At 38.1% G+C, this 144,179-nt stretch overlaps 2 pseudogenes across 1 annotated transcript; both read left to right on the forward strand.

Moving 5' to 3' along the window:
* Positions 1-15,165: 15,165 nt before the first annotated feature.
* LOC101288984 (probable global transcription activator SNF2L2) lies at positions 15,166-83,559 on the forward strand (annotated as a pseudogene). Its single transcript, XR_004483419.2, has 3 exons — positions 15,166-16,691; positions 79,742-79,795; positions 83,404-83,559. The product of XR_004483419.2 is annotated as a probable global transcription activator SNF2L2 (transcript).
* An 801-nt stretch (positions 83,560-84,360) lies between these two features.
* On the forward strand, positions 84,361-91,412 carry LOC117201400 (general transcription factor IIH subunit 3-like; annotated as a pseudogene).
* The last annotated feature ends 52,767 nt before the right edge of the window (positions 91,413-144,179 follow it).

Consider the following 144,179-nt stretch of genomic DNA (forward strand, 5'->3'; position numbering starts at 1 on the left):
CAATTATACCCATATAATGCAGTTTCACAAAGTGATTTGATTTTTATTTATTACTTCACAGCCTTGATTTTACTGGATTTGATGGAGTTTGGCATATTCACAAAGTGAATTATAAGTTATAAAAACACTTAAATAAACATCCAGAGTCCTTAAAATTAGGAGTCTGATTTTATTGGTATTGTGTATATGTGTGCAACACAACCCTCTTTAAGATTATATAGAGAAGTATCACTGAATTTTTAAGGTTGTGGGTGTGCATACCATATTTGTTCATTTATTAAATACTTTTGTAAATTTAAACTCTAAATTTTAATCATTTAGAGTTTTGATCTTAATATTAGAAGTTTTGTTTTATAAATTAGTTATGCCAGATTCCTTTTTCAACTTCATTATAACAATTCCATAAAATAAAGTATGTACTAAAAGGAAAAATTGTGGTATCAAGATGGATCTTCAAATACGTGGGATTTCCCCTATAATACAATAATGATATTGCTTATAGGAATTTGTAACTTGATGTGCTAGTCAACCACATTCATAGTCATAGTTGTCAGACACCAGCCAATTATTCAAGGAGATGCTTTGGGGAATATCCTGGGATTGCATCTTATTCTTTAACAACCATACCTAACCAGTTTTTACTAACTTGCTCCTAAAGTTACAGAGATTTTCCTCTTTCCTTCAACCCCCAAATCAACTCTCCTACATACACGCAAACAAAACTGGGCAGATGGCTTCACCACCATGGATAGATCTGCCCTTCTTCAGAGTAACTTCTTATCTGAATTTATCTTGCTTTTCTTTCTGATTTTTACCCTTTTGTTTTTTAGAGGTATACATCCTTCTGATCTAGCTTATTTAGTCCCATATATTCTCCATCTTTTATTCACATCTTCAGTCTTTTACACTCGTTTAATTGCCCTTTTTCTCAAACATACATAACACTTCCCATTAAAAAAATCAGAAATAAAACCCTCACTTTATTCTACTATTCCCTTCACTACATGTTACTTTTGTGTTTTCCTTTACAACCACTGTCCTTGAGTTTTTAAATAAACTGCTCCATTTCCTTACCTCCTCTTTTCTGCTTAAAAACCTGAAATTTAATTTTCAATCTAATGCTCCACTGAAGCTACCATTTGGAGGTCATCTCTTACCTCCCAGGTAAATTTAAACCCATTTCTCCGTCCTCATCTTAACCTTGCTTCTTTCTCTGATCCGACCAATCGGTCCCTTCTCTTCTACCCTCTCTTGGTTTCCATGATATTTTATTCTTCTGGTTCTTCTCCTACTTCTCTGATCATGATTTCTTTGTCTTCTCACTGGTTTTACTTCCTCTTTCAATCCCCTTTAAACAGTTATTAAAGTATAACAAAAATAAACAAAAGACAAAAAGCATAATTGTGCAGCTTCATATATTTTCACAAATTATACACTCCAGTGAAACTAGCATCTAGATCAAGAAACAAGGTATTGACACCATCTCAGAGGCCAGTCACTACCCCATCCCCAGCTATCCTAACAGTCAGTCCTTAACTTCCATTCTTCTCCTTCAACAAGTAACTTTTGCAAATTCATTCACCATGACCATACTGATAAATCCCACATTGCTATTTCAAGGACTGATGCATTGTTTGAAATATTTTGCTCCTTCCTCTCCTAACCCCTCTTATTCAAGCAGATATGAAAATGTGATAGTATTTTTTCAACATCTCAAATTGTTTCTTTCTTTTCATTTCCATGTCACCACTGTGGTTTAGACCAAAAGTCAGTAAACTACAGCCTGCAGGCCAAATACAGCCCTTTGCCGTTTGGTTTTTTTCTAAATAAAGTTTTGTTGGAATGCAGCCATGCTCATTCATTTACATATTGTGGCGAAGAGCTGCTACAGAGACCATATGGTCTAAAAAGTCTCAAATGTTTACTATTTTATCCTTTACAGAAAAAAATGGCCAATCCCTGGTTTAGGTCTTCACTATTTTACACTAAATTGCTGCAGTAACTTCCTACTTGGTCACAGTAATTCTAGTTCCTCTCTCCTGCACCTTTGGGTAATGGCCTTGCTATGCCTCCTCAAACACATTTCATTTTCCTCATGAATTCCTTTGCTCAGTATAAAATCAAACTCCTTTCCCTGGAAGTCAAAGTCTCTGTTACAATAAAAAGTAAGAAGTACAGACGTTAAGGAAGGGAGCAGTGGTGTACAACCTTTAAGCCACACACCACAACTTCCTTCCTCAATGCCTATACTTCGAATCCCCTATACTTTAATCCCCTTCACACATGCCTCACTCGTAGCTATAGTTTGCTGTAACTTAGATGCTCCCCTCCTCATTCCCTACAAGCATTTCCCTCTTCCATCTCATAAATGCCTTCATGGATTATACACCTTTCACAGCTGCCTCAAGTTCTACCTCCACCTCCTCCAACTCCAAAGCTGTAATCTTCCCCTTTTCTGTATCCCATTACCCTTGTAGGTTTTAACACAGAAGCTGCCTCTTGATTCTCTATTATTAAACTATTTAATCATTGACTTGAAGCTCCCCCATAGCAGAGCACATTACTTCTGCTTTCTAGAACACACTGGGCACACAGCAAAAACTTAACAAATACAGGTAGCTTTGATTTCTAGGCTTCATAAGTAAATTACTATCAGCAACCAGAATCCTTGTTCATAAAACAATGATAGAGTTTCTGTTACCATGGCAGACTCACGAAACTACATTTTTGATTATGCCCCCAAAGCCTTAGCATGGACTAGAATCTAGAAATTCAGGGGACTGAGCACAACTGATGAAGAAGAATATTCTACAGAAGTTTGTAGCTCAAAAAGCCTTCACTTTCATACCTTAAATCACCTCCACTTTGTCATTCTAGGTACAGTAACTTCGAAATGGCATATTTCACATTCAGTAAGTTTTCATCTTTGCCAGAATGTTCATTTTCTTAATACTTATTCAATGTCTCAAAAATCATATTGAGTTTTTTTAATCATTTTTTTTTTCTGGTCTCCAAATCTAAAAACAAAGACTTTATTGCAAACAACCACAAAAGTAATTTAGAACTTGAATTCAAATGAAATACAAAACCTTAAGGCAATACATATACACACACTTGGAAATATTCATCAAAAAAAAGAAAAAAGAACAGGTAAGAGTTAAGAGTCTGGAAACTTAAAAATATCCAAGGATGAAAACTGCCATAAGCATTGTCTTGTTTGAAAAGGCCACTGTGAATAACTTTACAAGTTTCTCCACCTCAATTGCAAGAAAAGATCTTACTTGCAATGAGTCTAAATGCTTAGTTTGAAGTTCTCAGGACTCCAAATTGCATGGTTACCCTTCAGAGAGAAAGCAAACTCCCCATGCCAGTCTAAGAATAATGTAGTCAAGGCAGAAGGAATAGCAGACCGCAAGGATGCATCAGTCTAGGCTATTTGCCTACAATTGTGCTATCCAAGAAAATATTCTGAAAGATTCATTGTGACCTAAAGATATTGGCTGCAGTCCAGTAACAGTACCAACTATAAGTCCAAATAATAGTAATAATCATAATAATAGCAATAATACTAGTAGCAGTAACTGGTGATCCAAGAGAGTGGGCACAGAGCATTCAGCATCTATATGAGAGATCTTTCTACTCTTTGCTTCTCGCAGCAAAATTAACACATATAAACAAAAAAAGTCATTAAAAAATCCTAAATTACAAATAACAAATACCATATATTAACGCATATATGTGGAATCTGAACCAGTTTTCAAGGTAGAAATAGAGACACAGATGTAGAGAACAAATGTATGGACACCAAGGGGGGAAAGCGGGGGGTGGGGGAGGGGTGGAAAAACAAAAAAAACAAGTAACATTTACTTTCTAAGCCTGTTTCTTCTTTCCTGCCATTTCATGTTTTCTTTTGGAGTTTTATGGAATAGGAAACTATAAACCATAAAGAAAAACTCACAAGTGTTTAGGGTATAGTGATTAGGATGAAGCAAAAGTTTATGGCAATTTAAATGGCCTCTGGGACAGACTAGTTTACTGTGATTTCTTTTTGTTGATGGCAAAGTATTGCAATTTGTTTTCTGCTCCATGATTACTTCAGAGCCTAATCTCTCTCTTGCACTCTCAAGGCTCAGGAGTGACCCGTTTTCAAGGGCTTTGGGGCCTCTGTTCACTGACTGTGTAGAGGAAACATGACACCAAGATGATGCCCCAGAGCAAATGTAAATTTTACCTGGGTTCTGCTCTAAAAGACTTCTTGTCACTTAGCAGCACTATGAATTTTAATATGATTCTCATTGAAACTCAGTGGCTTACTTTTAATCTTCAATCTTTGGAGGGTATTGATCATATTCATCAGGTCACAGAGGTGCCCTTGCTGCAGGCATCAAGGCTTTTATAGAGTAGCATATTCAGTTTCTGCTTAAATTCGTTATTTTATTCTTCTCTCTCTGAAAATTACTTCCTGATTTCAATTTTCAGCTTTTTTTGGTTTCATCTTGATTGTTACTAGCCTGAAATTAACTTCAAAAATATTGTCACCTATAATAACTGATCAACGTAAACATTTATATAACCAGTATGTGACCAAATATTCCATTCAGAAGCATTCATTCAAATCACATATATTAAGTAGTTACTGCATACACAGACAATGAGCTCAGAATTGGGAACATCATGATAAATAAAACCAAATAAAACATTTTTCTTTATGTAGTTCAAGGCTTAGTGGAGAGATATAAACCCTAATCAAATAATCATAAAACAAATGTGAAATTTCTACTACATCAAGTATTATGTAAAAGAGCCATATCATTCTGTGAGAATCCATCATAATATTTTTTGAAAGATTAGCTCATTCTTCCCTGAGGAATTGATGTTGGAACTTAAATCTGAAGGATGATTAAGAGTTAAACTAGGCAGAGTGGAGAAATGAGCATACTAGGTATAACAAATGGTATAACAAAGACCCTGTGGTAGACGGGTGCCTGGTGAGTACAGGGATTGAAAGAAAGTAAGTGAAGCTGAAGCAGAGCAAGAGGGATGTTAGTATAAGAAGCTAAGTCCTGTTGATTCTACCCTCAAACTATTGTGTTCATCTCCCTCTGTCCTCACTCCTACCACCCTACTTGAAAGTAGAATCAAATACAGGTCTCTCCTACAATAATGGATCTGTCTACTATCTGCTCTTAATTCCCTTTTGCTCCCTACAATTGATTCTCTGCGCTGTAGTCAGTGATCTTTTCCAAATGCAAATTACATATGTCACTTCTCTACTTAATACCAATCAATGACATTCCACTTTTCATAGGATGATAGAACTACCAGGACTATTCAAATGGTCTGTCCCTATCCACTTCTCCAATCTCATCTCTCGCTATTTTACCCTATGCCTTCAATGCTTCTGACACTCTGACCTTCTCTCTGTTCCAACAGAGAATATTTATGCAAGCTGTTACCTCTGCAGGGAAGCTTCTTTACCTCTTTACCTGGTAACCAAATATGGCTTCCCTAAAGAAAGCCTTGGTAATGAAAACCCTACCCCCAACTTGATTAAACCATTTATATATTTTTATGGTATCCTATAAATCTCCTTCCTGATTTATATGATACATTGCATTTTGGACTCCAATTTTTCACTCTTCCCTATGTCCAAACACTTTGCCATGTAATTTTATAGCTCCTGCTACAGAAGAATGTGTACATCTCTACTTCCTTTGGGCTTAACCATGTAATTTGCTTTAGCCATTGAGATATTAACAGCCAGCCAGTAAGCTAGGACATGAAAACGTCGTTTGTGGTTAGATTGCCCCCACTGTTAAAAGAACATATCATGGTTAGCCCACTGGTCCAAGAAGGATGAGACATGTGGAGCAAACACAACCTGCAGCTTAATCCTCTTCAACTGAGCCCAGCAGAGATCAGCAGAGCCACCAACCCATGCCAAAGCCATGTGAAAATTAATGGTTTTTGCTGTATATGTGTCAGAGATTTTTGTAATTATCTGTTAGCAATAACTGACTGATACAACTTATAACAGGTGTGAACTGTTTTAAAATGGGAAATATAAGGCATGTCACATTATTTGTCTAAATCAATAAAGTGCAATCAATACTATAGGTAACCACTGAGTAATTTTTACAGATGATGATTTTAGCTACCTGGAAGATGTTAGTGATAACCAGAAAAACAGCTTACTGTCACTACCTGGATGATCATGAACTAGTCACTTAACCCCCCAGGTACTCTGTTTTCCCATCTTTAAAATGAGGGGAATGGACTCAGCAGTGGTAGTAAATAGGTCTGTCTTGAGAACTGACTTCAGTTAATTGTTGTGACTTTCTGTAATGCTATGCTGACAATAGCCCTAAGGCCAAATCTAAGTTCAGTCGACTGAGTGCCATGAGCAATTAGCAATGTCTTCCCTGGACAAGAGAGGGGGGTGCTGCAGCACTAGAGCCACCTATATGACACCCTTGGATGAGAGAATCTCTAACCTTCATTCCATATTTGACACCCCATCACTCAAGGAGTCAATAAATTGATAGAGACAATAGAAGTGAGATCTAACTATAGTTTTGGACAGGTAAGAATTACCTCTTTTCTTTCTTTTTTTTTTTTATGTTTCTCAGCAAAGTGCTAATTACACAGAATTGTTTAATAAAGAATTGTGATTGTTTTATTATTTGTGGTAGCTCCGTAGCTTGGGAGTTTACTCAATGGGCTTATAAACCAGAAGCCTCTTAGATGCAAGTGACAAACACTCACCTTTAACTTATAGAGGGAAAAAAAAGGTGAAACTTACTGACTTACATGATTGAGAAGTCCAGGAGTTGTTGGCTTCTTGTATGGCTAGATTTGGGGCTTAAAATCATGTCACAGGACTTAGGCCTTTTCTATCCATCACTCAGTTCAGCTCCCCTTAGTGACCCTACATGGTAATCCTGGCAGTTCTAAACTCCCTTAATAGTTTCAGGGATAAAAATGAAGACTGAGTCTTATTGGACCTAATTTACTGATCTTAAGTCATATACTTACTCCTAAACTAACCAGTTTTTCCAGGGGGAGTGTGGTATTGCATTGACCATGCCAAGGACCCAGCTGTGCCTTTTTGGAGGCATTGTAGTTGATTTTGATTTTCTTCTCCATATTTTTCCTATATATTCTGAATTTTCTACAATGACTATGTGATATCTTTATAATCAGAAAAATTATTCATAAAAAGAGAACAAATAAGGAGGAGCAAAAGTTCTGATTGGTTCTTCTTTTGGACAATATATGACATTACCACCTTTGAACCTGTCTGTTACACTCAGTTCTGGTGAAATGAGATCTTAGATCTACCTCAGTTTTCCAAGCATTATACTACAAATTAAGACTTCATTTGATACAGGCTGTTCTTCATTCTGCTAAAAATAATTTTTGCATGAAAGCTACTAGACAGCCTGACATGAGAAAACTTGATTTAAAATGTTCTTGATGTGCTAACAAAAGATCCTGGACACAGTGGTATATATCTTTGTTCTACAGAGATGACTTGGTTATTTCTTGTGTTTTACATGCCACACTTATTTGCAGGGTTATATGATGCTTCTAAGTATAGACCTTCCACATAAACTTTGAGACAAACAAAAGGATAAAGTTAATTATAAATTTGGGAAAATCTGGTGTACCAAAATCAAATCTATGATGTAATGAATCCACCATAACGATACTAACTTTGAATATGTATTTTTGATCCAAAGCCACATACTGTATGAGATTTCCCCCAAGACCAAAGTGCACTGTTCAGCTCTCAAAAGGAATGCTTAAGAAGATTTCTCACTATACAAGAACCATGAAATAAGACTCCTGGCAATGTGCAATAAATTTGCAACTAATAGTATAATTAACAACGTTAACTATTTTTATTTTTAGGCCACAATGAACTAAACAAGCAGATCTACATCTCACTTATCCTGAATACTAGAATACCTCTTCCTTGACTACTTTCCTTCAGTCAAATTCTAATGTTGAACCCGTGACCCCCACCCCACCCTGCCTTCAGCCAGTTCGATTTCTTCAGGTCCTGCTTCTGGAAGGGATCAGAATAAATCAACGATGCTAAGGTTAAAATAAATAATTCAAAAATGTGGTGCATTTTGCCTCTTAATATATTTTTTATGTTTTGTAACAGTTTTTTCTTTTCTTTTGGGGAAGAAGTGCTTTTATTTGTCTAAGTCAATATCTTAACCAAAATAAATGGATGAAAATTTCATCACCTTAGCACATTAGTATGCAAAATCATATATATATATATAATGTGGATTTCAGGTTACTCAAATCACATGTAAAGCCAACACCTTAAGACATACACATATTATTAAAAACTGCTTCCTCTGTGCATATTTGACTCAAACATCTACACAGATATATATATCTAGATTTTATTCTAGAGAGACACAATGAAAATAGAATCAAAGAAATTATTTTGTGTTTCAGGAATAGCAAAAAGTCAAACTTGAACATTAAAACTCACCTCCAGTAACATTTCTCTTTTTAACAACAGAAAAATTTTCCATGGAACACAGAAGTGGACATAAATCGGAATCTTTTTTTTTTTTTTTTTTCGGTACGCGGGCCTCTCACTGTTGTGGCCTCTCCCGTTGCGGAGCACAGGCTCTGGACGCGCAGGCTCAGCGGCCATGGCTCACGGGTCCAGCCGCTCCGCGGCATGTGGGATCTTCCCGGACCGGGGCACGAACCCACGTCCCTTGCATCAGCAGGCGGACTCTCAACCACTGAGCCACCAGGGAAACCCATAAATCGGAATCTATAAAGGAGAAGTTAATTTGTCTAATCATTTGTCCAATGTTCTCTTTTCTCTGTTATCTGCAACCGAAAAGTGTTAACTTTTTAGTTACACTTTGGAGTCACTGTAGTCTGTCACACCAAAATAATGATACTGTGGATTTTGCATTATTGTGCAAAACCTAGGACTGCTACATTTCTGTAGCTTAGGTACTCAGTTAAAATACTTAATTTAAAATGACATAATTTAGAAATAACAAGCTTCTTATAAAGCAAGATTGCTTTAGTAAATTATAGCAAGCACCTAACAGTACAGTGTGCAACCATTAAAAACGGCATTTAAAATGGTATGTAGAAATAATAAAAATGTTTATGATATGATTTTATGTATAAAAAAGCTGAATTAGTGGGTATATTTAAATCTGGAAGGTTGCTTTAAGGAAGAGGGGCTGGAAGAAGTTACTGCTGCAGGTGGCCCGGCTTAGGAAGACCAGTTCTGGAGGATGGGAACTCTAAGATGAAAAGTGCTGGCCAATTCAGTTCCTGATGTCATCTTGTGCTACTGACCATGGATATGTTCAGGAGACCCTGAGGTCCAGCAGAGTTAGCCATGGGGCCGACAGGGTCTTGGTGCTCCAGCCAGGTGTCAGGCATGAGCCTCTGAGGTGGGAGAGCCACGTTCAGGACACTGGACCATCAGAGACCAGCCAGCCCAATGAAATATCAATAGGCGAGAGCTCTCCCAGAGATCTCTGTCTCAACGTTAAGACCCAGCTCCACTCAATGACCAGCAAACTCCAGTGCTGGACACCCCATACCAAACAACTAGCAAGACAGGAACACAACCCCACCCATTAGCAGAGAGGCTGCCTAAAATCATAGTAAGTTCACAGACACCCCAAAACATACCACCAGATGCAGTTCTGCACACCAGAAAGACAAGATCCCGCCTCATCCACCAGAACACAGGCACCAGTCCCCTCCATCAGGAAGCCTACACAACACAATGAACCAACATTACACACTGAGGGCAGACACCAAAAGCAACGGGAACTACAAACCTGCAGCCTGTGAAAAGGAGACCCAAAACACAATAAGTTAAGCAAAATGAGAAGACAGAGAAATTAACAGCAGATGAAGGAGCAAGGTAAAAACCCACCAGACCAAACAAATGAAGAGGAAATAGGCAGTCTACCTGAAAAAGAATTCAGAGTAATGATAGTAAAGATGATCCAAAATCTTGGAAATAGAATGGAGAAAATAAAAGAAACGTTTAACAAGGACCTAGAAGAACTAAATAGAAAACAATGATGAACACAAAAAGTAAAATTAAAAATTCTCTAGAAGGAATCAGTAGCAGAATGACTGAGGGAGAAGAATGGATAATGACCTGGAAGATAAAATAGTGGAAATAACTACCACATTTCCACTAGTTGAAAATTCCCTAATATGGAAAAGGAAATAGTCAATCAAGTCCAGGAAGCGCAGAGAGTCCCATACAGGATAAATCCAAGGAGAAACATGCCAAGACACAAGGATCTCATTCAGATTCGACAGAAAAATTAAAACCTTTACGGACAAGCAAAAGCTAAGAGAATTCAGCACCACCAAACCAGCTTTACAACAAATGCTAAAAGAACTTCTCTAGGCAGGAAACACAAGAGAAAAAAAGACCTACAAAAACAGGGGCTTCCCTGGTGGCACAGTGGTTGACAATCTGCCTGCCAATGCAGGGGACACGGGTTCAGGCCCTGGTGTGGGAAGATCCCACATGCTGTGGAGCAACTAGGCCCATGAGACACAATTACTGAGCCTGCGTGTCTGGAACCTGTGCTCTGCAATAAGAGAGGCTGCAATATTGAGAGGCCCACGCACAGCGATGAAGAGTGGCCCCCACTTGCTGCAACTAGAGAAAGCCCTCGCAAAGAAACGAAGACCCAACACAGCCAAAAATAAATAAATAAATAAATAAATAAAATTAAGACCTACAAAAACAAACCCCAAACAATTAAGAAAGTGGTAATAGGAAGATACATACAGATAATTACCTTAAATGTAAATGGATTAAATGCTCCAACCAAAAGACACAGACAGGTAGACTGAATACAAAAACCAGGACCCATAAATATGTTGTCTACAAGAGACCCACTTCAGACCTAGGGACACATACAGACTGAAAGTGAGGGGATGGAAAAACATATTCCACACAAATGGAAAACAAAAGAAAGCTGGAGTAGCAATTCTCATATCAGACAAAATAGATTTTAAAATAAAGACTATTACAAGAGACAAAGAAGGACACTACATAATGATCAAGGGATCAATCCAAGAAGAAGATATAACAATTGTAAATATTTATGCACCCAACATAGGAGCACCTCCATACATAAGGCAAATGCTAACAGCCATGAAACGGGAAATCGAAAGTAACACAATAATAGTAGGGGACATTAACACCCCACTTTTACCAATGGACAGATCAACCAGAATGAAAATAAATAAGGAAACACAAGCTTTAAATGATAAACATTTAAACATCTTAAACAAGATGGACTTAATTGATATTTATAGGACATTCCATCCCAAAACAACAGAATACACTTTTTTCTCAAGTGCTCATGGAACATTCTCCAGGATAGATCATATCTTGAGTCACAAATCACCTTGAGTCACCTTGGTAAATTTAAGAAAATTGAACTTGTATCATGTACCTTTCCCGACCACAACGCTATGAGACTAGATATCAATTACAGGAAAAAAACTGTAAAAAATGCAAACATATGGAGGCTAAACAATACACTACTAAATAACCAAAACAGCACTGAAGAAATCAAAGAGGAAATCAAAAAATACCTAGAAACACATGACAATGAAAACACCATGACCCAACACCTATGGGATTCAGCAAAAGCAGTTCTAAGAGGGGAATTTATAGCAATACAATCCTACCTCAAGAAACACCTCAAAGAAACAACCTAACCTTACAACTAAAGCAATTAAAGAAGGAAGAGCAAAAAACCCTGAAGTTTGCAGAAGGAAAGAAATCAGAAAGATCAGATAAGAAATGAATGAAACAGAAATGAAGGAAATGATAGCAAAGATCAATAAAACTAAAAGCTGGTTCTTTGATAAGGTAAACAAAATTGATAAACCATTAGCCTGACTCATCACGAAAAAAAGGGAGAAGACTCAAATCAGTAGAAATAGAAAAGAAAAAGAAGTAACAATTGACACTGCAGAAATACAAAGGATCATGAGAGATTACTACAAGCAACTATATGTCAATAAAATGGACAATCTGGAAGAAATGGACACATTCTTAGAAAAACACAACCTTCTGAGCCTGAACCAGCAAGAAATAGAAAATACAAACAAACCAATCACAAGCACTGAAATTAAAACTGTGATTAAAAATCTTCCAACAAACAAAAGCCCAGGACCAGATGGCTTCACAGGCGAAGTCTATCAAACATTTAGAGAAGAGCTAACACCTGTCCTTCTCAAACTCTTCAAAAATATAGCAGAGGGAGGAACACTCCCAAAACTCATTCTATGAGGCCACCATCACCCTGATACCAAAACCAGACAAAGATGTCACAAAGAAAGAAAACTACAGGCCAATATCACTGATGAACATAGATGCAAAAATCCTCAACAAAATACTAGCAAACAGAATCCAACAGCACATTCACCAGATCATATACCATGATCCAGTGGGGTTTCTCCCAGGGATGCAAGGATTCTTCAATATAAGCAAATCAATCAATGTGATACACCATATTAACAAACTGAAGGAGAAAAACCATATGATCATCTCAATAGATGCAGGAAAAGCTTTTGACAAAATTCAACCCCCATTTATGATAAAAACTCTCCAGAAAGTAGCCATAGAGGGAACTTAACTCAACAAAATAAAGGCCATATATGACAAACTCACAGCCAACATCATTCTCAATGGTGAAAAACTGAAACCATTTCCTCTAAAATAAGGAACAAACCAAGGTGGCCCACTCTCACCACTAATACTCAACATAGTTTTGGACGTTTTAGCCACAGCAATCAGAGAAGAAGAGTCATGATTTCTTGAGAACTTGGAGGCCAGGCATTATGCAAAACACTTTTAATCTCATTTGATCCACACAAAAGCCCAGTCGACAGACAAAAACATTGAGGAATATTCAAATTCAAGTCTGACCAACTCCAATGCTCTAGCACTGTACTCCACTACCATCTAATACCTATACTGAATAGGTCTATACCTAAATCCAGCCCCCATGCCTAAACTGCCCTGTTCATCATCTCTATGCTCAGGCCATAGGTCCTGCACTCATATTTATTAAAGACCTTTAAACAAACACAATGTTGGCTATAAAATGAGACCATTTTCAGAAGGGAGTCAGGAACTTGAGCCCAGGAACAATGACTAAGAGAACAACAAACATGTCTTCATAGCCCTGTGATAGAAAGGCACAGTTGTGACTTGAGACACAGGGATATCAAGCAGCTGTCTTTGAGTGGATATATATTTTCATTTCTCTTTGATATAAATACCTAAGATCTGAATGGCTGGGTTAAACACTATATGCACATTTAACTTGTGGAGAGACCTACAGTTTCTCCAAAGTGATTTGCAATTTTACGTTTCCATCACCAGGATATGAGAGATATACAAACTGGCAATTTGTATATCTTATTTTGTGAAGTCAATATTCAAGTAGTTTGTCAAATTTTCTATTGGGTTGCTTATCTTCTTGTAACTGAGTTGTAATTGTTCTTCTTCGGGATACAAGTCTTGTCAAATATACATATTGGAATGTTTTCCCCCATTCTATGTCTTGTCTTCTCATTTTCTTAATGGATATCTTTTGAAGAGTAAAAGTTCTGAATTTTTATAAGGTCCAATTTACCATTTTTTTCATTTTTCATGAATATTTTCTACTTTTTAAATAGTTTTACAGCACTAGATTTATATTTAGATTTATTATGCCTTTAAAGTTAATTACTGTGTATGACATGAAGTAATGGCTAATAATGTTCCTATTTAAAAATATATCTTTCTAATTGATTCAGCATCATTTGTTTGAAAAGACTTTTCCCCCATTGAATTGTCTTGACATTTTTGTTGAAAATCAATTGACCATGTATTTGTGGACTATTCCTGTGCTTTCTACTGTTTCATTGATCTATGTGCCTATCCTCTTGACAATACTCCAATGTCTTAATTGCTGTAGTTTACAGCATATCTTTAAATCAGAAAATATAAGATCTCCAAATTCGCCCTTAAAAAATTATTTTGACTATTCTAGGTCATTTAAATTTTCATATAAATTTTAGAATTAGCTTATCAATTTCCAAAAACTCTTGCTATATTTTGTTGGAATTGCATAGAATTTAAAGATCAATGTTGGAAGAATTGATATTTTAACAATATGAAGTTTTCCAGTCCATGAGCATGGTACATTGTTCCATTTAGTTAGAGTATCTATAATTTCTCTAAGCAATATTTTGTGAGTTTTAGTGTAAGGTCATAAATGAATGTTATTACATTTCTTTAATAATGAATAATTAATTCAACTTCAATAATCTCATTTTCTAATTGTTTCCAATTGTTTGATGTCAGTATATAAAAATGCAGTTAACTTTTATCCTACAAACTTGATAACTTCATTTATTACTTTTAATAACTGTTTTATCGATTTCTAAGAATTTTCTACATAAACAGTCATGTTGTCCAAAAAAAACACAACAGTTTTACTTCTTCCATTCCTAAGTTTATGCCTTTTTTGAAATTGCCTTGTATGGGAATAGAATCTAAAAAAGAGTGGACATATGTATATGTATAACTGACTCACTGCTATGCAACAGAAACTAACATAACATTATCAGCTATACTCCAATTTAAAAAAAAATCTTGCCTTATTGTAACAGCTAAAACCTCCAATACAATGTTGAAACAAGTAGTAAGAGTAGACATATTCATATTGTTCCTGATTTTAAGGGAAAAGCATTTAATATTTAATGATTAAATATAATATTAGCCACAAGTTTTTCCATAGATGCCTTTTTTTAAGACTGAAGTAGTTCCCTACTGTTCCAGTTTTAAAGTTATTTTAAAATCATGAGTAAGGGTTAAATTTTGTATAGTGTTCACTCTTCATTTATTGAAGTAGCATACGAATTTCCCCCTTTTTATATTAACATTTATTTTTGAATGTTAAATCAACCTTGCATTCCTTGAATAAACCTCACTTGATCATGTTGTATTACCCTTTTAATATATAACTGGATTCAATTTTTAGGAACTCATCTGTGTATATGTTCATGAGGGCTACCTGTCTAGTTCTTTTTTTCTTTAATACTAATGTCTGCTACGTGGACGATGAGCACAGCATGCAATACAGTGCCAGGGGCTCCCAGTCCTACTTCACCGTGGCCCATGCCATCTCTGAAAGGGTGGAGAAACAGTCGGCCCTCCTCTTCAATGGGACCCTGAAGCATTATCAGCTCCAGGGCCTGGAATGGATGGTTTCTCTGTATGATAACAATTTGAACAGAATCTTTGCCGATGAAATGGGGCTGGGAAAGACAATACAGACCATTGCACTCATCACTTATCTGATGGATCACAAAAGACTCAATGGCCCCTATCTCATCATTGTCCCCCTTTCGACTCTAACTGGACGTATGAATTTGACAAAGGCTCCTTCTGTGGTGAAAATTCCTTACAAGGGCACCCCGCCATGCGTCGCTCCCTTGTCCCCAGTTACGGAGTGGCAAATTCAATGCCCTCCTGACTACTTATGAGTACATTTTAAAGACAAGCACATTCTTGCAAAGACTCGGTGGAAATACATGATAGTGGACGAAGGCCACCAAATGAAGAATCACCACTGCAAGCTGACTCAGGTCCTGAACACTCACTATGTGGCCCCCAGAAGGATCCTCTTGACTGGGATCCCCCTGCAGAATAAGTTCCCGGAACTCTGGGCCCTCCTCAACTTCCTCCTTCCTACAATTTTTAAGAGCTGCAGCGTGTTTGAGCAGTGGTTTAATGCTCCATTTGCCATGACTGGAGAGAGAGTGGACTTAAATGAAGAAGAAACTATATTGATCATCAGGCATCTGCATAAGGTGTTGAGACCATTTTTACTGAGGAGACTGAAGAAAGAAGTTGAATCCCAGCTTCCAGAAAAAGTTGAATATGTGATCAAGTGTGACATGTCAGCTCTGCAGAAGATTCTGTATCGCCATATGCAAGTCAAAGGGATCCTTCTCACAGATAGTTCGGAGAAAGATAAGAAGGGGAAAGGAGGTGCTAAGACATTTATGAACGCTATCATGCAGTTGAGAAAAGTCTGCAATCATGCATATATGTTTCAGCACATTGAGGAATCCTTTGCTGAACACCTGGGCTTTTCAAATGGGGTCATCAATGGGTCTGAGCTGCATCGGGCCTCAGGAAGTTTGACCTACTTGATCGTATCCTACCAACATTGAGAACGACTGATCACCGCGTCCTGCTTTTCTGCCAGATGACGTCTCTCATGACCATCATGGAGGATTATTTTGCTTTTCGGAACTTCCTTTACCTGCGCCTTGATGGCACCACCAATTCTGAAGATCATGCTGCTTTGCTGAAGAAATTCAATCAACCTCTGTCCCGGTATTTCATTTTCTTGCTGAGCACAAGAGCTGGAGGCCTGGGCTTAAATCTCCCGGCAGCTGATACCATGGTCATTTTTGACAGCGACTGGAATCCTCCTTAGGACCTGCTAGCACAAGACCACATCCACCGCATCGGCCAGCAGAACAACGTCCGCGTGCTGAGACTCTTCACCGTGAATAGTGTGGAGGAAAAGATCCTCACAGCCGCAAAGTACAAGCTTATTCTTTTTGTTGCAGTGGTAAATGGGAGTGTTTCCTTAATTTCTCTTTCAGATTTTTCATCATTAGTGTATAGGAATGCAAGAGACTTCTGTGCATTGATTCTGTATCTTGCTACTTTATCAAATCATTGATTAGCTTTTGTAGTTTCCTGGTAGCATCCTTAGGATTCTCTAGGTATAGTATCATGTCATCTGCAAACAGTGACAGCTTTACTTCTTTTCTGATTTGAATTCCTTTTATTTCTTTTTCTTCTCTGATTCCTGTGGCCAGAATGTCCAAAACTACGTTGAATAATAATGGTGAGTGGGGCAACCTTGTCTTGTTCCTGATTTTAGAGGAAATGGTTTCAGTTTTTCACCACTGAGAACAATGTTGGCTGTGGGGTTGTCATATATGACCTTTATTATGTGGAGGTAATTTCCCTTTATGTCTACTTTCTGGAGAGTTTTTAATAAATGGGTGTTGAATTTTGCTGAAAGCTTTTTCTGCATCTATTGAGATGATCATATGGTTTTTATCTTTCAGTTTGTTAATATGGTGTATCACACACTGATTGATTTGCATATTTTGAAGAGCCCTTGCATTCCTGGGATAAACCTCACTTGATCATGGTGTATGATCCTTTTAATGTGCTGTTGGATTCTCTTTGCTAGTACTGTGTTGAGGATTTTTGCATCCATTTCATCAGTGATATTGGTCTTTAGTTTTCTTTTCTTGTCACAGCTTTGTCTGGTTTTGGTATCAAGGTGATGGTAGCCTTGTAGAATGAGTTTTGGGAGTGTTCCTCCCTCTGCTATATTTTCGAAGAGTGTGAGAAGGATAGGTGTTAGCTCTTCTCTAAATATTTGATAGACTTTGCCTGTGAAGCCATCAGGTCCTGGGCTTTTGTTTGTTGGAAGATTTTTAATCACAGTCACAATTTCAGTGCTTGTGATTGGTCTGCTTATATTTTCTATTTCTTGCCGGTTCAGTCTCAGAACGTTGTGCTTTTCTAAGAATGTGTCCATTTCTTCCAGGTTGTCCATTTTATTGGCACAGAGTTGCTTGTAGTAATCTCTCATGATCCTTTGTATTTCTGCAGTCAGTTGTTATTTCTCCTTTTTCATTTCTAATTCTATTGATTTGAGTCTTCTCCCTTTTTTTCTTGATGAGTCTGGCTAATGGTTTATCAGTTTTGTTTATCTTCTCAAAGAATCAGCTTTTAGTTTTATTGATCTTTGCTACTATTTCCTTCATTTCTGTTTCATTTATTTCTGATCTGATCTTTCTGATTTCTTTCCTTCTGCGACCTTGGGAGTTTTTCTTCTTCTTTCTTTAATTGCTTTAGGTGTAAGGTTAGGTTGTTTCTTTGAGATTTTTCTTGTTTCTTGAGGTAGGATTGTACTGCTATAAATTTCCTGCTTAGAACTGCTTTTGCTGCACCCCATAGGTTTTGGGTCATCATGTTTTCACTGTCATGTTTTATAGGTATTTTCTGATTTCCTGTGTGATCTCTTGGTTATTTACTAGCATATTGTTTAGCCTCCAATTGTTTGTATTTTTTACAGTTTTTTTCCTGTAATTGATGTCTAGTCTCATAGCGTTGTGGTCGGAAAAGATATTTGATACAATTTCAATTTTCTTAAATTTACCAGGCTTGATTTGTGACCCAAGATTTGATCTATCCACGAGAATGTTTCATGAGCACTTGAGAAGAAAGTGTATTCTGTTGTTTTTGGATGGAATGTCCTATATATATCAATTAAGTCCATCTTGTTTAATGTGTCATTTAAAGCTTTTGTATCATTATTTATTTTCATTTTGGATGCTCTATCCATTGGTAAAAGTAGGGTGTTAGAGTCCCCTAGTATGATTGTATTACTGTTGATTTCCCCTTTTATTGCTGTTATCATTTGACTTATGTATTGAGGTGCTTCTACGTTGGGTTCATAAATATTTACAATTGTTATATCTTTTTGTTGGATTGATCCCTTGATCATTATGTAGTGTCCTTCTTTGTCCCTTGTAATAGTCTTCATTTAAAGTCTATTTTGTCTGATATGAGAATTGCTACTCCAGCTTTCTCTTGATTCCCATTTGCATGGAATATCTTTTTCCATCCCCTCACTTTCAGTCTGTATGTGTCCATACGTCTGAAGTGGGTCTCCTGTACACAGCATGTATATGAGTCTTGTTTTTTTGTCCATTCAGCCAGTGTATGTCTTTTGGTTGGAGCATTTAATCCACTTTCATTTAAGGTAATTATCGACATGTATGTTCCTTTTACCATTTTCTTGTTTTGTTTTTGTTTTTGTAGGTCTTCTCCTTCTTTTGTGTTTCCTGCCTAGAGAGGTCCTTTAGCGTTTGTTGTAGAGCTGGTTTGGTAGTGTTGAATTCTCTTAGCTTTTGCTTATCTGTAAAAGTTTTAATTTCTCCATCAAATCTGAATGAGATCCTTGCTGGTAGAGTAATCTTGGTTGTAGGTTTTTCCCTTTCATCACTTTAAATATGTCCCGCCACTCCCTTCTGGCTTGCAGAGTTTCTGCTGAAAGGTCAGCTGTTATTCTTATGGGGATTCCCTTGTATGTTATTTTTTGCTTTTCCCTTGCTGCATTTAATATTTTTTCTTTGTATTTAATTTTTGATAGCTTGATTAATATGAGTCTTGACGTGTTTCTCCTTGGATTTATCCTTTATGGGACTCTCTGCACATCCTGGACTTGATTCTTTCCTTTCCCATGTTAGGGAAGATTTCAACTATAATCTCTTCAAATTTCTCAGACCCTTTCTTTTTCTCTTCTACTGGGACCCCTATAATTCAAATGTTGGTGCATCTAATATTGTCCCAGACGTCTCTGAGACTGTCCTCAATTCTTTTCATTCTTTTATCTTTATTCTCCTCTGTGGTAGTTATTTCCACTATCTTATCTTCCAGGTCACATATCCGTTCTTCTTCAGTTATTCTGCTATTGATTCCTTCTAGAGAATTTTTAATTTCACTTATTGTGTTGTTCATGATTGTTTGTTTGCTCTTTAGTTCTTCTAGGTCCTTTTTATTTCTTGTATTTTCCCCATTCTTTTCCCAAGATTTTGGATCATCTTTACTATCATTACTCTGAATTCTTTTTTAGGTAGACTGCCTATTTCCTCTTCATTTGTTTGGTCTGGTGGGTTTTTACCTTTTTCCTTCATCTGCTGCGTATTTCTCCATCTTCTCATTTTGCTTAACTTACTGTATTTGGGGTCTCCTTTTCGCAGGCTGCAGGTTCGTAGTTTCCATTGCTTTTGGTGTCTGCCCTCAGTGGGTAAGGTTGGTTTAGTGGGTTTTTAGGCTTCTTGGTGGAGGGCACTGGGGCTTGTGTTTTTGTGGATGGAGCTGGATCATGTCTTTCTGGTGTGCAGGATCTCATCCTGTGGTGTTTTTGGGGTGTCTGTGAACTTATTATGATTTTAGACAGCCTCTCTGCTAATGGGTGGTGTTGTGTTCCTGTCTTGCTAGTTGTTTGGCATGGGGCGTCCAGCACTGGAGCTTGCTGGCTTTGGGTGGAGCTGGGTCTTAGCATTGAGACGGAGATATCTAGGGGAAGTCTCGCCAATTGATACTACATGGGGCTGAGAGGTCTCTGGTGGTCCAATATCCTGAACTCGGCTCTCCCACCTCAGAGGCTCATGCCTGACACAAGGCTGGAGCAGCAAGAACGTGTCAGCCACATGGCTCAGAAGAAAAGAGAGATAAGGAGAAAGAAAATAATAATAACAACAAAAAAAAATAATTAAAATAAAAAAGTAATAATAAAAAAGGGAGAGATCAACCAAACCAATAAACAAATCCACCAGTGATAACAAGCACTAAAAACTATACTAAGATAAATATAAAAATCAGAAACCAGTCAGTCGCAGACCAGTCAGTCCCAAGTCTACAGTTGCTCCCAAAGTCCACCTCCTCAATTTTGGGTTGACTTGTTGTTTAATCAGGTATTTCACAGATGCGTGGTACCTCAAGTTGACTGTTGGGATTCAATCCACTGCTCCTGAGGCTGCACAGGGAAAATTCCCTTTCTCTTCCTTGTTCACACAGCTCTTGGGGTTCAGCTTTGCCTTTGGCCCCACCTCTGCATGTAGGTTGCCCTCAGGCATCTGTTCCTGCTCAGACAGGATGAGGTTAAAGCAGCGGCTGTTTAGGGGGCTCTGGCTCACTCATGCCGGGGGGGAGGGAGGGGTATGGTAGTTATAATTGGAATGCGGGGCAAGCCTGCAACAGCAGTGACCAACATGACTTTGCAACAGCCTGAGGCATGCTGTGTGTTCTCCCAGGGAAGTTGTCCCCAGATCACAGGACCCTGGCAGTGGCGGGCTGCACAGGCTTGTGGGGGGTGGGGGCACATGTGGATAGTGACCTCTGCTTGCGCACAGGATTCTTGGTGGCTGCAGCAGTGGTGGTAGGGTGTCATGCCTGTCTCTGGTGTCCAAGCTGATAGCTGCAGCTCGTGCCCATCTCTGGAGTTCGTTTGGGTGGTGCTCTGCCTTCTGTGGGCAGTCAGGGAAGGAATCCCCTCTCCTCACGCACCCCAAAACAATGGTCTCTTGCCTGTTAGGCAGGTCCAGACTTTTTCCCAGACTCCCTCCCAGCTAGCTGTGGTGCACTAGCCTCCTTCAGGCTGTGTTCACGCAGCCAACCCCAGTCCTCTCCCTGGGTTCTGACCTCTGAAGGCTGAGCCTCAGCTCCCAGCCCCCACCCACCCTGGTGGGTGAGCAGACAAGCCTCTCAGGCTGGTGAGTGCCGGTCAGCACTGATACTCTGTGTGGGAATCTCTCCACTTTGCCCTCTGCACCCCTGTTGCTGCGCTCTCCTCTGTGTCTCTGAAGTTTCCCCCACCCCCCAACCCCCATCTCTGCCAGTGAAGGGCCTTCCTAGTATGTGGAAACTTTTCCTCCTTCACAGCTCCCTCCCAGAGGTGCAAGTCCCATCCCTATTCTTTTGTCTCTGTTTTTCCTTTTTTCTTTTGCCCTACCCAGGTACGTGAGGATTTTCTTGCCTTTTGGGAAGTCTGAGTTCTTCTGCCAGTGTGCAGTAGGTGTTCTGTAGGATTTGTTCCACGTGTAGATGTATTTTTGATGTATTTTTGGTGAGGAAGTGGACCTCCACGTCTTACTCCTCCACCATCTTGAAGGTCCCCTCATATTGTGATTTATATTCTTTCTCTTTTTGTCTTGGTAATTCCTATTAGGTATATTTCAATTTCTTTTTTTATTATTATTATCATTAGACTTTATTTTTCAGAGCAGTATTAGGTTTTTTTTTTTTAGAGCAGTTTTAGGATTAGAGAAAGCTGAGTGGAAAGTACAGAGTTTCTATAAACCCCCCACCTCCAGTTTTCCCTATTATTAACATCTTGCATTGATGTAGCATTTTTGTTGCAATTGATGAGCTAATATAGAGACATCATTATTAACTTAAGTCCATAGCTTACATCATGGTTCATTCTTTGTGTTTTATAGTCTATGGGTTTTGATAAATGTATAGTGACATGTATCTACCATTACTGTATCATACACAATAGTTTTAATACCCTAAAATTCTCCTGTACTCTACCTATTCATCCCTCCCTCTCTCATTCTAAACTGTTTGCAACCACTGATCTTTTTTACTGTCTCTATAGTTTTTGCCTTTTCCAGAACATCATACAGTATGTAACCTTTTCAGACTGGCTTCTTTTACTTAGCAATATGCATTTAAGTTTCTTCCATGTGTTTCATGGCTTAATAGCTCACTTTTTATTGCTTACTAATATTCCATTTGATTGATGTACCAGTTTACCTATTCACCTATTGAAGGACATCTTGGTTGCTTCCAAGTTTTGATAATTATGAGTAAAGTTGCTATAAACATCCAGGTTTTTGTGTGAAAGTAAGTTTTCAACTCATTTGGGTAAATGCTAAGGAGCACAACTGCTGGATCATCTTATGAGTATGTTTAGTATTACAAGAATCTACCAAACTGTCTTCCAAAGTGGCTGTACCATTTGCATTCCCACCAGAAACGAATAACAATGATGTTGAGCATTTCTTCATATGCATATCTGTCAAATGTATATCTTCTTTGTAAGATGTCTGCTCAGATCTTTTGCCCATTTTAAAGTGGGTTGTTTGTGTTCTCCTTGTTGAGTTTTAAGAGCTCTTTGGGTATTCTGGATACCAGTCCTTTATCAGATATATGTTTTGCAAAGATGCAAAGATTTTCTTCCAGTCTCTGGTTTGTCTTTTCATTCTCTTAACAGTGTCTTTGCAGACAAAACATTTTCCTATTTTAATGATGTCCAGCTTATCAACTCTTTCTTTCAGGGATCATGCTTTTGCTATTATCAGATAGGTCACTGCCAGACCTAAGGACACCTAGAGTTTCTCCTATGTTATCTTCTAGGAGTTTTATAATCTTGCATTTTGCATTTAAGTCTACTATCCATTTTGAGTTAATTCCTGTGGAAAAGGTAAGTTCTGTGTCTAGATTCATTTTTTTGCATGTGTACGTCCAGTTGTTCTAGCACCATTTGTTGAGACGACTACCCTTTCTCCATTGAACTGTCTTTGCCTCTTTGCCAGAGATCAGTTGATTCTATATGTCAGGGTCTATTTCTGTGTCTTCTGTTCTGTTCCATTGATATACTTGTCTATTCTTTCACAGTACCACCCTATCTTGATTACTGTAGCTTTACAGTATGTCGTGAAGACAGGCATGGTCAGTTCTGACTTTGCTCTTCCCCTTCAATATGTGCTGGGTATTCTGGTTCTTTTGCCTTTCCATATAAACTTTAGTATCAGGTTGTTGATATCCACAAAATGACTTGCTGGGATTTTGATTGGGATTAGAGTCCTATAGATATCAAATATTCAAGATGACTGATAGAAGAAAGAGAACTGTCAACCTGAAATTCTATATCTAAAAGAATTATCAAGTGAAAATGAAGATGAAATAACCTTTTAGGTGAATGAAAAACAGCAATTCATTGCCACCAGAACTACACTAAAGAAAATGCTAATGGAAATTCATCAAGCTGAAGGGAAATGATACCAAAAGGAAGACTGGGTCTTTAGGAATGAATGAAGAACACTGTAAATTATAAATACGTGGGTAAATATAATAGAGTATTTTTTTACCTTATTTAAAATATACAGGACTATTTAAAACAAAGTTATAATACTGTCCTGTGGGGTTTATAGCATATATAGATAATATATATAACAATATCATTCATTTACTGAACTTCAGTTGCAATAGGAAAAAAAAATAACTAAACTTGGTTGTTTAGATGAACAGTATAAAATCTTCAAAGTTTCTCTAAATAATACTAACTCATGAATTTTCACCGACTTCAGAAAAAAAAATTTGTTAAAACAATTTCTACACTGACCATTAACCCAAATTGCAAATTTTACATAACCATGGGAGTTTTAAGATTCTCTAGTGTTTAGATGATAATTTTAAGGCCCAGCTAGTATAGGCAGCTGATCCCAGTTCACAGCTTTGGTTTCTTTTATCCTTATTTGCCTTCATGTCATGGTCCATGTTATTTTTGATTCTCTCTTTTAAAGTTTTTTTTGGAAACCTGCTTTCTTAGAGTTTTCCATACACAGGAACTGTTTCTTCTACTCCTCACATAACCCTTCCAATGCCTACACCTAAGAGGGTTCTACAAACAGTGGCCTCAAAAATTCTTGTTGAGTAAATGAACCCTTGTAAGTGAATATAAGCCATGTGAAAGTTCAAAGGGACTTCAAGGAAGTGTACGAAACAGGAAGCGGCACTTGCACTGCTTAAAAAATAAACAGAAAAAGCGAACTCTGAAGTGACCCAGACACTGTCCCTTCCCAAGCCATCCCTGACCAGATTTGCTGAAACATAGGCAGCCTTTCATCCTTCCTGGAGTCAGCATGTGTTCCAGTTGAGCTTATTGTTTTCCTTTCAGCTTCCCTATAACTTGGCCTCTGTTTACATTTAATAAACTAAACGTGTTTCTCTAGGCTGAGCTTTAAACCAGAATTTGATCCCTAGCGTTTTGCACAAGAAACGATGCAAATGGTGATACAGCTGCTTGTGCCAGCTTCAAGTAACAGCAGCATAATTCTCAACAAATCATCATTTAAGCAGAAAATGAAATTGTTTTATTTTTAGATGATCACTTAGACCTTGATTCTTTTTAACATCATAATAAGCCTCTATATTGTGGAAGACATGAGTCCTCCAGATAAATTTCCCTCTCTCAAAGGTTTCTTGATTGAGAGTAGAGAACCCAAAACGCAGAACAAAAAGCTCGGCCAATTTGCAATCCATCCAAGTAGCAATCATGTGGAATTGTATGATTTGTAGAGTACCTAGAAACTTTTTAGTACACTGTAGCTATAAAAGTTAAATAATGATTTATGTTAAAGAAAGTAACAAGTTGAAAAGTTTACTAGTAATTCAAAGGTGCTATTTGTGCCATAAATTACTTAGTTCCCTAGTATTCTTAATTTAAGGTAGTAATTATATAGTACTGGTAGAATTCTCAAGCTAAATAAAGATTCATAACATCTCTCTACCTATCCCTTCCTTTCCATTTCCTCTGTGTGCATCTTTTTCCAATCTTCTCCCTTTTGTTCATGGTTGGTTGTAGCAGCTACCTCACTTGTTTCCTAAAGTCCCTCTGCCCACTTTAACCTGTGCTGCCAATTATTTTTCCAAACACATTTTTTTCACCAGTTACTTCCTTGCTTAAATTATCTTAGTAACTCTGGTTAACTACTTTATATATCCCAAATTCCTTAGCTTCACATTCCAAGTCCCATGACCTAACACCCAATTCCCCTATTTAGCAACTGCAGCCCCCCGCCCCCAACGCCTGTCCCTTCCATCTCAGCTGGACACATTTATTCTCTCATGTATTCCTCCTCTTCTCTCTGATCCCAACTCACCCCCATGGGAAGCAGACACCTTGTTCCCTCTTGTCAACCCATCCAAATACTACAGCCCACAGCATATCTCATACTCAGTATCACTTGATAATAGATTCGTAACTCTTGCTGAGTTTTCCTTTTCAGTGTTTAATTTATATTTGGTGACCTCAAAAGAAAGTTATTCTCTTAATCATATCCTCAATCTTCCCTAAAGATGATTGAGGATCAAGGGCCACACACTCCACCCTTTCTTCTTCCTGCCCATCCACAGAGTTATGAACTAAAGAGGCCTAGGTCTGGCTCCAAGCAAGGCCTAATCATTTCTCTGAGCTGTAGTTTCCTCATGTATGACATGGAGACAGCACCCACCTCAAAGGATTATTGTAAGTATCAAATAAGAAATCTACAAAAGGTATTTAAAGCATCTGCTGCAGCATAAGCACTTAGTAATAGCTATTATTATTTTTCATATTTAAATTATTACCACTCCTTCTTGTTTTTGTTTTTTATTCTATGCAACTTTTAAAGGCCTGGAGACAGTTTCCAAGAAGACGTGAGGGTGGCTGAGGCATGTGTAGCTCTGGACAAATGGGCCTAACTCACCTTCCTTTGCTCTCCACATTTCTCTGTCAATTTCTTTGAACCCTAAGAAGTGAGGTCATTTACACCATGAGAGTAAAAGGATATGACACTCAGAGTTGGACTTTTATTGGAACTAGAAAAATCAGGCCCTTATCCTGCTTTAATCTGGGTCTACGGAACCAACTAAGTACTGTCAAAAAAGTCACTGGATGGGATACTTGCAATAATTAGATCCTAGTAGTTCATGCGTGGTGAGTACTGTTAGGACCTCATTAACAAAGATATTAAGCATGCTGACGGCCACCAGCAGATAAGGTCAAAAGAACTGAGACTAGGCTGTGTAGCACTGAGGATGCAGCACTGCTACCTGCTTGGAAAGATCAGAGTCACCTTCTACTCCATACACTCTACTAAAAGCCGAACCACTACTATAGGAAATCAACTGCTAAGTCACTTCTATTTTGCCAAAATTTGTCAGTTTTAGACAGAGCTAACTTCAGAGAAAATAGTTCTTTCACAGAGACTCTCTAGGGACATTTTTTTCCTTTTACTTTGCTGGTGGTCTGGACCTGTTGCTTGAGGTAAAGAAACATGATTCCATAAAAGTCAATACCTTCCTTTCTCCCTCCACTCCGTTTTCCTGCCTTATCAACATATGACTATCAACAGCTCATGGGTATTCTGTGCACAATTCGAAACTGTTTACCAAGAGCAACTTTCCGACCAACTGTTTGAATGTGGGTAGGACACTCTGTACTCTGAAAACTTTCAAAGGTTCTTCAGGGCCTAGAAAAAGGCCAAACTCCACTGGCTTGTATTCAGAACACTCCAAAATTTTATTCCAGCCTATCTCTCGAGTCTAATCTCCCAGAACCTCCTATAGCATACCTCATGTTTCAGCCTAATTAATTCATTCATCCAAGACATAGTTATTGAACACGTACTTTGAGCCAGACCCTGTACTAGGTACTGAGGATTCATTGATGACACAGTTTCTGAGCCAGTGGAAATTAGAATCTAGCAAGAGACAGATATTAAGAAAATTAATTACTCAAAAATTTAAATACAATTGTGGTAAGCACAACACAAATATATTGCGCAAGTGTGCAATGACAGTGTATAACAACAGAGTGCTTTACCAAGCCACTGGACGTTAAACTTTGTGAAAATTATGTATAATCTGGACTGTAAGATTCAATAGATGTTAGTCAGGTGAAATGAGAACGGACAAAAGGAATATTCCAAGCTGAGGGATGGGTGTGGTTGAGCAGAGTATCAGCAGTTAAGTCTGAAGAATAAGTCAATCATGAGGGACTTGTGAAACAATTTAAATATTTGACCATTTTTCTTTCACATCATGAGATTTCCTGCTTTGGGTTTTTGTGCCCTGCGTTCCCTCCTCCCTGTGTATCTAAATATGATTGATCCTAAAAAGCCAACTTCACGTGCTGTGCCCTCCATCCAGGGATCCCTGTTCATTGAAACTGGGCACACCAAGGTAGAAAGGGGCTCCTGTGGTCCTCAGTCCTCAGTGGCTTCTGTTTAAATGCCTTGACTACATCGTTCCTACACAGCTCAACTTCTGTGCCTCAGAAATCCAGAAATTCATAGAAACCCAGCCTCCCTATGCACACAATGCAGGAGTTTTCTATAATGTTTATCAGATAAATATCCTTAGGGTGCTTCCACCAAACAGTTTGGGAGTCCACTTTTCTCTGAACCCTCTTTACTCCCACAGATTTTTTATTAGTGTCAGCTAACTTGCTCCCCTCTGTTTTCACGATCCTCAAACATCCTTGGCATGATCTCAGTAAATCCAGGCTTTGAGAAAGCAAAGCTGGGAAGACACAATGTTTTACAATCACCTTTTGCTTTTGGCCCCCTAATTTAGGCACTGGAAGGTCTGAGGAATAAGTAAAAGGAAAACATAAATATCCCGCTGTATTTTCACTTATTAATTAGATGGGAACCCTATCTATGGTGTGAGTAGGATTTTCACAGCAGTAGTTCCAACACACAGAAAAATGCTGATATCTTCCCCAGGTTTTCCAGGGGACCAGTTGATGAGTCTGTGAAATGGACAATTTTCTTGCCTCTCCTTGGGTATCTCTTGCTTTCCCAACACTGACCACAGAATATCCCCCAGTCCGGATAAGGCTTAATGGTCTTACTTTACCATGGGATTAGACAAAAGCAACACTATGAAGATTCAGTTCTGGCAAATCATGAGGGCTGCCCTTCTACCCAGACTCTAGCCACATCTTTAACTTTCTCTGTGGTATCACTTGGAAGGATGCCCATATTATCATTCAAACTCACTTTGGACAGTGAAAGGGCTATATATAATTATGCTGGGCAACAGGCATAAACAGACTGTTCTAAGTAAACTACGACTTAGGTCATCATATCAGTCATTCCCCAGGCTCTAGGCCCCAGATTTCAGGCACCTACATTACAGGACAGAGCAGGAGGGTATCTGCTATGTAAACACTCAGGCCTTCCCCTACCCAGGGATCCATGGGCAGCCTGATAAGTGTTCCATCCTCTTTCTTCCCCTCTCTTCTCTTCTAGTTTGTGATGTTTGATTATAGTCATGGTCCTTCTCTGGTCTCTCAAACCCAAAACATGCCTTAACTCCCATGTTACTAGCAATAGATTCTCAGAAGGCTATCTTAGAAACATTCACCCTTCAAGACTACATAGCCATCTTCTAAGTTTCTTTTTGAAGTATTATCTCCAATTTTAAGACCCATACTCTCTGTCTTAAGGCACCATATTAGTAGCTGATATAAAGGCAAATAACTTTGATGATGTTCCCTGCTCCTTTCTCCTGGCCGTCTGGCTCTCTGAAGACTATGACTAGGATTCTGACCTGATATCCCAAAAATACACTATAAAGTGGCTGTTAAAACATTTAATATTTCAGTAACTTTTTTCTCTGGGGGGTGGGGTACATGGGCCTCTCACTGTTGTGGCCTCTCCCGTTGCAGAGCACAGGCTCCAGATGCCCGGCCCAGCAGCCATGGCTCACGGGCCCAGCCGCTCCGCAGCATGTGGGATCTTCCCGGCCCAGGGCACGAACCCGTGTCCCCTGCATCGGCAGGCGGACTCTCAACCACTGCGCCACCAGGGAAGTCCCACATGGTAACGTTTTAATAAATAATCTGTCACAGCTATAAATAATCAATTCTTCCTTTTCATAACCATAGCACACTGTACCTTATTACTTTTGGCTTTCTGCGTATGAATATGTTTGTATATATATACATGTGTATCTTTATTTGTCAGGTAATAAGATTTGTAAAGGTAGTAATACAACTTATTCTTCTTTCTTTAATGCCTCATAATAACCAGCATGAAGTAGGCTCTGAATAACCATTTGAAAAATGAATGAATGAATGTTTATAAAGCAATGATAATGCTATTTCAAATTTTAAATGGAAATTATGATTTCCAAATAGGAAAAAGTAAGATTAAAAATGCTGATACAGGGCTTCCCTGGCGGCACAGTGGTTGAGAGTCCACTTGCCGATGCAGGGGACACGGGTTCGTGCCCCGGTCCGGGAAGATCCCACATGCCGCGGAGCGGCTGGTCCCGTGAGCCATGGCCGCTGAGCCTGCGCGTCCGGAGCCTGTGCTCCACAACGGGAGAGGCCACAACAGTGAGAGGCCCGCGTACAGAAAAAAAAAAAAAAAAAAAAAATTCTGATACAAGCAATTTACTTTATTCCCGAAGTCATTCAACTGCTATCAAACATCATTCTAACTATACATGCTCGAAAGGCTAGATGTGGTTTAAAGTATTAGATTTCTGACTAAACTAAGGAATAGGCCAGGAATCATCATTATTTAGTATTAGTAACTCACTCCTTGGGAAGATATTCTTGTCTCAAGACTACTAAAGAAATGAATTGACATTCTTATCTCCCAAACCTAAGTATCTTGAATTGTTGTCAGCTCAGTATGAACTGACATACTCAGTATGAACCCTCAGCTAAGTCTGAACACTCAAGGTCTAGGTCTACAGACCTAGACAAAGGTTATACTACAAGTTTGTTCCCAAGGACAAACATTGGGTTTTAGCCACCAAAAGATAATCAGATGATAGCAATATGTGGGTATATTATAGATGCATTGCACAAATCTTCACAGTTGCAAATTGCACTGCTTATGGATTTTCTTAATAATTTTTATATGCTCAATCCACCCTACTGAGGCTAGCAAATACCTTGCTTTAGAGGACTGAAATTAGTTCACATTCAAATCAAGTGATGAGTAACATAAGGAAATACTTCACAGAAACATAAAATTCCTTAAGGCTTTAGAGCTCAAATTTTCTTCCTTATTTTATGCTCTTAAAACATTAATTATTACAGGGCACTCATATAGAAACACACAGGGGAACAAGACCAACTGTGTTTGTCTTAGAAATACATTTGCTTCTGTTAAAGGACCATGTTCATTTTCTATTTAAACCCAATTTATCTTGTCACATTGTTAGATTAAGGCATTTCCTAAATATTTTAGTGTCAAATAAAACCATCACCCTCATTAGCTTAAGGAAATTGGAAAGATCAAATTGATGAGAGGTGTCAAGAGTTCTAAGTTTTTAATTTTGATTGTGGCAAATAGCCCAGCCCCATGCTATTCATTAATAGCATAAGCTAACCTGGAATGTACCTGTCCATACACACACACACACACACACACACACGCACACACACGGGGTGTGTGTGTGTGTGTGTGTGTGTGTGTGAGAGAGAGAGAGAGAGAGAGAGAGAGAGAGAGAGATTGTGGTGTTGTTTTGGATTTTCCCTCAGGCACTCTAGTATTCAAGCCTTTTGAATTCTTCTCAGCATTTTTTGCTTGAGAAGAAATCATTTTGGGAAAGCATTAAAAACATAGCAAATGTCATTGTAACATAAACAACATTCTTAATACTATAGCAATGTCCTTTGGCCCTGGACACCTGCTCTCCAATAAATACACCGAGATTACATTCTCCTTTGAACCCACTAAAATCCGATTTTACATCATTGATTTGGTCAAGGACTAAACATGCAAATCCTGGAGGTATTCACCTTCCCACTCCAATACCAATACCAATAACAACAACAACAAAAAAAATTCCCTTGACTCAAGCAGGACCTATTAATAGACAGTAATAGTGATTATTGCTGACCACAAAATATCACTCTTAATAACATTCCAGTAACCAAAATATGTTACTGGGGCTCTGGAAGAAGCTAAATTCTAAAGAGTAATTCATGCAAGGAGATAAGATTGAATAACGACAAAAAGGGATTTCTAAAAAAAATACATGGGCCTTATATTTTATAGAAAGACCAGGACAAAAGCATAAGGACCTCAGTATCAGTGCTTTATTTTACTACTACAAAGATGATTTTTTTTTTTTTTGCAGGGCCTCTCACTGCTGTGGCCTCTCCCATTGTGGAGCACAGGTTCCGGACACGCAGGCTCAGCGGCCATGGCTCACGGGCCCAGCCGCTCCACGGCATGTGGAATCTTCCCGGACCGGGGCACGAACCCGTGTCCCCTGCATTGGCAGGCAGACTCTCAACCACTGCGCCAAAAGGGAAGCCCCAAAGACGATATTTTGAGGGCAGAGTTAACCTTTAGCTGCACATTCTCCAGCTCTGATTTCACCCTGTAATGTCAAAGAATGTTCTCAAAGAAGAAAGCCAAAGGATCTTGTTAAGTGTTCAACAATTTTCACTGACACTAGCTCCTTCATTTGCATAAATTGTTAGGTAGCCAAAACAATCAATCAACAAATATTTATTACGCATCTGCTTTATTCAGCGTCCTGTGCTAGCTACAGAGGGTACAAAGATGTATAAATCACAATCTCACCCTCTAAGAGCTTATACTCTAACTCCAGAATTGCAAATTTACGGCACATGTGCCATTATTCCTTCCTCATAGATTTTGACTGACACAAAGTTCAACTCTTTGTTAAAGAGGCATCAACCATATATTATGTCTGCCTTACTCCAACTTGGTGCATGAAGAATTGAATAGCTCTGCACCAAAGGTTTAACCCCTTTGTAGCTCCATGCATGTGCAGCCTATGAACACCTTAAGATGGAATGGAGAGTTGGTTCATCATATGTGCCAACTATAGTAGGTGGGTATCAGAAGCCTATGAAGCGGACTTCCCTGGTGGCGTAGTGGTTAAGACTCGGGGCTCCCAATGCAGGGGGCCCGGGTTCAATCCCTTGTCAGGGAACTAGATCCCATATGCATGCCACAACTAAGAGCTCACATGCCACAACTAAGGAGCCCGCCTGCTGCAACTAAGAGGTTACACCTTACCCCGTGGGTCAGGATGGCTACCTGATGTAAGGGTGTAAAAAAGACCCCCTTGCCTTTGGGAAGGACAACTTCTGCAGCAACATTCACACTCCAGAGCTTCCCGTGGGAAGAGGCCAAGGCTAGATTTCTCTTGCAACATATGTTTGCTTGACTTCTGCTCTATTATGCTTCCTTCATTCCCTTACAGGTTTCTCTAGAGAACACTCCCTCTATAAATAACTTCCACAAAAATCTCATGCTTCTAGAAACCTTACCCAAGACCACTGGTACCAGGAGTAGATCTACCAGGGATGAAGAATATAAAGTTGGTTGAGGGAGAATTTTTTTTTACTAGTGCAACTCTCTTCCTGTTTCTCAGTTTAATACCATGGGAAGGGATTCTTGAGTTGGCTTATATACACTTGTGGGATGGCTCTTAAAATCTTGAAAAAGGTGATGGCCCACTTTAAATGTATGCCAGAATTTCTGTGACAGGCTGTGGAGGAAGAAATTAACAGGTTCAGAGTAGTGGATAGAATAGAACTATCATATAAGGTCATAAAATCCACCAGCTGACTACATTTCTGGAAACAGCCAGGGAACATTCCCCTTGCCAAGGCAATAAGGAACGCTCAGGTGAGGGGTCACCAGCATCACTGAAAAGTCAAAGTTCAAGTGTGGTGGTTCTCTGGAGACCAGTACTAATCGTCAGAGAAACTGTTGCAGAACTGGGCGCCTCAGCAACAGTAGGGAATCCAAAGTAGGAAAAGCCAAAAGGTAGCATTTAACCATCATTGACAAGGAAGAAGTAATTATTCAAAATGGGGAACAAGTTGGAATGGTAGCCAAGAAAGCCTGACTCAAAGGGACCTATGGATATCGCTCATACTCACTTCTTATGTATCCCTAAAGGCAAGATAGTCAAATATCCAACAAGCGTATTGCATAATATAATCAACAGAGATTAAGAAAGGATGAGGAGAAGGCTGAGATCAGGCCTCCTAGAAAAGTCACGATCCCTTTCCCCATTTCCAGACCTAAGCCAGCTCTTTGACCCAGAACAAATCTACTGACAGAAAGCTGGTTCCCCTTGAGGAAGGCCCTGCAACATCATAGCCAATATACAAAGCAGTGATTCCCCCAGACTTTCTGCCAAACAGACCTATGACCATTTACTTGGTTGGCTGTACACTGGAGAAAGGGGACATTCAGCTCTTTCACATTATCTGAATAACCCCATATCAAAATTAAATTCATTCATTCACCAGTTGTTTCACTGGCAAATTCTATCAAACAATTAAGGAAGAAATGATATCAATATTACACGAACTTCTAGAAAATTGAGGAGGAGAGAATACTTCCCATATTCCACATCCATAAATACCAAACCCAGACACTAATATGTGAGGGCTCAAAGCTCCATTACGGCCTCCCTATCAGAGTAGGGGTATATGGAAATTGAGCAATAAATGGATTTCTGGACTAACGTCATCTACGGTGAGTCCACTAAGTCCACAGACACATCCAGTGGTATTTTCCCAGTTTCCAAATGGATAATTGGACTAGCCATCTCAGACACTGACAGGACCCTAATGGAGGCTCTTTTGAGCCTAATGAATAAAACCACTATACTAGTGAAGGCGAAGCAGAAACCCCTGAAATTGCCACTCCCTGTTCGCAACTAAGACAGTAAATAAAAAATATACTGCACCCTCAGTAGAATAGCAGACATTAGCATCACCCTCAAAGACTTAAGGGATGCAGGGGTGATGGTCCCATTTTGTTCCCATTTATTTCACTAGTCTGTCCCCTGCAAATACCAGTTTGGATCATAGTGTGTGACAATTAAGTAGAAGCCTCAACTGCAGATAATGCACCAGATGTGATATCAGTTGGTATGCCCCAACTGAGCTCACAGATGTTCTTTTTCATTCCCATCAGTCAGGAGAATCAGAAACAGTTCTTATGAACACCGGACGAACAACACTCTGCATTCACGGTTTCACTCCAGGGTTCTGTTTACTCTCCTGCTTTTGGTCACAATATTCTCTTCCTCATCATGAGCAAGAAAGGACTAAAGGGGAGAGGAACTATAGGTTGTCTTATCTTTTTCTTTCCTTCTATGTCATTATTTTCAGTGTAAGTGGTTGGCTAATACAAGAAAGTAAATGAGTGAAAAAGGATATGATAGGGTTTCTTGGTTGTTCACGTTTCTTAGAAAAATATTACCTTCTGGGCTTGCAGATTTGCAAAAATATTACCTTCTGGTGGTGCAGTGGTTGAGAGTCCGCCTGCCGACGCAGGGGACACGGGTTCGTGCCCCGGTCCGGGAAGATCCCACATGCCGCGGAGCGGCTGGGCCCGTGAGCCATGGCCACTGAGCCTGCGCGTCCGGAGCCTGTGCTCCACAACGGGAGAGGCCACGACTGTGAGAGGCCCACGTACCGCAAAAAAAAAAAAAAAAATTACCTTCTTTCTTCATTGGAAGCAAGTTCTGGCACAAACATAAAGCATGGCCGCTTGGAGCTGTCACCTCCCCCTACTTACTCAATTACAGATGTATCATGCTTACCTTGTACTCACTTTGAGTCTCCCTGAACTTGTATGCATCCTGGGTCCTCCAGAATGCTGTACTCATGGAACATCACAAACTCTGGGCAAATGGAGTGATGAGGAAGAGTGGACACACCTATTGCATGTATTTCTTCTGCTCTGCTCATACATATATTCATTGCATTGTCCCAACAAACTTCACTTACAAAACATAAGTTCAAAGATAAAATTCCAAGATGGTGACAGCAGAGCATTAAACCAAGCACAATACCTTTCTGAGCTTTGGAGTCTCACACAACTGTACAGGTCACACTCCACTGAAGCCAGTCCTGCCAACATGATGCTTTGTAGAAATTTAGTGAAGAAATGCACAAATGAATCTCACTAAAAAAGAAAAAAATGAAAGAAATTCAAATTAATATAATGAGTTTTTTTAATCTATCAAGTTATCAAACTCATTTTTTTCAGAGATAATACCAGTAGGGGTGAAGGTATAGTGAAGTGGGAATTATTAAACCACACTGGTAGATTGTTTCTACATTTCTGCTGTAAAGACTCTAAGCAGGGTTTGCATTCTTTAACATAGCAATTCTACTTATGGAAATCTAATCTAAGGAAGTATTTCAAAATTGCAAACAGATTCATATTTGATCATGTTCATTGCAGCATTATTTTTAAGAAGGAAGAACTGAAAACAACCTTAATGCCCAAGAGTGGCAGAGTAACTAGAAAAAGTTTAATATTTCTACGTGAGAAAATATTAGGCTATCATACAAAGCATGTGTATGAAAAATATTTCTTATCATGAAAATGCCTCATAATATTAATGAAAGGGTAGAAAATTATGTACACATTATAATTGTTTTAATAATTACATATTTAATAAATACATAATAAATATATACATATTAAAGACCAGAAGGATTTCAGGAAAACACAAACAGTGCTGACCCTGGTAGTGGTATTACAGGTGATTTAGCTTTCTTATATGTTTCCTACTTCTCCTTCCTTCTACCATCCTTGACTTCTTTTGAAATTAAAAATATATATATTAAACAGCTATCAGAGGAAAGGCTTCAAACTAATTCTAAGCCTTTTTGGACTTTATTAATATTGTAGAATGCATTCACTTGTATCTGGTACATTTTTAATAATTTGTATTTCTCATCATCCCTTCAATTGCTTTCTGAAATCAACTGCTTTTAGCTCATGCTATTAAGCCTAAGAGAGGGAGATAAAACAGTGCAAAGGTAATAACAGTTATATCGACAAAAGAAGAGAAGAGCCAGGCATTCAAACAGCTTGTGTATTTGCTATTTTTACTCATGTACAGAACTGAAATTTCAATTGATCCTTGAGCCCAACACTTCTTACCTCATCTCTCTATGAGATGAACTCTGATAAAACTGATATAATTAGGTACTTGAAACACTGTAGAAACGGCCTCAAGGATGCTATTGCTGCTCTTGTATACAATTATTGCCTCTGTAATTATCATTATGTTTTCGTATAATTTTAAATACTATTTATTCTTTTACATTTCCTATTTGTGCTTATGCTTCACGGTTAGGAAAAGAAATACAGATATATCACTATCATAAATTGATCAATACTTGAATATTCATGACAAAGATATACACACACACACACATACATACATACACACTTCTACTGATATTAATAGAAGTCCAAATGGTCATTTCTAACCATATATTTAATTAATAGGAAAAGCAATGAATCTAATCTCTTAATTTATTCAAGCCATTGTAAGCAACTGCCTACGGAAAAGCAGTTTGTGTATTATTTTGTAAAGAACTTTAAGTTGTATTTGAACTTTTTAATGAACAGAGAATGCATCATCTCCTCTTTCCTAAATAGATAAACATTTCAAAGGACAACACTCAAATTGGAAATACTTAGGTCTAGATGACCTGCCTGCCCTTTGCTGGACTGATTGAATTAAAAGAAAGTTTATATCCTCAGGACAGAGCATCTCCCTGCGTTGCCCTTCCACAGATCAAGATTAGGAAGTTTGCATCAACCTTAGATTCTCAAGGTTGGAGGTAAACCTGCAGGTCATTGAGTCTATCGGTTCTCAATTGAGTCTTCTTATGTTGTGGTTCTAGTGATTCTCTGTGAAATAAGTAAAAACAGAGACAAAATAATGTGTGTTTCATAAAGCTAATTGTATTCAATTCAAAGTCATGTCCTTTAATGTCAGACAATATCCTTTTAACTTTTTTGGTATTAAAATATCTTTTTTTATGAAAATTAAGTGGCTGTCTTCTTTGATTTTTAATATTCTTACTGAGAAAATAGATGACTGGGGGTTAGTTTTATTAGAAAATTCTCTGTTCCATGAAAACCTAAAGTCCTAGATCAGGTAAACAAAAATCTTGTTTCTACCCAAGACTGAGGCAGCTGGTGAGCAACGACCTGTGGGCTGTGGTGGGCAGGGAGCTTTGGAGGCAAATGGAATAGGATTTGAAGTCTGTGTAACTTTAGAGAAATGACTTAACCTAGTTAAGCAATTCATTTCTTTGCCTATACCAGTTGAACTAAAGTTACCTTTTCCTCAAGTTGTGAAAATTACAAAATGAGTGGTTGGCTGGTTCTTTAATAGCTCAATGCAAATGTCACCTTTTCAAAAAGGTCTTGCTTGTTCCACCCTATCTAATGGGCACCCTCTCCTCACCCACCCACCCAGCCATTCTCAGTCCTACATCAGGGTACTTATCATTCTCTGGATTAATTTTATTTTCCCAACCAGGATATGACTCATGAGAGAAGGGACCTTGTCTGTCCTATTCCCATTGCATCCCCAGCAATTAAAATATATGGCCAAAACATGGTAGTACCCAATGAATATTCATTGAATAACGAATGAATATTACGTGTTCAACACAGAGAAGACTCAATAAATGTTAGTTCCCTTCCTTCTGACTGAGAAAAAAAAATCCATCTCCCTAAAATATCATCTTGGTCTTCACCCTCTGAGGCCATCAGCACCCAACCCCAATACATAAGGTATCTCTCTTTCCAAACATATATTCCCAAATAGGGAGTAATTCTTTAGGTAACTTATTTGATGAGGTCATCTTTATTTCAGAGTTGGCTACAATTAAGAATGATTATGGGATGGCAACTTCAAATTGGGCTTTGGATGCATATTTAGTTTGTTGAATAAAGAGAATGCCTAATCTTTGAGATTTATACAGATTGCCAGGAAAATGTCATTTAAAGCCTTCCATTTTAAGACTATGTATAGTATCTGATAATTGCTTATATTAATTTGCATTTCAAATCAGTATTGAAAAGATTCACCAGGCAGTTGTCTTCAGCTAAATTTTCCTATTCTGCTAAAAGCTAACATTAATGAGGAAAACATTTAACTTAACATAAACATGCTAAGTACTAATATTAAAAAGGAAAAGGAAGGAGGGAGGGAGGGAAGGAAGAAAGGAAGGAAATAAAGGAAGAAAGGGTGAGAGAAATGTATTCTCTCAGCAAAAAGCAAAACCATAAATAAGAAAGTTAAAGTCTTCAGAGTGTCTCTAAATCTCAGAAATCAAGCCTCAGGGAAGATCCTATATACCTGAGACACCAGAAATGACCCTTCCTGAGTAGGCCAAGGCTCCAGCCCAACAGAGAAGTGTGGATTTTTTTTGGATTTATTTTTCTTTTTTTGGCAATAATGCAAATATACATGTCTGGGAGAAGATAACAGGAAGCTGAGTGGGACACCCCACTTGATCTCAGCTGTCATCCGTCACTCACTCTAAGTACGAAATTAGTGCCTATATTTAAAGGATTGGCAGCCATTAAAACACACATGCCAAAGCTCCAACTAGTTTCCCCTGGCAAAAAGAGTGTCCTGTGCAGCTGTGGAAGTGCTGGGGAAATGGGCTGAGTAGCATTGGTGAAAACACAAGCCAAGACATGGTGTGCCAATTCCTGTTTAGCACAGTGCTAGGTACTGTAAAGGATACCTAGACTTCCAGTTTGGGATTCAACATGTTAAAAGCTTGGAAATCATCACTTCCATCCTTAGGAAAAGAAAATGTTAAACAAACTGATAATCAGTGACTTTTCTTGGAAACATCAGAGAACTGAGGTTTCAGGGCAAGCCACCATGCCGGATTCTGGAGAGCCACAGCTGAGATCTGAAGCAGAAGCACTGGGGCCATAAACTGGTAGAAACATTTAAGTGGTAATTTTGATGAATTGCTGGAGACTGAAAATGGACTAGCTTGAGAGTGAGAGAACCCTGGGACTGCAGGGTCTTAGGAGACCCTTATACGTTCATGAATTTCACCTCCAGGAACCTAACCAGTTTCTTCCCACCAGTGAAGAGCCAAAAAAGGTCACCTTGTGGCTATAGCGAGGGATAGGCAATCATAATCGTTGTGAAATACATCAGAATGCTCTCCATGACAAAGATCTACTTTCCAGAGCTTTATCCCATCTGGAAAAAGGGCATTTCTCCCCTTCTAGCCTTCATCTCATTCGAAGGTTGGGAGAGGGAAACTAAGAAACACACACGAGGGTCATAGCCCAGAGACACAGGGCCACTGAAAGACTGAAATTTAATAATAAGATTATAAAATGCTATCCCTCCTGCATTACTTACCACCACACCGACAGGGTTTTAGTACAATAATAGTGAATTCAGGTCTGTTTAACAAGAAATTTTTAGTGAAACCCAAGAACAACAGGGGAGACAAAAACAAAGATATGAGAGGAATTGAAGCCTGTGGTATCTATAGCTATGACATTAAACACAGTCCAACTGCTAGCCAAATTAACATAAAAATTTACACTAAAGTCTACGTACCTCATTTCCTATTACTCAATACATCATGTCCGGCTTTCAACAACAAAAATACAAGGTAAGAAAGAACACAGTGTGAAGAGACAAAGCAAGCATCAGAATCAGACTCCAGTATGACACAGATGTTGGTTTTATCAGGCCTGGTCTGGAATTTTAAATAACTATGATTAATATGCTAAGTGCACTAATGGAAAAAGCAGACAACACGCAAGAACAAATGGGTAATATAAACAGAGAGATGGAAACTAAGAAAGAATCAGAAAGAACTGCTAGAAACCAAAAACACTGAAACATCAACTCATATCAGTCAGAATGGCCATCATCAAAAAATCTACAAACAATAAATGCTGGAGAGGGTGTGGAGAAAAGGGAACCCTCTTGCACTGTTGGTGGGAATGTAAATTGATACAGCCATTACGGAGAACAGTATGGAGGTTCCTTAAAAAACTACAAATAGAACTACCATATGACCCAGCAATCCCACTACTGGGCATATACCCTGAGAAAACCATAATTCAAAAAGAATCATGTACCACAATGTTCATTACAGCTCTATTTACAATAGCCAGAGCATGGAAGCAACCTAAGTGTCCACCGACAGATGAATGGATAAAGAAGATGTGGCACATATTTACAATGGAATATTACTAGCCATAAAAAGAAATGAAATTGAGTTATTTGTAGTGAGGTGGATGGACCCAGAGTCTGTCATACAGAGTGAAGTAAGTCAGAAAGAGAAACACAAATACCGTATGCTAACACATATATATGGAATCTAAAGAAAAAAAAAAAGGTTCTGAAGAACCTAGGGGCAGGACAGGAATAAAAACGCAGACGTACAGAATGGACTTGAGGACACAGGGAGGGGGATGGGTAAGCTGGGATGAAGTGAGAGAGTGGCATGGACATATATACACTACCAAATGTAAAATAGATAGCTAGTGGGAAGCAGCCGCATAGCACAGGGAGATCAGCTTGGTGCTTTGTGACCACCTAGAGGGGTGGGATAGGGAGGGTAGGAGGGAGATGCAAGAGGGAGGAGATATGGGGATGTATGTACATGTATAGCTGATTCACTTTGTTATAAAGCAGAAACTAACAGACTATTGTGAAGCAATTATACTCCAATAAAGATGTTAAAAAAAACAAAATACTGTAACAGAAATGAAGCATGCTTTTGATGGGTTCATTAGTAGACTGGACACAGCTGAAAAAAGAATCAGTGAGCTTGAAGATAGGTCAATAGAAACTTACAAAACTGAAATATAAAGAGAAAAGAGGATAAAAAAGAAAAAAGAATGTAACATCCAAGAACTGTAGGATAATTTCAAAAGGTATAACATATAATAATTGAAATATCAGAAGGAAAAGAAAAACAGCAGGATAAATACCTGAAGTAATATTGGCTAAGAATTCCAGAATTAATGATAACAAACCACAAATCCAGGAAGCTCAGAGAATACCAAGCAGGATAAATACCACATATATACATATGCATACACCCCCCCCCCAGGCATACCATATTCAAATCACAGAAAATCAAAGACACAGAGATAATCTTGAACAAAGCTAGAGGGCAATGTGGAGGTCACGAAGGGCCTTGACTAGGGTAGTCTCTGCAATGTGATAAGGACAAAAGTCTGAATGGAGTCAGGTATGGAAGAAAGTGAGGTGAGAATGTGGAGACACTGACTCAAGAAGTTTTGCTATGAAAGGGAGTAGAAAGATGAGCAGTCTCTAAGGGGCATCTGGCATAGAAAGAAAAATCCATTCAAGTTTAGAAAGCATCATATATTTGGCTTGAGCCAAACCAGGTGAGAAGGACTGTGTGAGCAAAGACAGAAGACCTGCATTTTTCACAGAACTAGAAAAAAAAAATCTTAATATTTGTATGGAGACACAAAAGACCCAAATAGCCAAAGCAATCTTGAGAAAAAGAAAAGCGGAGCTGGAGGAATCAGGCTCCCTGAATACAGACTATACTACAAAGCTACAGTAATCAAGACAATATGGTACTGGCACAAAAACAGAAATATAGATCAATGGAATAGGATAGAAAGCCCAGAGATTAACCTTTGCACATATGGTCACCTTATTTTTGATAAAGGAGACAAGAATATACAATGGAGAAAAGACAGCCTCTTCAATAAGTGGTGCTGGGAAAACTGGACAGCTACATGTAAAAGAATGAAATTAGAACACTGCCTAACACCATACACAAAAATTAACTCAAAATGGATTAAAGACCTAAATGTAAGGCTGGACACTATCAAACTCTTAGAGGAAAACATAGGAAGAACACTCTTTGACATAAATCACAGCAAGATCCTTTCTGACCCACCTCCTAAAGTAATGGAAATAAAAACAAATATAAACAAATGGGACCTAATGAAACTTAAAAGCTTTTGCACAGCAAAGGAAACCATAAACAAGATGAAAAGACAACCCTCAGAATAGGAGAAAATATTTGCAAATGAATCAAAGGACAAAGGATTAGTCTCCAAAATATACAAACAGCTCATGCAGCTCAATATCAAAAAAACAAACAACCCAATCAAAAAATAGGCAGAAGACCTAAATGGATATTTCTCCAAAGAAGACATACAGATGGCCAACAAACACATGAAAAGCTCCTCAACATCACTAATTATTAGAGAAATGCAAATCAAAACTACAATGAGGTATCACCTCACACCAGTTAGAATGGCCATCATCAGAAAATCTACAAACAATAAATGCTGGAGAGAGTGTGGAGAAAAGGGAACCCTCTTGCACTGTTGATGGGAATGTAAATTGATACAGCCACTATGGAGAACAGTATGGAGGTTCCTTAAAAAACAAAATAGAACTACCATATGACCCAGCAATCCCACTACTGGGCATATACCCTGAGAAAACCATAATTCAAAAAAGACACATGTACCGCAGTGTTCACTGTAGCACTGTTTACAATAGCCAGGACAGGGAAGCAACCTAAATGTCCATCGACAGAGGAATGGATAAAGAAGATATGGCACATATATACAATGCAATATTAAAGGAACCATAAAGAGGAATGAAATTGGGTCATTTGTAGAGATGTGGATGGACCTAGAGACTGTCATACAGAGTGAAGTAAGTCAGAAAGAGAAAAACAAATATCGTATATTAACACATATATGTGGAATCTAGAAAAATGGCACAGATGAACCGGTTTGCAAGGCAGAAACAGAGACACAGATGTGGAGAAGAAACATGGACACCAAGGGGGGGAAGGGAGGACAGGATGAATTACGATATTGGGATTGACATATATACACTAATATGTATAAAATAGATAACTAATGAGAACTTGCTGTATAGCACAAGGAACTCCACTTTGCTGTACAGCAGAAACTAACACAACATTGTAAAACAACTATACACCAATAAAAAATTAAATTAAATTTAAAAAAAAAAAGAAAGGCAGGAGACCTATTTGAATACAGCCAGCCACTCTCTGTCTCCTTCCCCCATTGGTTTTGGTCCAAAGCTTCCTTTTTCTGAGGTAGTGATGCTGTCTTACCTTCGGGGAAAGAAGACATGGGCCATCATATTTGTTTCTTGTTTACATTATGATGATAAGCCCTCTGCGTCTAAACACTAGGACATTTAAGCAAGTGTAATGTAAACTTTGTACTCACAACCGAAGTTTCATTACTAACACCAATAAATGGCTCACATTTGGGGAAACTGAGGGAAATGTGGCATTCTGTTAGCATTAGCTTTGGAATCTAGAGGAAGACCCATTTTCTCCTCAGTAGAAGTTTCCCCCCAACTTTCCCTAGCCAAAGAATCATCACAGAGAAAATGAACAAATAGGATGGATAGATAATAGATTCAGTAAGTAGATGGAAAGATAGATAGATAATTTATTTAAGGAATTGGCTCATGTGATCGTGGAGACTGACAACTCCAAAATCTGCAGGGTGGGCCAGCAGGCTGGAGACACAGGAAAGAGTTGATGTTGCACTTCAAGTCTGAAGGCCATCTGCTGGCAGAATTCCCTCTTCCTTCAGGGATTTCAGTTCGTTTTCTACTAAGATCTTCAACTGATTAGATGAGGTCTGCTCACATTATGGAGGGCAGTCTGCTTTACTCAATGTCTACCAATTTAAATGTTAATGTCATCTACAGAATATTTTCACCAAAACATCTAGACTAATGTTTGGTCGAATATTTGGTTACCATGGCCTAACAAAGTTGACACATAAAATTAAGCATCACAAGTCCACCGCTTGTCAACTTGGCACCCATACAGATCTCCTCAAATCATACTGAATCTCCAAATAAAAACAATAACAAGGTCATACTTCCACCTGACATGATATAACTGTCTTGCCTACACCAGAAATACACTAACCCTTTCCCCAGAAGAGGATGCAAACTCCTTAGGTGATTTGCTCATTTTGCCAACAGACCTCAGGTCTCAGAATAGTGCCCAGGGAGGAGCCTCACTAAAAAGAACAGTAATGAACACATGGGCTCCCACAGAATGTCAATTTTATGGCTATTTTAAGAGGTCCTTTAATTACTTGTTTTCTGGGGCAGTAGGTCTGCCACATAAAACCATTTTCTTTTAGCTGGTGAATTATCAATTTTAGCTGGGCTTATTTCTGTACAAATACTATGTAAAAGAAAAAACTCATGAATTAGAATTCCTCTTGCATTTTCTTTCCCTTCTCCATGTGATATTTTAGCCCTTTGGGGGAGGGACAGAAATCTGCACTACAAAAAGGATACTTGTTACAAACACCATGAACAGTAAGTATTGATAACTGATTGCAGGCTTGGGAAAAAGCTAAATACTAAGTTGATACCAATGAATTTTCCACCTTAAAGACTGTGGTTTCACTAGTAAAAAATTCGAGAACCCAGTTTATTGGAAGAAACTTGCCAATGGGAAAGGTACAGTGTTGATAACTTTGTACACTATTGACCATAAGCTTGCCTCCTGTCCTGGTTCACATATATTTTTGCCTTATAGAATTTTTAATGATATCCAGACCTCCTGCTTGGTAAATGTAAGTACTAATACTGTTTCTATAAGAGCATTTAGATATGTTCTATCCCTTGCAAATAGTAGGTGCTAAATCATATTTCTGGAATGAATATAAGAAATGAGGGAACTAGAAATAACAAGTGTTGGTGAGGATGTGGAAAAAAGAAACACTAGCACACCACTGGTAGGAATGTAGTTGGTGCAGCCACTATGGAAAACAGTACGGAGATTCCTCAAAAAATTAAAAATAGAACTATCATATGATCCAGCAATTCCACACCTTGGTATTTATCTGAAGAAAATAAAAACACTAATTAGAACAGATATATGCAAGTCCATGGTCACTGCATTATTTACAATAGCCAAGATATAGAAACAACCTAAGTGTCCACTGATAGATGAGTGGATCAAGAAAATGTGGTGCATATATACAATGGAAAATTATTCAGCCATAAAAAGAATGTAGTCTTGCCGTTTGCAACAATATGGATAGACCTTGGGCATTGGGCTAAGTGAAATATATCAGGCAGAGAAAGACAAATACCATACGATTTCACTTACATGTGAAATCTAAAAACAAAACAACAATAAGAAACAAAAAAAAAATGAACAGATTGGTGATTGACAGAGGCAGGGAGTGGGGAGTGAGCAAAATGGGTAAAGTGGATCAAAAGGTACAAATTTCCAGTTATAAAATAAATAAGTCATGGGGATATAATGTATAGCACGGTGACTATAGTTAATACTACTGTATTGCATATGTGGAAGTTGCTAAGACAATGTATATTGAAACTTCTCATCACACAAAATAATTTATAACTATGTGGTGATGGATGTTAACTAGACCTATAGGGGCTATCATTTCACAATATATACAAAGATTGAATCATTATGTTGTACATCTAAAACTAATAAAATGTTATATGTCAATTTTACCTCAATTTAAAAAATAGTAACAATAATAAACATTTTATTTTAAAAACTATATTAAAATAAAGAACTATAGGTTCCTACTTCTTAACCCACAATCACTCACAACATGTGCTTATCTAGTGTAATGGCAGGAAGATTTGCCCAAATTTGTTTTGCTACCATATATCATTGAATCTGAAGACATTAACTGTAAGACGTGTAATTTATTTACCACTAAGAAATTTTAAATGCTGTCAACTGAACTATGCCATGCCTGAACTATACGAAGAACCTCAATTTTACAAAGGTTGATGTGTATCTTTCAATCAGTAAGTACAGTATTAATGAGACAGGCTGGGACCTGGGACCCTTTGCTGCAGCGCTGCAATGCTTGCACTTGGATATGCCTCTCCTCGAGCAACGAAATACAGAGAAACTGTATGGGACTAAAAATAACTGTGTGCGTGGGCAGCTGAAGCAAATTCTGGACCCAAAAGATACAAAGAGACCAAAAACCCAACTGCCACTTTTGAGGAACCTGGAGCAAAAACAGGGTGCCAGGAGCAAAAGCAGGGCACTGCATATGTCCCCTCCACACACCACCACCTAAGGGGTGGGGAAATCACCTAAGCCACCCCTCTGGCCCAACCCCTGGACACATCCCTACCCTCACCCCATATAAGAAAAAGGTTCCCCTTGGGGAGCAAGCAAGCAAGGGAGCCTGTTGTTTGTTCTTGCTCCCCCCTGCTGCAGCAGGGGCCCCAATAAAGCCTTGACTGAATTTCTTGTCTGGCCTCTAGTCAATTTCTATTGACTGGGGAAGGCCAAGAACCCTGGTTGGTAACATTAACATTATGTAAGTATTAACAAACTACAAGGAAATCCATTTTGTGTACCCTACAGAGCCTTGTACATAGTAGACAATAATCTTAAAAGAAGAAGAAAAAAGTAAGAAATAAGGGAATTGAATTTGTAAATTAAACAAAACCTAAGACCAAAAGTAAAGCTAGAGATTAGAAGAGGAACTAAAAGCTGCTTCATCCCAGAACTGGAGGGGTAGAGTGAAGTGAATTTGGGTCTCAGGCTAGAGGAGGGATGAGCTCAAGGGTTATTAGGTTCTCCAAACCTGTAGTAGCAGTAACATCACCCAGTGCTCCCATCCTGTGCCAGTCCAACGAGGTACTGCAAATTGTAATGGTAAGATATCCGCTCAGAAAACTGTCTGCAGAAAAGACATTTTGGCACATAAATCTTGTTGGTTCTGGCCCTTATTAGTAAGTGCTGTTTAATGTTTGTACTGGAGAAAATTTATTCCTCCCCGCTGCAAATTCAAGTCCACCCAGAAGCTCAGAACATGACCTTATCTAGAAATAGGATCTTTACAGATGTAATTAGTTAAGGTAAGGTCATACTGGATTAGCGTGGACCCTAAATTCACTGACTGGTGTCCTTTTAAGAAGGCTATGTGAAAACACGGAGACACACAGGGGAGAAGGTTACGTGAAAACAGAGGCAGAAACTGGAGTGATGTGTTCAAAAGCCAAGGATTGCGGCCAACTACCAGAAGCTAGAAGAGGTAAAGAAGGATTCTTTTCTAGAACCTTTGGAGGGAGCGTGGCTTCAGACTTCTAACCTCCAGAACCATGAAAGAATAAATTTCTGTTGTACTAAACAACCCAGTTTGTGGCAATTTGTTAAAGCAACCCTAGAAATAACATAGTATTTTTCAAAATAATAATTTGCAACCAGAATCTGTAATTTATAGTTTTTAAAGCTATTTATTAGGTTTTTAACTTATAATAGTAATACAGACTCAGTCTGCCAAATTAAAATATGGAAAATTATAAAGTTAAAAGTAAAATTAGAATATAGAAATTTATAAAGTTAAAAGTAAAAGCCCTACCTTTACATCCCAGATCCTGCCCCTGCATATTTACACTTTTTACCTTTTCTATGGATACACGCATAAGCACTTTTTTTTAAATAAAAATGGGATCATCCTATGCATAATGCTTTTTAGCTTTCTTTTTTTCAGTAACTATATTATGAAATATATGGGCATCTTTACTTGCCAATATACAGAGATCAACATCATTCTTTTAATGGGCTGCATAATAGCTCCATTATAGCTACCATCTCATAATTCACAACATTTTATTCAATATATATTTATTATCAGCTGTGGGCTAGGCATGAAATTCCTGTTTCCAAGGAGTAGAAGAGATAAATAAGTAAAAAAGAAATTGTATTGCAGTGTGATAAATGTTTCAACAGACACAAGCACAGAGGACTGTGAGAGGGGATGGGAAGGGTGCTTCAGGCACAGAGAACAGAGTATACAAATGACAGGAGATATGCAGAAATAATCCTTTGGGGCAAAACAAGCAGCATCTCATCATTCTGCAAGAGACTGCAAAGAAAGAATGATCTACACATGAGCTCTGGAAGGTTGAATGCGGTCAATTTTGCTGGATTTAAACAGACTCATTTCAAGAAGGGTATGTAAAATTATTTAATGATCAGTTGGCTCAACACAGTGCACTATGTGGCCTCAGTACTTTATCAGTTTAAACAAGTATGATTTGTTCTACTGGTACTTTAAAAGATGCACACTTCATTTCGCATGAGTCTTGTGCGCTGGCACATGGACCTAAATGAATCATTGCTTAAATTTCTAGGAAGTTTTTTCAAGGATGAAGCTCTGAGGTGGGGCTCCAGACAGGTACCATCCTAGAAAATGAAGCCAAAGAGCAGAGCTAACAGTGTTGAGCAATCTAAAGGCAGAATCCTCAAGCTTGATCTAACTGAACCCCACATAAGGATGATTTATTACCAAAGGACAGAAGAAAATGATTAGCCTTAATGAAGCACCTCGTAGTTCATGCAAATTGGATTTGATTCACCACTCATGTTGGACTTCTAGCTAATCAACTTTAATCACAGGCATGCCTAATGGGCCTTCTGTCTGAGGCCTTGCTGTACTGCCTGACTTCATTATTAAGTGATGGGGTGGGAGGGCAAATGCCTACAATATGGAATGGAGTGGGACAGAAGAGACACCAGTTCACTTCCCTGTGGTAATGCCTGAAACCTTCTTTCCACCTCATCCTCTCCATTCCAGTTACCAGAGGAGAAAGCAGGTCTAAGTTCTTTTCCTTGAATGAAAAAGGGCTCAACTGCAGCAGGGAAAATTAGGGCAGATCCCCCCCCAAATTAATCTGTATTAATATAAAGAGAACATCCCTATTCCTCATTCTGTAGATCTTCAGAGTAGCACTGGCATTATCAGAGACTCAGCCTGGCCCAGCGGCAGTACCATAAGAAAATGGAAGAGAAGAACCTGGACATTCCCTTTCAGACAGTTTTATCTCACCTGATTTTTGTTTTAAAGTCTGAAATAACTATGTAATGGAAGTGGTTATCGTGTTATTAAGCAGAAACTATCACTGAATTCTTCCTGAATGGCTGATGCCTCAGTAGCTACTGGGAAAACTCTTTTATGAAGGGTGCGTGCATGAGTAATGGCTGAATGCTATCTGCTCTTGCACCTGGCAGTCAGTCTGAAAGTGTCTGCGCCAAAGGGGTCCTCACTGGGACCAACATTTCATCCAGTTACAAAAGTAGCTTATCAGCTGCAGGAACGGAGAGACTTCCTCAGCTAGTTAAGACTTGCCTTATACTCACAATCTCTCATTCCTAGTCTTAGAATATTTTCCACTTAGCAGATTCTGCTTCCTGGCTTTGTTGCTAAATCAGCCAATAAGAACTAATTTCATGTCTCCTTTGAATCCTGTCAATCTGACTTATTTTGAGGGAGAGAAAATGGGGGCGTCAGTCAAAGCAGTCACATCTCACAGTCCCTCAGACAGCTTTTCAAGAGGAACTCAACTAAATCACATTTCATTCACTGAGATGGATATTTATTCAGAGCTCAGCACAAGGGGAGCTGGGTCAGTGGAGGGAGCTGGCCAAGCCAGTGACCAAGAGCTTCCACACAGAAACCTGGTCTTAGGTGCCTTCTGCCAGGGATGTCTCCCACCTCAGACTTCGCATTCCACAAACCAATACAATTTCAAAAGCCAATGTGTATTTACCAACTTTTTATTTGGCCTGATTAGCAAATTAAAATCAACTGCCAACTACTATTGCTATCATTCAGAAGAGGACATTTTTAAATAGGAAAACAACAGGAAATTCTTAACTAAAAATTTTTTTTAAATTGAAGCATAAAACTAGCATTATGAAAAGCTCACTTTGCTGTCCTTGTTTTTTCCATTTTCTTCAAATTGGTGGAAACCTTCCCACAGTAGAGTGCCCTAGAGGACAAGAACAGCTGTTTTCCTCCTGATTGGAGGAAGACAAATAAGGAGGGAAATGCGACAAATGAATCAGTGTGACTTGTTACACTGGTCTGTGTCCGCCAGCAAATACACCCAGGCACAACTAGAGACCGTTTCTATGTCCAATGACCACTCACTGCTCCCAACACCCACCTCAGGACCCCCTTCTGAATGCCTCTAGAACCCCACATTCCATACTGTCTTTTTAAAAAGTAGCATGCTTATGATATTCAAAATTGAAAATAAATTTTGAGAGATAAACCTTGTTTACAAGCCAATGTATACAAGGGAAAAAAAAACCCTTATACTGTTTCTATTTCAAGACATTCACACTCTATAATAAAATAGCAGTGTTCTCTCAAATCATGTAAAGTTTTCTTTAAAGAAGCTTTAAACTTTCCAGTGCTGATGTTCATTGCAGACGACTCTGTCACAAGGCCACCTGATGTTGTTTATCACCAGTACCATGTGGGTTACCTTAGTCACTTCCTGTACTAGGGACTATGGGGCTAGGGAAGTAAACATCACAAGTCCCCTGGGTTCATCCTTTGGACAAGTTATTAAACCTCTCTGAGACTCTGATCTGTAATGTGGAGAAACTAATCCTTCTCAACTCAGAGCATTATTGTAAAGATCAGATAAGACATGTAAAAATAACTTGTAAACTGTGAAATTATCTACACATATGAGGTATTGTTGATGTTGCTTTTTAGTAGAAAGAAGCAATGAAAAACCAGAATAATATTTCAAAAATAACTTCCCAAGTGATAATAAAAATGATGATGATGATAATGATGATGGCACCAAGAAGCAAAAATAAGAAAATAACATTTCTCGCGGGCTTTCTTTGGGTCAGGTATTGTTCTAAGCACTTTTTATGTTTTTTTTTTCATGTAATCCCACAACAATCGCATGAGATAAACACTGTTAACCCAGTTTAATAATGAGGAAACTGAATTTTAGAGAATTCAATAGCCTTGCCAATTTCACACAACTTAGCACAAAGCAGAACTGAGATCCAAGCATTGGTTCTGTCTGATTTCATAAACTCTATGAGCAAGGCTTAGCACAAGTTTCTGCAGCCACAAAAAGACCTTGTTTTTAAAGCTAGACTTAGGGCAAAGAGAAAAAAATAAGCAGAGGTTGGCCTAAATCTTAAAGCAGATGGTATAACACTGCCTGATGACAGAAAAGAAATAGAAATATTCAACTATTTTGCTTCCTTTTATACCATTAAGAATAATAATTGTCAGTTTGGAAAGGGTAGAATAAATACTATTAAAAAAAGGCAAAAACTAGAATTGAATTTTGATACTGAAAGGAGCCTCAAAAAAATCATACAGTCCAATGTTTTTGGTTTACACATTTTAAAAAAATGCAATTAAGTTTCTTGCTCAGTCACCAGTACATGGCAATGCTTGGGTAAAACTAGACTCCTGGCTCCAGCCTGGTGTAGTGCTATTTTCACCTACTGCATTTGAGTGATAATAATGAAACAAAGTCCCTGGGTTCTAATGAGTGAAATCACACAGGGTACTGAAAACTAGAATTATAGAATGTCTGATGGCATTTTTTGAAATCACGGGAAATGAGAAATGTATTAGAAAATAAGAGTTGTTCTTAAACTGCATAGCAACTGGAATACTGTTAATTCATGAAAAGGTTCTGCCACTCTGCACCAGAAAGTTGTCTTAAGCAGCAAAGGAGAATTCATACTTTATTTAGCTATATACATCAACACCTAGAGAGCTCCCTAAATTTAAAATGTTATAAAAGTTAACTGAAAATGGGTACTCCTTTACTAAACTATAAGAACTATATGTATCTCATTATATATACACTAGATCTATTACCTGCCATGATTAAAAGAATCATTAACCTCTTTTAAATAATGTTTAATAGAAATACTTAAAAATTAATATTGTCATTTCAGTTATTTCCTGTAATTTTAATAATTACTATAGGGTTGAAATAATTTTCAATTTGGTCACTCCATTTATCATTCTATGTCCAGTGTACAAATGAATAAGCTCATGCTGCTGCCTTGCTCTGGCCATACTACAAAGAGTTGCCCCTGTAAGAGGACATTCAGTATAAGCATCTGCCTCTTTGATTTCCTTATAGTAATAATAAGGCAGATTCTCTCTAGGTTCTACAGATATTTGCAAGAAAAGAGGTTCAGTGGAATTGATGTTCTCCAAAGCCAAGCCATCACCAAAACTCACTGAAATGCAGAGGGCTATACACCATAATTGTTTTTTGGTTTTTTTAATTGTCTGGATCCTAAATGTTACACTCTTAATAATTTCTGTTCTCGTCTCCAATGTATTGTATTCTAATGTGTTACTGTATTCCAATGTGATTTTACCAGTGGGACAGTATGTCCATTTAAACCCAGCTTTACATTTCAAACCTCATCAGTGGGGGGGAAGAAAAGCACAGAAACAGAATAGCATAATTGTAGGGCTCACCATTTGTTTTTCTTTTCGAAATCTTTTAGTAGATATAGTGTGTCTTTATCAGTTGGCAGCCAAACACCCCTCTAACTGGACTTTATGATACCTCCCTATGCAAAATAAAAGTCGTCTCTCGGGCTTCCCTCGTGGCGCAGTGGTTGAGAGTCCGCCTGCCCGATGCAGGGGACACGGGTTCGTGCCCCGGTCCAGGAAGATTCCACATGCCGCGGAGCGGCTGGGCCCGTGAGCCACGGCCACTGAGCCTGCGCGTCCGGAGCCTGTGCTCCGCAGCGGGAGAGGCCACAGCAGTGAGAGGCCCGCGTACTCCAAAAAAAAAAAAAAATCATCTCTCTTAATTATCAGTTACCAGCTTCTCCTCACCCCCAGTTTCTCCCAAAAGTGAATTCTGGCATACTATTTGGCTTCTCTTTTAAGTCAAACCACTGCAATATTTACGATGGTTATTATATGGTTATCCTCCCTACTTTGTGAAAAGCCACTCAGGTCTTTTGGTATTCTGTGGAAACAGATGACAGACACCTAATCTTATCCAACTTGAAAGCATATCACTGGAGTTCTGGTATAGATGTACACTTCTTCTTCTCAAAGGAAGTAGGGATAACCTTTAGCAGTCTTACTTTTCTGGGATAGTCTGGATTCTTCTTTCCATTGAACATGTTCTACAGATTTACTTCCTTGCATACTACTGCCAACTGAAAAAGATGCACAACCTACAAGTTGAGAATTACGTTTTATTCGGCAGACTTGCTAAGGACTTAAGCCTGGGAGGCAGCCTCTCAGATAGCTCTGAGGGACTTCTCCTAAGAGGTAAGGGAGGAGCCAGGATGTACAGGAGTTTCTGCAGTGAAAAGAAGGTAGTCAGAGCATCAGAAGATTACTGCTAATTAAAGAAAAAACAAACATCTCAAGTTAATGAATTTAGCACTATTCCGTGAATGGGAAGATGCAAGAGTCTGGGCTCATTGAAAGCATTCCTTTGATATGCACCTTAGCTGTCCAGGGCCAGTATCCTATTTTTCTGCATCTGAATCCTCTCGGGGTGCACAGTGGGTGGGGGAGGTGGCTGCAGTGGCTGATGGCTTGAAGCCTGCAACATCCTTTGTTTACTGATATGATAGGCAACAATTTTTGTCCACACTATACTGTTCTTTTTAAAACCATCTGTCTTAGGATATTACTTTCTTAGTTTGGGATGAGCACTGCTTTTCAGAGAAACTCACTGATGTGGGTCAGGGCAGGCTGCCCCCAAATATGCCACTCTGGCATATTACTGAATACTCTGAATTAAAGTTACTTAAGAAACAGCCAATGCAAGAAGGACAGTCTGACCCTCCTTTGTCCTCCTGAAAGCAGGAAATAAATCTCCCATGTGAAAGCTACCCTCCCTGGACCAGGAAGTAAAGAGACATCTTTATCATCAGAGATAGGAAACTCAAGGCCAAGAAGGCTGTATAAACAAACCTCCTTTACTAATTTACTATCCCAAGCTCAAACCCCTTTGTCTTGTCAATTCACAAATATATTGTTTCTTTGTTTAAAATGTATAAAAGCTGCCTGCTTTGGTCACTTCTTTGGGTCCTATGAGGCCTCCATGTGTACAAAATTAAATTTGGTTTTTTTTTCTCCTGTTAATATGCCTTGTGGCAATGTAATTATTAGATCAGCCAGAAGAATCAAAAGGGATAGGGGGAAATTTTCCCCTCCCCAATATCACCAACTTCAGCTTATGAACTCACCTAAGCCACGGTTTTACCAACTAATTTCTCTCAACTGATATCAGGATATTTCTGTGTAAACTCTCAAAGCAACCATCCTCTCCCCCACTCCATGCCCCAGTGCTGCCCTCGGGCCTAGGGTAGTGATTGAAGAGATTTGTGTTTATTTCAGGACCAATATGATGGTTACAATCTCATTTTCAAAAGAAAGGAAGTAAACTGACTCGATTTTTTATTATGGCTCTTATATCGGTTAAGCAATAATTAACTAATGTGAAAATTAACCAAAAGGCTAAAAAAATAGTGTATCTTGACATCAACAGGCATTTTTACAAAGTCTTATATGGCAACCTTATATAAAAGACAGAAACATTTAGCTAACAAAACATTTAGGTGAATTCTTAGCTGGTTGAACGACTCTTCCCAAATAGTGTTGGTCCATGGCCTCCAAGTTGTACCCTTGACTCAGCTCTGTTAACATGTCTAATTAATAATAATAGGTAACATATATTAAACCTTACTCTTGGCTAGGGTTAAGAATTTTAAGCACTTTATATGTTAATGATTTATTCCTCACAAAAACTCTATGAAGTAGGTACTATTATATCCTCCATTGAAAAGATGAGGAATTGAGGGTGAAAAAGGTAAGGGCATCCACCCAAGATACACAGCTAGTGCATAGAGTCAGGATTTTTCCCAGGCTGTCTGACTCCAACCCAGGCTTCTTTCCACCCCATTCCCCTGCCTCTCTACCAACTATGCATAGATCTAGAAGTCAGGCTTATTAAGTTTATATATGGCATAAAACCAAGAGAAATGGCTAATTTGTTGAATGAAAGAACTGAGACAAGCAGAAACTAGTAAGATCAAATTCAAACAGGATAGAAATGTTAAGCCTGCATTTAGATTCAGCAAAATCAATTCCATACCTATAAAAAGAAGTCCTTTTATAAAAATGTATGTAAAAAACACCGAGTTGTTTCAGATGACTAAAGGCTTAATATGAGTCAGCAGTGCTCCTATTAAAAAAATGTACCCTGCATGCATATCCAGATCAAGGGAGACAGTACTGCACCTTTCACTGGTCAGACCATCTCTACATGATTGAGTTGTGTTCTGCTATCTCATTTTAAGACAGACCTTGGTCATTTGGCATGTGTTCAGAAAAGCCTTGCTAAGATAGTAACTTCATCATAGCCCTGATGGTTAAATAAAATATATTATGTTTGATGACAAAAGTTTCAGGATGGGCAGGGAGGAAAGGCAGGTATCATAATCCACAGAAACAGAATTTAAATATTTGCTGATTACAAGATAGTCTTATGAAAGATAGAGTGGTTTTTCTGCATTGTTCCAAAAAGACAAATCAGGATCAATGAGCCAAATTTATAGGAAGCCAACTTTCAGCACAATGTTCAAGGAAGAATTTTCTCATAAGCAGAGTTACCTAAAAGTTAAATGGTTGATAAGTAATGGGTAAAAGAAGTCTTTACATACTAGACACACTCACTGGAGTATATATGAGTTAAAGAGACTGATGTATAGGATTTGTTTTAAATTAGAAAAATAAGAAAATGTGGATGGGAGAATAGCAAAACATTCATCATTGCTTAAGCTAGATGTTGAGTACTCAGAGATTACTTGTACTGTTCTTTCTACATCTGTATGTAATTGAAATTTTTACTTACACAGAAGAAATACATCGCCTCGGGGTGTACTGAGGTCCCTGTTTTTGGATACGTTCACACAGAGACCAGAGGTCTACTTTGAAAAGATATCACAGAGTAAACAGAATGTTGGACTTCAAGGATCTTTCTAAGATTCTGATTCTGCAAAGGAAGCTAGCAAAATATTGTAAAGTAATTCAGAGAAGATAACCCCTACCCAGCCTCTGTTATTACTGACAGATTTTTGCTGCCTGCTCATCATGTCTCCTACCTGCCACCTTCTTTTGCTCTCTGATCACCTATCTCCTCCCTGGAGATTTGGATGCTGACAAGGTCAATTACTACACAGCAGAAACTCACATAGTGAGCCTATTGCTGAGAAACTCAAAGCTGTCATACAGTCTCCAACTGACAACTTTCTCAAACATGACACTTCCACATATAAAAACAGGTTACTCTTTGAAGAAAGACTCAAAATATTTTACCTTCCTTATAGCTACCCTTTGAAATCTACCACTAGTTAATCATGAGAGGTCTCAAAAAGGAGTGGAATGGCTGTCAAATGTGAATACTTGAGAGAACCTTTCTGAGGAAGCTATTTGAGAATCAAATTAGTCCACCTGTGACAACCTAGGTATATAAATAATAAAAATGGTTGGCAGGATATTTCAGTTTCTCAGGCATATCGTGGTATTGCACTTCCTGGTCATCATGTGGTTGGGTGGGGGTCATGTAATTCCGACCAAAGAACAAGGCAAGAGCCTCCAGATCTCTTTTTTCCCACTGCAATGGCTGACAGTAATGTTCAAAGGGCAAGTGTTCCATCTGTATAGGTCCCTGCATGATGACAATGAATGAGCAAAAGTCCTTTGAGATGCCATGATGGACATGCAGCTTACGTGCAAAACAAGCCTTCATTGTTTTAAACCAATGATATTTTGGAGGGGCTTACTACACTTGCTAGGCAGACTCTTTAAATGGCCTTCATGATCCTATCCCCTTGAGTGTGGGCAAGACCTGTGAATATGGTAGGATATCCCTCTCATGATATGCAAAAAAAAAAAAAAAAAATGCAGGTATTGAGATCCTTTATCAGTTGACTTTGAGTTAATCAAAAGGGAACTTGTTCTGGGTGAGCTTGACCTAATCAGGTGAGCCCTTTAAGAAAGAAGAAGCTGGGCTTCCCTGGTGGCGCAGTGGTTGAGAGTCCGCCTGCCGATGCAGGGGACACGGGTTCGTGCCCCAGTCCGGGAAGATCCCACATGCCGCGGAGCGGCTGGGCCCGTGAGCCATGGCCGCTGAGCCTGCGCGTCCGGAGCCTGTGCTCCGCAACGGGAGAGGCCACAACAGTGAGAGGCCCACGTACCGGAAAAAAAAAAAAAAAAAAAAGAAGCAGAAGCAGACACTCCTACTGGCTAGAAGAAGCAAACAGTCATGTTATTAATTGCTTATGGACAAGGGCAGTTTCTAGGAGATGAAAGAAGTCCCCAGCCGACAACTAGTAAGAAAATAAGGATCTCAGTCATACAGCTGCAAGGAAACGATCTCTGCCAACAGCCAGTGAGCTTGGAAAGGAACCTCAAGCCTCAGGTGGGAGTGCAGCCCCAGCAGACATCTTGATTTTCAGAATTGTAAGGCTCTGAACACAGGACCCACCAAACCCATAACCGTAATTCTGACCCACAGAAGCTGAGAGATAATAAATTTGTCTTGTTTTAAGCTGCTAAGTTTGTGGTAATTTGTTATCATAACAGAAAATGAATACATCACAGTATAACTGAGTTTATCCTGGCTAATAAAGTGGGAAAAATATTAACTATGTTATGATTATTATAGTAATAGAAATATTTTGGAAAGGAGAAAAATCAGATTGATGAATAGCACATCTGTACAGTGGAATACCAGATAGCCATTAAAATGAATGAGGTAGGTCTGTATGTGCTGTTACTGAACGATTTTTGACATATTCAATGAAAAGTAAGGTACAGATCATGTATACAACATAATCCCATTTGCATTTTTAATGGATATATAAGTATGATTGCATATCCAACTTCTGGAATCAATACAGAACTATTAACAATTACCGTATCAACGAAGAAAGCTTGGAAGTCCAGGGTAAGAGGAAGAATGGACTTTTATTGTATAAACTTCTGCACTGCTTGAATTTTTATCATGCGAACATACTGCCTTTTCCATTTAAAAAAATTGATAGAAATGAAAAACAAATCAACCCACATTTATTGAATATGAACTGAATGCAAATCACTTTACTAGGTACACAGTTGCACAAACAATCATGGAGTGGCTGCTTGTTTAGCATTGCATTGGATGAGACAAGTATGAAAAAGTTAATGGCAACATAGAAAATTATAATTTCTGCATAAAATTGAAAAAAAGGGTCTGGAAGTTAATGAAGTCCCAAGGGGGCATAATAAGAAAGAATATGCAGATGCTGCCAAGGATGGAAAAAATGTAGGCTTTGAAGAAGGGCACCATCTCTGACAGTGCAGAGTCAAAGTTGCCATATTAAAGTGCTCTGCCCTCCTTCTAGCTAAGTCTGAAGCCGATGAGTTAGGTGCTTACAGAGGTAAATCTGGCTTGTAGTAGATGTTGCTGGTGCCTTGAGTCCCATCTCCTTGGACCACCTGTGATTTTAGCCACATCTGTACTGGACAGTTCCATGTACCTTGATAGACTCCCACCACGTGAAACTTTTGCTTTTCTTCAAAGATCAGATCCTTTGCCAAATCTGTGGGAAGCCAGCCCCTGGAAGTGCTGGGAAGTAAACATCTTGGACGGTAACCCTCAACCAATGGCAATGGGAGCCAGTGAATAAATGCTCCTGCCTCCTATACCTAAGAGAGAGAATTCTGGGAGGCCTTCTGTGAGTTAAGCCCCCACTGTCTACGGTGGCGAGAACATTTATAATGCAGCTTATTGGCTTTTCCTTCTCCCATCTCACTCTCCTCCCTCCCTTCCTCTTCTTGAAGGGAGTCTTTCCTGAACTCACTTCCCAAATACACTATATGCACCTAAATCCTTGTTTGAACCTCTGGTTTTGTGGGTATCCAAACCAAAGCAATGTTTGTTAATGAAGAAGAAAAAGCAAGCAGTTTTAAACTGTTGAATATGCAAAGCAATGGTGAATTGCTTCTTGCAACATTATTTTTAGTTGTAGCCTAAAATAATCTTAAATCTCTAATAAAAGTGCTCACAGTGCCTCTCTAGAAGAAAGGATTCTACAGGGTGGCGGATGGCATTCAATCCTAGAGAAAGCCCATTGTGCTAAATGAGGCCTGTTCTAAGAAGGCTAAACTGTAGTTGCTCCTGGCAGGAGGCATTTCAAATACTCACTAAATTCTCCTTACTTTCATTTTACCTCGTTATGCTTCATTATGCCCCAAGTAACACAGCAAATAATTCCTTTTGGCCCTTGCTGTTTATTGCTTTCCAAATATAGAACAAAATGCTTATCCTTCTCTTTCTCACTGTCCAGCCAAACTTACTCATCACTCCTCTTAATGTCATATCATTCAGTCATTCTGACTGCCCTTCTGTGAATTCTTTCTTGCTGTCCACATGTACCAAGCGTTCCAAGTACAGAGCCTCATCTCAGAAGCAGGGTGCCTAAGACAGGCTTCAGAAGATTTCAATTTGGATAATAGTAACAAAGAAGAAAATAGCTCCTTTGTCCACTTTCTTTAAAATCCTTGCTACATTGAAAGAGCCAGGAGAATTTGTAAGCCACTTAATTTCACAGGGGAAACCTAGAATTCTCAGATTCCGCTCCATCAGAGCAACTACTTACGGTAGATTTTTCTCAGATACACCTGTTTCCTTTGTGCTACGCCTTTTGATGTAGGTATAATTAAGCTGATTGCAGCCCCAGTTGGCCACTATACCCAAGGAAAAAATCCAGTATCAGTTCAAAATGATTGCTCTAACCATGCACTTTTCTCTCTACCTGTTCACTCTAAAGATGGTTGTATGGCTTCAAGGTTGTTGCTGTTAATATTAGGGAAAGTTTTATTCTTTTGTAAATCTCCATCAGCCCTTTCCTTTTTCTCCAAAATCGCTTCTTCTGGGGCCCAGCTGGTTTCCTTTGACAACTACCTTCCTTTCCTAAAGTTGCTCAGGATACAGAAAAGCCTGCCTCTCATAATTCCCCATATTTGTTCCTCTGGTCACCTCCCATTCCACATGTGCTTCCTCTCTGAGGCAATTTAGTTTCTGAAGCTCACTGAGCGGAGTTCAACTTTATTGTAAATTATGTCCAGATTTGCAAGTTAACTAAGTAAAAGAAATTTAAGGAAAAAAATTAAATCTTTAACCTTCTCAGTAAATTTTAATTTCAGGGAAACAAAGAACACGTTGTGCTAAGTTTGACATCACTAGATTTAAACAAAGGACTTATATTTGTATGAGTATATGATCAGGCTAATGCTTCATGTTAATACTTCACATTTTATGACACTCGCTGTGATAATTTATGAGACCTCAGTTTGGGACCACTCTGCACAACATATATAAAGAGGTAGTAAACAGAAGTGGCATTCCATATCAGACACACTTCACATGTGTTGGCTCATTTGATTTTCACAACAATCTCCATCCTACAGATGATCAAACTTAGTATAAGTGACCTGCTCAACTTACTAATTATAACCACAGGCAAAAGAAAATCTATGCACTCTCCACTTCATCAAACTGCTTCTCAGTAACAGACATAATTTCTGTTCTATATGCTCAAAGTCACCACAGTAAGCACAGGTAATTCAGAGAGAAGATGTCACTCTTTCCTACTTTGTCAATATTAGAAATATGGATTGTTGAATAGGCAGGAAACCCAGACCTTAAATATGTATCATCTTTAGAGAAATCATGCAATATAATCTCTTGCTTCTTGTTAAAATTCCTGTGATGTCAGAAAGTATTTTTCGTAAATTCTATTAGGAAGCTATGGAAAACACTGTTTGTTGGTTGGCTGACCCAACCATGATTCCCTATCCATTATTCCTAACCATCTGCCATGACTGGGAACAGAAAATCCTGTGGCTAAGATACATGCCAAAGTTGGCTAAGGGATTTCTGGGGAAACTTTTGCCTTCCTGACAGATGCCACAATTTTCTCTCTCCTTCTTAACTTAAATATGGATATAAAGACTGGAGCCAAAGTAGCCACCCTTCAACCATGAAGGAAAAAGGCCAAGAAAATCATGGTGACATGGGGCCCTGACATTGTTGAGCAGCTGAATCTATAATAATAAACCCTTCTATGTTTACGCCACAGAAGGCTGAGTTTAACCTTCCAGTGTTTTTGTTATTTACAGCTGAATGCATTGCTAACTGATGCAGGAACAAAACATTTTACAGTACAGTTTGGTTCCTTTAAATGAGATGGTATTTTAGCAATTGGTGTCATCTGAAAAACAATCTAGATCAATGCTGTTCAATAGGCTTTATGTGACAATGGAAATGTTCTATATCTGTGTTGTCCAATATGGTAGCCATGCATGACTACTGAGCACTTGAAATGTGTGTAGTGCAACTGAGGAACTAAATTTATTTAATTTTAATTAATTCAACTCTAAACATAGGTGGCTAGTGGCTACCATGTTGGACAGTGCAATCCAGACATTTTGTGAGTTGTGACATACATGTCAAGTCTGTGGTGTTTGGGATGAGACACTGAAAACTTGCATAAACCTACTCAAAGCAAATAAATTATCTTTTATTCAGCCTGAACAAATATACAGTAATAATCCAAAAATTGCAAAAAGCAGCCAAATATTTTAGTAGTTTTAAGACTGTCTCTATTGCCAGAGCGAAATCTTCAGCTGAAAGATTGCTTGCGGTCCTGAACGTGGTTTAAGTACATGTCTTTTGGATGAGTGACAACAGTGAATTCTTAAGCTGAAAATACAGAAGATTGCCTCCTTTTTCTGACAGGCCCCTCAAAAGCATTGGCACAAGAGAGTAATTATTTTTAAAATACATCAATAAGACAAGTTCATTTCATCCAAGTCATCACATCTATAACGACTGCAGTGGGCAAGACCTACTTTTAGCAAAGGGTATTCTGGGGGCCCCTAATCGACTTCATCAGCAACTCTGTTTCATATTTCATACCGTTTTCTCCAATTATATTCACTCCCCACTTTGTTAGTTTACCCTACGGCTCTCTTCCCCGACTCCTAAAAAATGTTTTAAGGAAGTCTTTCTAGAGGAAGTATGTTGTAGGCTGAAATGTGTCCCCCCAAAGCTTATATGTTGAAGAACTAACCCCTGGTACCTCAGAACGTAACTGCATGGGAATGTAGTGTCTGCTATATAATAACCCACCTAGTCTGTGGTATTCTGTTATAGCAGCCCTAGCAAACTAATACACAGTATCTGCCAACTTTATAAGTTGCTCTACTTAGAGAAAACTCAGGCCAAGTTAGATAAGACAGGAGCATAGAGGTAAGCTCATGGGGAATGTACGTTTGGTAGCTGGACTTCTGAGTTCTGTACAATTCATGTGTCTGAAATTACCTCCTCAGTTAGTGAGAATGTATGGGGCAGGAAGTATAAGTAGAGAGGGGATGGTGGAAGGAAATTATGTAATCAGTCAGAAAAATCTCAGACTTAGATAGTAACAGCAATTATTTCATACAATGTTAGGTCTAAAAGAGACACTAGAGACAACTTAATTCAACATTCTCTTTGTATAGGTGATAAAACTGAGGCCCTGAAAGAACAGCAGCTTGCCTAAACTCAGTTGGTCAGTGGCAAAACTAGGACTAGATCCCAGTCTCTGGTTCAATGTTCTTGCCTTGATTCCATCCTATGTTGAGGAAAGAACATATTCAGTTTTTCTTATTTTTTATTAAATACATGCAAAGTACTTATAAATAAGAAATTGTATCTGAAAATTTATCTCTGTGCCCCAGATTTAAATCCACCATTTATCAGTTTATGTCCTTAGGCAATCACTTAACCTGTTGAGGTCTTGGTTTCTTCATCTGTAAGATGATGGTGATAATGGTGCACTTTCTATCTTATAGGATTGTCGCAATAACCAAAAAAAGGTTATTATTCAAAACACATGAAAATGTGTTTTGAATATCCCAGTGATTTATCATTTCAAGGTAACAGTATTATAGTTCATTGTAGCTGAATGTTAAAGTACATTTTTTATTACTCATGATGGCTTTACTCTTAATACAAGTCCACTGTCTTGAAACAGAAATAAAAATAGCTTCCTTTAAACCCAAACTGAGCATCAGAACTAGTCATCTCAAGGGAAAATATCCATGACCTTTCCAAGAGGTTTATTTTTTATTTATCTTTTTAACATCTTCATTGGAATATAATTGCTTTACAATGTTGTGTTGGTTTCTGCTGTACAACAAAGTGAATCAGCTATACGTATACATATATCCCCATATCCCCTCCTTTTTCAAGAGGTTTAGATGGAATGGTTCCTTGCATCTGTGTTCATGTTGCCACAGTAGTTATTACCGCTGGCAAAAAAATCAGAAAATCTGTAGTTCATTTCCCCCTTCATTAGAAGATGATAGAAAAATGTTCATATACACCTGTCTCTGAGGGCTTCAAATAAACATATACTGTAAATTCAAGGCAAATCTTTGGAGCCACTTATAAACAAAGTCTATGAAATCACCTCCCGCACCCAGTGATTCCCTTAGCCAACCTGGTCTTCCTCACTGGGGGACTGGCCACAGGAATAAAACTATTTTACTAGCTCTTTGGCTTCCTTATGAAGGGACTGTGAGTGCTGACATCTTTATTTCCAAGTCTGTTTTTGGTTTTCACTAAAGGATTTATATAAGAACTTAAGTAGTATGTGTACCAGGCAATCACCAGTGAAGTCAGATAGCTAGATGTACCCTAGACCATCCATCTGTTGTATTCTCAGTACTTTACTATTAAATTTATTCATATGTATACATTTATGCCATATACTTATTAAAATCAATAAGAACAACGAAACACTTCTGATAATCACAAGCAGTTGAAATCAAGAAGTCAGTTACAGTATTTTATCAGCTTCTACTTCCAAGGTATTTTTGCGTTGTATTTAGCTTTAAAGAATGTTTTAAAATCACAATTCACACATATGAATAGTACAGGTGATAAGAATTTGGGGTGCAATAACATGATACACATTAACTAAAATGCCTCTCCAGTAAAATGTATTCTATTGAGGGCAGGGCCATTTCTGTCTTATGGGTGCTGAATCCACAGCACAGGCTCTAACACACATCTCCAAAAATAATTATTTATATATTTATTATACGGTTCCATTGGTTGAAAGAATATTAGTGGGAAATTATGTTTTCAAAATTGATTCTAAATAAACTTCGTGTATTTCTTCCTGTAAATAAATTAGACAGGAAGCACCAATTAACTCTATCAGTTATTAAGTTATTGTCTCTCAGTTTCAAACCTAACCTTCTATAGTCTGCTTAGTGATTCTGAGCTGGGACTCTGCAAACCATATTTCTGTATTGCAGGTTGAATCCACATTAGGCAATTCTAACACGGGCAGCAGAGAGAGAATGAAAGTCCAGAGGAGGAGGAAGTAACTTGTTGGCTTGCAGTTTCTGTGAACATCATCCCAGCCATGCTTCTTCACCTCAGCAGTGGTAGTTCCTTTCTGTAGCAGCAGCTGAATCATACTGCAGTTTTTCTGGAATGTGTAGAACCAGCCCCATTATCTCCCCTATCCATGGACTTAACAGTACCATCCAGAGAGGTCTAGATTCCAAGCCCATGGAGAAGGTCCTCTGAATTCAGAGATTCCAACATCACCAAGCAGCACCTCCTCCTCAAAGGTCTGAATTTCAGCTCAGTGAGGTCTCACACCCTAAGATTCTAAGTTCTAATAATTACAACCTCTTCCCTTTGCTCTTTCAGCAAACCTAGGGGTGGTTCCTGCTCCTCAAACTTTAGCATGCCTCAGAATCACCTGGAGAGCTTATAAATCACAGATCCCTGGGCCCTCCTACCAGAAATTCTGACTCAGCATGTTTGGGACAGGGCCTGAGAATTTGCCTTTCTAACGAGTTCCCAAGCAATACAGAGGCTTCTGGTCTTGGATTCAGTATGGTTCTTGTCTTTAGACTTGAATGTAACACTGAGTTCCTAGCCAAAGGAAAATGAGATGGGAATAATCCAAGACATGTAGTGGCATTATAGTTAATCAAATTATCATCTCTGGATAATTGTGATGGAGTTCCTTGTCAGGTCCCAGTGGCTGCTGCATTTGAGCATGATGTCAATAGTGACAATAACCAGGACAGTGATGTAGGCTCAATTCTCCTGAGCGCACTGACTTGCTTAAAGAAAGAAAGTGAAAAGCTTGGGTCTTTAAATATGATGCTGGAGCTCAGAGGAGGAATAGTGACATCTGTTTGGACATGGATGAAACTGAGAAATTTAAAAACTCAAGTCACTTTGACTATCTTTTGCTAGTGAAAGAAGCTTGCTCTCCTATGTTTGGGGAGAGTAGCCTTCCTTTGCATAAAATTGTAATAACATCACCTAGAATAGCTGCCCGATGCCAATTATCCTAACAACCCCTCATTGCTACTGGACCCATACCTAGAGTAAGATCTCTGCATGGGAAGGGGGGCATCCTCATTTAATTTAGTCTGGCTGGGACAGAAGGTAGATACATTTTGGAGAATTAACATGGAATATCATAAACTTAATCAGGTGTTGACTCCATTGTAGCTGTTATTCCAAATATAATATTTATATTGGATCAAATTACAGCAACTATGGTACCTGGTATGTACCTATTGACGCAGCAAATGTTTTTTTTCTCCATACCAATTAAGAATCATGAAAAAAAGTTTGCTTTACTTAGGTGGACCACCAGTATACCTCAGAACTACTTCAACTCTATTCACTGCCATAATATGTTGCACAGGGATCTCATCATCTTGGTATTCCATGCAATATCATACTGGTTGTGTTAGAAGAATAATGATACCACAAAGATACCTACATCCTAATCCCCAAAACCTGTGGATATTTTACCTACATGACAGAAGAGGCTTTGCAGATGTGATTAAGGCTATTAAGGGAGTTTATCCAGCATTAACCAAGTGGACTCAATATAATCACAAGGTCATTATGAGAGGAGGCAGGAGGGTCAGAGTCAGAAAGAGAGTGAAGAAGATATGATGATGGAATCAAAAGTCAGAGAAAGAGCGATTGAGAAGGAGGGAGAGGGAAGAAAAAGAGACTTGAAAATGCTGTTCTGTTGGTTTTGAAGATGGAGGAAGGGGACACAAAGTGAAGGAATGCAGGTGTCCTAGAGAAGCTGGGAAAAACAAGGAAGTGGATTTCCCTTAAAGCCTCCAGAAGGAATGTAGCCCTGACAACATCTTGATTTTAGGACTTCTGACCACTAAAATTGTAAGATAATAGATTTGTATGGTTTGAGTACACTAAGTTTGTAGTAATTTGTTACAGAAGCAATAGGAAAGGAATATACTGGTCCATCACACCGATGACATTAGGCTGACTGAATCTGATCAGCAAAAAATAGCAAGTACTTTAGATGCCTTAATGAAACATATGTGAACCAGAGGTTGGGAAATAAATCCTGTAAAACTTCAGGGTCCATCACCTCATAAAGTTTCAGGTGATTCTAAGTCCTAATGGACACTAGCTACCTTGGTATTAATTGTAGTACTTATTATTTTATCTAGTAGGTATAGAACAAAACATTCTCTTATTTTGATCTCTTTTGAAGTGACTTGTTCTCTAGAGTCTCTTCAATAAAAATATATTTACCTTATTTCCTGTTTATATAGGCATTTACATTTTATTGTCTGCAGAATTTTAATTTTAGTATCAAAATACCATATTTGAACACAGATTCAAGATGTTTTAAAATTTTAAACTTAGAAACTGTCACCAAAAAAAACTATATTTTTATAATGCTAAGTTTATTTAAAGCATAAGGTAAATTAATATTAAATATATTAATTTTTTAGATGTATATTATAGATATACTTTCAGACTAAGAAATAAAAGAGATCCAGTTAAGAAAATAATGTGCTGTACTTTGAAAATAAATGTCTTAATGTATACCATTTTCTAAGCTTTTATTAAAGTGTTTTTGTAAAAAACAAATCCTATGACCTTATAAAATCAAAATTACAATTATTTACTAAGAATATAGTATACACTAAGCACTCTGAGATACATTAAATTAAATGCAAAGTTGGAGAGGTCATAGTTTCCACTCTCTGAAAGCTTGCAATTTGGAGCTTAAATAAAGTATTAAAATGTTAAAAGCTACCTAACAGTAAATAACCACAGTGCAAGAAAAATAACCACAACAACAAAACCATGTAGTGACATTACCTGTCAAAAGAATTGAATACAACATGAATGGACCTGGAAGGTATTATATGCTTAGTGAAATAAGTCAGACAGAGAAAGACGAATACTGTATGTTGTCTCTTATATGTGGAAACTAAAAACAAAACAAACCAACAAATATAACAAAACAGAAACAGACTCACAGATACAGAGAACAAACTAGTGGTTATCAGAGGGAAGAGTGGTAGAGACAGGGGTGAAATAGATAAAGGGGATTAAGAGATACAAACTACTAGGTATAAAATAAATAAGTCACGAGGATATAATGTACAGCACAGGGAGTACAGTCAATATTTTATAATAACTTTGGAGTATAATCTATAAAAATATCAAATTACAAAAAACAAGAATTGAATAGTAATCTAACTGAAGCTGAGGAAATCAGTAAACTTTGAGGAAGTGGGATTTGAGCTGAGTTTTCAAGGAAGGAAAGGTGAAGAAAAGAAGCAGAGAGCATTCTACACAGGTGGAATGATGAACAAAAAACTCAGACTCTTAAAAGAGAAAAGGACAATTTTTAATTTTACAGAGAGAAGTTTGAGGCTCAGAAACGTTAACATTGGTAAGGTTCTGTATCTGCATGTTTGAAATGTTAAGGTGTGTTCCTAAAGGCTTCAAAGATTCAAGGGCCCTCAAGTCTACAATGACAGGTTCAGAGATGTCCAGTGCAACAATTTCTACATTCGGATAGTAACACACGAATTAACTGCAACATTCATAGAAGAACTGAAGTATTCTAAATTGGCAGGGATGAGTCTCTTTCGCCACGGTCATCTACTTTTTAAGTTCCCTAAACTTAACTGATAGCCACTGTGTTTTACACATTGTAAAGAAAGAAAGTCCAATATAGTGGAAAAAGGTAACTCAAAGTCAGAATACTGAAGTCCTGATCCACTTGGACTACATGATTTCTAAGCTCCATGAGCTCTAAAATCCTATGGGAACATAAATTTTTGCTAGGCCAGGATAAAGAGTAAAGCAGAACACTATCCTTCCAACTCTAATCCCAATGCTGTATTTAGGTTAACTTCTCTCTCAAAACTAACTAAAATCACTGGCTCTTTTAGGGCAACTTGATCTGCATATCTGACTCATTTTCTTGTAGTGGTAGAAATGGAAAGAAACACAAAGGAACATAGCTCCGAGTCCACATGGCCCCATCTTTATGCAAGTCACCAAACAGAATACAAGACACTCAACACCTATAATGTCAGAGTTGTTAAAGCAAGTAATTTCCTTTTCCTGACACCATTTTCATGAACCTTGTCAAAAAAGTCTCTTGCACATTTCTTAAGGTCTAAGAGGCTTTTCCAAGGAAATAGCCTCCCATATTAATACAAATCCCTTCCAGTTTTGAGCTGAGAAGAGCTCGGGGGAGAATCTCCGGGTGAAAGGATAACTGTACAAGTGATCCTCCCTACTTCCAAAACTTCACTTTCCAGAACTTTCTCACTGTGCTTTCCATGACAATTATTTTGCTAGGACCCTAAGGATACACCATTCGCCTTTTTAAATTCTGGCCCAGATTTCAATTCAAACACAGTATCTTTTCCTTATCTTCTTTTAGACATTTTAAGCTGATATTTTGAAAAGGTCTTTATGTAAAAATTAAAAGAAACAATCAAAAAAATCTAAAGGCATGGCCCACTTTACAAAGTGTATATTTCCTCTCCTGAACTCTTAATTCATTCACTTATACCTCACCTAGGCCTACTCCATTCCATACCTGTTTGAAGCACAAAATCAACATTTGAACTCTTAGGTTTAACCCTTCTTCCTATTACCCTCTTTGTCACCTTTCTTCCAAGTCACATTGTGGAGGAGGGGTGTTAGTCACGCAGACCTTCTGAGGAAATGAAGAGCTAGGGGATTTGATGTGCAGTGCAACCTTCATGTTCTACTAAGAGTGCATCCGTAACAGTGAAGGTACAGGAGCTTAAGTCTCCATCCCTCACTCCCCAGTGGTTGGAGCTACTTCCTCAGAACTTCATTATCAGTCTTCTTGAATTTGCGCCAAAAACAAAAACAAACAAACAAGTAAACCCTCAGGAAATAACTCTACAATTATACAAAATAACTTTTAAAATTTTCATAAATTAAAAAAATTCGGGAACACTCACTACTTCTTTCCCATAGCATCACACAGCAAGCAGTGCACCTCCCAGCCCCTCCTTGAGGCCCTGTAGGCTTTCTCAGTCATCATGGTCTCACTGCACAAATATAGCCAGAGGTGTTAAGTTTCTCTTAAATTTGAAACTAAAACAACATCATAGTTACAAATCCTTCCTCCAATCTGATGCTGGGAATGACATGTAACATTAATCTCATCTTCCCTTTAGGGCTTGCCAAAGGTCAAAAAATTTTTTGACTGTAAATGGCTCTCAGCATTGATACATCCTGAAACCATCTGTGTGCATCAGGAAAGAAAGAAAGCTCACTTGCTTCTACGAAAAAAATTCATGTTTTTCATGCTCGGGGCCTTACTCCTGAGAATCAAATTGGAAAACACCATTTCTAAAGGCACATTCAAAGACAGAGACAATCTGTGAAGGAAAAAAATAGCTCTAGAAACAAGTAAACAATTCTATACTTGGATCTTTTGAAAACAAGAAAAAAGTACTTTGCAAAGGAACAAAGTCTAGGGAACTCAGAAAAACTGAAGTCAATTGTGAACCTGATTTGCTGACGCTCTTCCCATAAGAGGAGGCCTGTGCTTTTTTTTTTTTTAAAGGTTGCCTTGCCCATTATATAAGAAGCAGAATTTTAGTTTTTTCCTTCATAATATACCCACAGAAACTACACTGCAAGCAACTTCCCATTGCCTGGAGAATAAAGGCCAAACTCCTTGGGATAGTTTCCAAACCTCTTTATGACATGGCCCCAGCTTGGCCTTCTGGCCATATCTCCCCTATGATCTCCTACGTAGTGCTTGTTCCAGCAGTACTAGTTCTTAGCAGTTTCTCACATTTGTCACATTCTCTCAGGTCTATGCACACACACACACATCCCTGGCTATTTTTGGAACGCTCACGTCTCCCACCCCACCATCTAGCTAACTTCTATTTCTCCTTCAAGACTCAGAGTAAGTGTCACCTATTGGAAGTCTTTTCTGATTCCCGTAGGATAAAGCAGATCCCTCTCTGTTTTTATCGTCCTCTGCAATCTCTGTGTTAATGCCCACACAGGGTGAATTTACGTGAGAAAGTTCTCTAATGGCACAGTGATCTTAATCCATTATCCCTCATGGACTGAATTTACAGAGAGATTTTTTTAAAAGACTATACCCACAGTAGCTGTCTTACAAATATGAATACCCAAGAATAGCTTTATAAAGAAGATATAATACCAAAGCACTAAATAACAAATTTTTATACTTTTAAAATTATACTAAGGTTTATATTCTTCCGTGTCTTTGAAGCAATTCTTTTTATTTATTTGTAAGTATTGATTTATAAGTACATAGAGATTTCATACTCTTGGAAACAAGAGTTCCCTGTTTAAATTTTTATAGCTTCCAGAAAATATAAGCTAACATTTAAATGAATCCAGTGGCGGATCATATTTATAAAAGCCATCTGAATCATATATATTATACATTCTTGTACATTGTATTTTCATAAATAAGGCATCTCTGTAGAGTCAAATACACCTAGATAAATATCATCACAAAAAACTGTTAGAATGACTAGAATAGACTTAAAATGAACATCCTTCCTGTCCCAAGTGTGTTTTGAGCAGGGGTTGGAAGATGGAGAGGATATGCACTTTTTTTTTTTTAATTGGGGTATAGTTGCTTTACAATGTTGTGTTAGTTCCTGCTGTACAATGAAGTGAATCAGCTGTATGTATACATATATGCCCTCCCTCCTGGACCTCTCTCCCACCCCACCCCCATCCCATCCATCTAGGGCACTGCAGAGCTCCCAGCTGAGCTCCCTGCACTATACAGCAGGTTCGGGCTAGCTATCTGTTTTACACGTGGTAGTATATATATGTCAATCCCAATTCATCCCACACCTCCTCCCACCCATTCTGTGTCCACATGTCCATTTTCTACATCTGCAACTCTATTCCTGCCCTGCAAATAGGTTCATCTGTACCAATTTCTAGATTCCACACATACGTGTTAATATACGATATTTGTTTTTCTCTTTCTGACTTACTACACTCTACATGATAGTCTCTAAGTCCATCCACATCTCTACAAATGACCCGATTATATTCCTTTTTATGGCTAAGTAATATTCCATTGTATATATGTACCACATCTTCTTGATCCATTCCTCTGTCAATGGACATTTAGGTTGTTTCCATGTCCTGGCTATTGTAAATAGAGCTGCAATGAACATTGTTGTACATGACTCTTTTTGAATTATGGTTTTCTCAGGGTATACGCCGAGTAATGGGATTGCTGGGTTATATGGCAGTTCTATTTTTACTTTTTTAAGGAACCTCCATACTGTTCTCTATAGTGGCTGTTATCAACTTACATTCCCACCAACAGTGAAAGAGGGTTCCCTTTTCTCCACACCCTCTCCAGCATTTATTGTTTGTAGATTTTTTGATGGCAATTATGACTGGTGTGAGGTGATACCTCATTGTAGTTTTGATCTGCATTTCTCTAATAATTAGTGATGTTGAGTATCTTTTCATGTGCCTCTTGGCCATCTGTATGTCTTCTTTGGAGAAATGTCTACTTAGGTCTTCTGCCCATTTTTGGATTGGGTTGTTTGTGTTTTTGATATTGAGCTGCATGAGCTTTTATATATTTTGGAGATTAATCCTTTGTCTGTTGATTCATTAGCAAATATTTTCTCCCATTCTGAGGGTTGTCTTTTTGTCTTGTTTATGGTTTCCTTTGCTGTGCAAAAGCTTTTAAGTTTCATTAGGTCCCATTTGTTTATTTTTGTTTTTATTTTCATTATTCTAGGAGGTGGGTCAAAAAAGATCTTGCTGTGATTTATGTCAAAGAGTGTTCTTCCTATTTTTCCTCTAAGAGTTTCATAGTGTCTGGTCTTACATTTAGGTCTTTAATCCACATTGAGTTTACTTTTGTGTATGGTGTTAGGGAGTGTTCTAATTTCATTCTTTTACATGCAGCTGCCCAGCTTTCCCAGCACCACTTATTGAAGAGGCTATCTTTCCTCCATTGCATATTCTAGCTTCCTTGGTCATAGATTAGGTGACCATAGGTGCGTGGGTTTATCTCTGGGCTTTCTATCCTGTTCCACTGATCTATATTTCTGTTTTTGTGCCAGTACCATACTGTCTTGACTACTGAGGCTTTGTAGTATAGCCTGAAGTCAGGAAGCCTGATTCCTCCAACTCTGTTTTTCTTTCTCAAGATTGCTTTGGCTATTCGGGGTCTTTTGTGTTTCCATACAAATTGTAAAATTTTTTGTTCTAATTCTGTGAAAAATGGCATTGGTAATTTGATAGGGATTGCATTGAATCTGTAGACTGCTTTGCGTAGTATGGTCAAAGATTAATAAAGAGCATAGCAAGGTCAATAAAACTAGAAGCTGGTCCTTTGAGAAAATAAACAAAATTGATAAACCTTTAGCCAGACTCATGAAGAAAAAGAGGGAGAGGACTCAAATCAATAAAATTAGAAATGAAAAAGGAGAAGTTACAACGGACACCACAGAAATACAAAGCATCATGAGAGACTACTACAAGCAACCCTATGCCAACAAAATGGACAACCTGGAAGAAATGGACAAATTCTTAGAAAGGTATAACCTTCAAAGACTGAACCAGGAAGGAACAGAAAATATGAACAGACCAAACACAAGTAATGAAATTGAAACTCTGATTAAACATCTTCCAACAAACAAAAGCCCAGGACCAGATGGCTTCACAGGCAAACTCTATCAAACATTTAGAGAAGAGCTAACACCCATCCTTCTCAAACTCTTCCAAAAAATTGCAGAGGAAGGAACACTCCCAAACTCATTCTACAAGGCCACCATCACCCTGATACCAAAACCAGACAAAGACACTACAAAAAAATAAAATTACAGACCAATATCACTGATGAAAATAGATGAAAAAATCCTCAAAAAATTACTAGCGAACGGAATACAACAACACATTAAAAGGATCATAAACCATGATCAAGTGGGGTTTAACCCAGGAGTGCAAGGATTCTTCAATATATGCAAATCAATCAATATGATACACCATATTAACAAATTGAAGAATAAAAACCATATGACCATCTCAATAGATGCAGAAAAAGCGTGTGACAAAATTCAACACCCACTTACGATAAAAACTCTCCAGAAAGTGTGCTTAGAGGGAAACTACATCAACATAATAAAGGCCACATAGGACAAACCCACAGCCAACAACATTCTCAATGGCAAAAAACTGAAAGCATTTCCTCTAAGATCAGGAACAAGACAAGGATGTCCACTCTCACCACTATTATTCAACATAGTTTTGGAAGTCCTAGCCATGGCAATCAGAGAAGAAAAAGAAATAAAAGGAATCCAAACTGGAAAAGAAGTAAAACGGTCACTGTTTGTAGTTGACATGATACTATATGTAGAAAATCCTAAAAATGCCACCAGAAAACTACTAGAGCTAATCAATGAATTTCGTAAAGCTGCAGGATACAAAATTAAGGCACAGAAATCTCTTGCATTCCTATACACTAACAATGAAAGATCAGAAAGAGAAATTAAGGAAACAATCCCATTTACCACTGCAACAAAAAGAATAAAATACCTAGGAAAAAAACCTACTTAAGGAGGTAAAAGACCTGTACTCAGAAAACTATAAGACACTGATGAAAGAAATCAAAGATGACACAAACAGATGGAGAGATATACCATGTTCTTGGACAGGATATGATTTTTATGGAAGAGATTAAGTAACAAATACTGCAAGATAGTATGATCTTCTGTAGGTAAACACTGGTGAATTTTGCTTTGCTAAAATAAAGAAATGTGAATAGATTGTATTGTTAAAGTAGAAATTATAAACCAATAGGTAGTAGGAGAGGGATACAAATTTTGAGTTGTGGGGGAAGTGGAGTAGTATATGGGCTTAGGGTGGGAGTGAGACAGAGATCCTGGATGACAGCTGAAGATCTTTGGAATCAGAGCAAAGGTCTATTTGACTGACTTAAGCAATTGGAGGAAATTTGGGAAGAGGGATGCAGAGGAAACATAGGTGTTATGACAGAGTGATTCTAATGATCAGCTGGAATATAAATTGACAGAAGTAACCAACCAAAAAAGTTTAAGGAGTAACAAGAGGGAAGTTTCTTTTCTAGTTACTATAGGTTTTCAAAATGATAAAATAATAAGAAATAAATGCAGTGTGGTATTTGTCTTAAGAATCGTTACACAAAGGAATAGAAAGCCTAGAAGTATACCAAAGTATATGTAAAATTATAAAGTATATTTAAGTGACATTTCAAACTACTGAAACCAACTCAAGAAAAACAATCTGAATAGACCTGTAACAAATAAAAAGATTGAATTAGTAATCAAGAAGTTACCCATAACCTCTTTTGACTATACCTTAAATTAGCCTTTAGGAATCCAGTGATATATGTTTGAGGCATAAAAGAGAACAGAACATTTGCTGTTTCCAATGTCAATTCTCTCTCTTTTTTTTTAAAGATCTTTTCTTGCAATTATGAAATAAATTGCAGTTTGGAAAAGTGCATTAAAAAAAAAAAAAAAAAACTTACCCACAAAGAAAAACTTAGGCCCAGATGGCTTTACTGCTGAATTCTATTAAACATTTAAAGAAGAATGAATACCAATTTTTCACAAATTCTTCCAAAAATTCGAAGAGGAGGGAATACTTCCCAACTCATTCTATCAGACCAGTATTACCCTGGTACCAAAACCAGACAAAGACATCATAAGGAAAAAGAGCTACAGACCAATATCTTTTATAAATATGGATATAAAAATCCTCAACAAAATACTAGCAAACTGATTCTAGCAAAATACAAAAAGAATTATATACCATGATCAAGTAGAATTTATCCCTAGGGTAATTTAACATCTGAAAAGCAATTAACGTAATACCCTCTTTGGACAGAAAAAAACCCCAAAAAAACGTATGGTCATCTCAATAGAAATAGAAAAAGAATTTGATCAACACCCTTTCATAACAGAAACACTAAACAAACTATAAATCAAAGGGAACTTCCACAACCTGAAAAAGGACAAGTACAAAAACCCCAAAGCTAACATAATACTTAATGGTGAAAAACTGCATGCTTTCCCTCTAAGATCAGGAATAAGATAAGGGTGTCTGCTCTTGCTACTTCCATTCAACATCATATTAGAAGTTCTAAAGAAAGCAATTGGGGAAGAAAAAGAAATAAAACTTGTCCAGATTGGAAGAGAAGAAGTAAAACCATCTCTATTCACAGATAACATAATCTTGTCTGTGGATAATCCTAAGGAATCCACCAAAAAACTATCAAAACTAATGAGTTCAGCAAGTTTGCAAGATATAAAATCAATATACAAAAATCAATTATATTTCTATACACCTGCAATGAACAATCTAAAAATGAAATTTTTAAAACTTCATTTATAATAGCATCAAAAAAGAATAAAATGCTTAAGAATAAATTTAGCAAAGTGTAAAATTTATGCTCTGAAATCTATAAACATTATCCAAAGAAATTAAAGAAGATGAAAATCACCCCATCTTCATGAATTAGAAGACAATATTATTAAGACAGCAATATTCTTCAACTTGACCTACAGATTCAATGCAATCTTTACTAGAATTTCAGCTGATTCCAATATTCATATGAAATTGCCAGAGAACCAGAATAGCCAAAACAAGCTTAAAAAAGAATAAAGTAGGAAGACTCACACTCCTCAATTTGAAATCTTAGTACAAAGTTACAGTAATCAAAACAGTGTGCTCTGGCATAAGGATAGACATATAGACCAATGGAATAGAATTTAGAGTCCAGAAATAAATCCATATGTCTATAGTCAACTGATTTTCAACAAAGGTACCAAAATCATTCAATGGGGAAAAAAAAGTCTTTTCAACAAATGGTTTTGGTACAACTGGATAGCCACATGCAACAGAATAAGGTTGGATCCTTACCTCATACCACTTCCAGAAATTAACTCAAGATGGATCAAAGACCCAAATTTAAGCACTAAAACTATTAGAAGAAAACATAGGGGTAAAGCTTCATCACCTTGGATTTGACAATGATTTCTTAGATATGACACCAAAAGCACAAGCAATAAAAGAACAAATAGATAAGCTGAATTTCATCAAAATTTTAAAAACTTTTGTGCATCAAAGGATACTACTAAGAAAGTGAAAAGACATCCATAGAATGGGAGGAAAGTTTTTCAAAACATATATGGAATAAGGGTTTAGTAGCCAGAATACATAAAGAGCTCTTGTAACTCACCAAACAACCTGATTAAAACATGGGTAAGGCACTTAAATGACATTTTTCCAAAAATGATAAGCTAATGACCAACAAGCATATGAAAAGATGCTCAACATCATTAGTAATTAGGAAAATGTTAATCAAAACCACAATGAGATACCATTTCACACCCATTAGGATGGCTATATTTTTGTAACATGGAAAATAGTAAAGTATTTACAAGAATATGGAGAAACTGGAACACTTGTACATTGCTGGTATGAATGTAAAATGATGCAGCCAGTATGGAAACCAGTTTGGCAATTCCTGAAAAGTTAAACATAGAATTACCATACAATCCAGCAATTCCACTCATAGACATATGCTATAAATAATTAAAAATAGGTACTCAAATATGTGTGCATGAATGTTCACTCTAGCACTATTCACAACAGCTAAAAGAAGCAACCCAAATGTCATCTGTCAACAGATGACTGGATAAACAAAAGTTGATATAGCCATACAACAGAATATTATTTGGCTATAAAAAAAAAGAATGAAGTACTGATACATGCAAGAACATGCATGAACCTTGAAAATATTATGCTAAGTGAAAGAAGTCAGTCACAAAAGCTTAAATGTTATATGATTCTACTTATATAAAATGTCCAGGGACTTCCCTGGCGGTCCAGTGGTTAAGACTCTGTGCTTCCAATGCAGCAGGCACGGGTTCGATCCCTGGTCAGGGAAACAAGATCCCACATGCCGCACAGCAAGGCCAAAAAAGAAAAAAAAATGTCCGGAATAGGTAAATCTATAGAGACAGAAAGTGGATTAGTGGTTGCTTAGTGCCAGGGCACTAGGCTGTAAGGGAAGTAGGGGATGAAAGGGTGATAAATAGTTTCTTGTTAAAGTGATAAAAATATTCTAAAATTAATTGTGGTGATGGTTGCACATATCTGTGACTATATTTAAAATCATTGAACTGTATGATTTAAATTGAACTGTATGATTTAAATTGGTTAATTATATAGTATGTGAATTATATTTCAATAAACCTGTTTAAGAAAAATACAAAGAGAGAGAGAGAGAACTGGAGGAATATACACCAAAATGTTAATGATAGTGAGATTACGAGCATGGCCAGTGGCTCACCTTAAGAGTTTAAGCAAACTTCACATTCTCAGGACAATTGTTGATACGAGTGAGTGCTTAATAAATATTGGTTGCTACTAAAATATATATATATATATATATATATATATATATATATATACAAACTTCAAAGAAAAAAAACAACTAAAAATCACTCCAGGCCAAAATGTAGTAAAAGGGACCAAATTCACCCTCCTGCTTGGAGCAGCAAAAAAAAAAAAAAAAAAAAAGAAAAAAGAAAAGAAAACAACAAAAACATGTTAAAAAAACAAAACATTTTTGAGGCACTGGATGTCAGATAACAAAGGACAGTGATCCCTAAGAGACAGGAAACAAAAACAAGGTGAACTCACAAATTGCACCAGTTTACTGTCTTGAGTTTCCAACAGTGCAGCAGGGAGGGGGAAATCAAGAGGTGCCAGCAGACTCCCTGAGTTGAGAGGATCAAAGAAGCTAGAAATCTCAGGATAGAGTACCAGAGAGGAGAAAACTGCATAGAAAGGGAACTCCAGAGAAATGTAGATAGTTCCTCCCAAGTGTTCAGCTGATTACTGATCAACGCATGTTCTTAAGGAAAGTACTCAAGGCCACAGAAAGAACTACTCCAAAAAATTAGAAGTAACAATGCCTGGTTTCCACACAGGTCTGGGACTAGTGCCTGTTCCCACCAACCAGACTGGGGAACCTTATGATTCACAGGGCATTTGGCAGAGAACATAGAAGGGTCTTACCTCAATATTGGGTGATAATTAGCCCTAGACTGAGCACTGCTGTGGTCACACCTAAAAAGTCTTAAAAGTAACAACATCCACAGTATATAAAGAATCATGTATTCTCAAAACTCAGTAAGAGACCAAACAATCCAATTAAAAATAGGGAAAAAAATCTGAACAGACACTTCAAGAAAGAAGATATACAGAGGCCAAATAAGCACATGAAAAGATATTCAATATCACATATCAATAGGAAAATGCAAATTAAAACCACCATGTGATAACACCTCACATCCACTAGGACGGCTAAAATGTCAACGACTGACCATACCAGTTGTTGGTGAGGATGTGGAAGAACTGGAACTCTCATCACTACTGGTGGGGATGTAAAATGGTACAATCACTTTGGAAAAGGGTTTTGTGGTTTCTTAATAGACATCTGCCATATGAGCTAGCCATTCCCGTCTCCCACCTAGGAGAAAGCATATGTCCATACAAAGACATACAGGAATATGCATAGCAGCTTGTTACAGATAAAAACTGGAAACAATGCAGATATCTATCAACAAGGTGAATAAACTGTGACATTTTTACAATGTAATAATATTCAGCAATATAAATAATTAAACTACTGACACATGCAAAAATACAACTGAATCTGAAAATAATTATGCTGAGTAACAGAACTGCCAGACCAAAAAAAGGTACACATACTGTATGATCTCATTTATTATAAAATTCTAACTAAACTATAGCAATAGAAAGCAGATCAATGGTTGCCTGGATATGGGGCAGGAGAAGGATGAGGAGAGAAAGAGAGGGACTATACAAAAGGCATGAGGAAATCTATGGTGATGATTTCACAGATGCACACAAATGTCAGAACTTTTCCAACTATACACTTTATTTGAAAAACAAAAGTTCATGCCACGACAAAGTTTATGATTTCCTGTTATACAATGAAATTCATATTTTATACATTTTACCTACTTTTTTCCTAAATGAAAAATAACTTATAAAAAGAGAATCATGACAATTTATAACAAAGGAAACCTTAGAGATTATTTAATATATTTCCCTCTTTTTCAGAAGAGGAAATTGTCCTCCAGAGAGGTAGATCTGCCCAAGGTCGTCACATCATCGGTAATGACTAGGAAAGGGCTGCTGGCAGTACTCTTTTTATACTACTTGGTTCTTTGAGTGTTTCAGACCTTAAGAATAAAATGTCCTCTGTGAACATACAGACTATATATGTTATTACAACTATTCCTGCAGCTCATTCTAAGTTTTCATTTGGTAGGTAAGAATATTTGTAAGTGTACAAATTTTATCTGAATTATTTGCATACCATAACAGTATTTACTCAGAGACTTCAAGTTTTGAAATGAAATACATTTTTCATATGAATGAGTCTGACATATCTGTCTGGTAACAGGAAGCTTATAAAATAGGTCTTATAATATTTGAATTCCTTCTTACTACAGTTTATGTAAAAAACCATAGACCATATCTTTGGACTGGGAATATACTTAAGTATTTATATAGAATGTATATTCAAAACAGAATCTAGGTTTATTGCGGACTGTGGCCAGTTTAACTAAAAATAATTTAGTGCCAGTAATATGAAAATGTATCAAGATTGCAAATAGTCTTCAAAAGCAAGGTAAGGTCTTTTGAAACAATGCTTCACTATAGAAATCCAATAACTAGGATTTTCTTTGGAACACTAAAGTGGCTGTTATTTATCATAGCAATGTGGGAGACACATTCAGAGATCTATTTTTATTTAATTTTTTTTGTTGCACCACACGGCATGCGGGATCTTAGTTCCCCAACCAGGGATAGAACCCGTGCCCCCTGCATTGGAAGCATGGAGCCACTGGACCACCAGGGAAGTCCTGGAGATCTATTTTTAAGTAATAGGCAAGAGGACTTATGTTTTCTGCTGTAATTGGTAAATATTACAAATCTACACACTACTGAATTTTTCACTCCCCATCTCCACCTCCTCTTGTTCTCTCATTTTTCCAAAAATAACAAAACAAAGAAACAAACAAAAGCAAAACAGCATAAAATAGTCTCTCCATGTTTCCTCAACGCCCCGTTTGCTCGGTGACATATATTCTAGGAGGACAGTGGAGAGAAGACTCTGACTTGAAAAACTGAAAGCCTCCATATTTATGAGCCAATCTATGGCTTACCCAAATTCAACGGTTTTAGTGGAAAAATATTCAATAAATATGTATATTTTAGACATACTTGCAAATTCTAGGTACCTCAGAATTCATTCATAAAATATTCTGAAACATTTCCCAAATGTGCTGTGCTAAGCAAACATTAAGTAACAATAATCCTTTTGCTCACCCCTTGGGTGGAAATTTTCACACATTAAAAGAGAATTGAGGATAATGGCATTAGGCTGCTCCAGCCTTGACTCGATGGAGTGCATCTGCAGCACTCAGTATTTACAATGTGCACAGGATGAATTCTCCTACCTAGCAAAAACCTCAGCCTCAATACCTGCTAACATTTGACTCTATGTAGTGTGATACAGGTTTTTAAATGCTGTCCTGACCCAGTTTTGAGGCCCTGGCTAGAGGCTGGTCATTTCTGCTTCCTGAGCAGTCAATTAAGCCCACACCCTGAACCACCTCCAATATCAGCTCTCACACTCTTGGCCCCTATACACCTGCTCTAATTGCCCCAGGGCCAGGTACCAGACAACCAGGGACAGCCCCTATGCCCCAGAGTCTACTGACACTGCTCACATTAGCCAATCCTAAACGTGCTTGCCCATTCTTTCCCTCAGAAACTGCAGTATAAAGGCACTTGCCCACAGTTCTCCTCTCTCCCTCTGCCTTGTGGCTGACCCTAGTTCTTCCCTGAGTGGCCCTGCACGGTGTGCTGTGTTCTCTCCAGGGAACTGTGAGTCCAACAAACCACAAAACCCTTTCTGCCTTCTATTGATCTGTTTTGGCCTCACCATACCTCACCCAAGGTAATATGGTGAAAAATAAGGGAGGGAGGGAAGGTGGGAGAGAGAGAGGAAGGGAGAAGGAAGAAAGGGAGGGAGGGAGGGAGGGAGGGAGGAAGGAAGGATTTTAATTGGCTCTTAAAAGCAACATATTTAGTTTTGCTAAAATTTAACTCAAACCAATAATATCTGTACAGAGTGTAAGTTCCTTATGGAAGAAGTCTGAAATGCAGCAACAGTTTACAAAATATGATAAGCTATGTCTATTTACATATTGAGAGCACCTAACATGTCAAGCCATGTGCTTATATCGCATTACCTCATGTAGTTCTGAAAAAGACCAGCGAGGTAGAGCTACTATTATATCTATATTAAATACATGAATCTGAGGCACAGAGAAAGATACAAAAATTGTCTAAAAGGACAGAGCTAGCAAATGGTGGAGCCGGGATTTGAACTCACATTTCTCTAAAACCAGAACCTAAGCTCTTAAGTCCTAAGTGATACTACCTTCAAATAGCTGCTCGTCCAACAAATATTTATTGAGCACCTATTTTATGACATTGTATTATATATTAGAGAAAAAGGCATCGAATTGATTCTCAGAATGCTTATTTCATAGTGACAGTGAGGTTATTTTACCTATAAGAACAAGATAGCTTGATAGGTATTGGATGGATGTTATCTAGGGTGCTACAGAAGTATAATCATTTACTTAAGTAAATAGATTTGTACCACTACTATCCTTTGCCCCCTGCCTCCATTTACACACACACACACACACACACACACACACACACACACACACACACTCCTTTAAATTGCTCTTTTGGCTAGTTCTACCTCTGCCAAAGGATGAAATCTCAGTAAAATCTCATAACGTTTTTCTGACTACTCTCAAATACTAAAAAGTCCTCAGGTCACTTTTAGCCAAAAGAACTTTCTTTTTCAGTATCTGAAAAGAGTAATTTGGAGCAATAATCAAACCCTGCACAACCTTCAAAGTTAAATTGTCCCCAGCTCAAGCCTGCTGCAGCTCAGGAAGCCTACAGTGAGGGAGGCAAGCATGGTTGCTACCACCTGCTTCAATTCCTTGCCTGGCCTTCCACTCCTCTCTCTCACTCTATGGCTTCTGAACCCCTGGGAGTGAGGGGAGGGCTGTTCTCCAGACTCGGTGCATGTCTACACTCACAAGGCGCTTCTGTGGATTCCTCAGAAATTCAGAATCCCCCACTGGAAGCCTCTCGTTGCATGTCCCAGGACAGATGTGGTACCTATAACTCCACTGCCTCTCCCCAACCTCTATCAGCCCCAACATTCGGTGACCCGCCCCGCACAGACTCTTGGTGAAATGCTTTCAACAGCCAACCTCCACCACCACGATCTGCAGCCCCTTTGAAGACTTGCCCTTTTTTCTGTCCACTCTTTTTTTTTTTTTTTTTTTTTTAGATTCTTTTCCCATTTGGCCATTACAGAGTATTGAGTAGAGTTCTCTGTGCAATACGGCAGGTTCTTATTAGTCTTCTATTTTATATACAGTAGTGTGTATATGTCAATCCCAACCTCCCAATTTATTCCCCTCCATGCCCTGGTAACCATAAGTTTGTTTTCTACATGTGACTCTACTTCCATTTTTGTAAATACGCTCATATGTACCCTTTCTTTTAGATTCCACATATAAGCGATATCATGATATTTGCCTTTCTGTGTCTGACACTTCACGGTATGACCATTTCCAGGCTCTAATTGACATTTCCTTCCTCTGTATGGTCTTCAGAGGAAATGCCACCACCCTGCCATGGGGAAAGTGCAGTCTTCCCCCAACGCAGCTCACCCTCAGCACTCTGAAACCTGTGGAAGACATGTGTCCATTGGACCCCCAATTCTCCACTGTCAAGCTCTGCAGGAAGCACCTGGCCATCCTCCTCCATGATGGGGGAAGGGAGCAGGGTACCTCAGACCCCAGCAATTTTGCTTCATCCACTCAGTGCTTTCATACCTACATGACCACATCCTTGGCATGTCTAACGTGGGTGCCCCAGCACCTCACTTTGAATGGGGATGTTTAGCAAATATTGTTTTGTTCTCAGTCTTTGAGGCTTCAGCCAAAACCCAGACAGAGTGTCATTTAATATTCTGTTTCAGAAACATAAAGAAGGATGCTCACCAGACTGAATAATGCATAGCACAGCAAAAACTGTCTGTCTCTATATGGTTGTTTTCTAATATTTTCTATTAAGGAAAATGGATTTGTCTTCTAATTCTCACTCTGCTCCTAGAAATGCTCTGTGAACCTGAGTAAATGATTAGTCCTCAATGTTTTCACCTAAAATTATACGAAACTATAAAATTATTTAAAGTTTGTTGAAAAGTCTCTCCAAGAAAATATAGCTCTGTCATTTGAGGCTAATATACATCAATCTTCCTAGCCCAGAAAAGACAAAAAACTAAAAATTAGCCAGAGAGCAGCAGGAGAACTGCCTTTGAATAAACCCAAATTCCTGACATCGTGCTCTACATCTCCAGGAGGAATTAAAACTCTCACCTTCCCAATCTCAGAAGCAAGTTACTCATATCAAGCCTGACCTTATGCCCCAGTTCTGATCACTAAGCTTCTACATTGTTCTCTTTGCCGTGTTCCTTACCTTGTTAACCTGACTAGTAGACAGGTTCACCCAGGACAATCCTCCTCCCAAAGGCAAGGACCCGCTCTGAATTTAAGCCAAGCATGAGGATGACGGTGCCTGTTGGAAGACTTCTCAGAAGTAAGCACCTGTGATTCATGAATACCCCATACTCCTGGAACCACTGTCTTCTTAGGGACTCCACCTTCTCAGAATGAGCTCCCTGCTAGCTGTACCCTTACCCTAGGACAGGACACAGGTCCACTGCCACTTCAATCACAGCACCTGCCCCACTCCAAGATCCTAAAGCATGTAAGGTATCGGCATAAATGCCAAATGGAGCTAACTGGGCTAAAAGCATGCATCTTTCCCAAAACGCATTGTTTACAGTATTTCCTCCTTTATCCTTTTACTTTTAAAGAATAAATCTTTCTCTAGTGTTTTCATGGCTGACATAGAGTAACTGCCTTATTTTGATTAAAATTAAAATTGAATCATTTTCTTCTCTGTCCTTAGAGCATAGGTTCCACAAACATAAAGTAGGTAATTGATCTTATTTAAGAAATTTGCAATGGAACAATAAAAACAATTAAGTGCAATGACTCTAGTACAGATGTTCTGAATCCAATATTTCTCAAAAGGCTTTGACAACATCCAAAGTTGTATGAAAATATTTGGCAGTGGTAACTCAAAATTTAAGTATTCTGTTCTTTTTTCAAGCACTAGCCAAGAATGCAAGAGCCTTCACGAACAATCTAATTGAGAGGTTCTGGAAAACAAATCTGTAGCACATGGTCATTTTTTCTCTGTTGATGGCTCAGCTGAGCCAGTGATATTTATGAGTCCATGGCTGAGGGCTCTATAGGTTCTGGATCAATACACTCTTTCCTAAAGTTATAGACTGAATGTTTGTGTCCCTCTGCCCCTAAATTCATATGTTGAAGCCAAACCACTAGTGTAGCTGTATTTGGAGTAAAGTAATTAAGGTTAAATGAGGTCATAAGGGCGAGACCTTGATCTGATAGGATTAGTGTCCTTCTAAGAAGAGACACTAAAAAGCATGGAAAATGAAAGGCGACATGAAGACATAACGAGAAGGCGGCCATCTGCAAGTGAGAAAGAGAGATCACACCAGAAACTGCATTGCCAGAACCTTGATCTTGGACTTCTTGCATCCAGAACTGTGAGAAAATAAATTTCTGCTGTTTACGCCATTCAGTCTATAGTACTTTGTTATAGCATCCTCAACCAACTAAATACACCCAGGAACTTATCAACGGAGGAGAGGACGAAAAGACATTTTCTTCCTCTTTCTCCAAGTGGGATCCCAGAAATTCCCCAGTGTATATTAAAATATTAATATCTTGCTTTCACACAGTTTATATGCATAGTCCTATTTATTCTTCACAATCTTGTAGTTAGGCAGAGCTAGCATTATTAATCCCGTTTTACAGATGAGATGGAATGTGTGCAGAACTTTTGACTCCTAGCCCAAGCTTCTTACACTGCACCTCATGCGAGCTGACTGAGAGTAGCTTTAGAGATCTTTCCACTCCTGAGTCAGCTCACAGTTAGAACATCTCTGGGAATCATAGCACTGGTTCCAGGATAAGACACTAGACTTCAAAAGGGGTACCTCTTAACAGATAAGCAGAATTATCTGCCATTGGTCAGGAGAACCATGAGCTATTAATAAATAAAGCTGAAGAAAAAATTAAAACTGGAGTTGTGCTCAATTTCAATAATTTTAATTATTAATTTAGAGTGATAGTAATTTTGACCTTTTAACAAAACCTTTTTTATATACCATTTTTGAGTTTTGACTATCTGTGGACACAAAGGAATAAATCTTGGCCACTCTTTGTCCTGGAACACACCATCTACAGCTCCTCCTGGGAGAAAGAGCTCAGCTACAACTTAAAGTTCAGTACATTCACTCTTCTGATTAATTTGGAGCAGTGGAGCAATTAAAGAACAGATGCTATGGATTAATGTTCCACATCACATTGAGAAGCCCTTCTATAGGCCCTGGTGCTATTTTTAAAATATCTGAGCTCTGAATGTCACTCCATTAATAAAGATTTCAGCAGCTTAGTCATTAACACCAACAAGACCCTATCATTAGAACAACATATACTTTCAGGCTCATTTTTCTGTTGTGCAAATCAATGATGAAAAACTTCAGAAACTGAACCAATGTTAGATTGTTTAGTATAACTGATTTGGGGCTCATATTCAAAACATTTATTTTATCCATACATAATATCTTAAAATATGTCTCTTTCCTAATAGGCAGCCAAAAACCCCTATTACTGACATTTGGTTTCAACTCGCCCTAATACAGAATGTCTCTCTTTGCTCCCTTTTCAACTGTTCCTGAGGATGACTGCCAAACCCTAAGGAAAAGGGAAAACTTGGTTGCCTTTAGCATGTAAGCCTCTCAGTGTCAGCAGTTACACCATTCTCTCCTTTAGGCTGAGTTTGCACTGTATTGGAAAATAGAGGCCTCTGAGTATTCATGCCTCTTCAGACTGGCTGTCAAAAGCCCTTCACGTGCAATCTTCTTATTTGGCCCCAAAGAAGACAGTCTCTTCTAAATAGTGCTCAAATGGTTATCCCATTCAGAAAGAATGGAATATTTGTTTGATATAGAACATAAATTTATTCTAGTTAAAATAATATTTTGTTTGTAGAAATTTTTATGTGCATCCAGAGAAAAGGGAGATTTTAAAATCAGAAATCTCAAAAATTAATGGGAAGCATTTTAAAAATAATTTTAAGGAATTATAAACAACCTAAATATCCAGTAATAGGGATTTGGTATGGGGATATCTATGTAGATGTAGATACAGATATAGATATAGATATGGAGAATGAGATTTCCATTCAATAAAGCACTCTGTATCTAAAATAAATAATCCTGATGCTTCCAGTTCTATATAATAGACTATTTACATAGATACTTACCTTCTCTTCCTCAAAAATGCCTGTAAAAATTACAATCAAGAAATACAGAAGCTAGCAAGCACAGAGCAGCACTAAAAAGGGGAAAAAGAGCCATCAGCAGACCAGAGATTTATTAAAATCTTTAGAAAATGGCAAGTAGACGAATCATACTGTCAGATGAAACAAAAGCAAAGAAGCAAATGTTCCAGCACTGAAGACACCTGGCTTCACTCTGAAAAAAGTGAATGCTGAGCAAAATGAAGAGAAAGATCAAAACCTAGACATATCGCCATGAAATTTCATAACACACCAAAGATAAAGAGGATATGCCAGAAACTTCCAGGAAAGGGCTATGGAAGTTCCCTATTGTTTGATGTATTCATTATCTGAGTTCTTACAGCCATGAGATTGCATAGGGAAGCAGTCATGGCTCAAAAATATTCATTAATCGACTGGCCACTTGTAAAATTAGTCCTGATTCAAATACTCATCCCATATCACACTGACATCTGTCCTCACCAATCACATCAGAGTCTATTTTGGTCAATTTAATTGAATTTTTAATAAATATATGATTAAAATATGTAAGCCATAAATATTTAATAAATGTAAAATAATAAATATATAGCATAAATTGACTTTAAAGTAAAATTGCAAACCTTGAAAAGATGTTAGATTTCATAGGGTTGATAAAAGTGTTGGTGACTTGAGTCACCAACAGAGCTACTGCTAAATGAGAATTTTAGCAGAGTTAGATCAGTTTAGGATGGATGAGGAGAAAACCAACCAGGAGAATGGTAAATAAGAAAGGGTCATCAAGGGAGATTCATTTAAAAATCAAAGAATTTAAGACAGGCCCTTGTAGGGAAGTCTTGAAATATTTTTGCAGAAATTACTATCTTTATGATTGTGCAGGAAAGTGAAATATGAACTTGGAAGATATCATATCATTCTACCATCTATTTTTATCAGAAAATGGTAACCCCCAAACAATCCAATTTAAATAGATTTATATTAAGAGGACTTTTCTAGTGCTACTTTCCCAAGAAACAGGAGACTTCCTATAGATAGAAAGGAAGCAGAAACAGGATTGCATTGTATTACTCTCATTAGCAAGAATAAGTGCTGAAAATAGTGAAAAAAAGCTGGTAAAATTCTGAAAAAAATGACTTTATATCAATAATTCTATACATAATCAAACTACTAATCAAATATGAAAGCAAAACAATGACATGCAAGAATTCTGAAGGTTTACCTGCCATGTACTCTTTTGAAAAAAGTACTCCAGCCATATTTTAAAAGAGGAAGGAAGGAGGAAGAGAGGGAGGGAGAGTGGGAGAGAGGGAGGGAGGAAGAAAGAAAGGGAAAGGGAAACCAAGAATATGGAATGAAAGGTATGAGGAGATTTCTGCTTTAGGTAATGAAAGACTGAGTAGTTTAACCAAATCTAACCACACTCTGGGAAAAAAAAAACACAAAAGCTTGATTAAATATATTATTTTAAAATCTTCTTAAAAGCATCAAAGATATATCAAGACAATAAGGAATTACAGGACAAAAATCCAACACTTGGGAAAAGGTTTGCCCTGTGATCACTGGCTGACCTGAAAGAGGTAGCTGATATGTGCTTTGATAGCCTCTTAGAGCTAAGGGGAAAAGTCAGAGTTCAGGGCTCACCCAATACTGGGAATCGGGGCCCCCAAAGGGCTACACCCTGAGAATAGTGATAAAACAAAAATAACTCAACCTTGTGCAGACGGTAGACTCACTTCTTTTTAAAATATCAATAGCCCATGAAATCTCAGGCTGTGAGACTGCCTGAGAACACTCTAGGTTGTCGGTACCCCTCGTTGGAGGAAGAGAATATCATCCTAAGTCTCAAATTATTTCAACAAATACTTTTTCAAACACAATGCCCAGCATACACCAAAGCATGAAGAGAAAAGATACAATGAGCAAGAACCAACAGTGATAAAAATAACCAAAATAGTCAGGCATTACCATATACAGTAAAACTATGCTTAACGTTTTCAAGGAGAAGAAAAATAAGCTGTGAAAATTTCAGTGGGGAAGGAACTAACAACTATAAAAAGTAACTTTGCAGATTTAAAAAAGAAACAAATTGAGATTCTACAATGGAAAAATCCATTTAAAAAATTAAGAATTCAGGGCTTCCCTGGTGGTGCAGTGGCTGAGAGTCCACCTGCTGAGGCAGGGGACACGGGTTCGTGCCCTGGTCTGGGAAGATCCCACATGCCGCGAAGTGGCTGGGCCCGTGAGCCATGGCCACGGAGCCTGTGCTCCACAACGGGAGAGGCCACAACAGTGAGAGGCCTGCATACTGCAAAAAAATAAATAAATAATAAAAAATTAAGAATTCAATGGAATTTAACAATATATTGGACAGTGGAAGAGACACTTAGTGAACTGAAAACAGGTCAGAAGACACTCCCCAGCATGCAGCATACAAGAAAAAGATGGAAAACATGGAAGAGAATGTAAAAGACTCAGAATTCCATGAGAAATCCTTAAGTTCCGGCATCTAGAAGAATAAGAATGGGCACTGGTCATTTTTGTGGAGATTTTAGCCTAGAATTTTCCAAAACTCATGAAAAATATCTGTCTTCCAACTTAGGAATCCAAATAAATCCCAAACAGATCATAGTGAAATTGGATAAAACCAAAAAGATCTTCAGTGCAGCCAGAGCAACTCACCTTCACGAGAATAACAATAGACTGACAGGTGACTTCTGAACAGCATCAATGCAAGTCAGAAAGAAACTGCTAACCTAGGATTTGTAACTAGCAAAAATAAAATCATTTTCAGATGAATTAAAAAACTGAAAGAGTTCACCATTAGGACACCTGCATCCAAAGGAATCTGCAAAGTATGTTTTCAGTTCACTAATTGTCTCTTTGACTGTCCAATATGTTGTTAAATTCTCACTGACTTCTTCCAGAGAAAAGGGAAATGATGGCTGGAAATCAAGGGCTCAAAAATACAAAAAGAATAAAAAGAAAAGAAAGTTGTAAATGTGAGTAAATCTCAATAAACACTGATCCATTAAAAAATAATAATATTTACATAAGGAACTATGTAAATGAAGTTAAGTGTTCTAAGCAGCTTGTATTACCCAGGAAGAGAGTAAAATTATCCATTAATATTAGACATTGATAAGTCAATGATACATTTTGTATAGGGAAAGAGCATAATACAACTAAAAGAGACAAAAAAAATCAATGATTAAAAAAAATCAATTGGAAGTCAAGAAGGCCAGACTCCATAGGACTTGAGGATATCTGCTGGGCCTCAGATTTTCTATTAAGGATCTGGGGCCACCACGGTCTCCAGCTATTAGAGTAGATACCAAATCAATTTGTTGGGGAAAGCAAGCATTCAGAAATTCCTGTTTATTTTTTCAATACACAGGTGCTATGATGACATGGGGAGTGTCCCAGTTATTCAGAATCATTTCAACAAACTTGCTATGATAAGCATATCACATTCAAGACAGTCACTTCTTATATCCTGGGAAAGAATGGCAGATATGGAGACTTTTTTAGGGAGACCCTGGCAATTCTCCTCCTGATTTTCATTCCTCAAAAGGTAAAGATGGCAAATACGAGCTAGTAGCGGCAGCAAATTAGCTTATTCCTGGAGATTAAAGATTTAATGACAAAGAGTGATGTAAACAGGCAACATGCAGAAAATCTGGTGGCAGGACTGTTCACCTAAGTGCTTTGTTACATTCATAGAGGACTCGAGGAAGTTAAAGGTAACCAGTGAATGAAATCAAGGATTCAGACTCTTGATTTGACCATCTTCCAACATTACAGAGGAATAGAGTCCTGTAAAGTGCCTCAGATATTTTCTATTCTGCCACATTTATTCTAGGTTTTCCTTTGTGATCATGATCAAAGATCTCAACCTTTCACCACCAATTTATGTTGACTACAAGACTACTTGCTTCTGTCATCAAAAGCTCCTTGAAATTTGTTATGTCTGTTTCTGTGTGCATCAATATTCTACAATTTTGCTCTTTGCCACTACATGTGAGATGGCTTTAAAATTTCACTGCCTCTTTTTTTTGAAAGCAAAGTAGAAGAAACTAAAAGTGACTGAGTAATGATAAAATACTTATTCTTTCCAGGTCCCAGGTTATCAGTTGAAATTGTAATACAGGAATCACATCAGAAAGTCTTTGACAAGAAATGATATAATAATATACACCATTATTTTTAATGTAGCTGGATTCTTAGAGGAAATATTTCCAAAGCCACACTTTTTGTGCACTTCTTAGAGAGTGATTTTTTTAAAGAAAGTCATTCTATGTATTATATATATTTTTTCTGTTTCCTGACTAATTTTTTACCAGAAATGGAGAAGAAATAGCAAATGTGTCATTATTTTAATAGGATGATAATTTGTCAAAGTGAGGTTTGGGGTTTAATTATAGTTTTAATGCAGGTAGTTTAACTTCAAACCGAAGTCCCTTTTGTGAAAAGACAGGTGTGTGAAATTTGAATACAATTTTAGAAAAACAATGAATACATTGCCAATTATTAACTTTAACAAGTTAAATAAATAAAACCATAATTCACTAATCTGAAACTATTTAGATACAAACAAATATTTATTCCTTTGTCTGGCATCTTTATATGTTTAGACAATGTGACCAAATTAAAATGGTTCATTGCTGAGTGACTACAAAACTGAACTTTGAATGAGCAAGGAAAGTGAGTCACAGTAGTCTAGCAGGGGAAATTTTTCTTCAGAACAATGGTTTTAAGAGCTTCTTTGTAAAAGCTAAAGCCTAAGTTCTTTTGGGAATTTCTCAGAGACTTAATTTTAGCGGTTAATAGTAATTCTCAGATACAATTATTTATAATTACTTACATTTCAATGAAAACAAATGTATAAATATTAGAGACTCTTCTCTAGAAGCTTTGGAATGTAAATTTCTATAAATTCATAAAAGAAAATTCTTTGTAATTTTAACATTAAAAGAAGTTTTGTGGATGATTGGTTCAAGATGGCGGAGTAGAAGGACGTGTGCTCACTCCCTCTTGAAAGAGCACAGGAATCACAACTAACTGCTGAACAATCATCAGCAGGAAGACACTGGAACTCACCAAAAAAGACACTCCACTTCCAAAGACAAAGGCAAAGCCAAAATGAGATGGTAGGAGGGTCGCAATCACAATAAAATCAAATCCCACAACTGCTGGGTGGGTGACACACAAAACTGGAGAACAATTATACCACAGAAGTCCACCCACAGCAGTGAAGGTTCTGAGGCCCACGTCAGGCTTCCCAACCTGGGGGTCTGGCAACGGGGGGGGAGGAATTCCCAGAGAATTAGACTTTGAAGGCTGGTGGGATTTGATTGCAGGACTTCAACAGGACTGGGGGAAACAAAGACTCCACTATTGGAGGGCACTCAAAAAGTAGTGTGCATATCAGGACAGGACACGGGGGAAGGAACAGTGACCCCACAGGAGACTGAACCGGATCTACCAGCTAGTGTTGGAGGGTCTCCTGAAGAGGCAGGGGATGGCTGTGGCTCACCACAGGGACAAGGACACGGGCAGCAAAAGTTCTGGGAAGTACTGCTTGGCATAAGCCCTCCTGGAATCCGCCATTAGCCACACCAAAGAGCCTGTAGGGTCCAGTGCTGGGTCACGGCAGGCCAAACAACCAACAGGGAGGGAATTCAGCCCCACCCATCAGCAGACAAGCAGATTAAACTTTTAATGAGCTCTTCCCGCAAGAGCAACACCCAGCTCTACCCACCACCAGTCCCTCCCATCAGGAAGCTTGCTCAAGCCTCTTAGATAGCCTCATCCACCAGAGGGCAGGCAGCAGAAGCAAGAACTACAGTCCTGTAGCTGATGGAATGAAAACCACATTCACAGAAAGATGGACAAAATGAAAAGGCAGAGGAATACGTACCAGATGAAGGAACAAGATAAAACCCCAGAAAAACAACTAAATGAACTGGAGATAGGCAACCTTCCATAAAAAGAATTAAGAATAAAGATAGTGAAGATGATCCAGGACCTCAGAAAAAGAATGGAGGCAAAGATCAAGAAGATGCAAGAAATGTTTAAAAAAGACCTAGACAAATTAAAGAACAAACACCTAGAAGAATTGAAGAACAAACAGAGATGAACAATACAATAACTGAAATGAAAAACAAACTACAAGGAATCAATGGCAGAATAACTGAGGCAGAAGAACGGGTAAGTGACCTGGAAGACAGAATGCTGGAATTCACTGCCGCAGAAGAGAATAAAGAAAAGAGAAAGAAAAGAAATGAAGACAGCCTAAGAGACCTCTGGTACAACATTAAAAGTACCAACATTCACATCATAGGAGTCCCAGAAGGAGAAGAGAGAGAGAGAGAGAGGACCCGAGAAAATATTTGAAGAGATTATAGTTGAAAACTTCCCTAATATGGGAAAGGAAATAGCCACCCAAGACCAGGAAGTGCAGAGAGTCACAGGCAGGATAAGCTCAAGGGGAAAGGACCAAGACACACAGTAATCAAATTGACAAAAATTAAAGACAAACAAAAACTATTAAAAGCAACAAGGGAAAAATGACAAATAAATTATTAGGGAACTCCCATAAGGTTAACAACTGATTTCTCACCAGAAACTCTACAAGCCAGAAGGGAGTGACACAATATATTTAAAGTGATGAAAGGGAAGAACCGACAACTGAGATTACTCTACCCAGCAAAGATCTCCTTCAGATTTGATGGAGAAATCAAAAGTTTTAAAGACACGCAAAAGCTAAGACAATTCAGCACCATCAAACCAGCTTTACAACAAATGCTGAAGGAACTTCTCTAAGTGGGAAACACAAGAGAAGAAAAACACCTACAAAAACAAACTTAAAACAATTAAGAATATGGTAACAGGAACATACATATCGATAATGACCTTAAATATGAATGAATTAAATGCTCCAACTAAAAGACACAGGCTTGCTGAATGGATACAAAAAAAAGACCCATATATATGCTGTCCAAAAGAGACCCACTTCAGACCTAGGGACATGGACAGACTGAAAGCGAAGGGATGGAAAAAGATATTCCATGTAAACAGGAATCAAAAGAAAGCTGGAGTAGCAATACTCATATCAGATAAAATGGATTTTAAAGTAAAGAATATTACAAGAGACAAGGAAGGACACTACAAAATGATCATGGGAACAATCCAAGAAGAAGATATAACAATTATAAATATATATGCACCCAAGGGGACCAGGGGAAGATGGCGGAAGAATAAGCCATGGAGATCACCTATCTCCCCACAGATACACCAGAAATACATCTACACGTGGAACAACTCCTACAGAACACCTACTGAATGCTGGCAGAAGACCTCAGACCTCCCAAAAGGCAAGAAACCCCCCACGTACCTGGGTAGGGCAAAAGAAAAAAGAATAAACAGAGACAAAAGGATAGGGACGGGACCTGCACCTCTGGGAGAGAGGTGTGAAGAAGGAAAGGTTTCCACACACTAGGAAGCCCCTTCTTAGTCGGAAACTGCGGGTGGTGGAGGAGGAAAGCTTCAGAGCTGTGGAGGAAAGCACAGCAACCGGGGTGCGGAGGGCAAAGCGGAGAGATTCCCGCACAGAGGATCGGTGCCGACCGGCACTTGCCATCCCGAGACGCTTGTCTGCTCACACGCTGGGATGGGTGGGGCTGGGAGCTGAGGCTCGGTCATCAGTCGCAGCACAGGGAGAGGACTGGGGTTGGCAGTGTGAACACAGCCTGCAGGGGGTTAGTGCACCATGGGTAGCCGGGCGGGAGTCCAGGAAAAAGTCTGGACATGCCGAAGAAGCAAGAGACTTTTTCTTCCCTCTTTGTTTCCTGGTGCGCGAGGAGAGGGGATTAAGAGCGCTGCTTAAAGGAGCTCCAGAGACGGGCATGAGCCGCGACTAACAGCGCGCACCCCGGAGACGGGCTTAAGACGCTATGGCTGCTGCTGCCACCACGAAGAAGCCTGTGTGCGAGCAGGTGACTATCCACACCCCTCTTCCGGGGAGGCTGTGCAGCCCACCACTGCGAGGGTCCCGGGATCCAGGCACAACTTCCCCAGGACGCACAGCCGCCTCAGGCTGGTGCAACATCACTCTGGCCTTGGCCGCCGCAGACTCACCCCGCACTCCGTACCCCTCCCTCGCGCCGGCCTGAGTGAGCCAGAGTCCCGGAAGAGGCTGCTCCTTTAACCCCGTCATGTCTGAGCAAAGAACAGAGGCCCTCCGGCGACCTACATGTAGAGGTGGGGCCAAATCCAAAGCTGAGCCCCGGGAGCTGTGAGAACAAAGAAGAGAAAGGGAAATCTCTCCCAGCAGCCTTAGAAGCAGTGGATTAAAGCTGCACAATCAACTTGATGTACCCCGCAACTGTGGAATACATGAATAGACAACGAATCATCCCAAATTGAGGAGGCTGACTTTGAGAGCAAGAATTATGATTTTTTCCCCTTTTCCTCTTTTTGTGAGTGTGTATGTGTATGCTTCTGTGTGAGATTTTGTCTGTATAGCTTTGCTTCCACCATTTGTCCTAGGGTTCTATCCATCCGTTTTTGTTTTTTTTCTTTTAAAAAAAATTTTTTTTCTTAAAATATATTTTTTATTTTAATAACTATTTTATCTTACTTTATTTTATCTTCTTCCTTTCTTTCTTTCTTTCCTTTCTTCCCTCCTTCCCTCCTCCCTCCCTCCCTCTCTCCTTCCTTCCTTCCCTCCTCCCTCCCTCCCTCCCTCCCTCCTTTCTCTCTCTCTCTCTCTCTCCCTCTCTCTCTCTCTCTCTGTCTCTGTCTCTCTCTCTCTCTGTCTCTCTCTCTCCTTTTTCTCCCTTTTATTCTGAGCCGTGTGGATGAAAGGCTCTTGGTACTGCAGCCAGGAGTCAGTGCTGTGCCTCTGAGGTGGGTGAGCCAACTTCAGGACGCTGGTCCACAAGAGACCTCCCAGTCCACATAATATCAAGCAGCGAAAATCTCCCAGAGATCTCCATCTCAACACCAGCACCCAGCTTCACTCAACGACCAGCAAGCTACAGTGCTGGACACGCTATGCCAAACAACTAGCAAGACAGGAACACAACCCCACCCATTAGCAGAGAGGCTGCATAAAATCATAATAAGTCCACAGACACCCCAAAACACAACACCAGATGTGGACCTGCCCACCATAAAGACAAGATCCAGCCTCATCCACCAGAACACAGGCACTAGTCCCCTCCACCAGGAAGCCTACACAATCTACTGAAACAACTTTAACCACTGGGGACAGACACCAAAAACAAGGGGAAATACAAACCTGCAACCTGCAAAAAGGAGACCCCAAACACAGTAAGATAAGCAAAATGAGAAGACAGAAAAACACACAGCAGATGAAGGAGCAAGATAAAAACCCATCACACCTAACAAATGAAGAGGAAACAGGCAGTCAACCTGAAAAAGAATTCAGAATAATGGTAGTAAAGATGATTCAAAATTTTGGAAACAGAATAGAAAAAATGCAAGAAACATTTAACAAGGACCTAGAAGAACTAAAGAGGAAACAAGCAACGATAAACAACACAATAAATGAAATTAAAAGTACTCTAGATGGGATCAATAGCAGAATAACTGAGGCAGAAGAACGGATAAGTGACCTGGAAGATAAAATAGTGGAAGTAACTACTGCAGAGCAGAATAAAGAAAAAAGAATGAAAAGAACTGAGGACAGTCTCAGAGACCTCTGGGACAACACTAAACCCACAAACATTCAAATTATAGGGGTTCCAAAAGAAAAGGAGAAAAAGAAAGGGACTGAGAAAATATTTGAATTGATTATAGTTGAAAACTTCCCTAATATGGGAAAGGAAATAGTCAATCAAGTACAGGAAGCACAGAGAGTCCCATACAGGATAAATCCAAGGAGAAATACGCCAAGACACATATTAATCAAACTATCAAAAATTAAATACAAAGAAAACATATTGAAAGCAGCAAGGGAAAAACAACAAATAACACACAAGGGAATCCCCATAAAGTTAACAGCTGATCTCCCAGCAGAAACTCTGCAAGCCAAAAGGGACTCGCAGGACATATTTAAAGTGATGAAGGGGAAAAAACTGCAACCAAGATTACTTTACCCAGCAAGGGTCTCATTAAGATTTCATGGAGAAATTAAAGCCTTTACAGACAACCAGAAGCTGAGAGAGTTCAGCACCACCAAACCAGCTTTACAACAAATGCTAAAGGAATTGCTATAGTAAAGAAACACAAGAGAAGGAAAAGACCTACAATAATGAACTCAAAACAATTAAGAAAATGGGAATAGGAACATACATATCAATAATAACCTTAAATGTAAAAGGACTAAATGCTCCCACCAAAAGACACAGATTGGCTGAATGGATAAAGAAACAAGATCCATATATATGCTGTCTACAAGAGACCCACTTCAGACCTACAGACACATACAGACTGAAAGTAAGGGGATGGAAAAAGATATTCCATGAAATTGGAAACCAAAAGAAAGCTGAAGTAGTAATTCTCCTATCAGACAAAATAGACTTTAAAATAAAGACTACTACAAGAGACAAAGAAGGACACTACATAATAAACAAGGGATCGATCCAAGAAGAAGATATAACAATTGTAAATATTTATGCACCCAACATAGGAGCACCTCAATACATAAGGCAAATACTAACAGCCATAAAAGGGGAAATCGACAGTAACACATTCATAGTAGGGGACTTTAACACGCCACTTTCACCCATGGACAGATCATCCAAAATGAAAATAAATAAGGAAACACAAGCTTTAAATGACACATTAAACAAGATGGACTTAATTGATATTTATAGGACATTCCATCCAAAAACAACAGAATACACATTTTTCTCAGGTGCTCATGGAACATAATCCAGGATAGATCATATCTTGGGTCAAAAATCTAGCCTTGGTAAGTTTAAGAAAATTGAAATTGTGTCAAGTATCTTTTCCGACCACAACGCTATGAGACTAGATTTCAATTACAGGAAAAGATCTGTAAAAAATAAGAACACATGGAGGCTAAACAATACACTACTTAATAACAAAGTCATCACTGAAGAAATCAAAGAGGAAATCAAAAAATACCTAGAAACAAATGACTATGGAGACATGACGACCCAAAACCTATGGGATGCAGCAAAAGCAGTTCTAAGAGGGAACTTTATAGCAATACAATCCTACTTTAAGAAACAGGAAACATCTCAAATAAACAACCTAAACTTGCATCTAAAGCACTTAGAGAAAGAACAAAAAAAACCCAAAGTTAGCAGAAGGAAAGAAATCATAAAAATCAGATCAGAAATAAATGAAAAAGAAATGAAGGAAATGATAGCAAAGATCAATAAAACTAAAAGCTGGTTCTCTGAGAAGATAAACAAAATTGATAAACCATTAGCCAGACTCATCAAGAAAAAAAGGGAGACGACTCAAATCAATAGAATTAGAAATGAAAAAGAAGTAACAACTGATACTTCAGAAATACAAAAGATCATGAGAGATTACTACAAGCAACTCTATGCCAATAAAATGGACAGCCTGGAAGAAATGGACAAATTCTTAGAAATGCATATCCTGCCAAGACTGAATCAGGAAGAAATAGAAAATATAAACAGACCAATCACAAGCACTGAAATTAAAACTGTGATTAAAAATCTTCCAACAAACAAAAGCCCAGGACCAGATGGCTTCACAGGCGATTTCTATCAAACATTTAGAGAAGAGCTAACACCTATCCTTCTCAAACTCTTCCAAAATATAGCAGAGGGAGGAACACTCCCAAACTCATTCTACGAGGCCACCATCACCTTGATACCAAAAGCAGACAAGGATGTCACAAAGAAAGAAAACTACAGGCCAGTATCACTGATGAACATAGATGCAAAAATCCTCAACAAAACACTAGCAAACAGAATCCAACAGCACATTAAAAGGATCATACACCATGATCAAGTGGGGTTTATTCCAGGAATGCAAGGATTTTTCAAAATACGCAAATCAATCAACGTGATACACCATATTAACAAATTGAAGGTGAAAAACCATATGATCATCTCAATAGATGCAGAGAAAGCTTTTGACAAAATTCAACACCCATTTATGATAAAAACCGTGCAGAAAGTCGGCATAGAGGGAATTTTCCTCAACTTAATAAAGGCTATATATGAGAAACCCACAGCCAACATCATCCTCAATGGTGAAAAACTGAAACCATTTCCACTAAGATCAGGAACAAGACAAAGTTGCCCACTCTCACCACTCTTATTCAACATAATTTTGGAAGTTTTAGCCACAGCAATCAGAGAAGAAAAGGAAATAAAAGGAATCCAAATTGGAAAAGAAGAAGTAAAGCTGTCACTGTTTGCAAATGATGTGATACTATAGATAGAGAATCCTAAACATGCTACCAGGAAACTACTAGAGCTACTTAATGAATTTGGTAAAGTAGCAGGATACAAAATTAATGCACAGAAATCTCAGGCATTCCTATACACTAAGGATGAAAAATCTGAAAGTGAAATCAAGAAAACATTCCCATTTCCCATACCACAAAAGAATAAAATATCTAGTAATAAACCTTGCTAAGGAGACAAAAGACCTGTATGCAGAAAATTATAAGACACTGATGAAAGAAATTAAAGATGATACAAATAGATGGAGAGATATACCATGTTCTTGGATTGGAAGAATCAACATTGTGAAAATGACTCTACTACCCAAAGCAATCTACAGATTCAATGCAATCCCTATCAAACTACGACTGACATTTTTCACAGAACTAGAACAAAAAAATTCACAATTTGTATGGAAACACCAAAGACCTCGAATAGCCAAATCAATCTTGAGAACGAAAAATGGAGCTGGAGGAATCAGGCTCCCTGACTTCAGACTATACTACAAAGCTACAGTAATCAAGACAGTATGGTACTGGCAAAAAAAAAAACCAGAAAGACACATCAATGGAACAGGATAGAGAGCCTACAGATAAACCCACGCACATATGGTCACCTTATCTTTGATAAAGGAGGCAAGAATATACAGTGGAGAAAGGACAGCCTCTTCAATAAGTGGTGCTTGGAAAACTGGACAGGTACATGTAAAACTATGAGATTAGATCACTCCCTAACACCATACACAAAAATAAGCTCAAAATGGATTAAAGGCCTAAATATAAGGCCACAAACTATAAAACTCTTGGAGGAAAACACAGACAGAACACTCTATGACGTAAATCACAACAACATCCTTTTTGACCCACCTCCTAGAGAAATGGAAATAAAAACAAAAATATACAAATGGGATCTAAAGAAACTTCAAAGCTTTGGCACAGCAAAGGAAACCATAAACAAGACCAAAATACAACCCTCAGAATGGGAGAAAATATTTGCAAATGAAGCAACGGACAAAGGATTAATCTCCAAAATTTATAAGCAGCTCATGCAGCTCAATAACAAAAAAACAAACAACCCAATCCAAAAATGGGCAGAAGACCTAAATATACATTTCTCCAAAGAAGATATACAGACTACCAACAAACACATGAAAGAATGCGCAACATCATTAATCATTAGAGAAATGCAAATCAAAACTACAATGAGATATCATCTCACACCAGTCAGAATGGCCATCATCAAAGAATCTAGAAACAATAAATGCTGGAGAGGGTGTGGAGAAAAGGGAACACTCTTGCACTGCTGGTGGGAATGTGAATTGGTACAGCCACTATGGAGAACAGTATGGAGCTTCCTTAAAAAACTACAAATAGAACTACCATATGACCCAGCAATCCCAATACTGGGCATACCCTGAGAAAACCATAATTCAAAAAGAGTCATGTACCAATATGTTCATTGCAGCTCTATTTACAATAGCCAGGAGATGGAAACAACATAAGTGTTCATCATCGGATGAATGGATAAAGAAGATGTGGCACATATATACAATGGAATATTACTCTACCATAAAAAGAAACAAAATTGAGCTATTTGTAATGAGGTGGATGGACCTAGAGTCTGTCATACAGAATGAAGTAAGTCAGAAAGAGAAAGACAAATACTGTATGCTAACACATATATATGGAATTTAAGAAAAAAAATTGTCATGAAGAACCTAGGGGTGAGACAGGAATAAAGACACAAACCTACTAGAGAATGGATTTGAGGATATGGTGGGGGGAAGGGTAAGCTGTGACAAAGCAAGAGAGTGGCCTGGACATGTATACACTACCAAACGTAAGGTAGATAGCTAGTGGGAAGCAGGTGCATAGCACAGGGAAATCAGCTCGCTGCTTTGTGAACACCTAGAGGTGTGGGATAGGGATGGTGAGAGGGAGGGAGACGCAAGAGGGAAGAGATATGGGAACATATGTATATGTATAACTGATTCACTTTGTTATAAAGCAGAAACTAACACACCATTGTAAAGCAATCATACTCCAATAAAGATGTAAAAAAATATATATAAACATATATATGTATATGTGTATATATATATATATATATATATATATGCACCCAAAATAGGAGCACCTCAATACATAAGGCAAATGCTAACAGCTATAAAAGAGGAAATCAAAAGTAACACAATAATAGTGCGGGGCTTTAATACTTCACTTTCACCAATGCACAGATCATCTAGACAAAAAAATTAATAAAGAAACACAAGGTTTAAATGACACAATAGACCAGATAGATTTATTTGGTATTTATAGGACATCTGATCCCAAAACAACAGAATTTACTTTCTTCTCAAGTGCACATGCAACATTCTCCAGGATAGATTATATCTTGTGTCACAAATCAAGCCTCGGTAAATTTAAGAAAACTGAAATCATATCAAGCATCTTTTCTGACTACAATGCTTTGAGATGCGAAATCAATTACAGGGGAAAAAAATGTAAAGAACACAAACACATGGAGGCTACACAATACGCTACTAAATAACCAAGAGATCACTGAAGAAAACAAAAAGGAAATTAAAAAATACCTACAGACAAATGACAATAAAAACACGACAAACCAAAATCTATGTGATGCAGCAAAAGCAGTTCTAAAGGGGAAGCTTATAGCAACACAATTCTACCTCAAGAAACAAGAAAAATCTCAAATAAACAATCTAACGTTTCACCTAAAGGAACTAGAGAAAGAAGAACAAACAAAACCCAAATTTAGTAGAGGGAAAGAAATCATAAAGATCACAGCAGAAATAAATGAAGTAGAAACAAAGAAAACAATAGCAAAGATCAATAAAACTAAAAGCTGGTTCTTTGAGAAGATAAACAAAACTGATAAAACTTTAGCCAGACTCATCAGGAAAAAGAGGGGGAGGACTCAATAAAATTAGAAATGAAAAAGGAGAAGTTACAACGGACACCACAGAAATACAAAGCATCTCGAGAGACTACTACAAGCAACTCTATGCCAATAAATGGACAACGTGGAAGAAATGGACAAATTCTTAAAAAGGTATAACCTTCCAAGACTGAACCAGGAAGAAATAGAAAATATGAACAGACCAATCACAAGTAATGAAATTGAAACTGCGGTAAAAAAAATCTTCCAACATACAAAGCCCAGGACCAGATGGCTCCACAGACGAATTCTATCAAACATTTAGAAAACAGCTAACACCCACCCTTCTCAAACTCTTCCAAAAATTTGCAGAGGAAGGAACACTCCCAAACTCATTCTATGAAGCCACCATCAACTTGAAACCAAAACCAGACAAAGATACTACAAAAAAAGAAAATTACAGACCAATATCACTGATGAATATAGATGGAAAAAAACTCAAAAAAATGCTAGCAAAGAGAACCCAACAACACATTAAAAGGACCATACACCATGATCAAGTGGGATTTATCCCACGTATGCAAGGATTCTTCAATCTATGCAAATCAATGTGAATCACCATAGTAACAAATTAGAAGAAAAAAACCGTATGATCATCTCAATAGATGCAGAAAAAGATTTTGACAAAATTCAACATCGATTTATGATAAAATCTCTCTAGAAAGTGGGCTCAGAGGGAACCCACCTCAACATAATAAAGGCCATATATGACAAGCCCACAGAAAACATCATTCTCAATGGTGAAAAACTGAAAGCATTTCCTCTAAGATCAGGAACAAGACAAGGATGTCCACTTTCACCACAGTTATTCAACACAGTTTTCGAAGCCCTAGCCACAGCAATCAGAGAAGAAAAAGAAATAAAAGGAATCGAAACTGGAAAAGAAGAAGTAACACTGTCACTGTTTGCAGATTCCATGATACTATACATAGAAAATCCTAAAGATGCCACCAGAAAACTACTAGAGCTAATCAATGAATTTCGTAAAGTTGCAGGATACAAAATTAAGGCACAGAAATCACCTGCATTCCTATACACTAACAATGAAACATCAGAAAGAGAAATTAAGAAACAATCCCTTGGGGTCCCCTGGTGGTGCAGAGGTTGAATCCGCCTGCCGATGCAGGGGATGCGGGTTTGTGCCCCGGTCCGGGAAGATCCCACATGCCGTGGAGCGGCTGGGCCCGTGAGCCATGGCCGCTGAGCCTGTGCGTCCGGAGCCGGTGCTCTGCAACGGGAGAGGCCACAACAGTGAGAGGCCCGCGTACCGCAAAGAAAAATACACTAAAGGATCAGTGGTAGGGCTTCCCTGGTGGCGCAGTGGTTGAGAGTCTGCCTGCCGATGCAGGGGACACGGGTTCGTGCCCCGGTCTGGGAATATCCCACATGCCGCGGAGTGGCTGGGCCTCTGAGCCATGGCCACTGAGCCTGCGCGTCCGGAGCCTGTGCTCCACAACGGGAGAGGCCACGGCAGTAAGAGGCCCGCGTACCACAAAAAAAAAAAAAGAAAAAAAAAAAGGAACAATCCCATTCACAATTGCAACAAAAAGAATCAAATACCTAGCAATAAACTTACCTAAGGAGGTAAATACCTGTACTCAGAAAACTATAAGACACTGATGAAAGAAATCAAAAATGACACAAACTGATGGAGAGATATACCATGTTCTTGGATTGGAAGAATCAATATTGTGAAAATGACTATACTACCCAAAGCCATCTACTGATTCAATGCCATCCCTATCAAATTACCAGCGGCATTTTATACAGAACTAGAACAAAAGACACTTAAAATTTTTATGGAGACACAAAGACCCCAAATAGCCAAAGCAATCTTGAGGGAAAAAAATGGAGCTGGAGGAGTCAGACTCCCTGACTTCAGACTATACTACAAAGCTACAGTAATCAAGACAATATGGTACTGGCACAAAAACAGAAATATAGATCAATGGAACAGGATAGAAAGCCCAGAGATAAACCCACGCACCTATGGTCAAGTAATCTATGACAAAGGAGGCAATGATATATAATGGAGAAGACAGTCTCTTTAATAAGTGGTGCTGGTTAAACCTGACAGCTACATGTAAAAGATTAAATTAGAGTACTCCCTAACACCATACACATAAATAAACTCAAAATGGATTAAAGACCTAAATGTAAGACCAGACACTATAAAACTCTCAGAGGAAAACATAGGAAGAACACTCTTTGACATAAATCACAGCAAGATCTTTTTTGACCCACCTCCTAGAGTAACAAAAATAAAAACAAAAATAAACAAATGGGTCCTAATGAAACTTAAAAGCTTAACAGCACAGCAATGGAAACTATAAACAAGACGAAAAGGCAACCCCAGAATGGGAGAAAATATTTTCAAATGAATCAATGGAAAAAGGATTAATCTCCAAAATATATAAACAGCTCATGCAGCTCAATATTAAAAAAACAAACAACCCAACCAAAAAATGGGCAGAAGACCTAAATAGACATTTCTCCAAAGACATACATGGGGCCAAGAGGCACATTAAAAGCTGCTCAACATCACTAATTATTAGAGAAATGCAGATCAAAACTACAATGAGGTATCACCTCACACCAGTTAGAATAGTCATTATCAGAAAATCTACAAACAACAAATGCTGGAGAGGGTGTGGAGAAAAGGGAACTCTCTTGCACTGTTGGTGGGAATGTAAACTGATGCAGGCACTATGGAGAACAGTATGGAGGTTCCTTTAAAAACTAAAAATAGAATTACCATATGACCCAGCAATCCCACTACTGGGCATATACCCAGAGAAAACCATAATTCAAAAAGATACATGCACCCCAATGTTCATTGCAGCACTACTTACAAGAGCCAGGTCATGGAAGCAACCTAAATGCCCATTGACAGATAAGTGGATAAGGAAGTTGTGGTACATATATACAATGGAATATTACTCAACCATAAAAAGGAACAAAATTGGGTCATTTGTAGAGATGTGGATGGACCTAGAGACTGTCATACAGAGTGAAGTAAGTCAGAAAGAGAAAAACAAATAACGTATATTAATGCGTATATGTGGAATCTAGAAAAATGTTAGAGATGAACCAGTTTGCAAGGCAGAAATAGAGACACATGTAGAGAACAAATGTATGGACACCAAGGGGGGAAAGTGAGGGAGGGGTGTTGGTGGTTGTGGGGTGAATTGGGAGATTGGGATTGACATATATATACTAATATGTATAAAATAGGTAACTCATAAGAACATGCTGTACAAAAAGTAAATAAATAAAATTTAGGAAAAAGAAAAGGAGTTTTGGTGGGTTTTTTTGTCCTTGATTGCGTTAAGAAGTCCTTTTAAGTTCTAAAATTGACAAAGAAGAATCTGAGAAACTGCAGCTTCTTTATATTTAAAAGTAATTGACAAAACTCATTTGTTCACAAAAACTTCTTTATATTTCAAATTCTATTTATGCTTTATATATCGTCTTAGAAGCTGAGTTTTACTTAAGATACATGGTGTTTGGCTAGTTATTTCCGTACAGAATTCATATTCTAGATTTTTAGAGTTTTTAAACATGGAAAAGAGTTCAATAATCAGTTGTGATTATTTGTAAATTCTTAAGTTTTAGAATCTGTTTGCATTTGTGATTTTTCAAATAATATTTAATCATTCATGGCCTAATTAAGTTTAATGGAGAGCATTATTTTAATCCTAAGAGAAAAATGGCAATTCAAGCAACATACATCTAAAATATGAATAATTTTATATAAGGTGAAAAGTTTTTCTGTTTTACTTTTTCATTTAGAAATATTAATATCTTGTTTGGCTCTACTTAAATTTACATTGATTTATATACTTTGCATTTGTATTCATTTCTATTTTATGTAAAATTTTTAAAAATAATTAGTATATTAAAAATAAAAGTCCAAAAAAGAGGGAAAAGAAGAAATAGAGAACAAGCAGAACAAGCAGAAATTACATGAGACACTAGATTTAACATGAATATGTCAGTAATTACATTTAATATAAATGGCCTAAATGCTCCAATTAAAAGGAAAAAATTACCAGATCAGATATATATTTATGTAAAATATGTAAAATATATAAAATAGTTATTTAAAACATACAGTGCAAGGTTGCAGGTAATATATTAAAAAAAGATACACTATGAAAATAGATATATTGATACCAGAAAAAAATAGGCTTTAAGGCAAAAAGCATTACTAAACATAAAGATGGTCACCCACTTCAAAAGGTTCAATACACCAGGAAGATAGAGCGTTATTAAATTTAACATAATGGAATAATGTAACTGTAATAACTAATAACATAAACTGTAAGTATAAAAAGCAAAATGTTAAAGGATGATAAGGAGAAATAGACAAATTCATAATCATTCTGTGAATTATAACACACCTTTTCAATAACTGATAAAGCAAAGAGACAAAAACCATAAAGGCCCTAAAACAAGCATCAACAATTTCAAAAGACTGAAGTTATACTGAGTGTATTCTCTAATCAGCATACTTTATCAGAAACTGTATATTTCTAAAAAAAAAAATAAAACAGATTTTGCTAGTAACCAAGATGGAATAACACACACTATATTTACCTTCCTACTATAAACAACTAGAAAATCAGATAAAATATATGAAATGACAATTTTCAGACACTGGACAAAAAGCAAGACAAGACTGTGATCCACAAAAGAAGAGAAACAAGCAAGATGAGCCCTACTATTGACCAAGCTTGTGCCCTGGGAGACAGTTACCAGGCTGCAGTGAGGAGCTGAGTGGGAGAGGGCCAACACAGAGCTGGGCAATTTCCTAAGGACACAGAGCTGGGAACAGCTTGTGTTCCCATCAGAAAGAGTGGAAAGATCTTACAGTAGATGAGAAATCAAGTAAAATCTTCAAAAGTATATTGCCTAAATGGTGGGACTACATTAGCTATAGATTAATGGCCTAAGAAAATTAAAAGCAAACCTCAAAACATTCCAACTGATACAAAGTAAATTCATTGCACACAAAAATAAAATTCAATAGTATTAAAAGGAAAATAAAATCTAGTACCAGAAATGTACAATTTACATCTATCATCTAATAAAAAATTGCCATTCAACAAGCAGAAAACTATAACTTATAACAGGAAATATCAACCAATAGAAACAGAAACAGAGATGATAGAACTAGTGGACAAGGATGTTAAAAATGCTTCATATTTCAAGAAGGAAGAGAAAACATGAGCATGCTGAGAATAGAAATGTAAGGTAAAAACAAAGAACCAAACCAAACTTTAAGAGATGAAAAATGAATTTGAAATTTAGAATACACTAGATGGAATTAACATCTTACTAGATACTGCAAAAGAAAAGATCAGCAAATTTGAAGACAGAGCCATAGAAACCATCCAAAATGAACATAAAGGGGAAAAAAACTTAAAAAAATTAGAAAGCCCAGAATATCAGCATTCTAACAAACATGTACTTGGTAGAGAAGAGGGACATGAACAGAAAAAAATTTTGTGAATAAACAGTGACTTCTTTGAAATTTAATGAAAAACTATATAAAACCACAGATTCAAGCTCAATAAATGCCAATCAGAAGAACTATAAAGAAAAAAAAAATGCCAAGGCATATCAGAATCAAATTGTTAAACATCCATTGATAAAATCTTAAAAACGGCCAGAAAGAGAAAAGACACATTATGTATAAAGGAACAAGGATTTAAATGACAGCATACTTATCAAAAAATATTCAAGCCAGAATATAATAAAGAGACATTAAAACACTGAAAGAAAAAAGCTTGTCACATAGAATTCTTCAGTCAGCCAGAAAAATATCTTACAAAAATAAAGACAAATAAAGATTTTTTCAGAAAAATAAAAGTTAAGAGAATTTATCCCTAGCACCTGCCCTGCTAGAAATGTTAAAGGAAATTCTTTAAGCAGAAGGAAAATGATACCAGAGGAAAATCTGACTCTACACAAAGGAATAAAGACTGCTAAATGGTAAACATGTGAGTAGACAAAAATATATTTCATCTTATTTTTAAATCTCTATAAAAGATCATTGGCACTTTAAAGCAAAAATAATAACACTGGATTGTATGGTTTACAGCCAGTGAAAAGTAAAATGGCTAACTATAACAGTACAAAGGATGGGAGGGAATAAATGGATGTATATTTTTGTAAAGGTTTTACAGTAAAGGGAAAGTGTTATGACAGTATTTGAAAGTAGACTGTGGTAAATTAAAGATGTATAGTTATCCCTAGAGCAACCACTAAAATATAAAAATAAAACAGGTATAGTTAAAAACTGTTATTTAAAATAAAATGGAATTTTTAAAAACTCAACTAAACCAAAGGAAAGCATAAAAAGAAGAAAAAGAACAGAAGAGACAAATAGAAAACAAGTAGCAAGCTGGTAGTTCTAAATCCTGCCATATCACTAATTACATTAAACATAAATAGTCTAAATACTCAGTTGAAATGCAAAAACTGTCAAGAATGTGAAGACCCAACTATATAAATATGCATAAGAAACCCACTTTAAATATAAAAAGACTAATAGGTTAAAATTTAAATGACGGGGAAAATATAACATGCAAAAATTAATCATAAGGAAAGTGGCATGACTATACTAATATCAGAAAAATTAGGTTTCCGAAAAAAAAAATATTACCAGGGATAAAGAGGTTCCTTTCATCATGATAAAGAACTCAATTCAATAAGAGGATAGACCAGTGCTAAATGCTTATGCAGAGGTTCAAAACTCATGAAGCAAAAATGGATAGTGCTACAAGGAGAAAGAAATAAATCCAAATTTATAGTTGGAGACGTCAGTATTCGTTTCTCAACTGTAGTAGGATAAGTAGACAGCAAATGGGTAAGGATACAGAAGACTTGAATGCAGCTATAAACCAATTTGACTTAATTGACATTTATAGAAAACTATGCCCCCAAACAACAGATTAACATTGTTTAAGTGTACACAAGTCATTCACAAAGATAAACAATATTCTTTACCATAAAGTCTTAATAAACAGAAGATTAAAACCATACAAAGTATTTATCAGACTACAATGGAATTAAACTAGAAATTATAATAAGAAATATTTCCAGAAATCTCCAAGTATTTGGATATTAAACAATGTATTTGTAAATTAGCCATGGGTCAAAGAAGCACCACAAAGAAAACTAGAATATATTTTGAACTGAATGAAAAATTTTAAACTATAACATATCAAAATTTGTGGGATGCGTTCTAACAAATTTCTTAGAGGGAAAACTAAGTGCTTACATTAGGAAAGATCTAGAATTCATGATATAAGTGTTCACATCAATAAATTATAATGAGAAAAAATTATTAAAAATTTTTAAAATGGTTTTAGAAAGCAGGCTCTTCAGGATGTGATTATGGAATCGGATCACTCACTGGTCAGGCAACATCCAGTCCTCAGGATGATGAAAAGTGTGTGGTGGTAACCCCTCAGGTGTGCTGTCACATCACAATTATTATGACCGTCACCTGGGTTGAATTGGGACAGGGCACAAGTGGAAAAGGAAGCATATACGATTATTCAGTTATTCTGGTGATTGGGCCTTTTTCTCTCATTTGTATTTTAATTTTTTTTTTTTTTTTTTTTTTTTTTGCGGTACTTGGGCCTCTCACTGTTGTGGCCTCTCCCGTTGCGGAGCACAGGCTCCGGACGCACAGGCTCAGCGGCCATGGCTCACAGGCCTAGCCGCTCCGCGGCATGTGGGATCTTCCCAGACCGGGGAACGAATCTGTGTCCCCTGCATCAGCAGGCGGGCTCTCAACCACTGCGCCACCAGGGAAGCCCTATTTTCTTAATTTTTTATGACTAGTATAAACTACTTTTCTAATTAAAAAGACATTTAAAAAAAAATTCGTGTCCGAGATTTGGCAACATCTGAGATTGACACCATGAAGAAACCCTTAAGGCCAAAAAGGTTTACCCTATTATATATAAGTATCAAAATCATTGCATTTTAGAACCCCAATGTACTTCAGGGATAAACCAGATCAAGCAGTTCATTTTACTGACTAGGAATCCAAGAATTATAGAACTGAAGAGGATTGTCTAGGGTCACGCTCAAGTTAGCAGAAAATCTAAAACTAAAATAGTGACCAAAATTTCTGAAATATAAATGAGAACATACAATCTGACTAGGTTTTGTCATCACTTTTAGAAGAAAGATCATCTGAAAAATAGAATTTGGAGGTTAAAAAAAAAGTGGCACCATCAGAATATTTAGATAATCTATGGAGTTAATGGGACACAATATTATAAACTGGCACTATTCAAAGTACATTGTTACAATGCACATAAAACTTTCTTTGCTGTAAACCCCCCCTCCTTTTTTTGCCTTTTCAGAAAAACATACTGAGCCTGAATAATTTTTCACACATGATTCTCTCATCTTTTCTCCTCCAGTTAGATTATAAATTAATAGAAGGTAGGGATTTTCTCTTAGGTTGATCATTTTCCTACAAGAATCCTCCATAGGCATTTACTTCGTATTTGTTGATTTTGTTTCTATATACAGATGCAGACAGTTGAAAGAAGCAAGAATCAAAGAAAAAGTTGAACCATGACGATTTCTTTTCACTATGATTCCAACTTTCCTACTAAATGTCTTGACAATTATTCTAGATTATGCAATTGAACGGTAAGTAAAACTTTGGGGGAAAATCTATGAGTAACACCTTGAGCCTGGATATCTCTGTGTGCCCTCTGGAAATAGTGCATTAAACACATCCATAGACCCAAGATCATGTTGGGATTGGCCATTACAGGGCGCATTGTCCCTTTTTTACACTCTGTCAATAATCCTCCCCACCAAGGATAACTGAGGGGAAGGGTGGGCCCAAATTTGTCAGACAGCTACCAAGCATACAGCCTTCCTCAGTAGCATGCCCATCCACATGCAGCCTGCAATCAAAACTGTCCAGAAAGCATGCACCCTCATTTTGTTCTTGTTAACAGCTAAGAGAACCACAATGATTATGATTTATTCAAACTCAGCCCAAATCTTTCATGAAAAAAAAAATGGGCCTGGTTAAAAGGGAAGAAGAAAGAATAGAGTTAGAGTTCCCATGAGAATCCTTCCAATTTAAATTCTGACTGGATCTTTATGGACCTCAAGTGAAAACATTAAAAGAACCAGAAAGAGAAGGGGAAAAGGCAGCCTTAGAGCATAGCAAACTGGAAAAGAAATCTGCAACATGGATTCCCCAAAGACAATTAGCTTAATTATGTCCATGAGCATCCACTGCATTCAGTGTATATTGATTGACTTTATTGCTAATAAGACTAAACGACCTTGAACATTTCTATACAGTTACATTCCACAGAGCATTTATTTTCAGTGGTATTTTGATAGCAGTTCAGCTCTTACACTCTAGAAGAGATTTTCTTTTGATATTTAAAGTTGGTACACAAGGGGAATACTATATTTAAACATCTGTGGGGGAAGGGGGTAAACGAAGAAAATCAAATATAAATCATTATATAATTTCTTCCAATTCTGAAGTTCTATAATCCTATATTCTACTTCTATATATTTCTTTATAGCTACATGTGGACTTTAAATTCACCTTTGATAAACATGAAGGGGATCAAAGTTTTACTGTTTCAGAAAAAAATAATTTGAATAAATAAAGTTACAAGGAAACTAATAATGAATTAACTGATAAATAAGAGAATCTAAGATATGGTCAATATTTCTAGTAAATAGATCTGGGCCTCTGGAATGCACTGAAATGAAATGGACTATTGAGCAGCCCATCACTGGAAACCCTCAGCTAAAAGGGAGGTACTCAAGGAAGCTGGAAAGGGGATTCCTGCGCTGGAGAGGAGGTTGGGCTAGGTGATTCCACAGGTTCCTTCCAGACATGATACGGGTACCACGAACTGGCATTTCTAGTCAAGGTGACATGAAAATGAAGATGTAATGTGGCCCAAATGTTGTGGGGATGTGGCCCTCGGGCAAGGAAGAACTCCAGCTCAGACTTCCTTTGCATGGAGTAATGGGTGGTGGTAGGATCTGCTCTGCCATTGGATAAACTTATAGAGCCTGAGACATAGGCCCCTATCTGCTACTACAAAAGGGCTGTTAAATGCAAAAATCGCTGTGCAGAGACCTGCATGAATTCCCCTTCTTTCTGCTCAACAGCTGACCTACAGACTCCATGGATAGAAAACCTACCAACAGCAGCTCCTTCTCCAAGAGGCCTCCATATAAAAACCTAAACAGATTTATCACTGCTACTTGTGGAAAGACTTCAAGTGTCCTAGTTCTCTATGACTGAATTCTTGAGGTTAATTTGGAGAGTGGAGATGCCAGGAGTGATGCAACCAGTACAAGCACAGCCTTAATATGGGACACTGTGAGAAAATGGCCCTGGGGTGAAAGAGGCTGAGGAAGCAGCCAGGGCTGCCATGCAGGGTTGTTCATTTATGCACTTTCCAGGCGCTCCGTATTCAAGAGGCATCACTCACACCATAGACAATTTTGTCACACTTTTATTTAACTTTATTGACTCAAAATATGGGTGATTTGCCTATTAACTGACAATTTTCTAGCAGATAGCAGCACTGCCTGCTGTTCTAACAGAATCAGAATATTGCAAACATTGCCTGACAACAAACAAACATAACTGATAATCAAAAGGCCTTGCTGGTCAAACATCTAAAATAACCTGTGTTTTTACACAAGAAATTACACTTCTGACTAGTGTACTGATAGGTAAGTATCTGAAAATGTGAGCCAAAAAGTTCTCTATTGGTATTAGTGCACAGGTTAAATGTGATGCTGTACAGTGCAGTTCGTATCAGCTGCTATTTGCTTACTGAATCAGAATAATATTTCTGAGTTCTTCACTTAAATCTACAAATACTTTCATGATGACATAAATTATTACCTAACAACAAATATTCATTTCCCATCAATAATACACAAAGTAAATATTACTTAGGTATAAATTGGGTATTACTATGTTGTCACCGACTTAATATGGCAATTGATTATCTTTTGTTATGGAAATTCTGGCAGTACAAAATTTAACTGCCATTAAAATATTTTAGCCTCTTGCAACATCAATATTATTTAATGCTATATGCAAAATGTGCAGGAACCAAAATTTAATCAGTAATATCCTTCAAAGAATCAAAGGGGATAAGAAATTCTTTGAAGAAACATGAAGCGATGCTGTTTACTGAAATTATATCATTGATGTTGAACCAGTTGCAGACCTTCTTGACTCTGACACCAGCTTCTCTAACACTGAATTACCAGGAAAAGGAGAAGATTTAATTCACCTATAAATCTCACTATCAGCCTAGCTATGATCCAAAACTGTTTCAAAAGGAATTTTTTCTTATACTGGATATGACAATATTGTCTTTAAAAGAAAGGCTTAGGAAAATGAAGAATATCATGGCCTCTTCATAGTTCTAGATATTTGCTAATATAGTTCATGGACCAGCAACATCACTTTTAACTGGGAGATTGTTAGAATTACAGAATCTCAGGCCCCACCAGACCTACTGAATTAGAATCTACATTTTAACATGATCTCCAGGTGAGCTGAATGCACACTACAGTTTGAGAAGTACTGTTCAAATGACATATATAATTTGAAAATTATGATAAGTGTGAATTACTGCAACTTTGTAAAATTTTACAATTTATATTAACTAATGACCATAGTAAAGAATATAATATTGTTGCGAAATCAGTAACTCTAAGTTGTTTTTGAAAAATCACTTAAAGCATTCATTAAAATATGACATTTCTCTGGTGACTGATTAGTAATGCTGTGTATCTTTTCATGTCAACATCAGTAGTCATCAGGGAAAATCAAAAACCACAATGAGATACCACTTCATATCTGTCGAGATGGCTATTATCAAAACAACAAAAGATAAGTGTTGGCAAGGATGTAGAGAAATTGGAACCCTTGTACATTTCTTGTTGGTAGGAATGCAAAATGGTGTAGCCGCTATGAAAAAGAGTTTGAAGATTTCTCAAGAAATTAAAAATAGAACTACCACATATCCAGCAATCCCACTTTTGAGTATTTATCCCAAAAAAGGAATTGAAATCTTGATCTAGAGGAAATACTTGTTCATTGTAGCTTTATTTACAATAGCCAAGATGTGGAAACACCTAAATGTCTATCAATGGATGAATGAATTTAAAAAATGTGGTATGCATACAATAGAATATCATTCAGCCTTAAAAAAGAAGGAAATCCTGCCACTTGAGACAATATGGATAAACCCTGAGGACATTGTTATGAGAAATAAGCCAGTCACAGAAGGACAAATACTGATGATCCCACATATATGAGGTATCCAAAGCAGTCAGATACCTAGAAGCAGAAAGTAGAGTGGTGGTTGCCAGAGACTAATGGAAGGGGAAATAGGTTTAAAGTTTTAGTTATACAAGGTGATTAAGTTCTAGAGATCCGCTGTACCACATTGTGCCTATCCTGAACAGTACACTTAAAATTTTTTTAAGAGGGTAGATTTCATTTACCATAATTTTTAAAAAATTCTATAACAGCATGTGTAATATGGGCACATTTTTCTTCAAAGGCTATTATGTACAGAAGAATAAATATCTTGAAAAAAAATATATATATACATATATATATATATGACAATATACTTTCAGCAATAATTTACCAGACATATATATCCAAATACTTTTATAGCTCTCAGGACACATTTAACTTTTCCAGTGTTAGTCACCAGTGGAAAAATAAAATTAAAATGTATAAACTCCTTAAGGCCTAACATGTCACAAAAGAGATGTCACACAAGTCTAGGAACCATTTCTATTGAAAAAGAGACATTGGAGAAACTAAGCATTCAATCTGTCATAAGTAATTTAATTTCCATTAAAGCAAGATATATATTTTGAAACAAATTTTTATATCCCAGTGGCTATTTTTCCGAAGTTTGATTAAAAATTCAAAACATTGGGCTTCCCTGGTGGCGCAGTGGTTAAGAATCCACCTGCCAGTACAGGGGACACGGGTTCAAGCCCTGGTCCGGGAAGATCCCACAAGCCGCGGAGCAAATAAGCCCATGCGTCACAACTTCTGAAGCCCACGTGCCATGACTTCTGAAGCCCACACGCCACAACCACTGAAGCCCTTGTGCCTAGACCCTGTGCTCCACAACAAGAGAAGCCACGCACCACACCAAACAGTAGCCCCCGCTTGCCGCAACTAGAGAAAGCAACGAAGACATAATGCAGCCAAAAATAAATAAATAAAATAAAATTTTTTAAAAATTCAAAACATCTATCACTTTATATTTAATCATTCAATTTACATAATTCCTAAAGAATGGCTTTATGTTTATAATATTTCTTATAACTGAGGAAGACATACTTCTTTCTAATTTGCACAAAAGGACCAAAAAGGCCAGTGACAGCATTGGAGGTAGCATAGCTCATAGGAGACAGCACTGCAAAAGGGTAAAGAGCCAGCACAGAGGCTAAGTTCAATAGCTGACTCCACACCTACCAACTGACTGGTCCATGCCCTCTTCTCTGTGCCTTAGTTTCCTTGTCTACAATATGAGACTGATACAATTTAAGTAGTTATTATATATAAACCACTTAGTGCCTGGCACACAGCAAGTGCTCAGTACTATTAGCTACTGCTAGTAGTATTATCTTTAGTGTAATTTAAAGTGTATATCACAGTTCTTAAACTCTAATAAGCATGAACCATATGATATCTGTTACTATTATTAGAATCATCCCATTTCAGGAAACTGAAAGGAAATGAGAGGAGGAAAACAACCTTTGATGTAAACATGGCATGCCACTGATCCCAGTTTTGAAAGGATGGGTTTTTTCACTTGCCTCAGAGTCAGGAATACATTATGAATACTGTAACTTTTCTCTTGATTCCTAATCTTGCCTCTGTTTTCAGAAAAATGTAGCTCATTCATGATTATTCCATTCATTAAAATGCTAAATGCTTAAGATACACTGGTGAATAACACATGATTCCTAACCTAAAGAATTTCCCATTAACAGAGGTAATTATAAGTGTAGATAATAGCACAGTAACTAAATCATCAGTAGCTTTTCCTAACTGCAACTGCAGGCTTTTAATTCCAGAAACCGAGTAATCAAGTAGAAAAAGACTAGCTCCAGGAAGAATTCCAAGGGTAGGATTCACTAACTTAATTCTTTGATCCTTGTCCTGTGGTTGGCCTTTCTCTGGTATGGTAGCTGGCACCAATGATGTTAAGAAAGAAAACTCAAATCTTGCTGGACAAATCACATTAGAAATAATATTCTGGTGTCCTATTAGGTCTAGAGGAACTATTAGGACTGACAAAGATTTCCAGAAGTTTTATCTAGTGGAAACATCGCTGCACTAACTATATTATCATGTTAAAATATTGTGTACTATGTTCTCACTGACAGAGGCTGCACATCCCTGCAGCCACACTCAGAATCTCAACGTCCATGTCATCACTACAGAGCCAGGGTAAAAAATCTTAGCTAATGAGCTGTCTTCACACCCTAGACAGAGTAACCTCAGGGGTTTAAGAAGATGCTCCTCAGGCTGCATTTGCCTGAACTATTGAAACAAAGCAACTGCTGGGGTATCATGGCTACCATAACTAGTGAACAACCACACAGACATGGACTTGGGATCCTTCAGTGTCAGATGACCCCAGGGAAGAGGGGAAAGCACCTCCTAGCACCCAGACCCCACACATATCTGATATATTGCCAGAGAAGCGCCATGGGTACCCCTGACCATCCATCCCTGGGGCTGGTATCTGCCTTGGTGGCATCTGACAGGCTGCTCCCGAAGTCCCTTGGCAAGCATCTCAATACCACTTCAGTACATCGATTGTCATTCTTTGTCTGACTAAGCCTCATATGCTTTTGGATTTTACTTTAAACTTCTTTCATTGGTTAATAACATCTGGCCTCTTCATTGGTTCTACTCCCAACCATCATCTAACTTAACATTGTTCCACCACTGTACTTTCATTTCATTCTCCTCATTCACCAATTATTTTCTTTTTTTCTCTTAGCTCATTTTATGGGTCAGCATGAATGTCAAGGCAAAAGAAGCTGACTTGAAGTCGGGAGAGTGGCAATACATATATAAAAAATGAGCTCTACCTGTGTTACGGACTGAGGATTTGTGCCCCAGCCCCCCAGAATTTACACGCTGATGCCCCCAATGGGATGATACTCAGAAATGAGGCCTTTAGGAGGTAATTAGGATGGAAGAGGCCATTGAAGGTGGAGCCTTCTTGATGCAATTAGTGCTCTTATAAGACACCAAAGAGCAATGAAAGCTCTGTGTGTGTGTGTGTGTGTGTGTGTGCGTGTGTGCATACACTGAGAAAAGGCCATGTGAGAACACAGAGAGGAGGCAGCCACCTGAAAGGCGGGAAGAGAGCCCTCACCAGGAACTGAATTGGCCAGCACCTTGATCTTGGACTTCCCAGCTTCCAGAACTGTGAGAAATAAATTTCTGTTGTTTAAACCAGCAGTCTCCAATCTTTTTGGCACGAGGGACCAGTTTCCCGGAAGACAATTTTTCCACAGACAGGTGTGTGTGTGTGTGGGGGGGGGGGGGTTCAGGCAGTAATGCTAGCGATGGGGAGCGATGGGGAGCGGCAGATGAAGCTTCACTTGCTCGCCCACCAGTCACCTCCTGCTGTGCGGTCCAGTTCCTAAAAGGCTGTGGACTGGTAGCAGTCTGCGGCCCGGGGGGTTGGGGACCCCTGGTTTAAACCACCCAGTCTATAGTATTTTGTTATAGCAGTCTGAGCTGACTAATACGGTGTGGAATAGACCCAATGCTACTGATCTGAATATGATGGTAAATTTTTAATATTCCAGGTCTTCCACTAGCACTGGAGTAGGTCAGGAATTATTTTATTTGCTCATTCATTTACATATAAAGGCTTACAGAATTATGAAATCTGAACTATACTTAGAAATGCCTGTAACTGATACTTTTATTAAAAGACTACATCAAAACAGAATTCTCTTTAGAAATTTTAAGCTGTGCAGTCATCATAAATTTAAGCATAAGCATGTTTCATGATGCATTGAGATTAACCATAAGAATCCAATGCAGCAAAAGTTCAAATGTAGTATCAACTAAAACAAATTATTTTCAATAATTCAATGAATTTAATGAAATTGGTTCTAGATAGGCATGGTGCTAGGTGGTGTGTGTGTGCAAGAGTGTGGCAGGGGGGAGTACAAAATCAGGTGATGAGTAAGGCATGGGCCCTACGCTTAATGGGCCTAATCCTTGCCATCCAAAAACCCATAAAATACCCACCTGAATAAGCTTCTACTTAATTAATTTGCCTGTGTCTATTATAGACATTTATTATTTTTAGACATATTTATTGTTGACTTCATTTTTCAAATTCCCACTCCTACACTGTTTATTGTGACTTCAAATCCACAATGTGAAATCTATATCGTCATTCTCAAAGTGAGCAATTTTCCAAGTATAGAGATAGGAATCAATTTGATCTTCAGAGTTAATACAGCCTAGGAATGTGTCTATGCAAAAAAAAAAAAAAAGAAGGGAAAAAAGGCTAAGCTCGAAAGTTTTTCACTTAGACAAAACAGACTATTCAAAGGCTTACAGGCTACACTCAAGGCTCTCCGGTGGAGATAACGAGACACCATCTGCTTGTCACTCATTTATGGAGTTTTATATAGCTGGAGAAGAGTGATCAAATATCCATTCCCCAGAGTTAGCTGTACCACCTATCTTTTATAATGCATAACACATATGCATACATTTCTTTTAGAAACTAAATAGGATTTTTTATTAAATGAAATATGTTTTTTGAATTTATTTAATCTCTTAATAACATCTTCTGGCAGGCAAAAATGTATTTCCTCCTTCAAAGAAAATTTGAGTTGCGAGCTTATCCACGTCTGTTTCACATTTGTTAAAAAAAAAAAAGTAAACTTCAGTGTCACCCTCACCTGTGCCTAGAGAGAATAAAATGAACATGGCAGAGCAGCAGAAAAATGGGTTAGGATGGAGAGAAACTCCTCCCCCACCAGGAAAGGAGTGAACTAGTGTTTATGGGATCAAAAGTGTATTTGGGAGACAATATTAAGTCACAGCTAATCTCTCATTGTGAAATATATTTCTTCTTTAGATTTTTCATGCCCTAAAAGTATACAGGAGAAAATTAAATTTTTAAAAAAGGCTGTTCAGCTAGCAACTGACTTCAGAACAATTCAAAACTAAAATGCGTGACATAAACTTCTATTACCTATAAGAGGAAGGAAGTAAGGTTATAAATGGCTTTATTTTCTAGAACTATTTCCTCATATGTATAATGGTGTACAAAAGTTGTAGCAGTTCTAGGATACTATCCTGCTAAATAGGGATAACATTAAAAAAAAACATGTAATGGGAGGTATGAAGTTCACACACTGCTAATAAGAAGGAAAAACTGAGAATCACAGTTAAGATGTTTATAAACAAACGGGACACATAGTATTATTTTAATATTATCTATAATAAATATTATTTAAACAGTGTTATTCTTTAGAGGCAGAACCTTGCATATGGAAGAGCATAAGTCATCAATAGTTCCTTGGGAAGATGAGAGGAACGAACTAAAGAACACTGGGAACAAGAATGGCTTTAGATAGAAGGAGGGGTCCTTCACCAGTAGGAATAAGAGAAAGAAGCAGAATGGACAGGCTCTCTCTCTTTTCCACAACTACAACCTTCAGTCAGCTTCCATGGCTCAACTCATCACCTCCATCTAGAAACCTACCTGTCCCCAGGTAGGTAAGGTGTCCCCAGTCTTATTCACGTATTCCTCTCGCCATCATCTCATTTAATAATGAGGGCTTCAGGAGAGCTTCCCTTCTCTCTCTCAATTTCCCTAATATATTTGGATATAGATAGGTGATACATAACCATTTATCATCACCACATCTACTGCCACCGTCTTGCCAACACACCACCACCACTTACTGGATTACTGCAATGGCTTTAATTAGAGTCTCCCAAATTCCTCCTTCAGTCTGTTCTTAACACACAGACAAAGTGATACTTTTTAAATATAAATTCAAATCATGTCACTACTCTTTTCAAAATACTCCTGTGGCTTCGCGTCTGAGTTAAAAATAAGGTTTTTGTAATGGCCTACAATGCTTTACGCCATCTGGCTTCTATTACTCCTCTAACTTCATATGCTGCTATTCTTCCCCTTGCTCATTCCACTCCAGCCTTCCCAGCCGACTTGCTATTCTTTGAAAGTACCAGACACACACCTACCTCAGCATCCTTTGCACTTGCTGTTCCTTCTGCCTGGAATGCTCTTCCCCCACATAGCGACAGGGCTCACTGACTCACTTCCTGTAGGTCTTTGCTCAAATACTGCCTCAGTGAGCCTTCCTTGTCCACTCTGCTGGAAATAGCATCCTCTTCTCCCCACCTTCCTAGCACTCCTCATCATCCTCTTCTGCTTCATTTTCTCCATAGTACTTACCACCATCTGTCATGTATTGGATTGGAATAGAGTTGCCAGATAAAACATAGGACATCCAGTTAAATTTGAATTTCAGCTCACTTACAGGCTGTAGGCCCTCACCTGCAGTGCAGGATGGCTTTTACCTTCCAGTTTGACATTAAATTAACAAATTTAATCCCAGTGGGCTGTTTGGGGTTTCAGTTCTATGTAGGCTCAGCAGGAAGAACAAGAGAGAAAAACCTGGTGACTTCTTATTCAACCTGGCTCTAAATCTGGGTATCAAACCACTTCTGCTCAAGTTAAACATCTTGGCTTTGTAAAGAGCGGGTCTCAATATAAAGTATTCCCAAAGTTTTATAAATAAGAGTCTTTTTAGAATTCCTATGCTGTTACCCCAAAATGGTTAATTCTATCCTCGTGATGTCCCTGGCTAGACAGTGAGCTCTTGAGAATGATTACTCTTTAAATATCCCTAGTTCTAAAACAGTACCCAGGCACATAGCAAATACTGAATAAATGTTTATTTATTGGGAGACTTATTTATTTAATGAGACTAATTAGTGTCACATTTTATATGGCTATTTTAATCAATTTTGTCTTTTAATTTTGTCTTTTAAATGCATCATAGGAGATTTCTACAGAAAGAAATATTTACATTCACGGAGGGCTGCCAGCTTCTTATGCATATACCTTGGACTTATGTGGTGTCTCGCTTTTCCAAATGGTTTGAAGTGCTTTCCCATATATTACCTTATTTGTCCTGATTTTTTATTTCTTAAATGCAACAACATAGCATACAAATAAATAAGAATTCTAAACAAAATTTAACATTATATACAGAGTTCCAAACAGCATATTTCTGTTTCAAATACATTCTTTCAAATTACTTAAAGAAGATTTGAATGTCAACAAAAATACTAACTAGTAGGTACAAATCAATAGCTTAAAAATATACAAAGGGCATCATTCTGCTCTCTTTGGAGGTAGAAGCAAGGAATGCTGGCAGATGTATGGGTATCTGCCCTGAGAGACTGAGGCAGGGAGGGCAGAGAGGAGTGAAGGGCAATAATTTGCGTTCCTAAGAGACTAAAGAAATGCTGGAGGTTGAATTTGGTCTTTTAGATTCCACATGTAAGTGAGGTCACACAGTATTTGTCTTTCTCTGTCTGACTTATTTCACTTAGCATAATGCCCTCCAGGTCTACCCATATTGTCACAAATGGCAAGATTTCATTCTTCGTTGTGGCTGAGTAATATTCCATTGTGCGTGTGTGTGTGCGTGTGTGTGTAGATATGTGTGTGTGTGTATGTGTATATATATATATATATATATATATATATATATATACATACACACACACACACCACATCTTCTTTATCCATTCATTCCTAGACAGACACTTAGGTTGTTTCTATATCTTGGCTATTGTGAATAATGCTGCAATCACTAGCCCTATTGTGGTAATCATTTCACAATATATGCATGTATCAAATTACTAAGCTGTACATCTTTAAGTTATACAATGTTATATGTCATTTATATACCTTAATAAAACTGGGGAAAAAAAAAAAGAAGTTCTAGAGGCTAAGAGACTTCAGGACAAAGAACTTCCCCTACCCTGATCTGGGTGTTCTGAAAAGTTGAGATAGATGCTCTCATAGGGGAAGGACACCTATGGCATAAATACATATGGGCAGAGGGAGCGGTGGTGTGATTAATTCAAGCTCACAATGAACTTAGGGCTGGATCTGATTGAGATGTCATCACAGGAAAATAATGCTGTAGAAGACATTTATAGGACGCCCAAAGGTATGTGAAGTAAGTTTTATACATTGAAAAATATAAATCACCATAGAATTTGTTCTAGATTGTCCAAAGCAAAATCTCTATCAAAATAGAAAAAGGAAAAGAAAAGAAAACCTACTGCTACAAATTCACGTATTCTGTGTCCCTCCCCCACTAAATTTTTACTCTTGCAGGTGTTGCTACCCAAGAATCTTCTATCTCATAAGTCCTTTAAAAAAAACTAAGTGGTGCAGTCAGGGAGAGAAAGTGGCCATGTTTCCCCACGCCATGGGGGCACTTACGTGTATAAAGCCAAACCTGATCTCCCAGCTGTGCTCCTGGGAATGGGTGAGGCCTACGTTCTCCCCTTTGTCCCAGGCCCATATGTTAAGTCCACCCACGTGAGGTAAGACTTCTTCACTAAAGACCTCAGATACTCTTGGGCTTTACTAAGTTTCATTTAGAAATGGAGCAAAGAGAAACCACTTCAGGGCCCTGGGCAGCCACCGTCTGTGAAGAATGGCCCAGACTCTGGACACGATTCAGTCCCTCTAATGTGGTGCTCCTTCTCCTGGCTGCAAAATGACTTCCCTGCGACTGTATTTGTTTAAAATGAGCCCTCAAATTCTAGGACATTGAGGGAAATATTGGACACTAACCTACAATAAATTTTCAGAAAACATCACTGGATTGTGAGAAAGGAAATAAAGTTTTAAGAGAAAGAGGCATAGACTATGTGTCAAATCTAAAAGCATTTGTTTAGCATTCTGAGAATTTTTAGAAATAAATTGCAGCACTATTTACAATAGCCAGGACATGGAAACAATCCAAATGTTCAACAACAGATGAATGGATAAAGAGAATGTGGTACATATATACAATGGAATATTAGTCATAAAAAGGGACGAAATTGGGTCATTTGTAGAGATGTGGATGGACCTAGAGTCTGTCATACAGAGTGAAGTAAGCCAGAAAGAGAAAAACAAATATCATATATTAATGGATATATGTGGAATATAGAAAAGTGGTACTGATGAACCTGTTTGTAGGGCAGGAATAGAGATGTAGACACAGAGAACGGACATGTGGACACAAGGGGGTAAGGGGGTGGGACGAATTGGGAGATTAGATTTGACATAAATACACTACCATGTGTAAAAGAGATAGCTAGTGGGAACCTGCTGTATAGCACAGGGAGCTCAGCTCGGTGCTCTGTGATGACGTAGATGGGTAGGATTGGGGTGGGGTGAGAAGGAGGTCAAAGAGGGAGAGAATATAGTTGTACATATAGCTGATTCACTTCATTGTACAGCAGAAACTAACACAACATTGTAAAGCAATTTTATACTCCAATAAAAAGAAAACATTTTTGGTGGGCTTAACACTGGGCAGAGATATTTGAGTGATATTTCACTCTAGCCATAGAGAAGCCTGATGAACAATGCATCATCTCAGTCAAAAACAGGGACCATATGGGTCATGTTTGTGGCTGAACTCCCATATAAGAGGTGCTTGATGTAAATATTTATTGAATGAATAAATATGATTAAACACCTGTCAAAAAATAAAGTATGTATTTCCTATTAAAGGTAGCCATTTCCCCCCCAAAAAAATTAAAAAAATAAAAAATAAAATATCCCTTAAAAATAAATAAGCATGTCCATGTCTACTGGTTAAAAAAAAAATTCATTCTAGTACACTGGAAATTCCAATACTTTGACCTCAGCAGAATTCTTTTAGTTCAAAGAAAACAGAATACACTATGCAAGTATAATTATGATGCATGAAGCAATGGACTCAAATATTGTCTTACTGGCTTTGCTTTAAAATGACATTTTTGACTGCCATACTTGAACTTTGGTTTATCACTAGCAATTGCTTAGTCAATATGATGACATTCTTTATTTTCAAATCACCAACTCCAGATAGACAAATTTCTTTTACATTGGATTGATAATCTTAAATTTTTCCCTATAAAAACTGAATTTTTACTCAACCACAAATATTTCTCGAGTATTTATTATGCACACATCACCAATACACTGTATGGGATACACAGATGTAATTCTTTTTCTCAAAGACTTTATAATCTAGATGTGGAGATAAATAATATACAAAAATAACAGGTACAAATTTATAGTGTCCATGGAGAGGTCCAGATAGATAGGAAGTAAGAAGAATGTCCCTGTTTAGAAGTACGAAGGGAAGTCTCGTGGAGGAAATGGACTTAGCACTGTATAAGAGGGAACCGTAACAGGTCTGACGAAAGGAGCAGCACATGCTTTCTGGGATGTGAAGGTGATGCTAGAGGAGGGGAAAGACTGATGACCCTTCTCTTCACCAAAGGTTAGCTTTTAAATTACTCGTGGTCGTACATAATTCCAGAATGCCCTGACTTTAAATAATCAGATTTTAAGTTCATTTCTCATGTAAAGACTTTCCATCCTGATACCACCTTTTAGGTATTCTACATAGCTTCTGTCTTTGCCAATATCCATAATTCTGTAATTCCTATGACTAGAACTAATCATCCTCAAGAGTTCTCTAACTCTGTAGGATCCTATAATCATATGCTCTTCCTAAAGAGTTCCCTGGGTGATGTTTTGGTCTCCCTCTTTTTGATCTTTTACAGCCTGTTTTACTCTCAGATCCATACTGAGCAAGCCCCATTGTGTCTCTGTTAAATATACAAAAATGGCAGAAAACTGGAGCTATCAACAAAATATCCAAAGGAAGAGAGTTTGCAGATTTTTCTTGCAAATATAGATGAAGATTCAAGTTAAGATATAAAAATCCTAAACCCCAAGGCTATCACTGTGGAAACCAGAAATGATCTTTTGTATCTAAATTTTCACAAAATTGTAGCCTACTATTTTCAACCATTTTGCTGAACAGAATTCTGAAGTAGGGGACACTTGCCCTTCGTGTCGCCTGTTTTCCTTTTAGTCTTCCTACTCACCTCCACTTTCCCTTTGTCCTTTAAGGATATAATCCTTTTCCCTTTATAGATTTATTTCACTCTCACCTCTCAATTCACTCATATTCATTCTCTCTCTCTCTCTCTCTCTCTCTCTCTCTCTCTCGTCATACAGAAAAGAGATTCTAAATATTATTTCATAATCATATCTTAGGAACTTAATATGCTGCTCTCAGTGAATATTTCCATTTTGAAAGAAGACCACAGTAAGAGGGCAATATTTTGCCCAAGAGAATGAGGTTGCCATAAACTGAATTAGTCACGTGAAAGGAAAGTTTTTTTTCAGGGGGAAGGTTGTTTGGGGAGTTTTCTGTGGTGAAAACAGGAACAATCTTGTCAGCACTCTGCTTGCTTTCCATTTAAGCAATGAGTTGGTCTATTTCTTCTGATGAATGAGTGATAGTAGTAGTAATAATAAAAATAATCATAGCTAATGTTTTGATGTTTATTAATATTGAGCTAACATTCATGGCACACTGATCTAAGCATTTTGCATGTATTGTCACATAATCCCCATTATTATCCCCAATTTTAAAGATGAAGACATTGAAGCACAATGAGGTTAAGAATGCACCCAAATTGCTGGGACTCAAATCTAGAAAGTACATACAACTAGACCGTGACTGCTAAGAATTAGTGACCACAAACCCACAAGGAAGAGTAAGCAGCCATGTGCACGTGTGGTGCACAGCACCAGGCCTCTGCGTGATTGTAACTTGGCCAAAACCATCATGAGGTCTCCTGCTCTTCTCTTCAACCTCTCCTCCCACCCTGCTGGCATCTGTCTTCACACTTCTTAGTGCTCCGACTGCCCCATCCTCAACACCACTACCTTTTACCCCTTCTTCCCCCTAGCTTCCTTTTCCCTCCCCTGCATCAGCTCTGCTCCTCAAAAAGGAAACAAACTAAAGTACCAGTGTTTCCATCCTGTGAGATTCCAGGTGAGAGTTGGTTAATCTAATTAACACTTACAGTGCTCTTATCACAACCACTTTAAACTTTCATACTAAAACATAACTGTGTTCCATTTCATAAATGTTCAAAATGTGAGTGCCTATGAAAATTGTAAACAGAGTTTTCAAAAAGCAATTAGTTTTGGAATCCAAGTTCATAGAATTTTAAAGCTAGGAAAGATCTTGGTGGTTACCTGGGACAGCCTCCCCACGACAAGCCCAGGTGACTCTAGTGACCTGGCTGAGGTTACACAGATAACCCAGACTTTCTAACTTCCCATCTGACTTATTCAGCAAAAAATTTAATAGGTACATTTTTATCTGTCAGGTACAGAGGACTCAGAAGGAACATAAAATCTCATGCTCTTTCTATTTGTTTCTTACTTAGAGTCAAGTTGTAAATGTTTTTATAGTAAGGGCATCCTTAGCTGCTAAAAGAAACAGTGATGTCTCCAGAGTCACAGCAAGAAAGCTACTGAGAAGAGCAATGTTCCCCTTTCCCTTAAGATAAAATAGAGTTAGATTGTAATATGAGCTGTTGGAGTCAGCAAGGACTTTATGAAACATTTATTCATATATTCATAATATAATCCAAACCCCCTTATTTTACCAGTGGAATCAATAGGAATCAGTGAGGCCACCTGATTCAATGCTCTTTCCACCACACCTACACCTTCTAACTTCTGGTTGGAAGCAAACCAACATTTTCAAAAAGAAAGAGTTGAGATTCCAAAATGCCATGTTTTCCAACCACTGAGACTTTTTTTGCAACTCCCATCTAGGGAAGAAAGATCATTCAGAAGAGAGATAGGCATGAGGACGCTACATATCTTCCTCTTTCAACAACAAGTTTTTAAATGCTGGCTGAGAAAGAAAAGGAATGAAGACAGAACCGGTATTAACAAACTACTGCCTGAGCAAATGGCAGGCATGACACACTTTAGACGGTTTTTTCTGTCAACCATAAGACGTTCCATGGAACTGGATGTTGTTGCTGAGCTATGGAAAGCCTAACACAACCCTGACTCCAAAATAAAGATTCAAGATGCAGACAAGCTTTGCCAGCAGCCCTGTTCAATGCCAACACCCAAGGATAATAATGCCACAAGGACTATTCTCTTAGTGAATAAAAACATGCAACATGCCCAGTCCTCTTTCTACCTTCTTTTCTAAACATGCAGCTAGTCATAGATTTTGACACTGTTTTCTATACATCATTATCACTGATTCTTGCCTACTCCTCGAAAACTGACTATTCTTTACTATTAAGTGGTATTTGGGGACCGAATTTCAATCAATGTGGAATGTATGGCACTGACATAGACGTGACAGGCCCCTGTCTAGCAGAGATGCTCCACAGCAGAAACAAAGCTGTTGCTGAGGGTTTAAAGCCATTCTACACTCACTGCTCAGGCTTCGTGTTATGCAGGAGAGCCTAAACGAAAACATGAATAATGTTTTTTAATATACCAAAGGCTGACTGCCATAAGTTGTTTTTCTTCCTGCGCAAACCAAAGCACAATAGGGGTAAGTGTTCTATGCAATTCAAAATTCATTTCAAGACAAGTACCAACACTAAATTGTGAATACTTTAAATAATAAAAACATGCATATAAGATATTACATTTTTATGTCCACATAAGTAGTAAATACAGGATCCAGGAAAAACAAAAAAACAAGGCCCCCTCCACACTATGAATATTCTGGAAAATTATCCAGTAGTCAGGATGGAGACAGTTACTTGGCATGGAAGTAGCTGTTAAAGTGAGAATATCAAGGACTGAGCCTACTTTTAGACAGTGAAAATGATCGCCTCCTGTGATTGTTTTATCCAAACACATCTATTGAACACTATGTGCCAGCTGCTTTCATACGAGGAGACTAGATCTAATATTTATTGAGCACACACTATGTATCAGGCATCCTATATACTGACTTCACTAAATCCCCAGAGCAATTGCTTGAGGTAGATATGGGTTTGAATCATGTGAAATTTCTGTTTCTGTGGGTCACAAAGGTGAAATATTGGAACACTCACAGAATCTGACCTGAATATTAATGTTTTCATTTTATAGGTGGCTCAGAGAAGTTAAATAACTTGAAGTTTATACAGCAAATACATGTAGAGTTGGGACTGCAACCCATACTCTGTTACCATTCCAGCACACTTCACTTTATCTTAAGTAATTATATTAAATTGGAAGGATCCCATAGCCCTCCAAACTCTATGTTACCATTCCAGCACACTTCACTTTATCTTAAGTAATTATATTAAATTGGAAGGATCCCATAGCCCTCCAAACTCTAAATCTACTGCCCTCTCTCCAACCCAAGCCAAAATACCTGAATGGTTTGAGTGTCTTGTCTTGAGTTTAAGGATTTGATTCTATTAAAATCCTTATTTCTCTACACACCTATTTCCCTTCTTTCATTAGCTTCATTATGACCATAATCATTGTATTTTCTGAACCAAAATGTGGAACATGTAATCAGAGAGAAACAGTTATTTATGAGGAAAAGGATATAAAATAATTATTATGATCCCATCCTAAGAAATTTTGGAAGAATGCTCATCATAAACACATCACCTGGACACTGTAGTGTATTTGCTTTTGTATAGTTGCCATAATCCACTTGTGGCTCCCTGAGGGCAGGTTCTATGTTTTACTACTACTTGTGGAACACCTGTAATTTTGTATGACATAAAACACAAAAGTACTTCTACTGATGGGCACAGGCAATCAGAAGTACCATGGCTGCAAAGGTGCTAGAAAGTAAGATTAAGACATTCTCCTTTCCTTCAAAATTTCTACGAGAGTTTTGAACATCCATAGGGCAACTATTTATCAAGTACTTCTTATGCATTAGGTATTTTCTTAGGTGCTATATATGTGGGATGCTTCTAAGAAAAGGAAAAAAATTAATCAGGCAGAGAGAATAGTAGAGATCCATGGTTCTCAAACTCTAGCGTGGATCAAAATCACCTGGAGGGCTTGTTAAAACACAGACCGCTGGGTCCACCCAGAGTTTTGCATTCAGTAGATAAGAGGTGAGGTCCAAGAAGCTGCAATGTTTAACGATTCCCAAATTAAGCTCATGCTGCTGACCTAGCAACCACGCTTTGGGAACCACTAGTATGGATCTCTGAAGATTAGGAAAGGAGAATGAGCAATACCACAGAGAATGGAATCAACATAAGGAGTCTGGCCTGTCTGGAATACAAATATAGTTATTAAGCTACTCTGACTTTCTCCTCTGAAGGCGATCTACCTCAGTGCAACCTGGGGCATTCTCCTTGCTTTGATCCACCTGCCACCAAGTACAGCCTCAGCATCTGGAAGAATGAGAGACATCTGCCCATCCACCTAAGGTAGAAGCCTTAAGCAAATATCCAACAGGAGTCACTCCCTTACCTCCAATATTCCTACAACTTGTTTCTACAGAGTTGCTTATTAAGTTCAACTGAATCTACAGATCTCTCTGCAAAAAGAAATTTTCTTTAAGGTACTCAAGTGTCTCACTGCTTTATAAGACCTTTCAAGAATTCTTACATTTATAATGCAGCTATAAAAGAGAGCACAACTTTCTTTCACAGCTATCTAAAATCTTGTTTCCAAAGATCTATAGAAATCAAATTTTCTAATTCTCCCCCAGCTAGTGCCAGTCTTTAGTCTACTATGTCACTCCCTGGTTCTCTGATGATTCTGACTTCAAATGACACAAGACATCTGTCTCACAATCTCTCACCAACACCAGACCTTCTCTGCATATCTAAGCCTTACCTTGTATTGTTGATTGTTAAAAGTGAGAAGTCAGAGGCTTAATCAATATTTTCCAGATTGATTAATGGATCTTGACCAACATGCTACAGCACAGCTCATGGTTTATAAGGCACATTCAATGAGGTAGTACCGCATTTTATCATCTTTGTCTTACCAAGTAAATAAATTTAATCAATAAAGTGAACAGAGTAGCTAATGAGCAACCCTTACCATAGAGACTATATTAACTAATTAAGTGAAAAAAAGGCCTTGAACTATCAAAAAAGAGACTCTACCTCATGTATCTTTATCTATCTCTCATCTCTCCAACCCTATCTACCATCTACTTATTACCTACTTCATGAACAATAATCTTAATTCATAGAATTCAGTTTTAAATTCAGCGGTGGTAACAGCAGGACCAAACTAAAAATATTGTCATGTGTCAAAAAAAACAAATGGAATACCAAGGACAATAAAATAAAAGAATAAAAGCAAGAAGAAAGATGACAAAAATTACCTTACTATAGAGAGCAAAGAACTGCCATAATATATTTTAAAGGTAATAATAATAATAAAGCCATTAGAAACTCAGTTGGACTTTTCACCTCGCAAAGAGGTATTAAAAGTTCTGTATAAACAGAGGAAAGAGCTTCAGAATTTCCTCTTCTACAGTTGAAAGGAGCTACTGCCCCATATGAAACCAAAGCACCATGTGTACTTTAGGGATAGCCCCTAACTGTTTATAGCTGTTCACAGTATACCACAGTGAGACAGAAAGAAGTCTGCAGTGTTCCAGGGACGCTCTGATCACTTTTATTTATTAGGATTATGTCTGCTTTTTAAAAGAATGTAATCACTGATTATATGGAACACATCTAAAATAGAAAAATTCGACATTTCTTAAAATGAGCATTCTAATTAGTAACTAGAGCTATACATTTCCCATAAAGATAGAGAAGGATTAAAAAATTTCAGGTTAGCAAAAATGCCTCTTTAGGCTAGGCACACAACAGTGTATCTAAGCATGTCATTATTTGTCCCAAGATATTTTCTCTTAATTTATTCTATTTATATGAGCTACAATAAAGTTGAGTGCAAACATAAAAGCAAATATGTGCTTTGCATTTGTGTACAATACAGTGTTGATAATTTAGAATGAACTAAACTAGACTCATAAATTGGGCAGGTTGGGACTAACGTTTGTACCATCTCCACAAAATAATTTACTAAGCAAATCAATAGTGCAAACATGACTATAAGACACTTTTTAAGGCCTTCATTCATTCTTTGTGTGCAAGTGATACTCCCATTGGCAAACAGGCCTTATTTACTTTTACAGTTAAGCAGGGAATAACCATCACCACAAATGGCTAGTTGTTATGCCTGTGTTTCTTTAAATTCCTCTACATTTAAAGTGATTTCTGACTCACAAATGAACCCCACACATTGTGCCTATGCCCCCTTCTGTCATAATGCACTCACGGCCAACACCAGCAACACAAGAGCTCCAGCTCCTCCTCTCATGGAGAAGAAAAGAAGAAACCAGAAGAAGCAAGGAGTCAGACCCCAAAGCAGCCTGCCCTTCAGGGATGGTCAGCCTCCAATGACACTATCCCTCCCAAAGCCTCTCTTACTAAACTCTGTGTTCATTTCCTAGGGCCACTATAACAAATGACCATAAGCCAGGTGGCTTTAATAGAAATTTATTCTCTCACAGTTCTGGATGCCAGAAGCTTCAAATCAAGGCTTTCCAGAGCCACACTCTAAAGAAGAAAGCTCTATGGGAGAATCTCCCCCTTGCCTCTTCTAGCTGTTGGTGGTTCCTAGTATTCCTTGGCTTGTGGCAGCATCAATGCAGTCTCTGCTCTTGTCTCCACATGGTCTTCTTCTCTGTGCATTAGCAGAGTTCTTTTCAGGTGTCAGTGCAGTTCCACGAATGACCATCATCCCATTTGATGGTCAAACTCTGTAACTGAGGTGCTAATATTTTCACTTTACAAAAGAAAAAACTGAGCTCAGAGTGGCCCAAAGTTACTTGGCTAGGTAGAAGGAGATCAGAGTCTTAAACTCAGGACTTCTAGTTCAAATCCTATTATACTTTCACCATACCAAGCTATTCCTCTCTTCTCTCACATACACACAGACTGAAATATATTCAAAGCATTTTTCCATTATAAGTGAATTACCACCAATTAGAGATGTGTAAAATACCAAGGCTCTTCTATTATTTCAAAGAAAAAAATCAATATACTCTTGGGTGACTTTTAGACAGGCTTCCTCACCTAACCTCAACAATGTGTCTCAACCCCAGATGCATATCAGAATTTCCTAGATGTGAGTCCCAGGTATGTGTGTGTTTAACAAGCTACCTGATGATGAGACCCAGGTACAGCCAGAATCAACAACCCTGGACTGTGGGATTTTAGACCTCAGTCTTACTATTTGATGTATTACACACACACACAGGATGACTTTTCATTGCTATGGCTTTCTAAAAGCAAAAATAAGAATCCTGGAGGGCCCAGAAGATGATGGAGGAGTAAGATGTAGAGATCACCTTCCTCCCCACAAATATATCAAAAATACATCTACATGTGGAACAACTCCTACAGAACATCTACTGAACGCTGGCAGAAGACCTCAGACTTCCCAAAAGGCAAGAAACTCCCCACATACCTGGGTAGGGCAAAAGAAAAAAGAAAAAACAGAGACAAAAGGATAGGGACAGGCTCTGCACCTCTGGGAGGGAGTTGTGAAGGCGGAAAAGTTTCCACACACTAGGAAGCCCCTTCGCAGGCGGAGACAGGGGGTGGGCAGGGGGGAAGCTTCGGAGACACAGAGGACAGCACAGCAACAGGGGTGCAGAGGCAAAGTGAGAGATTCCTGCACAGAGGTTCAGTGCCGACCAGCACTCACCAGCCCGAGAGGCTTGTCTGCTCACCCGCCGGGGCAGGGAGGTGAGGCTCCGGCTTCGGAGGTCAGATCCCAGGGAGAGGACTGGGGTTGGCTGCGTGAACACAGCCTGAAGGGGGTTATTACGCCACAGCTAGCTGGGGGAACTCTGGGAAAAAGTCTGGACCTGCCTAAGAAGCAAGAGACCATTGTTTCGGGGAGTGCAAGGAGAGGGGATTCAGAGCATCCCTTAAACGAGCTCCAAAGACAGAGTGAGCCGCGGCTATCAGCATGGACAACAGAGACAGGCATAAGACGCTTAGACGCTGCTTCAGCCACCAGAAGTCCTGTGTGCGAGCACAAGTCACTACCCACACCTCTCTTCCCGGGAGCCTGTGCAGCCCGCCACTGCCAAGGTCCTGTGATCCAGGTACAACTTCCCCGGGAGAACACACAGTGCGCCTCAAGCAGTTGCAAAGTCACCCTGGCCTCTGCCGGAACAGGCTCACATCGAATTTCAATTATAATTATCATACCCCTCCCTCCCCCTCGCCTGAATGAGCAGGAGCCCTTTAATCAACCGCTGCTTTAACCCGCTCTTGTCTGGGTGGGGAACAGATGCCTGAGGGTGACCTACGTGCAAAAGTGGGGCCAAAACCACAGCAGAAACCAAAGGGCTGTGCAAACAAACAAGAGAAAGGGAACTTTCTCCAAAAAGCCTCAGGAGCAGTGGATTAAATCCCTACAACCAATTTGAGGTACCCTGCGTCTGTGAAATAACTGAATAGACAATGAATCAACCCAAAATTGAGGTGGTGGACTTTGGGAACTACTGTAGACTTGGGGTGTGCTGTCTGCGACTGACTTGTTTCCGATTTTTATATTTATCTTAGTATAGTTTTTAGCGCTTATTATCACTGATGGATTTGTTTATTGGTTTGGCTGCTCTCTTCTGTTATATTTATTACTTTTTAATTCTTTTATTTTAATAATTTCAAAAAGTTTTTAATTTTAACTGTTTTAATTTTTATTGTTTTCTTTTTTCTCCCTTTTCTTCTGAGCTGTGTGGATGACAAGGGTCTTGATGCTCCAACCTGGTGTAAGGCCTGAGCCTCTGACATGGGAGAGCCGAGTTCAGGACATTGGACCACCAGAGACTTCCAGGCCCTACATAATATCAGTTGGCGAGAACTCTCCTAGAGATCTCCGTCTCAACGCTAAGAACAGCTCCACCCAATGGCAAGCAAGCTCCAATGCTGGACGCCCCATGCCAAACAACTAGCAAGACAGGAACACAACTCCACCCACTAGCAGAAAGGCTGCCTAAAATCATAATAAGGTCACAGACACCCCAAAACACACCACCAGACGTGGACCTGCACACCGAAAAGCCAAGATCCAACCTCATCCACCAGAACACAGGCACTAGTCTCCTCCACCAGGAAGCCTGAACAACCCACTGAACCAACCTTAGCCGCTGGGGACAGACACCAAAAACAATGGGAACTACGAACCTGCAGCCTGCAAAAAGGAGACCCCATGCACAACAAGCTAAGGAAAATGAGAAGACAGAAAAACACATAGCAGATGAAGGAGCAAGGTAAAAACCCACCAGATCAAACAAATGAGGAGGAAATAGGCAGAATACCTGAAAAAGGATTCAGTGTAATGATAGTAAAGATGATCCAAAATCTTGGAAATAGAATGGAGAAAATACAAGAAATGTTTAACAAGGATCTAGAAAATCTAAAATGCAAACAATGATGAAAAACACAATAAATGAAATTTAAAATTCTCCAGAAGGAATCAAAGGCAGAAAACTGAGGCAGTGACTGAAAATAACAGAGGAACTTCCAGGATAAGTGACCTGGAAGATAAAATAGTGGAAAAAACTACTTCAGAGCAGAATAAAGAAAAAAGATTGAAAACAATTGAGGACAGTCTTACGAGACCTCTGGGACAACATTAAACACACCAACATTCGAATTACAGGGGTCCCAGAAGAAGAGAAAAAGAAAGGTACTGAGAAAACATTTAAAGAGATTATAGTTGAAAACTTTCCTAACATGAGAAAGGAAATAATGAATAAAGTCCAGGAAGCACAGAGAGTACCATACAGTATAAATCCAAGGGGAATATGCCAAGACACATGTTAATCAAACTATCAAAAATTAAATACAAAGAAAAAATTTTAAAAGCAGCAAGGGAAAAACAACAAATGACATACAAGGGAATGCCCATAAGGTTAACAGCTGAACTTTCAGCAGAAACTCTGCAAGCCAGATGGGAGTGGCAGGACATATTTAAAGTGATGAAAGGGAAAAAACTACAACCAAGATTACTCTACCCAGAAAGGCTTTCATTCAGATTTGATGGAGAAATTAAAACTTTTACAGACAAGCAAAAGTTAAGAGAGTTCAGCACCACCAAACCAGCTTTACAGCAAATGTTAAACAAACTTCTGTAGCCAGGAAATACAAGAGAAGGAAAAGACCTACAAAAACAAACCAAAAACATTTAAGAAAATGGTAATAAGAACAAACATATCGACAATCACCTTACATGTAAATGGATTAAAAGCTCCAACCAAAAGACACAGAATGGCTGAATGGATACAAAAACAAGACCCATATATATGCTGTCTAAAAGACACCCACTTAGATCTAGGGACACATACAGACTGAAAATGAGGGGATGGAAAAAGATATTCCATGCAAATGGAAATCAAAAGAAGGCTGGAGGAGCAATTCTCATATCAGACAAAACAGACTTTAAAATAAAGACTATTACAAGAGACAAAGAAGGACACTACATAATGATCAAGGGTCAATCCAAGAAGATATAACAATTGGAAATCTTTATACACCCAACATAGGAGCACCTCAATACATAAGGCAAATGCTAACAGCTATAAAAGGGGAAATCGACAGTAACACAATCATAGTAGGAGACTTTAACACCTCACTTTCACCAATGGACAGATCATCCAAAATGAAAATAAATGAGGAAACACAAGCTTTAAATGACACGTTAAACAAGATGGACTTAACTGATATTTATAATACGTTCCATCCAAAAACAACAGAATATACTTATTCTCAAGTGCTACTGGAATATTCTGCAGGATAGATCACACCTTGGGTAACAAGTCAAGCCTTGGTAAATTTAAGAAAATTGAAATTGTACCAAGTATCTTTATCGACCACAATGCTATGAGACTCGATATCAACTACAGGAAAGAAAACTGTAAAAATACAAACACATGGAGGCTAAACAATACACTACTTAATAACCAAGAGATCACTGCAGAAATCAAAGAGGAAATCAAAAAATACCTAGAAACAAATGACAATAAAAACACGATGACCCCAAACCTATGGGATGCCAAAAAGGCAGTTCTAAGAGGGAAGTTTATAGCCATACAATCCTACCTAAAGAAACAAGGAAAATCTCAAATCAACAACCTAACCTTATACCTAAAGCAATTAGAGAAAGAAGAGCAAAAAAACACAAAGTTAGCAAAAGGAAAGAAATTATGTGATCAGATCAAAAATAAATGAAAAATAAATGAAGGAAACAGCAGAAAAGATCAATAAAGCTAAGAGTTGGTTCTTTGAGAACATAAACAAAATTGACAAACCATTAGCCAGACTCATCAAGAAAGAAAGAGAGAAGACTCAAATCAATAGAATTAGAAATGAAAACGGAGAAGTAACAACTGACACTGCAGAAATACAAAGGAACATGAGAGATTACTACAAGCAACTATATGCCAATAACATGGACAACCCAGAATAAATGGACAAATTCTTAGAAAACCACAACCTTCCGAGACTCAACCAGGAAGAAACAGAAAATATAAACAGACCAATCAAAAGCACTGAAATCGAAACTGTGATTAAAAATCTTCCAACAAACAAAAGCCCAGGACCTCTAGATGGCTTCACAGGTGAATTCTATCAAACATTTAGAGAAGAGCTAACACCTATCTTTCTCAGACTCTTCCAAATTATAGCAGAGGGAGGAACACTCCCAAACTCATTCTACGAGGCCACCATCACCCTGATACCAAAACGAGACAAAGATGTCACAAAGAAAGAAAAGTACAGGCCAATATCACTGATGAACATAGGTGCAAAAATCCTCAACAAAATACTAGCAAACAGAATCCAACAGCACATTAAAAGGATCATACACCATGATCAAGTGGGGTTTAACCCAGGAATGCAAGGATTCTTCAATATACACAAATCAATCAATGTGATACACCATATTAACAAACTGAAGGAGAAAAACAATATGATCTCAATAGATGCAGAAAAAGCTTTTGACAAAATTCACCACCATTTATGATAAAAACTCTCCAGAAAATAGACATAGAGGGATTTACCTAAACAACATAAAAGGCCATATATGACAAACCCACAGCCCACATCTTTCTCAATGGTAACAAACCGAAACCATTGCCTCTAACATCAGGAACAAGACAAGGATGCCCACTCACCACTATTATTCAACACAGTTTTGGAAGTTTTAGTCACCACAATCAGAGAATCGGAAAAGAAGTAAAGCTGTCACTGTTGCAGATGACATGATACTATACATAGAGAATCCTAAAAATGCTACCAGAAAACTACTAGAGCTAATCAATGAATTTGGTAAAGCAGCAGGATAGAAAATTAATGCACAGAAATCTCTTGCATTCCTACACAATAATGATGAAAAATCTGAAAGAGAAATTAAGGACACACTCTCATTTACCATTACAACAAAAATAATAAAATACCTAGGAATAAACCTCCCTAAGGAGACAAAAGACCTGTATGCAAAAAACTGTAAGAGACTGATGAAGGAAATTAAAGATGCTACAAACAGATGGAGAGATATACCATGTTCTTTGGTTGGAAGAATCAACACTGTGAAAGTGACTATACTACCCAAAGCAATCTACAGATTCAATGCAATCCCGATCAAACTACCAATGGCATTTTTAACAAACCTAGATCAAACACTTTCACAATTTGTATGTAAACACAAATGACCCCGTATAGCCAAAGCAATCTTGAGAAAGGAAAACAGAGCAGGAGGAATCAGGCTCCCTGACTTCAGACTATACTACAAAGCTACAGTAATTAAGACAGTATGGTACTAGCACAAAAACAGAAATATAGATCAATGGAACAGGATAGAAAGCTCAGATAAACCCATGCACATATGCTCACCTTATCTTTGATAAAGGAGGCAAGAATATACAATGGAGAAAAGAGAGCCTTTTCAATTAGTGGTGCTGGGAATACTGGACAGTTATATGTAAAAGAATGAAATTAGAACACTCCCTAAAACCATACACATAAATAAAATCAAAGTGGATTAAGACCTAAATGTAAGACCGGACACTATAAAACTCTTAGATGAAAACATAGGAAGAACACTCTATGACATAAATCACAACAAGATCTTTTTTGACCCACCTCCTGGAGTAATGAAAACAAAAATAAACAAATGGGACCTAATGAAACTAAAAGGTTTTGCACAGTAAAGGAAACCATCAACAAGACAAAAAGACAACCCTCAGAATGGGAGAAAATATTTGCAAATGAAGCAACTGACAAAGGATTAATCTCCAAACTATACAAGCAGCTCATGCAGCTCAGTATCAAAAAGCAAACAACCCAATCCAAAAATGGGCAGAAGACCTAAATAGACATTTCTCCAAAGAAGATATATAGGTTGCCAATAAATACATGAAAGGATGCTCAACATCACTAATCATTAGAGAAATGCAAATCAAAACTACAATGAGGTATCACCCCACACTGGTCAGATTGGCCATCATCAAAAAATCTACAAACAATAAATCCTGGAGAGAGTGGAGAAAAGGGAACCCTCTTGTACTGTTGGTGGGAATGTAAATTGATACAGCCACTGTGGAGAACAATGTGCAGGTTCCTTAAAAAACTAAAAATAGAACTCCCATAGGACACAGCAATCCCACTATTGTGCATATACCCTGAGAAAACCATAATTCAAAAAGACACATGACCACAATGTTCACTGCAGCACTATTTACAATAGCCAGGACATGGAAGCAACCTAAATGTCCATCAACAGATGAATGGATAAAGAAGATGTGGCACATATATACAATGGAATATTACTCAACCATAAAAAGAAATGAAACTGAGCTATTTGTAGTGAGGTTGATGGACCTAGAGTCTGCATAGAGAGTGAAGTAAGTCAGAAAGAGAAAAACAAATACTGTATGCTAACACATATATATATGGAATCTTAAAAAAAAAATGGTTCTGATGAAACTCAAGGCAAGACAGGAATAAAGACGCAGATGTAGAGAATGGACTTGAGGATGTGGGGAGGGGGAAGGGTATTCTGGGACGAAGTGAGAGAGTAGCATTGACATATATACACTACCAAATGTAAAATAGAGAGCTAGTGGGAAGCAGCTGCATCGCACAGGGAGATCAACTCGGTGCTTTGTGACCACCTAGAGGGGTGGGATAGGAGCGTGGGAGGGAGACACAAGAGGGAGGGGATATGGGGATATATGTACACATATAGCTGATTCACTTTGTTATACAGCGGAAACTAACACAACATTGTAAAGCAATTTTACTGCAATAAAGATGTTAAAAATAAAAAGGTCTTATGTAAAAACCCGAACTTTTTGGCCAATCCAATACTAAGAAATTCTATGAGAACTGACAATGAAAAGATGAACAAACCGTTTTTTTAATGGACAAAACAATTGAGCAGATATTTCCTAAAAAGAAATAACTGAATAGTATATTATGCTATCACAAGAAAATGCAAATTAAATCCAAAATGAGATATCCTTTCATACCCACAAAACCAGCTAAAATCAAAAAGACTACAAGAACAAATGTTGGTATGATGTGGAGCATTTCTATAGGAGCACAGAGTGATACAAAACAGTACAACCACTTTGAAGAACTGATTGGCAGTTTCTTAAAAAGTTAAATACACTTCTACACAGCAACTTTTCGCCTAGATAGTTACCCAAGAGAAATAAAGCATATTATTCTCATAGTCAAAAACTACAAAAATACCAAATGTTTACCACAGGAAAATAATCAAATTGTGGTACACTCATACAATGGAATAAAACTCAGCAATAAAAAGCAACGCATTACTGGTACATACAACATGAAAAAAACTCAAAAACATTGTGTTAAGTGAAAGAAGGCAGACACAAAGAATACTTACTGCATTATTCCAAAATATAGGCAAACTTCATCTATCACATAAGAAATCAGAGCATAGTTGTGGGGCACGGAGTGGAATACAGACTTCTATGGAGTCCAGGGAACTTTCTGGGGGAATGGCAATGTTCTATACCTTGTTTGGGATGGTAGATACACAATTGTATACAATTATCAGAACATATCACACTCAGTACTCAAGATTTATACATTCAACTGCATGTTAATTGTGTCTCAGTGAAAATATATATTTATAGACCGACACAGTTCCATAGGTAATAATGATTGTATTGACAGACAGTACTTAGTAGTCCTGAAAAAGATTTTTTAATTATTTTTCATGACTATAAAAATAACACAGACATAAATAATTCCAACAACATAAAATTGAACTAAGTAGAAAGGAAGTCTCTGTGCAAGTGGAAAAGTGTAAGAGATTGAGTGAGAAGGATGTCTATTCTATGCACTTGGTCATTTTTTTAATGGAAGTACCAAACACATGTGCCCATGACAGTGTGAGTATGCAGGCATGTCAGGTTTACAATACCATTTCTGGATCAACTGCACTTTTTAAAATGTGCAGGTTTTTTTTTTATTGTGGAAAAGAGGCGGCAAGTAATTCTGCAGTATTATTGTCATGACTAATTAGTATTTTGCAGGTCAGTTATAATTGCAAGTATTTGTACACTTGTTCACTATCTCACTTAGTCTTCCAATACTGGGTTTCAAAAAGGTGGCACATCACTCACTTAGGGGTTAAAATAAAATTTCAGCATTAGGGTAGGTTACAGTGTGTTGGAGGGAATGGGGAGATTATGTCAAGCCCGGGAGAACTCATGTAGTTATCCATCAGGCAGGTTTTATGGAATATAAGGTCCCAGAGAAGTATTACTTGAACCAAATCATGGAGGATAAGGAAGTCCAGACTGTCTTCCCAGAGGAAGAAAATTTACACTTAGTTTTCAAGGAACAGTCATGGGTTACTAGATGGGCTGAGATCTGGGCTGACGTTTCAATCAGTGGGAGAGCATGAGCTATTCAGAAAGTCACACTGGAGAGAAGGGGAGGGAAGGGGAAGGGAGGAGAGGGGAGGAGAGAAGAAAATCTGTCCAGGACTTTCCAGCCCCACAACACTGCCTCATCATCTCTCACCTTGACGACTCCAGTACCCTTTTGACTAGTCCTTCTGTCTTAATCTCATGCCCTCAGATCCAGCCTGCACATCACACATAGGAAGATGTATGCATAGCAAGATGCTAACCCAGGAACATTACAAGAAAAATCTAGGTATGGCCCTGTGACTGGGACCTTGGCTAACGCTCCAGCCTCATCTCCCACCATTCCTCACACCACAAATCCCAGGGGAGTTTCCCAGATACACCACACCGTTTTATGCCTCCAGGTCAAAATGCTTCCTGTTCTAGGAATACCCTTCTTCCACTGACCCACTTAGCAAACTGCTCTTCATTCTTCAAAAGCTTGTTCTCCTCTGTGTCCTCCCCGTTAATCACTCTCTCCTAGGTACTTTTTCTGGACACCTGTCTCTTTCTGCCACTCTACGTTTCACACTACATTGTAATTGTCAGTTTACACATTTGTCTACTCCCTTACTAGAAGGACAGAAACTATCTAATTCATTTGAGAATGGGGATTGTTTAGGAGGGGTAATCTTACTTTAAATCACTAAAATAATTCATGCTTGTTGTCACAAATTAAATATCAAGGTGACAAAGAGTTCATTCTCCCCATATTAATCCTCCACTTCTAACTTCCCTTCCTTTGTAGTCAATTTTACAATTTCTCTCTATCCTCATACTAAAATACAGAGGGGGGGAGTTTGTTTTACAAAAATGGTATCCTACTCTGTGCATTATTCTGAGACTCATTTTTTAACATAATATCATGGACATCTTTCCAAGTTAATTCACTTCGATTTAAATATTTTCTTCAATAATGTGAGATATGAAGTTAAGAAACAAAAATACCAACTGAACAACTGTTAGAGATACCTGGAAAATTGGTCTCTGTGCTTTTGAGGAAATAATTCACAAAGGAAAATATAATTAATTTCACCATGTCTGCAATTAAAATAAAATCAATCCAGTTGCTCAAAAAGCCAATTTTCTTAGTAATTCTGAAGAAAAATGTATGCTGTGCTCCTGATAAAACAACTGTTTAAGTACAGTGAGCAAAGTATTCAAAATCACCCCTAAACGAGGAGACCTTCAAGATGGCAGAAGAGTAAGATGTGGAGATCACCTTCCTCCCCACAAATATATCAGAAATACATCTACATGTGGAACAACTCCTACAGAACACCTACTGAATGCTGGCAGAAGACCTCAGACTTCCCAAAAGGCAAGAAACTCCCCATATACCTGGGTAGGGCAAAAGAAAAAACAGAGACAAAAGAATAGGGATACGACCTGCACCAGTGGGAGGGAGCTGTGAAGGAGGAAAGGTTTCCACACACTAGGAAGCCCCTTCACTGGTGGAGATGGGGGAGGGGGGTGGCGGGGGGGAAGCTTCGGAGCCTTGGAGTAGAGCACAGCAACAGGGGTGCAGAGGGCAAAGCGGAGAGATTCCTGCTTTGAGAATCAGTGCCGAACAGCACTCACCAGCCCGGGCAGGTGGGGGCTGGGAGCTGAGGGTCGGGCTTCGGAGGTCATATCCCAGGGATAGGACACGGGTTAGCTGCGTGAACACAGCCTGAAGGAGGTTAGTGCGCCACAGCTAGCTGGGACGGAGTCCGGGAAAAAATCAGGAACTGGCTGAGAGGGAAGAGACCATTGTTTTGGGGTGAGTGAGGAGAGGGGATTTAGAACACCGCCTAAATGAGCTCCAGAAATGGGTGCGAGCCGCAGCTATCAATGGGGACACCAGAGATGGGCATAAGACGCTAAGGCTGCTGCAGCCACCAAGAAGCCTCTGTGCAAGCATAGGTCACTATCCACATTTCCCCTCCCAGGAGGATGTGCAACCAGCCACTGCCACGGTCCTGGGATCCAGAGACAACTCTCAGAGAATCACACACTGTGCCTCAGGCTGTTGCAATGTCATGTCAGCCTCTGCCGCCGCAGGCTCGCACCGCACTCTGTACCCCTCCCCAGCCTGAGAGAGCCAGAGCCCCATAATCAGCTGCTACTTTAACCTCGGCCTGTCTGGGTGGAGAACAGACGCCCTCAGGCAACCTATATGCAGAGGCGGGGCCAAATCCAAAGCTGAAACCCAGGAGCTGTGCAAACACAGAAGAGAAAGGAAAATATCTCCCAGCAGCCTCAGGAGCAGCAGATTAAATCTCCACAATCAACTTGGTGTACCATGCATCTCTGGAATACCTGAATACACAACAAATCATCCCAAAATTGAGGCAGTGGACTTTGGGAACAACTGTAGACTTCGGGTTGGCTTCCTGCATCTA

Source organism: Orcinus orca, chromosome 2, assembly GCF_937001465.1.
Source record: "Orcinus orca chromosome 2, mOrcOrc1.1, whole genome shotgun sequence".
NCBI lineage: Eukaryota > Metazoa > Chordata > Mammalia > Artiodactyla > Delphinidae > Orcinus > Orcinus orca.